This window comes from Arvicola amphibius, chromosome 8 (genome assembly GCF_903992535.2).
Source record: "Arvicola amphibius chromosome 8, mArvAmp1.2, whole genome shotgun sequence".
In the NCBI taxonomy this organism is placed as follows: Eukaryota; Metazoa; Chordata; class Mammalia; order Rodentia; family Cricetidae; genus Arvicola; species Arvicola amphibius.
Genome location: NC_052054.1, coordinates 115,928,546 through 116,046,012, shown reverse-complemented (window position 1 = coordinate 116,046,012; position 117,467 = coordinate 115,928,546). Strand labels below are relative to the sequence as shown.

The 117,467-nt window shown below is 53.1% G+C and overlaps 7 protein-coding genes across 10 annotated transcripts; 5 read left to right on the top strand and 2 right to left on the bottom strand.

Moving 5' to 3' along the window:
* The first annotated feature begins 6,979 nt into the window (after nucleotides 1–6,979).
* Nucleotides 6,980–27,704, top strand: Asic4 (acid sensing ion channel subunit family member 4). The gene is given in 13 exon segments (XM_038339978.1): nucleotides 6,980–7,561; nucleotides 22,995–23,139; nucleotides 23,252–23,341; nucleotides 23,344–23,378; nucleotides 23,566–23,728; nucleotides 24,177–24,193; nucleotides 24,195–24,234; nucleotides 26,226–26,379; nucleotides 26,878–26,938; nucleotides 26,940–26,997; nucleotides 27,049–27,128; nucleotides 27,335–27,439; nucleotides 27,591–27,704. Coding segments are annotated over 13 exon segments (1,644 nt in total).
* Nucleotides 27,705–28,620: 916 nt separating this feature from the next.
* On the bottom strand, nucleotides 28,621–33,411 carry Chpf (chondroitin polymerizing factor). Its single transcript, XM_038340610.1, has 4 exons — nucleotides 32,770–33,411; nucleotides 31,238–31,811; nucleotides 30,579–30,758; nucleotides 28,621–30,271 (listed from the first exon to the last, which is right to left on the bottom strand). The coding sequence occupies exons 1-4, from the start codon at nucleotides 33,081–33,083 to the stop codon at nucleotides 29,015–29,017; spliced, it is 2,325 nt and encodes a 774-aa protein (XP_038196538.1). The 5' UTR covers nucleotides 33,084–33,411; the 3' UTR covers nucleotides 28,621–29,014.
* Nucleotides 33,223–39,534, top strand: Tmem198 (transmembrane protein 198). The gene is made up of 5 exons (XM_038340612.1): nucleotides 33,223–33,879; nucleotides 34,197–34,401; nucleotides 36,569–37,144; nucleotides 38,314–38,516; nucleotides 38,842–39,534. The coding sequence occupies exons 2-5, from the start codon at nucleotides 34,236–34,238 to the stop codon at nucleotides 38,977–38,979; spliced, it is 1,083 nt and encodes a 360-aa protein (XP_038196540.1). The 5' UTR covers nucleotides 33,223–33,879; nucleotides 34,197–34,235; the 3' UTR covers nucleotides 38,980–39,534.
* A 1,077-nt stretch (nucleotides 39,535–40,611) lies between these two features.
* Obsl1 (obscurin like cytoskeletal adaptor 1) lies at nucleotides 40,612–60,087 on the bottom strand. Of its 3 annotated transcripts, XM_038339404.1 has the most exons (20): nucleotides 58,949–60,087; nucleotides 57,465–57,734; nucleotides 57,136–57,387; nucleotides 56,693–56,995; nucleotides 56,243–56,539; nucleotides 54,017–54,289; nucleotides 51,655–51,927; nucleotides 50,812–51,084; nucleotides 47,619–47,891; nucleotides 46,781–47,056; nucleotides 46,418–46,705; nucleotides 45,987–46,262; nucleotides 45,139–45,408; nucleotides 44,753–45,025; nucleotides 43,557–43,823; nucleotides 42,628–42,740; nucleotides 41,944–42,100; nucleotides 41,627–41,788; nucleotides 41,216–41,320; nucleotides 40,612–40,889 (listed from the first exon to the last, which is right to left on the bottom strand). In XM_038339404.1, exons 1-20 carry the CDS (start codon nucleotides 59,958–59,960, stop codon nucleotides 40,612–40,614), a joined length of 5,691 nt encoding a protein of 1,896 aa, XP_038195332.1. In that variant the 5' UTR covers nucleotides 59,961–60,087. The 3 variants fall into 3 exon arrangements, with proteins under 3 accessions (XP_038195332.1, XP_038195333.1, XP_038195331.1); XM_038339405.1 differs by lacking the exon at nucleotides 45,987–46,262; XM_038339403.1 differs by lacking the exons at nucleotides 40,612–40,889; nucleotides 41,216–41,320; nucleotides 41,627–41,788; ... (7 more) ...; nucleotides 46,781–47,056; nucleotides 47,619–47,891 and adding an exon at nucleotides 50,226–50,441.
* Nucleotides 60,088–61,041: 954 nt separating this feature from the next.
* Inha (inhibin subunit alpha) lies at nucleotides 61,042–63,910 on the top strand. Its single transcript, XM_038341074.1, has 2 exons — nucleotides 61,042–61,312; nucleotides 63,081–63,910. The coding sequence occupies exons 1-2, from the start codon at nucleotides 61,042–61,044 to the stop codon at nucleotides 63,908–63,910; spliced, it is 1,101 nt and encodes a 366-aa protein (XP_038197002.1).
* A 12,266-nt stretch (nucleotides 63,911–76,176) lies between these two features.
* On the top strand, nucleotides 76,177–91,543 carry LOC119821570 (serine/threonine kinase 11 interacting protein). Of its 2 annotated transcripts, XM_038340667.1 has the most exons (24): nucleotides 76,177–76,444; nucleotides 78,812–79,017; nucleotides 79,207–79,281; nucleotides 79,541–79,636; nucleotides 79,946–80,053; nucleotides 80,190–80,261; nucleotides 81,301–81,427; nucleotides 81,799–81,902; nucleotides 82,012–82,107; nucleotides 82,268–82,309; nucleotides 82,491–82,637; nucleotides 82,836–82,920; nucleotides 83,440–83,790; nucleotides 83,941–84,146; nucleotides 84,434–84,550; nucleotides 84,682–84,859; nucleotides 87,301–87,531; nucleotides 87,646–87,749; nucleotides 88,163–88,260; nucleotides 88,355–88,533; nucleotides 88,757–88,838; nucleotides 88,985–89,055; nucleotides 89,571–89,818; nucleotides 90,478–91,543. In XM_038340667.1, exons 1-24 carry the CDS (start codon nucleotides 76,384–76,386, stop codon nucleotides 90,625–90,627), a joined length of 3,234 nt encoding a protein of 1,077 aa, XP_038196595.1. In that variant the 5' UTR covers nucleotides 76,177–76,383; the 3' UTR covers nucleotides 90,628–91,543. The 2 variants fall into 2 exon arrangements, with proteins under 2 accessions (XP_038196595.1, XP_041911490.1); XM_042055556.1 differs by lacking the exons at nucleotides 76,177–76,444; nucleotides 78,812–79,017 and having other exon boundaries at nucleotides 79,241–79,281; nucleotides 79,998–80,053; nucleotides 90,478–91,542.
* Nucleotides 91,544–102,244: 10,701 nt separating this feature from the next.
* On the top strand, nucleotides 102,245–114,316 carry Slc4a3 (solute carrier family 4 member 3). Its single transcript, XM_038339241.1, has 23 exons — nucleotides 102,245–102,297; nucleotides 102,448–102,591; nucleotides 102,898–103,063; nucleotides 103,590–103,864; nucleotides 103,978–104,093; nucleotides 104,513–104,709; nucleotides 106,147–106,295; nucleotides 106,394–106,574; nucleotides 106,888–107,023; nucleotides 107,260–107,443; nucleotides 107,756–107,855; nucleotides 108,252–108,436; nucleotides 108,880–109,105; nucleotides 109,232–109,450; nucleotides 109,772–109,920; nucleotides 110,118–110,312; nucleotides 110,592–110,822; nucleotides 111,021–111,110; nucleotides 111,505–111,671; nucleotides 112,233–112,486; nucleotides 112,763–112,932; nucleotides 113,128–113,301; nucleotides 114,128–114,316. The coding sequence occupies exons 2-23, from the start codon at nucleotides 102,541–102,543 to the stop codon at nucleotides 114,203–114,205; spliced, it is 3,693 nt and encodes a 1,230-aa protein (XP_038195169.1). The 5' UTR covers nucleotides 102,245–102,297; nucleotides 102,448–102,540; the 3' UTR covers nucleotides 114,206–114,316.
* Nucleotides 114,317–117,467: the final 3,151 nt, after the last annotated feature.

Sequence of the window (117,467 nt, the reverse complement as noted above, 5' to 3'; positions counted from 1 at the left end):
TAGCCCTGCTCTTCACACGTCTCTCATGTTTGCCCATGACCCCAGCGTGCCCCTCTTGGCACCCCCCTTTCCACAGCTGTGGGTGCTGAGCTTAGTTGCCAGATGAGCTGGTAATGATCGTAATCTGCTAATTGAGAGGAATCTAATTACCCGGAGAGAATAGGGGGGCAGGGTTTGGGTGGGAGGCAGGAGGGGGGTCCTGGCAACCAGCTTGGGTGGCAGGCAGCAGGGTGTCCGGGTCTTGTCAACACCAGGGTCGGGACAGAGCCCAGGATCTCATAGCTTCCTAGGCAGGCAGTTAGAAAGATATATGGGAGCTGGACCAAGGCTGACCTGGGGATTGGCCTAGATACGACCTCCTGGGTCCTGAGGGCTGGGAGACAGCCATGGGAGATGGCCCAGGGTCTTAGTCCTAACCTGTAACCTGCGTCTCCACAGTCCATTTCCCTGGTTTCTTCCCACCTGCCCCCAGCCAAGACCTCTCATCACCATCAGCAGAGAGTTGCAGACCCGCTCAGCCTGGGGTCACCTCCCTGAGGAAGGGGCTAGGAGAGGGTTGGACCACAGGACCAGGCTCTGGGTCCCTTTCCTCTCCTCCCCCTATCCTGACCCTTCTGTTCCAAGTGGTTGGCAGAGGCCATGGCAGCTCCATCATAATATGATAATTTAATTATTTCTCAGCAAAACCACCGTGAAATCCAATAAGTCTGTGTCAGGCCCTGGCCCCCGGGAGCCCCTCCTAGACCCAGTGGAGGTGGAGACAGGATGGCAGGAGGCACTCGGAGGGGAAAGGGTCAGTGTTTGAAGGTGGGGTAAGGCAGGGAAGCTGAACCCTTCAAAACATTCTCCAGGCTGAGGGGGTCACTCATGCAAAGTATCTTAACGGTGAGGGGGGACGATGCCCCCATTTCTCCCCATCTGTCTAAGGGGCAACTCACCCCATAATATGTGAGCACCCTGCCTTAAGAGGTAACGGGGAGCCCCCTTGTCTGCTACGCTGGGACCCGCACCCAAACTTGGTCTCATGGAGGTATAGGTGTAGGAGGGTACTGGCTCAGGGGTGGGTTTGAGAAGGAACTGGGGTGGGAAGTGGGGGGGGAAGCAGGGGGAGGGGTGCAGGGGAGGGGTGTGTTCCTGCCATTAGTGCTTTTTCCCCCCAGTTTCCATAAAAAGATTATTCTGTAAAATCAGCGAAGGGGAACGAGCTGGGGGCCGGGGAGGGGGTGGCTCCCTGGCATCAGGCTGGATGGGGCGACAGGGGAGGAGAGCTGAGGACAGGGACTGAGTGCGGAGAAAAATTTGGATGGGCTTCAGGAGCAAGCAAGACAGGGTGAGCCAAGAACACTGGGTAGGGTGGGGGGCCTGGTCAGAGCGGGACGGGGGGGGGGAGGCAGTGCCCTCTTTCCCTCATGTCCTTTTGCTAGGGTTGCCCAGGGCCCAGTCCTACCTCTATATTAGTTCCTCCCCCTGGCACTTAGCAGCCATTATGGGGGAGCAGATTGCAGCCCCCTCCCCCTCTCTGAGAAGCAGGCACAGCTGGGGCCCGCCACATCTGCCACATCAGCACGGAACACAGCTGGGTGTGCCCAGAGCCATGCTCCCCAAAACACAAAGAGGGAGGGAACCAAGGAGAGCCCAGACCCCTGAGATAGACACCCTGACACCTCTGCCAACAGACACTCCTCAAAGTGAAGCAACACCCACCAACACACGCTCCCTCGTGTGCAGAGACTGAGAACTGGCAAACACGCAATTACCCAGCCCCGCCTGCCACCCCCGCTCTCCTCCCGCAGCCCCCTCTCTTTCCTTTCCTTCCCCCTAAGGCTGCCTTCTGTCACCAAGGCCGGCTCTGAATTGTCCTAGGTTAGGTGTGCAGGAGTGGGGGGCTTTGTTGGCACCAAGAACACCCTTCTAGTTGAGCAAGAGACGGTAAGGGATGCCTCGGGGTCTCGGGGGCTCACCCTGAGAAGCAACTTACCCTTCTTCCAGGACTGTACCCCTCCCCATAAGGAGACCTACCCCTAGACAGGTGGGGTCTCCATGCCAGTGGACCACCAACGACTATTCCTGTGGCCCGCCTGTTCCACAGGACACCACAAGGAGGCGCTGTGCGCTCTTAGTCTCCCTAGACCTGTTCTGAGCAGCTCCTGGGGCCAGCCTCTGCCAACCCTATTATCTGGTAGTCCTCTACCATCCTCACTTCATCGGTTGGCTTAGCTATGCCACCCCGGGCGTGTGTGGGGTGTAAGAGTCTGTCCATGACAAGAAAGTCCTTCTCCCCGGAACGGATGATCAAGAGTTTCTTCTTTCTCCTTTCCTAGTTAATAGCTCCTGATTATAAACTGCCTCCTCAAAGATCCTAATTTTCACTGCTCGTCTCCTTGGCCGGGGTGTCTTGCCCTCAACTTTCTCCTCCCTGCACCCTCCCATCAATCCCACACGGCACCCCCCCCCCACCATGCCCCTCAGAGCTTTAATTTAATCCCTCCTGCTGCTGCGCTGCCTTATCTGCTCCCAGCGCTTCGCTGCTGCAAAGCCCTCTCCCCCCTCCTCCTCGGGATCTTCTCTCTCTCTCCTCTCTTCCTCTCTCTCCGCTCTCTGACCAGCGCCCCCTTCTGTCTAGCCTTTCTGTCACCCAGACCCCCTTCTCGGGGCTTGGGCTGATGGCCCTTTGCCCTCCTGTCCAGCCTCGGCTCAGAGTCTGGGGCTGCCCAACCACTCCCACTTTCCACCGTTCTAACCTCAGGCCACTCCATTGACCTCTCAACTTCATCGTTTCTGGCCATTCAGGATTTCTACCTTTCTCTTCTTCTTTCATGGCCCCCCCTTTACATGTTCTCTCCCTAGTTCTTCCAGATTCCTCTAATCTTGAACCCCAACCTCTCCATTCCTGGGGACCAACGATCTCCGCCTGAGAATGCCCAATTAGATGCTGTGCTTCCCTGGGATAGCCCAGGGAGGGCCTTGGGCTGGGGGGGGGGGGGGGATGTGCAGAGAGCACTGGTGACAAAGGGGGTAGGGCCTGACGGTGGGACGCTAACCCTCTTCTGTTGCCTCAGATCACGTCTGGGCCTCCCCATCCCCCTTTCCCGGGACTCTCATTAACCGCTTCTCCTGCCTCGTCCGTGGCATAAATAACCCAGATAAATCAGCCGCCGTCCGCCCCCCGCCCCTCGGCCCCCGCACAGCCCGTTTGTCACCGCTGTTCGCTCGCCAGCCAGGCTTGGCCTGGCCAGCTCCCCCCCCCATCCTTGTCCCTTCTCACCCATGTCTGTCCCACACTGGCTTCCCACCCCCTGGTCAGCACCAGCTCTTGGTTTCTGAGCTCGGGCGGGTGGCAAGGAGGTGTCCCTTGGGATCAGGAGGCTGGGATTCGATCTATGAATGCTCCTTAAGAGTTCAAAGGTTGGGTAGTTTATGAATAGAGCAGTCAGCCATCAGCCACGGAATCGGGAGCCCACAAATGATAGGAAGAAGCAGAAACAGCTTCCTCTGGAGGTGTTCCCTGGGCTGTAAAGAGGTTCCCTGAGAACCCCTTTAGGTTGAATCCTGGGAGGCCTGGGTCCTCCCTTGGGGACATTTTGCTCAAGTACAAGCTCTAAGCATCCTTCCAGTCCCCCCTGGCTAATCCATCCCGCTCTTCCTGTGGCCTCCAGCCCTTTCCGGCATGGCTAGCCCAAGCTACTCTAACCTTTGCCTCCCTTGCTTCGCTACCATTTCTCTTTACCAATTTCAGGAAGCCCAATGCACAACCCAGGGCGGGGGAGAATTGGACTGTGAACAAATCTGAGAAATGGGAATAATTGGAGGGTAGAGAGACTGGGTGGGGCTCACGTCCTGCGGGAATGGCAGCCCCTCCCCACACACCCAGCTCTGGGATCCCTAGAAGCCCCTCCCACTCGCACACAGCCAGTTTAGATCCCGGCCAGCTCCCTTCAACCCTGTTTTCCCTCCCTGCAAGGGGCAGCTGGTCCCCTGGGAATGGGTGAGAGAAAAGGGGAGGGGCTGAGGGAGCTTGGGCGCAGGGCTGGGGGTGGGGGTGGGGAAGAAACTGGGCCGGGCCCCAGGGACCAGCTGGGCAATGAGCCGGGGAAGCAGCCGGGAGGCTAAATGAGGGAGATTATCACCCAACTGCAGCCGGGCAGAGAAGGAGGCAGGCAGGGAAGCAGGGAGAGGGGGGAGAAGGGACAGGGCCAGAGGCGAATGGGGTGCGGGGGGGATAGGAAGGGGGCCAGAAGGGGCTGGGGAGGAGTGGGTGGAAAACACCAAGGGATGGGCTGGAAGGATGGGGGGCCCCCACTGAGCATAACCAGATTCCTAGAGGTCTGGGAGACTTGATTGTAGGGACTTGGGGACAATTAGAGACAGCTGGCCACCGGGCAATGGTGGGAGTCTGCTGCATGCAACCAACTGCTGCTTCACTCCAGTGGCCTGGAGTCCCCCACAGCTTCCCCCCCCCCCCCCGCAGTTAGCACCCAACCTCTTTCCTTTTAAAGGTGGAAGAGCCCCTGCTGAACTGGAGGGGAGGAGAGGGTGTTATCTGGGCTCATGGTGGAGGTCAGCGTGTGATGGAGACAGCTTGACCCGGAGATCTCAGCAGATAGCCAGGAATTCGAACAGGCTGTCAGGGCAGTAGTGAGCGCTGGGCAGAGACTGGGGGGCAGCTCCCACTTTCTTGGCAGAGCCCCAGACTAAAGTAACCTTAAAAAAGCAATTAAATCACCTTTTTAAAAAACCCAGTAAAGAAAAATCGATATCGGGAGAAAAGGGAAGCGAGAGGAGGAAAGGAGAAATAGTGTGTATGTGGCGGGGGTGGGGTGGGGGTGGGGCTTTGGAAAGGTCTGGGGGTGGAGCAGGGAGGGGGGAGTATGGGAGAGTACTGCCAGGGTATGGGGTAGAGAGGGAGCTGTCTGCGGTCACCTGGACCCTCGCATAGGAACTCAGCATCTGCTGCCAGTGGCAACTCTACTTTCTCCTGCTGTGTCCCAGCCAGAAGCAGCACCTGAACCTGTCCCAGAGGTCTTATCCCCCAGCTCTGGGAGCCTGCTGACCTGGAACTCATGGGAAGCTTGTGGAGAACCCAACTGTGCCCTGGGAAGCCACTTTGCCGAAAGGTTGGGGACATCTAGTTAGAGCACCATGCGTGGCTAGGACCGTGGTGGGTAGGTGGATTCCACACTGGAGTGGCCCCCACGAGAGGCCTGACCTAGCCTTGCAGCCAGGGTGAGCTGAGCAGCAATTTGCACCCAAGGGGAACCACTCTGGGGACCCTCCCTCTGGGCCAGGCTGAGACTGCGGGGGACAAGCCTGGCGCAGGGGAGGGGTGGCCGCTGGGCAGCGCGTGGACCTCGGGCTCTAATCCCCAGCAGCTGCCGTTTCCCTCAGTATCGATTCCCTTCCTCACTTTTTTTTTTCAGGCTGCTGGTTCCGCGGTTTGGATCGATGGAGCTGCCTCCCCCTCCCCTCTGAGCTTCCTCTCCCTGCTGCTCATTAGCGCCCCGATTAATCAGCCCCCCTTTCCCCCAGGACAAGTGTCTTTCCCCACATGGAGGGATTCACATTTTCACACGACCCCCCCAGGGTGCACAAGTGGACTATTCTTGCTACTTACCCAAGTAGGAGGTAACCAACGTATTCCCCCCACACACCTGGTGAGCACAGAGGGGCTTCCACCTCTTGTGGTGGATGGCCCATGTGTCTGACTCCGCCTCCCAGATAGCAGTCTGCAAGGGCTTCCCTACCTGGTTCTGCCAGGGGACAGGGCACCCTTAGCAACGATTCCATTGAAGCCCCCATTCATCCTCCCATTCCCTCTAATAGCCCCTCCCCGCTGCTCCTCACTTCCGTCTCCCCTGCCTCTGAGTTCTTTGCTCCTGGCCTGGCTCCTCCAGCTTCCCTCCTTTTCTCCAAGCACCGGCCATACATAGCAAGGGACTTGGAGACCATAAGCTAGTAAAGTGGTCCCAGATGAGCAGGACAGCCAGGGCAGCCTCGGCTCCAATCACAAGAATGTTGGAATGGGGGTAAAGTCAGAGAAAAGGAGCCAGTGGCCCCCCCCCCCCCGATGGGTAGGGGTGTGGTGGGTGTTGGAATCAGCAAGGCTCTAGGGAAGGAGAATTTGAGTGAAGCCACAGTTTTCTCTTAATCTTGCCGCCCTCCCCTTCCTCCCCTCCCTCATTTCAAACAAGGTGGCTCTCTCAAGGAGTTTCTGGAAGCTGCTGCGATTGGTGGCAGTGAGACAGCCGAAGGCTGGAGTCAGGAGTCAGGGAAGCCAGGAGCTAGGGGACAGAGTTGATTGGCCCTTCCTGGGGTGTGGTCCAGAAAAAAGTGTCAAGGAGTGGACTGAGCACCTTGAGCACGGCAAATGCCCGAATGGCCTGAGACTGGACTCTCATGGGCCCCCACAGGTTGACTAAGGTACAGCGAGGTTTCAGAAGCACCCCTACCCTGGGCTCTCCATCCTGGTACTGGGGTAGGGGCGGGGATTTTCCCTCCCTGGCCTGGCTCCTGGTTCCCGTGCCAGTGCCCGACGGTGAAACGCTGTTGACATGTCCTGAATTATTAAGCACCGGGGGTGGGCTCCAGAGCACAGGCTGAGCGGAGCGGCTGGGGGCTGCGCGGTGTGGCGGAGCAAGCGCTTGCTCCCTCGCTCCCACTCGCTTGCTCGCAGGACACACGCAGGGCTGACAGCTGTGCTGGTGCTGATAAGGGAAGCCACAAGGAGACGATCGAGGAGAGAGACAAGCAGCAGCAGAGGGCAGCAGCGGCAGAGGCAGCACCGGGGCTGCGGAGCTGCTGGGAGTGGAGTGACGCCCCCCACCTCGGGCCCCCACCCTGTTCCCACATCCTCCTCCTGATTGCCCTGAGTTTAGAAGAGCAGCCGCTGCCGCCACCACCACTCCGGAGGGCACCAGGGCTGCTGTCCAGGGAGGGACAGTAGCAGTGAGAGGCTCTGGCCAGTCCCAGCAGCCGGGGACAGATGCCGATCGAGATTGTGTGCAAAATCAAATTTGCTGAGGAGGATGCAAAACCCAAGGAGAAGGAGGCAGGGGATGAGCAGAGCCTCCTGGGGGCTGCTCAGGGGCCAACAGCCCCTCGGGACCTGGCCACCTTTGCCAGCACCAGCACTCTGCATGGGCTGGGCCGGGCCTGTGCCCCAGGCCCCCATGGACTGCGCAGAACCCTTTGGGCACTGGCTCTACTCACCTCACTGGCTGCCTTCCTATACCAGGCAGCCAGCTTGGCCAGGGGCTACCTGACCCGGCCTCACCTGGTAGCCATGGACCCTGCTGCCCCAGCCCCAGTGGCGGGCTTCCCGGCTGTCACCCTCTGCAACATCAACCGCTTCCGGCACTCAGCACTCAGCGATGCTGATATCTTCCACCTGGCCAATCTGACAGGGCTGCCCCCCAAAGACCGGGATGGGCACCGTGCGGCTGGCCTTCGCTACCCAGAGCCCGACATGGTAGACATCCTCAACCGCACTGGCCACCAGCTTGCTGACATGCTCAAGAGCTGCAACTTCAGTGGGCACCGCTGCTCTGCCAGCAACTTCTCCGTGGTGAGTTCTACTAGCTCGGCCACCTAAACCTGGCATGGCCAGAGGCTGGAGTGGGGGAGGAGGGTGGTGGTACTCGAGGGCATCCTCAACAGGGCTTCCCTTCCTTCTGCCACCAGAGGCAGGCCTCGTGTCTCCCCCAGCTGGTGTTTCCCTCTGGCTCCTCAGCCCTGGAGCAGCGGATGCTCAGAAGGGCTTACCCTCAGTGGTACAGCTCCTCTTCTGCATTTGCTGCTGCTGCAGTGTTCAAGGTTGGGGGCCGGGGCCACTCCTGGGGATGAGCCCAGGGCCTGAAGCTGGTCTTCATCCCAAGGCCAGGCAAACTGAACGCTACTTTGCTCTTGTTCTCTTTTTCTTCGGGGGGCTACTGGATTCTTCTTCCCAGCAAATGAAAGTGACTGGGGGGGGGGGAGAGGGTGGCTAGAGGGGAGAGGTGTCCCTGTCAAAGGAAGGACTCAGGGCTGCCTTCTGGGGAGCTGGCCCAGCCAGCCAGCTGGATGGAGACGGTCTTCGTGTATACTGGGTGCCAGTCTCTTCCGTCTCTCCCTGTCTTTCACACACACCCCTTCACAGCCGCCCTCACACATCCCTCTTTCATGCTCCCCTTGGTCTTTCCTGCTTGCCAGTGCCCCCACCCCCTGCAGCCCCTGTTCCTGCTGCTCCCTTGCCTGGCTCTGACTCTCACACTGGGAACCACTCATTCCCTCTATGTACGTAACTCACCCTCGGAGCTGGCACATGAACACACACACTCCTACGGCTCAGGGACAGTTTCCTTGCATGCTTCCCCGTCATGCACATCAGTGTCCCTGTCAACACACCCATATGCACACCTGCACACCCACACGCCGAGAGAGCTATTCATTCCATGCCTGTACCCCAGCTCATAGCTGCCAAGGATGGGGTCGTGCTTGGGATGTCATCCCAGCTCCTGACACTACCCCCCAATCTATCCCAACCTCTTCCCTCCATTCTCCATGCAGAGACAACTGTCACCATCGCCTCCATGTACGTGAATACACACACATGTACCCTCACCAGAAGTGGAGTTTCAGCTCTGCCTGCTATGCTTGCACACTTCCCACAGTTAGGTGTGTGAGTGTGCAGGGTGTGGTCTTGCACTCGTTCAGGTTCTATCAGGGGTTCCTTTCACCCACTCTCACAGCTATTATTCACAGTGTGCTTGAGAAGCCTGTCCCCAGTCCCCAGTTGATGTCTATCTTTATGTGTGTGTGAGGGTTTTGTCCTTGTGACTGTTGCCTGGCATATGAGCCAATGTGTGGTGTCAACCTGGTGCCCAGTGGCAATGGGTACTTTCTCCCTTAAGAGCCTAGCTCCTTACCCACAAGCTTTCCCTCACTGCCTCAGTGTTACCAGGAAACATGCACCAACCAGGTTCCTGGCCCCACCATGTCTGCAGTGTCTAGGGCCTCTTGCTTTGGGTTGTGTGGGTGGGTTCGGTGGGTGGGAGGAATTAACTTGAAAAGAGGGGCAGAAGGGAGGAGATTGTACCAGAAGCGGAATTAGGGAATACCAGCCTGTTGTCTAGCTAAACATTGTCTTCTAGGAAAATGAAATACTGCTTTCCAAAACCAGAGCTGAGAGAGTCCCTAAAAAGGAGGTGATGTGTGGAATGTGAGGGTGGCCTTTGGGGTCCACAGGACTCCTGTCTTGCAGTCTCTCCCCTCTGTGATGGGGGTGGGGAGGAACTCAGCCTCAGCAAGTGCTGCTGGGACAGAAATCAATGGGGTCTTTGTGTCCCTGAGTTTGTGTCTTAGCTCCTGTTGGGGTGGGCAGGAAAAGGGAAGGGTAACGATGACACACATCAATGGAGGAAAGACAGGGGGCACTTAGGGGGTGAAGGTTAGGTGACAGAAGGTCTCTGTAAGGATAAGGTGTCCAGAGAAGACAAGGGCAGGGATTCCCTTAATCTAAGCTGAGAGTCCTTGGCATCCTGAGGATGACTAGGGAAGCTGGGGGCGGGCAAGGATAGCTTTCCCTAGGTCCTCTGGTACACTGGACAGGGAGGTCAAAGCTTGTGGATCTCTGCTGTGGGGCTGTCCCAAGAACATCAGAACAAGTGGGGCAAAGCAAGCACTTGGGTGGGCAGAATTCCCTTTGGGGTTCCTGTTCTCCCATGCCCACCCTAGCCTAGACTCAGACTCCTGCCCACACCCATCCCCAGCCTGCTGCATGTAATTCCTCCTGGGCCTGGAGTGACAGCTAAGAACTGGGCTGGGGCCCCTGACGAGGGAGAAGATGGGATGCCTTTCCCGAATGAGACTGGAGAAGGGGAATGAAGACTCAAAGGTCCTCTGGGGTGGACATGGGGTCATAATGAGGCTCTGTTGGTGTAGGATGTGGGCTAGGGCGATGGGGATTTGAGGGTCTTGTTGGTTGAGGGAGATGAGAATGTGAGCCAGTTGGGGTAGCACCTGTCCAGGGAGTAAGGGGTGTGGAAATGTGCACGTGGCCGTGACAGACAGGCCTTCGGCAAGGTGACCATTATGTGTTTTCTGTTGACTTTGCCTGTTTCCCTCCTTCCCACTCCCCACTCTGCTGTGACCTTTCCTCCTGAATTCCAAGGTTAATAAATGTCACTTTTCAGCCTAATTTTTACTTCTGGGTAATGGTGCCCGCCATCCCCCAGTCCCCTAAGTGCTTGCTGCTCTTGGCTTCTGGTACCAGTGAAATCACTCTCACACTCCCAACAAGCTCCCAAATATCCCTTCATATTGCCCGAGTCAGCCACTCAGAATGCTGCCCTGTGTACCTACACATGTGGGGTTCCTTGCCAGGACCTATGGGGGACAGCAAAGAAGGGGAAGCCCTAGTCCTTCAGCTCCTGCCCTCAGGATGCCTTCAGTCTTATGGAAGAACAGGGATGGGGATGCTCAAAAGCTTAAGCAACCATGCAAGAGTTAATCAGCCATGCAAGCAATGTCATAAGGTGCCAGGATTAATTGCCAGATGGGGTGCATGGCTGGTAAGAGGTCCGAGTTCAGAGAGAGAGAGAGAGAGAGAGAGAGAGGCCACTCTGGGCTAAAAGAGGGCTGGGGAAGCTTAAAAGATAGGCAGCCCGCCTGAGGGTTTGAAGAGGAGAGAAAAAAGGAGAGAAGAGGGCAAGGTTCTGAGGGTGCTGGGCTTTTCCACACCCCATCCTCCATGCTGGCCCCTGGCTCTTCTCATCTGTTTACTCATCCACTCAGCCCCACACCAGCCCACTCCCACCTCAGACTTTCGCCACCACCCCATTGTAGAGGGCTCTTTCCTTCCTTCTTGATTCCACTGTCCCCCAACTCTGTGCCAAACCCCAGTTCCACCTCCCCCATCATGGCTCACTCACAGCCAGTCGACTTGGTAGGAGGCAGTCGCTTTCTGCCTGGCCTTCATTGCTTGGTCTGCGCAACGCAAGCAAAGGTGGTTCTAAAAGGCAGCAAAGGTGGTTCTAAAAGGCAGCGTCTCCCTCTCAGCGGGGGGGGGGGTGGGACTGTACACCAAGCGAGAGTTCCGGAGCCATCTGAGCATGTGGACTTGAACCTCAGTTCTTGTTCAATTCCGTGGCCTCGAGGAAAGAGAAATGCCCCCATGAGCAACCTAGGCTATGGGGAGGTTGTGGAGCGCAACATGTCCGAAAAGAGTTTAGCACACTTGCCCTGGCACGCACACAGTATGCACTTCACAGGCGTCAGCTGTCACAACACAACCACCACCTTGGCTCCTGACCGTCTTTTAACCTCACTGTGCTCAGCATCACCCGATGGCTTCTGATTCCTGCTCCAGAACGACACTGCTCTCCATCCCCTAGTCCCCCCGCCCCGTAGCCCTTGACTCTCACTCTCCCCCTCTGCAGGATAGTCCTCCTGAGCAAGCATGTATACGTACATATGTGCATATATACTAGACCATAACCTTCTGTGGTGACGGAAACGTCCTATGTCCTGTATTGTCCAACACGGTAGTACCTAGCCACGCATGACTGTTGCGCATTTGAAATGTGAGTTGGCATGTGCTACTAATGCATGTTGTCTTGGACAACATACTGGTGAATAAGGCTCGGATGGCTGCCTGAGGCAGGGCTAGAATTACTGATGGACTAAAGGATATACGTATGGTGATGTGTTGTGGGCTGTGATTGGGAAGTCAAGCCAAAGTTCCAGGTTAAACTGAGGGATGGGGCCGGTGTTTGGGGGTTGGAAGCTTTGGGTGTCTGAAGGCATCGTGTGAGATGCAGATACTTCTTTTCCCATAGAGCAAATATGACCTTGGTCTTTTCTCTCTGTTGCCCCTGCCTCAACATTGAGGGCAGGAAGGAGGAGGGAATCCCTCAGGGAGTAGGGCAGGTCCCAGCTCCTGGTTGTAGGACTCCCCAGGATCAAAAGGTACATACAGCCCCTAGAAGGGTAGGAGGCCCTGTGGGGTACCTTACGGTCTCCATCCCCTTCTTGGCCTCATCATGCTTCCCTCCCCCTCCCAATCCTCCTTCCCCACACGCTGGTGACTGCCGTGACTATTAATCACTCGCCCTGTTCTCTTCCTCTCTACTAATCAGGCACAATTAGACAAGGCCTCTTCCAGCTGGGCAGTCCCCCCTGCCCTCCCCTCCCTCACAGCCCTCCCCATCCGCTACCCAGGACAGCTCTGAGGCAAGGAGGACTTGATGCAAGCCTCTACTTTGTTTACCCTGACTCCCATTTTGGGGCTCTTCAACAATCTCCTCCTTCCATCCTTCCTTCATCCCTGCACTTGTCTAGTGCTGCAGCCCGGCCAATAATGGCAGGCTCTTCCTCTGACCCCCTGCCATTGTCTACAGGAAGGGCTATCCCATGTGCACTTTCCAGCTCCAGACCTTTCCTATATCCCCTTGGCTCTAGAAAGGGGGGCCATTCCTTCTGACGTTGGTCCAGGCCTTTTATATACCAGATGAACTTTGTTAATTCTGCCTGAATTCCCATCCGGTCCTCTGCCCCTACAGTCCCATTATGTATCACCCTGAGGTGTGACCCTTGTGCACATTTAGTGAGCACCTGTTTGAGGGCTGCTCCTGCCTTGGGGAGCCAGGCAGGTAGAGTCAGTGAGAGCAATACAGTGAAGGGTAGGGTCTCAGCCTCGTTTCTAGCTAACTGTAGTCTTCTGTGATGTCAAATGAACCTCCAAATCTAGTTCTTTTAATAAAAAGTTCCCTGGTTTTAACAACCCTGTAGGGTGCCTACAGCTCAGACTGAAGAAACCAGAAGGGTACTGCACACCTCTTACTTGGCAATGGTTGCTGCTCCTTGAGACCTCCTGGAGGGGGCGCTCTCACTCTGGCTGCATTGGCAATGAAGTTGGTAGGCACTGTTGGGGAATTATGCCCGGAGGGAAGTGCTGGGGGAAAGCCTCCTGAGAGGGTTGGTCTCCAAGGGCAATGGGGAGGGTCATGAGAGGCATGCCCCACCCGGCCCCACTCCAGAAGCCCTGTGGCCTCTTCATTAATCAGGAATCAGCCCCGAGCTGGGGCTCATTATCAACTCAGCTTCTCCTCTCCCTGCTGGAAGATGCTGATTAGCATCTGAAGAAATGGCCCCCATACACACCCCTCCTAGCCTCTTTATGGACCCCCCCCCCAGCCCTGTCCTTGGGCTTCCAGGAGGAACCTGCCCCCTCTTGTGGTGGAGAGCAGGGCTGCCTGACCTAGGTCTGGGTGAGGGGAAGAAAGGATAAGAAACCTGTATGTAGGGTCCTAGAGATCCTAAAGCAAGTCCACCCTCTAGGTTCCTGGACCCACCCCTGGACAGGGAGTGGAGCGAGTGGGAACGGAGACGAGGATGGTCCAGGAGAGATGGGCAGCCTCCCTGGAGGAGGAGGAGGAGGAGGAGGAGGAGGAGGAGGAGGAGGAGGAGGAGGAGGAAGGAGAGCAACCTCAGGTGGGAGAAAGATCAGCTTTTTCTGCCCTTCCTGGCTCTCCTGCATCCACTTCTTTTCAGCACCTGGACCAAGCAGGTGGGGACAGCCGGCTCCACGAGCGATGGCAGGCAGAAGACAATCTCATCTAAGAGAATTGTTGTGCATTTTGTTGTCATAGTTTTTGTGTTCGGTGGGCTGTGACAGAGGCTTAGGGTCTTTAGAGTATCCCACCCCGTGCTGTGGGGGTAGGCAGGAAGACAAAAGAGTCTGAGGCTGAGAACAGCAAAGGTCTAATGCTGTGTGTCTTCTAGAAAAGGCCAAGGATGCCAGCATGTCTTCCCTTGGCTCCCAAACGGGGGGTAGCAGACTGAATATCCAGTCCACCCCCTAAATGTTCACAGTGCCCTTGGGACACCGCTTTGGGTTGGAGGGGGAAGCAGTTCCAGAGAGATAGGCATAGGCTGCGGCAGGCGAGGCAGCAGCGAGAGTTCAGAGAGGAGCCACGGGATGATTAAGGGGAAATGGAGGATTGATTTAGGAGGAAAGATTAAAGGAGCTAAATCCGTGGCGCTTGGCTCAGCGGTGACTAAGCGTGGACAGGATAATAGCTTACAAATGTGTGAAAGGTGTAAATACCAAGCGGGGGGTGGGGGAGGCAGCTTAGCTGGCCAGGGGAGTGGGGCAGGATACCTGGCAGACCCCAGGGAGGGTTGGAGACTCTTGGGGTACTGCACGGTGGAGCAGGCCTCTCCCTAGCTGGGTTGCAAGTGGAGACTGAAGTGTTTGAGAGCCTCTGGTTTCAAAAGGAGGTTTCATTTCTAGGGCCCAGCTCCCTAGACCTCCACATTTCACTCCAGTTGGGCTAGAGACAGAGGTCGCGGGTTCAAATCTTACTCAAGCCGTACAGCGCCGCCCCAGCACCAGGTCTATCCACAGTTCCCAGGCTCACTGGCCACGCCCAGCCCTGGTCCCCCAGCTCGGTTTACTCCTGTCTGCACCGTCCCAGCACCCGCCCCTTTGATCGCCTCCCGGGCCGCAGCGGGCAGCGGGAGACGGGCGACGGTGTCTCCCTCCGCGGTGGAAGCCTCTGGCGCTGCTGTGCGCACGGAGGTCACTTTGCAGAGGAGCCGGGAGCCGAGGGAATGCAAATGAGGCGAACCCAGGGAGGAGAGCCGAGGAGGCCGAAGGAGACGGAGGGAGGGCGCTGCTCGGTGATGGATGCCTGCCCCGCAGGAGAGGCAGTCAGCGGGGAGCGTGGCCCATGGGTGCGGCCTCGTGGTGCTGCGCGGGCAGCTAGGCCTGCGTTGCCAGAAGTGCGACTAGGACAGGCGTTCCTGATGGCACCCACCCACTGGTTCAGAGGACACACACACATACACACACACACACACACAAACTACTACTGCTACTACCACCGCCGCCACCGCCACCACTACTACTACCCCAGGTCTCCCCAAGTCTTGTTGGAATTGAAAACTCCCGCCCACCAACTGTGAGTGTGAAACTGTTTGTGAGTGTGAAACAGCTTTGTTTACATCGAGCGGTGGGGGATGCCAGGGAAGGACTAGTTACCAATTAATAACATTATCACCTGCAAAACTCTGTCTGGAGTCCAATGCTTAGGCAATGGCTGCCCAGGAACAGGTGTTGTAACTGCTTACCTGGGTCCTGGAGTCCCTCCTTCACCCACTTGGGAAGCACCCCTGAGCTCCTCATTTCATACTTCCATTTCCTTGTGCCCCCGCTCCTATGCTCTGGCCACCAGGCCTTAGCCAGTTCTCTTTCCCATCCACCATGGTTCTCACATTTACATTTGAACAGACACTACCACCATTCCCAGATGCACCTTGGAGGAAGGATCCCTGAAAACCAGGAGGGTGGCTTTGGGCACTGGGAACTTCAGTCAGGGTACACTCCTACTGTCGGACCTATTGGAAGGGGGGAAATAGAGTGCCTTCCCTAAGTCCATCTGCTGTCCTCCCGGAGTGGTGGGCCAGCCAGCTTATTCCAAGATGCTTTCACTCCCCATCCAACTGGAACCAAACCCCTGTTGCATCAGCAGTGGCCTTGGCTGGGATGTCCATCCCAGCATGGCCCACAGCCGGTAGTATCTATAGTGTGATTGTTAGGTTTGTGTGTTCTGTTCTTTCTTGTTGACCCGCCACTTTGAATATGCCTGGTGCATGGTGTCGGTGCCCAGCGAACACTTTTTGAATGGATGCATGCTTTCAGGTCAGACAGCAAACTCCTCGAGATCGACTGTTTTGTTCCGGACTGTATCCCCAGCACCAGTGACTGACACATTGTAAAAGCTCGTGGAATACTGTTTGACACATGGGTTGTTCCAGTACCCACCATTCTCTGCTCTGCTACATCATGTGACCCTGGCTAAGTTTCTTACCCTCTCTGTGCCTCCACCATCTTGTCTGTGAAATGGGGACAATGGAAATAATGTCTGTCACTTTGTTCCCAAGCATTAAAGAGATCATTTATGTAAAGCACTCAAACCTGTGCTTGGTTCATAGTAGGCATTCAGAAAATTAGTTGTTGCTAACATGTTATGTTATTTCTTTCATGCCAACTTTGGAGGGTACCTGATTGTCTCCCCATTTCGCAGATGAAAAGTAGAGGATCAGGGAGGTTAAATGAGTGAATCTGAATCCCGTAGCGTTCAGTAAGCACAAGTCCCAGCGGCAAGCCAGGCTGAGCCTTCTTCTGCTGGAAAAGCCAGGTCTCAGAACCTGTGCATTTTGCTCGGAAAAAGCTCCATGCTGATCAGCTCCTAAGGGCAGACATCTTTACCAAGAGGCAGAATGCCCCGTGAAGATGGGCCCAGTGGGAATCCAAAACCAAAGCTGTTCAGCTGTGCTGCGAGGCTGGAAGCTCCCTTCCTGAGGTCAGCCCCCTTCTCTGAGTGCCTGCCAGGCATCACTTGGGGATTTATCTCTCATCTGCAGTCCCAACCCGAGGAGGAAGAATATCTGGTTGCCTTTTATGGAGGTGCAAACCAAGGCGGAAAGAGATTGTCCGGCATCCGGCTCTTGATCACTGCCTCCAGTTGTTTGTTAAGGTGCAGGAGGAGGTGGGGTTTCAACTCTACCATGTCAGGCTCCAAACTCTTCCTCTTCCCCCATGTTCTGAGGCTCCTGTATCCATTCCCAGCATCACAACCAATGCTGGAGTGTCAAGCACATGACTGCACTTTACCAGTGTCTGTTTGTTTAAGGAGGGGAGTCTCACTGTGTTGCCACAAAATTCCTGGGTGGAAACAATCCTCCTGCCTCAGACTCCTAAGTAGCTGGGACTACAGGTGCTTGCCCTTGGGCTTGCTATTGTCTTCTCCTTTCAGACTTACAACTACCCCATGAAACAAGGCAGACAGAAATTTTCTGGAAGGTTTCCATTTGACAGAAGAGAAATCTGAGGTTCGGAAAAGTCAGAAAATCACCAACCCAGGTTACAGGCTGTCGGAGGTAGATTGCAGCTAGATTCAGAGTCTACTGACTCCCATGGAGGTGACAAAATTAGCGAAGAATGCTGGCACTGGCTGGGGAGGCAGGTTGGGTCATAGCGCTGGGTCTTATTCCTTGTGTGCACTGGTTGGGGAGGCAGGCTGGGATATAGCACTGGGTCTTATTCCTTGTGTGCACTGGTTGGGGAGGCAGGCTGGGATATAGCACTGGGTCTTATTTCTTGTGTGCACTGGCTGGGGAGGCAGGCTGGGTTATAGTTCTGGGTCTTATTCCTTGTGTGCACTGGCTGGGGGGAGGCAGGCTGGGATATAGTTCTGGATCTTATTCCGTGTGTGCCTTTGGACATGGAGCTGGCATCTCTGGGCTTCTGCTTCAGCTTTTGTTCAATGAGGGGTTGGGCCGAGTGATCCCAAGACTTTGACCAGCACAGACATTCAAGCATTTTGAGTTGGCACTTTCTTCCCCTACTCCTGGAGAGGATAGAGGATAAAGCACCAAACCTGGATCCTGGGTCAGCCCTGAGTGAAGTCATGGCTTAGGAGCTTTTCCACCCAGAGTGCTAGTCATGGCTGGATGAAGATATGTCCAACCCCTTCGATTGGTCCACAGTGAACTCCAGAGTACTGCAGGATGAAGGGGAGTTCATTCCAGGGCACCTAAGAAGGAGGCATAAAGATGGGCCTCACAGAAGAGGGCAGAGGGATAAAGGAGAGGGGTTACCATCCACAGAGAAGTAGCTAGGAGGGAGGTGCTGGGGTCTTGGCAGAAGCTGGATGCCCAGAAGGCGGTGGAGATAAAGCCCAGGCTGCAGATTAGCTATGGGATTAACTGCCTGGTCCTTGCTGCTTCTGGCTGCTTCTTATCTCCTGGAGGCCCAGGGCCTTCTCCCACATAGCTGAGCCCTGGCCCTACTAATTGGCTATTAACCCTGTGGGCTCTGTGGCTACAGGGAGGAAGAGGTGCTAGGGAGGGCTGAGGGGGGAAAGCCAGCAGCCAGGCAGAGAAAGCTATCTTGGGAAATGGGAGCTGTGGATGGATGGAGCTCAGAGGGCTGAGAGAGAAGCCATCGCTCAGGGGAGCAAGCTCTGGACAGATCTCTTCCAGCTCCTGATCATTGTCTCGGGAAGATGGGGGCGGGTTGGTGTGTGTGTGTGGGGGAGCGGAGAATAGAATAGGGAGGACATCTGCGTAACCTCAGGTCCAAAGTAAAATCTAGGAGGAAGACAAGGTATAGAAACTGAATACTCACATGCAAGGATGGAGAGAAAAGCAAATAGGATAGAGGCAGAGAGGGCAAGGGACCAAGAACCAAGCAGCATCTAGGATATAGGAGAGAGAGGGATGCTCAGATGATTAACAAGCTGTCCAATGGCTAGAAGCAGGGAACTGAGCCAGAGGGACACCTGGCAGGGTGCTCTGAAAGGTAGACAGACCAGGGAGCTAGAACGTGGAGAGATAGACAGATCAGGAAAACAGGCAGGGGACTCAGGCCAGCGCTTGGGAAGATGGTCGGGAGCAGTAGAAGGCTGGCTAGAGAAGCTGGCGGAGGGGAACCTAGGTGTCCTGTTTATGGTCCATCCACTTCCAGCTCAGGGGAAGGTTCCAAGAGGTTACAACACTCCAGCTAGGGCTGATAGCATGCGGTTGGAAGCCAAGCTTAGAGAGGTGTTAGGGTTTTGACAGGATCAAAGCCCCAATGGGCAGACATACAAGCTGAGGTTTATCTAGAGGATGGCCCTTCCACCCATCAGGACACTTCTTGGCTGGGGTGCCAACCCTCTCTGTGATTGGGCCCCTAGGCTCTCAACTCTTGTATACACATCCCCCCTTTCAGGCCAGTCCATGGAGAGGGGAGCAGTGGCCGAGCCAGTTGGGACCTTGTGGCTAAACAGCCGTGCCGTCTCCATGGAAGAAGCTGTGGGCTGTGGCTGCCACCAGAATTCTGTCACTTAGGAGCTAGTGGCCTGACTACCCACCACCAATGCCCGGGCCAGCGACTGTCTCCGGGGCAACGACGTGCTCTTCTCAGCAGTAGGGCTTGACCCAGGCTGTGCAGGTGGCCCAGTCCTGACAGCCTGGCCTGTCCATTCTCGGTAGAGGTGGCCTTTGAGCCTGAACGGCGTTCACACACCTTCTTTGTCACTCTCTGCCCCCATCCAACCACTTCATCAGCTCAGGAGGCAATCCACCTCCTCCCAGGCTAGGTTTGAGCAGGAGGCTAGACTCACTGTCCAGCAGCACGCGTCTGTGTACATGTGGTGAAATGCAAACCTACAGTCCTGCTCTATCCAGGGAGCGTCGTTCATTCCCTGAGCCGACACTGGGTATTCCACAAGGACTGATTGTATTGTACATGGGGTTCCGTCTGGTTCAAATCACTGCCCCTTGCTGGCTGTGCACACTTAGCCAAGTCACTTTCCCTCTCTGAGCTCCAGTTCCTTCATCCTTCACGGGGGGGCAACAATAATTACCCTCATGTGGCTTCTGTAGAGGCTCCAAGGAGAAAAATATATCAAAAGACCCGATTGCTGGTGTGGGTGTGGACAACGCCTTAATGCCCAGCGCTCGGGAAGGCAGAGGCAGGTGGAGTCTCTGTGAGACACATAACTCAAGTGTAATGAAATTCTAAAAAAAAAAACAAAAAAAAAGAAAGACAAAAAGAAGAAAGAAAATTTGATCTGGGACAAAATGGTGGATGTTTGGTTTGATCATGTCTGCCTTCCTGCCTTTCTCCGTTGCCCTTCCCCCGCCTTCTGATCTGCTGATCTCTTTGACACTTTGGAAATGCCAAGAGGGAAGGAAGCAGGAACCCCACCTCACACTTTAGGCATACTGGAGACCTGCGCGTGTGGGCTAAGCTTCAGAGAGGATCTGTTGTCATTGCTGGGCAGACACGAGTGAGCCAACACAGCACCCGGGTTTCCCTCAATAGTCTGGGGGCATCATTTCCCTCGTCAACGCAAGCGTGCACTCAAACTGGCTGAGTTGGCAGGAACTGATTCCAGCGTCTTTTGGGCCTGAAAAAGGAGGATGGTTGGGAACTTCTATGTTCCCTGTGTCCTGCCCTTCCCTTATCACTAGGGAGACAGGAGTCTTGTACTCAGCCCACTTCATGTTCTCCCCCACAGCCATGTCCCAAGAGACCATGACTAGGCCCAACCTGTCTTGCTTGACTCGTGTATCTTCTCAGTTATTTCCGTTTCAACACCAGAGATGGGACACAGAGCTCCCCCACAACAGGCACTCACTTTGTCACTGAGCTATATTCCTGGTCCTTCCACTCATTATTTCGAGGCAGGGCTTCACTAAGTTGCTGGCGCTAGACTTGAACTCAGTTTGTAGCACAGGCAGGCCATGAATTTACAGCGCCCCTGCACTGGTCCGGAGCTGCTGGATTTACAGGCCTGTGCCACCATGCCTTGTTCAACCAGACCTTTCTACTTACTGCGCGGTGCATGGATCAGCAGGTTTGTAGAAACACAGATTTTCATTCCAGGGATACCATCTACCTCTATGTATTCAAGCAGAAGTGGCACTTTACAAAGGGGATCTGGGTGCAAAATGACATCTGGGAAGCACTAATCTTGGAGACCTCTGCAAGCTGGTTCCGATTCTCTGACTTTCTGTCTTCTCATCTGCTGAATGAGGAGTAGCAATACCACCCTCAGGGTAGTTGTGAGGGCTCAATTGGACTAAGCACAGAACCTAACGTACTTGGGGGTACTTTGAACGATTGAAGGTGTCTGTGGATACCCACCCCACGAGGTCCCCATGATGCTCCACAGGCACAGGCTGTGATGGACGGTACAAGTGGAGACAGAAGTGGTACAGATGGGGACAAGGACGGGAACCCAGAAGTTGGGGAGGGAGAGGCGAGGAACGGAAAGGCAGAAGACACCGAGAGGAAGGGGCTGAGGAACGGAGCTGAGGGGAAAGAGGAGCAAGGGAAAGGAAGGTCCAGTAGGAGGCACATCCCATCTTTTTCCATCCTGAGGTAGCAGCTGGGTGGTCTGGGGTGGGAGGGTGAAAGCAATGAATTATGGGAGTGGCTGGAGCTTTGCATCCCCATGAGTTCCATCCAATCACCAGCTGTGTGGCCTCATTAGAGTCACTTCACCTCTCTGAGCTTCTGTTCTCTTCTCTGAAACCAAGGTCATCAAACACATCTAAAATCAGAGTTCCTGGGTGGACCGACATGGCATAGCAGTAGATGTTTTCATGTTTGTAAATGTCAAGGTGCCTGTTGTGCGTAATTTTTTGTCTCAGAAATCAGTTTGGGTGAAGGAAGTACTGGGCAAGGGGTGGGGGTGGATGGGGTGGGGAACTGCTGGAGCTGCAGATAGCTAACTCACTAGAGAGGGAAGACAGAAAGAACTCCATCCCTCAAGATATCCCTAGAGGGCCCCCTCGGATTGCTTCAGAAGTCCACACCTCCCAGCTCTCAGCCCAGCCTCTTCCTTCAGCCTCTCCAGCTGGCTGTCAAGGCTGAGATTTCCCTCCATACCACTTTTAGGCCCCTTCTCAGCTCTTACAGTGTGAACACGTGCGTTCCCAGGAAAGGGGGTGGGGGGAGTGTTGGAGCACACTGACCCCTTGCCTCCAGTGAAGGTGCTGCCTGTGATAGATTTGACACCCAGGGGCACATCTCTGTGGGGTGAGCCTGGCAGGGGGGAACTAGAATCCAGGTAGCTCTCTCATTCCAGCTGCTCAGAGACTCTAGGCAGCCACTAAAACCCCAGGCTGAGCCTGTGCCTTCATCTTTGGGTCACCAGCGCCATCTGGTGTTTTTGGGAAGAATGCTCATCGAGGAGACACGAGCTGGGCTTTGGATAGGAAACGGTTATGAAGCCCCACAATGGGACGAGCATAGGGGACACCAGGCAGGCTCTCTGCTTTTTGTACAACTTGCTCTCTAGTGGAGGGCATGGTCAGCGGACAGCGAAATGAGCAGATGAGCAAGGTCTCAGGTCTTGATTCATGTACTGAACAATTTTACAGAGCGAGCATGGGTGTGAGTTGAGCAGGGCTTGCAGGACAGCCGGCTCTGCCACTCCTGGAGGGGGCACGACAACCAAGTCTGAGGTAAACAGGAGTATCTGATGCTTGAGTTTGTCACCGTTCCAGGAGTGGCGAGGCAGAAGAGGGGGCCAGGGTCATGCTGAAGGGCAACTTCAAGGCGAGGGAAAGAGTCTGACTTCATTCTCTGGGAACTGAGAAGCTATCAAGTGTTAGTTTGAAAATAAGTTTTACTGAGGCTGGGGGATGGCTCAGTGGATGAAGGACTTCCATACAGCATGAGGGCGCTGATCTCCAGCATTCAAGTAAAAAGCTGGGCACTGGGACATGTGATCCCCACAGTGCTGGGGTGGCAGAGACGAGAGGATCGCTGGAGTCCGCTGGTCAGCCAGCCTAGCTCAGTGAAAGACTTTGTCTCCACAATAAGGTAGGTGAGGGTGACCGGGAGGATGCCTGACTTAAATCTCTGGTCTCCACCCGAATGCACACACTGGGTACAAGTGCACACACGCACAAAGAATAAATTAAGTTTTATTGTGTGTCCCTGAGGTTTATAGCTGATGCGCAAGCTACAGATAAAATCTGGCAGGGGCACTTGGTTGGCTTGCGTGCTTTGACTGCTGTGTGGAGAACGGAAGGAAAGGATGGATGAAGGGGAACAAGTAAGTGGAGAACATGTTGAATTTGCTACGGGAGTGGGGAAGATGCAGATTTTAGAGATCCTAACCAAAAAAAAAAAAACTAAGTAGCAATAGGAGGACCCTTTACTCAGTGGTGGGAGGGCAAGGCTTGGGGGAATAGCAAGAGTCTGAGCCTGGCATGGTGGTGCACACCTGTATTCTCAGGGCTTGTGTGGTTAGAGCAAGAGGATTGCGAACTCAAGGCCAGCTACATGGGAGCTCTTGTTCACACAGTGCAACAAGCTCTTGGTTAGGGGAATTCCTGGGGTGCTGCAAGGCCTTGGGGAGGAGCAGACCCAGCTTGAACTACACACAGTGAGACCTTCCAAAATACAAAAAAACCCCAAGGTTCTGTTACTGATACATTCTGTCTCCCTCCAGGTCTACACTCGCTATGGGAAGTGTTACACCTTCAATGCGGATCCTCAGAGTTCACTGCCCAGCCGGGCAGGTGGCATGGGTAGTGGCCTGGAGATCATGCTAGACATCCAGCAGGAGGAATACCTACCCATATGGAGGGAGACAAGTACGCAGGCAGGGAAGGGATAAGGGCACAACTCAGGGGTGGGGGCCTGGGTCTGGCTCTCTGCCTGGGAGTAGGTTCTGAAGCGGTCCTCCTCTGGTCTCTTGCTGTGCAGATGAGACGTCATTCGAGGCAGGTATCCGGGTGCAGATCCACAGCCAGGAGGAGCCTCCCTACATCCATCAGCTGGGGTTTGGTTGGTCCCCAGCTTCCAGACTTTTGTGTCTTGCCAGGAACAGCGGGTGAGCATCCCCAGCTAGGCCCAGCCTGGGCACAGGGAAAATCTCTTTTTGAAGGGATGCCGGCCAGGCCTGCCTTGCAGGCACCCAGTCTGCCAACCCCTTAACCCCTGCCGGGGGCTATTGACACTAGAGGACTGGCCTTAACTGACACGCTTGGCCTTGACCTTGTCATGCCCCATCTCTGCAGCTAACTTATCTGCCCCAGCATTGGGGCAACTGCCGGGCAGAAAGCGAGCTCAGGGAGCCTGAGCTGCAGGGCTACTCCGCCTATAGTGTGTCTGCCTGCCGACTGCGCTGTGAAAAGGAGGCCGTGCTGCAGCGCTGCCACTGCCGGATGGTGCACATGCCAGGTGGGCACCTCCAGCCCGTCTTTGGTGCCACGCTTCTGGGCTCCTGAGATCCCAGGAGCCGAAACATGTGTACAATATGTACACATGTCTACACTCATACGCATGTGCTCAGGTGTATGTCTGGATATTTATACATGTTTTCATATGCTTGGGAATGCATGAATTTGCATGCTTGTGTGCATGCTAGTATATATGTGTGTATATGTGTCTTGGGGTTGTGTGCATGAACTTAAGAGCGTACACATGGTTGTGTAAGCAAGTGTATGATTAGACGCATATGTTATACAATGAAAAAAACAATTTCAGTTTTTATGTATGAGTGTGTAGGACATTGATCTCTTATGTACATGTGCAAAACAGGCATATATGTGGGTGCCCACGTGGGTGGTGGTGGTAAAGGAGTAGGGAAAAGGCTGTGGATCTCAGAAATACTCTTCTCTCCTTTCAGGCAATGAGACCATCTGCCCCGCCAAATATCTACATTGAATGTGCCGACCACACACTGGGTGTGTGCTGCCTTTCCCCTTCTGTGTCTCTTTACCACTCCTCACCCCTCCGTGTGCTCTTCTCCTCTGCGTCCTCTCGCCTATCCTTCCAACATGTCTGGGAGGTCAGGTCTTGCTAAGGTTGAGCTGATTCTCACACCTCAGGGGGGCGGGTCTAAGGGCTTCTGCAGGTTCAGACACTTGGGTAAGTGGTGAGAGACCATGGGGTGATATTGCAGAGAATCCAAGACCGGGAGTGAAGGGCTGGGCTTCCATCTCTCAGTCCTTGCCAATGAACTCTCTCTCTCTCTGCCCTTCCCTCCTCTCTCTCCTCTCTCTCCTGTCTCTCCTCTCCACTCCCTCTCTCCTCTTCCCTCTCTCTCTCTCTCCTCTCTCTTTCTTCTCTCTCTCTACTCTCTCCTCGTTCCCCTCTCTCTCCTCTCGCTCTCCTCTCTCTCTCCTCTCTCATCCTTTCTCTCTCTTCTCTCTCTTCGCTCTCCTCTCTCCCCCCTCCATCCCCTCTCTCCTTCTCATCCTTCCACCCTCTCTCCTCTCCATCCCTCTCTCTCTGAGAAAGTAAAATGACTTCGCTAAGGCCCTAGGAAAAAGTATATTGCTATATGCTAGTATGGGTAAAACAACCCCATCTTTCCACAGGCCTCACCTGATCTGTAGCTTGCTCATCCATCCATCCACCCACCGCCCAATAACCCTTTAAACAATCAACTGATTGATTCAGTTCTCTAGACCTAGTCACATGTTCTGAGAGGTAAAAGTGAGGGACCAAGAGCCTGCCCATGAACACTTACTGAGGACAGATGCTAACCAACTAACAGTTCTTGAATAGGGGTATCTCAAGGGTGCTATAAGGACCTGGGGAGAGACACATAGCCCCACTCTGGAAAGGCAGGGAGGATTCTACATGGAAAGCCACATATCAGCAGAGATTTGAAGGGTTGGTTCTACTTAGTAGGGATAGCATGTCCCATGTCACCAATATCTTGTGACTAGAGAAAACATGATTTGTCTAGGGCACCCAAAGGTCAGTATGGCTGGAGAGAGAGGTCAAGGGAGGGAGCAGAAAGTAGAAGAGGGAGGTTCTGGGAAGCCAACAAGGCCTTAGGGCAAGGCAGAAAAGGTGAGTGGGTGGGATGCAGAGTAGATCAGCCAGGGGCTCGCTGCAGAAATCTAGATGTGATGGGCCTCTGTGGAGGCACTTGAGATGCTGGGGGTAGCAGGCTGGTATACCACGATCTCCCCGTATCACCGGCACCTATCAAGTGCGTGAGTAAAGAAAATTAAACGAAGGAACAGATGTAGCAGCTGGAAAGGGAACCACAGGTGCGGTGAGAGCTCCCAAGATTAGCAACACCAGGGGGCCTTCACTTTTGGGCTTGAAGGAATGAAGGAAGGAAGCATCACTGAGCTGAGAGACAGACAGACAGAGAGAGACAGAGAACACCTAGGGCTGTTTGAGAGGACTGGCTGGGGGCAGTGTGACACAAGAGGAAGAATGCAGCCCCTGCCCATCTGTGGCTGGAAACTGGAGAAACAGATACCACTGCCCTATTTACTTCCTGACCTGCCTGACCACAGGCTGGAGGGCAAAGGTGTCAAGGGATCAGCAGCCTCCTGGGGAGCATCCTAGTGTATCACGTGTGAATCCTGTCCATTCATCCATCCCTCATTTCCCTCCCTTCCATCCCAGCATCCTTCCCTTAACTCCTCGTGTGTCTGAGAACTCATGTTGACTAATTCTGGCAGATATGCTCTTACCTTCTGAGTCTTGGGACCACCTTGTCCCAGGGAGCTGGGGACAGAGGGAGAGATTTGTGGAGGTGCTGCTGTCATGGGTAGTTTAGGGTCGGTCTGAGGGGGACCCCAGCCAGTATTAGAAGATGGCAGATCTGGCCCTTTTTTTTGCTAGCTCAGGATAGACTTCGTGCCTGTCCCTACAGCCACTGGGCCTGGGGGCCACCCTCCTCACTGCAGCTGATGTCTCTGTGTTGCAGATTCCCTGGGCGGAGGCTCTGAGGGCCCATGCTTCTGCCCCACCCCATGCAACCTGACTCGCTATGGCAAAGAGATCTCCATGGTCAAGATCCCCAACAGGGGCTCAGCCAGGTATCTGGCGAGGAAGTACAACCGCAATGAGACCTACATACGGTAAGACATGCCCACAGATGGGCTTTGTGTGGAGGGCCCTTCAGCAGGCCTGGGACACAGCAGAGACTGAGACTGAGCCGCCTCTTTGTGTACATTGGGTCTCCTGCCAAGAACGCCAATCACAATCTTCCTAACTGCCATCCTTCAAGTTACATCCTGGTCCACTTCTGGGAAAACCCTTCCCAGTCCACGTCTGAGCTGCCACAGCTCCTTGCACGTTCCCCCGCCACTGCATTGTGTTAGACCCATTTATGTCTTTCTCCTCAGGCCAGCCTGGGCTACCTGAAACCCTTTCTCAGAAAAACAAAGCAGAACAACCACAACAAGACCACAGAGCCAACACAGCTGAACCTAGTTCCCTTTGGGAGTCGGAGGTCACCAGCTCCCCAGCACAGGGGTCTTAGATCAGGATCAGCTAGCTAGACTGAGGAGGATACCCCTGCCGGTTGTCTCCTCAAGACCAGCAGCCCCACACAGGTGTCATTTCATGTCCCCTAGGGAGAACTTCCTGGTCCTGGATGTCTTTTTTGAGGCCCTAACTTCTGAAGCCATGGAGCAGGCGAGCAGCCTATGGCCTGTCAGCCCTGCTGGGGTAAGCCCTGACCCTTGCCCCGACTCGTGTGAATCAGCCCAGCCTGTTCCCACTGACCCTGCCCTCTTGCTCTTCAGGGGACCTTGGGGGACAGATGGGCCTGTTCATTGGGGCGAGCATCCTTACCTTACTGGAGATCCTTGACTACATCTATGAGGTAAGAACGCGGAGGAAAGGCCAAGTGAGTGGATGCGGCTCCCGGGTGGGCTGGTCTGGCTGGGGAGTGGGCTCGGAGTTCTAGAAGTACCTGTGGGTCTGGCTCTGAAGAGGTTGGATTGGGGCATGGGGACCCCTAGAAGAGGGGTTGCCAGGCACCAGGTCCTATAACTGAGACCCTTCTATACCTCAACCTTGACCTGCAAGGTCTCCTGGGATCGACTCAAGAGGGTGTGGCGACGGCCCAAGACCCCACTGAGGACATCCACTGGGGGCATCTCCACTTTAGGGTTGCAGGAGCTGAAGGAACAGGTGAGTCATCTGCTCTCCTCCCAACCTGGAGAGCACCCTCTCTCCAGGGCCACTTCCTGAAAGTTTCCAAGGCACCCCAGAGAAGGAAAAGTCATGGTTGAGACTTGAGTACACGGCTTGACCACTGTGCCATCCCCTTTCCATTTTACAGAGTCCCTGTCCAGGCCGGGGGCATGCTGAGGGTGGGGGGGCTAGCAGTCTGCTTCCCAACCATCACCACCCTCACGGCCCCCGGGGGAGCCTCTTTGAAGACTTTGCTTGCTAGGATGATGCTGTGTGGGGAAGGAAGTATCCGTGAGTCTGGGATCCTAACCAGGCCCCACACACCTCCTGCTCCCGAGACAGAAGGCCTGGGGCAGCCCAGGGCTCAGGGTAGGGGTGGTGCTCACTGAGAGGCCAGGACTGGGGTCCTGCTCTCCCCGACCCAGGCTCGGCTGCCTTGCACAAGGGTCCTTCTTGTCCACATTCCCTGCTCCCAGGCAGGTGTCCAGGAAGGACTGAAGACCAGACTAGAGGCCCCTGAGGAGGGGAAGGAGGAAGAGAAAGACGGGGGAGATGGAACCCTGGCAGGGCCCCTCTGTACATCTGTATATATTTGGGGACTGGGTGGGGGTGGGACACAGACATAGAAGGGTGGGGCTGCAGGGAAGGGTGACACAGGATAGTCAGGGTCCCAGCCCTAGTGACAGAGGCAACTCCTTGGGACCTAGGCATGTTGGGCTGGTTCCTCTCCCCTCTCTCCAGGCCCAGCTCCCCTCTTGGCAGGGGGAGTGGGTGGCCCAGCAGGCCTGGCCCAGCTCCCAGTTCCCCCTGTACCAGCCCCACCTCGGGTTCCCTCCATGGGGAGTGGGCAGAAGACCTTTCCGACCTTGGCTGAGCTTACCGGGAGGGGGAGTGGCCTTCTCAGTCCTTGCTCCCTAAAGACTGGTTTTATAAAGTGCAGGCAAGACTGGGAATAAAAGTCACAATGAAATTCTGTGTCTGTGTGTCTATCTGCTCGTAGGTGGGTGGTGAGCGCGCAAGCTGGCATACACTTGCTGGGGGCTGGGCATCTGTGTGACTTGGTCCCTGTAAAAGGAAATGAAGGGGCACACAGAAACAGGGCTCCTCCATCCTTTGGGTCAGTCCTCCCTACTCCCATGCCTATCTTGCCAAAACTCTGAATTACCAGTCTACACTCATTAGTCCACATGTAGCCAGTTTATTAAAGCCAGGGTTTCATCACGGATCCAGAAGGGACAAGGTGGAGATACCGTACCCCTCCTTCTCCAACAACTCATCTACAGCCCAGCCCCCCGGACAAGATCCCAGGAACTATGGCTGGCGTTAGGCATAAATACATAGAGGCCACAGCCTGAATCAGCAGCGTCAAGGGGGCAAGGAGACTGGACAAGAAAGGATGGCTCTAGGGCACCTCTCTCGGGGCTTGTCCTGAGCCCATGGGCCCACAAAGCAAAAGACAAGGGACCAGTGGGCTGCCCTAGGGTCTGAGGCTACAGCCAGCCCTGTCCAGCGAGGCTGACGTGTGGCTCCAGGTTATTGGGGAAGAAAGAGCAGGGAACAGGTGTGTGGGGCTTAGGTGCTGTTGCCCTGTTCCTGCTCAAAGAGTAGCATGGCAAGCTGGGTGCGGGAGCCCAGGCCCTCGAGCATGCTCTGGCGGCAGCGGTGGTACAGATCCTCACTCAGCCGAGCGCTACACGGCTGGGCCCGGTAGCGCTGCAGCAGGGCTGGTTCCACTGCCCGCAGCACATGCAAGCTGGAGAAGCGCAGGAACAACTCGTACACATCCAGGCTCTCCAGCAGCTCCTCCTCCTGCTCAGAGGCCGCCGCCAGCCGTCCGCGGGCTGCCACGTAGTCGGAGTTGTAAAAGCACGCCTCACTGGCAGCCTGGCGGTCAAAGTGGCCAGTATCCCGGCCCAGTTCCGGTGGCCCAGGCCCCTGGGGTGGAGCCACGGCAGGGTGGAAGGCCTGGAAGTGCATGGGAAAGAAGGCCTGCCAGCCAGAGATGGCATGCATGCGACAACGGTTCAGGAAGTCAGATGTGAGCACTGTGTCTGGCCCGGCCAGCAGGAACAGAGTGTCTAGTGGGTGCTTCTTGGAGAGCAGATCCATGAGACGCAGCGGAGAGGGGGCAGCTGTCTGCACACTGAGCCAGGGCACTCGAGCACCGGGAAAACGCCGTTCTAGCTCCGCTACGTGGGCCTTGACAGGTGCGAAGACGTCCGAATGGGCTGCCCGCTGGGCCTGGCGGGGTTCATACAGCAGCAGCAGAGTCAAGGACGCTGCATCACCGGGCTCCAGCGCTGCAGTGGCAAAAGCATCTAGGAAGCCAGAACCCAGGTCACGCTCGGCTGCAGCGAGCGGCAGCAGCACAGTGAGCCGAGACGCCTCCGTGACATAGGGCACCGGCAAGATCTCCACTCGGCTCAGGGGGCGGAGGAGCTGCACCCTTCGGGTGAGGGGCCAGCGGCCACCCTGGGGTGTCAGTGCTTCCAGCTGCAAGTCTAGTGTGTACTCCATGCCTCGAGCTGGATCGAAACGCCGGTAGCCGTTCACCAGCTGCTGCTTCTGGAGCCGCAGTGCTGGCTGGTAACGGCGGTTGAGCTCCTCTAAGGCCGTCCCCAGGACATCAGCCACGTCAGCCTGGTCAGCCCCTCGCAGTGGGCAGCGGGGTGAGCCATCGGCACAGGAGAAAGCGTACTGTTCTGTGAAGTAGTCCCAGCGCAGAACCTCAAAGCGTGAGGCTGGGCGAGATGGTGCAGGAATGCCCACTGGCCAGGCAGAAGCCCGTTCCCCATCAGCAGCCAGTCTGCTTGTATTCTGGATCTCCCACTGGGCCAGAAAAAATAGGTCATGGGCAAACAAGGGAGCCATATAGTCAGAATCCATCTAGAGGCTATGTGGACAGGCAGTGATACCCAGGGAGGACCTGCAGCCTACTGCAAACTTCTGCTCACCCAAGGGCAAGGGCCCCACACGGTCTCTCCACAGGTTGAGGCAGCTTGAAAGTTAAAAGTGGAATTTCCTGGGGGTTCCACGGAGGTCAAAGACCCGGGATTTTAGCGCTGCCTTTTCATTTCCCACGATCTCTCAGAACCTGTTCCCCTTCACCCCCCCAACCCTCAAGCCCAGACTGTACCTGCAATTCTCGAATCTCCTGGTATGTGCGGTCCAGCTCAGCCCGGGCAAACGCCTTGTGCAGCTGGTACATGTGCACAGGGTCACGCACAGGGTGGGCTGTCACGGCATGGCGGAAGCGAGGGTCCCCCTCCTGTACAGGCTCCCCAGGGTTCAGCTCCAGATAGTTGTAATATACTCCCTGGGGAAGGAAAGGGGAGGGATCCGTAAAGGGAACAGCAGAACTGTCTCCCCTGTCTCTTAGCCAGCGTCTCATCTCTTAATCCTGTGACTGGTTATGGACCTGGGAGATTTTAAGTCTGTTTTATCAGCTGATGTTGTACAACCCTAGACAGATCATTCTGGGCTCATCTGTGAAAACTGTCTCAGAGGTGTCCAGAGAACTAAATAAAATAACTGATTCTGAATACATATAATATGCACAGATCTCTACTGTTTCCTAATTGTTTCTACTGTACAGCCCTGCCTAATAACTGTTCCCATCAGCATTCACGACGATGCTTAGGCCCAGAACTAGTCATTTATCTAGGACCACTGGGATTTTCAAAAACGTTAGATTAACATGGTAACGCAGGTCTGTGTCTCTACCACCCCATAGCTCTCCTGGGGAGAGAGATGCCAACTGAGAGAAGACACTACTGGGGAGGTTGTCTTCCTTACCTCATGGTCACCAGTACAGCCCACGCCTGTGGCATCAAGGATGCACCGTCCCAACCACTCATCCGGGCGAGCACTGACGATGTCATTGCGGCAGCTTTCCAGGTGAGGGCGCAGTTGCTGTAGCAGGGTGCGAGACAGTAATACTCCAAAGCCCCCGTGGCAGTAGCGGCCTCGGGTGCTCTCTCCACCGATGAAGTCCTGGGGCCGACCAAGATAGAGATGGGTTGCCGAGGCAAGGCTGAGGTGGCCAGCTAGACGTTCCAGTCCATGCGCCTCAGTGTAGGTGGCATCAGGCACTAGGAAAAACCAGTCAAAGTCATCGCCGTGTTGCTCCAGCAGGTGGCGCAGCGCCAGGTGCAGGTGTCCGATGGGCCGCTCTTCGCCCAGTGTCACCACGACCATGCCCGATGGTGTCCGGCGGCCCCGCGCACCGGTCAGGAACACTACACGCTCCAATCGGTGTCCCAGAGTTCGGTTCACAGCCACGCCCAGTGTAGGCAACGTGGCCTGTGAGGTCAGCACTGCCACCAGCAGCCTCTGCCTGATGCCCAGCTCCGTGCTGATATACCGAGTTCTGAGAAAAAGACAGTTAACGAACAAGATAGCATACAGGCTCCGCTTGTTATTTCTTCTCTGGGCCTGTTATGCACTCATGAATAGGATAAGAGTAACATCTCTCCCAAGAGGCATGAGAATTTAAATGAAATACTGGTCTTTGCACTGGAAGATAGCAAGTTCCATGCAGGTAACAAAAAGAGATAGTAGATCTAATTCCATATTTCACAGGCTAGAACTTGTGTCCCTGAACATAATACTTAGTTTGAGCCACCTGTAAAATGGGACTGACTGTACTCTGATTGTACTTAAACAGCAAAATGCTTGGAACACAGCGCATATACTTCCTACTATATGAAGATGCTGTCATCTCCCTGAGAATGTCCTATAAATGATGGGTAGGAATTTATGGCATAGTGGTATAGAGAATGTCTTTCTTGGAGGGGCGAACTAAGACTCACTTTCCTAAGGTATAAGGTAAGTTGTACAACTGGAATTCACTGTTTACTTAGGAGAAATTACTTCAATTCGTGGGCAGAGACATTAACGTGATGAGTACATTCCTCCCTCTCCCATCTCATCCCAAAGTGGCCCTGGAAACTCATCGAGGAATGAAATACAGGTAAATTCCAGGTTCCTCCTTTTTCTTTCCCCCTCTTTAAACACTTATTATCCTCCTTAACACTAATTTCTCTAATCCTAAACAGACCACCTAAGAGCTAAGAGGATGTCTGGGGAACTATGGGTGCAGCCGGTTTAGTTCAGCTCAGATCCGGACATGATCCAGAAAAGGCTTCAAACTGGTCCCCTGACTCCCTGAAAAGCAGGGTCATAGGAAGTAATCGAGGCCCAAGGACTTCCTGGCCAGCCAGCCCCTTCCTTCCGGAGCCTGACCCGGCCTCCGGTGGCCTCTCCAGCGCGCGCGTCCGGGCTGGTACCCGGGGTGGGGGGTGGGGGCGGATGGAGCGGATCAGTACCTGACGGCCTTCTTGGCGGCCTGGCCGGGTTGTGCGGGATGGTAGGGCAAGACACGAGGCTCCCAGCTCTCACCGGCGCCTGCGCCGGCCCCGGCTCTCTCGCGCTCCGCTCCGGGCTGCACCGAGTTGGGCCGGCGCGCCGCGTTGGTGTTGCCGCGCGGCGGCAGCTCAGAGTCTCCGGGTTGGGGCGGCCCCGGGCCGCAAGGCTCCTCCACCCAGGTGACGCTGAGCAGGCTCAGGGTGAAGCCCAGGGAGATGCCCACGGCCACAGGCCCCGCGGGCCGCAGCACCGACAGCAGCAGCGACGCCCGCATGGCGTCCCGACAGCGGGCCCCCGTCCCCCGCGCAGCCCGAAGAGGCTCCGAGGGGGCGGGACCGGGGAGGGGGCGGATCCGGAGGGCCCGGGCCCAGCAGGCGGGCCCCCTCCCTCCCCGCCGAACAGAGCCAGCAGCGAAAGCCGGAACCCGGCGCTGCTCCGCTGTCCTTCCAGCTGCGCTTCGCCTCCGGGCCTCCCAGGCGGCTGCTGTCCGACGTGTCAGACGAGGGCCCCGCCCCCGAGGTGGGATCTCAGCCGTCAGCTACCGGAGAGGGAGGAGGGGGAGGAGGTTAAAGGGGAAGGACCCCCGGAAGTGCCCCCTCCTCAGTGCCGGAGAGGCAGGCGCCGGGGGCGGAGTCCCCTGCTTCCTCCGGCGTGGTTGGTTCGTCCCGAGTGACGTCAGAAGCAGCCCGCCCCTGCCTGGATGGTGCACCCTGAGTGACGTCAGGAGCAGAGGCCGGAGCTGTCCATCAGCACCAAAGGCCGCCGGCGGGCTCAGGGCATGGGGCCGCGGCTCCGGGGCAGCCCGAGCTCCTGCTCCTGCTCCTGCTTCTTTCCCTTCCCCGGGCTGGGTCCGAGACCCCGGACTGTGGGGCTGCAGTGCCAGCCGGTGTTGGAGGTGGAGCGGCGACGCCGTCGCACAGAGACCTGTCTCTCCGGCCCAGCAGCCCCCTTCACACGGCGGACTTTGCCCGGACCCCAGTCAGTAGGAACCCCTGGCGTCCCACCACCCCGGCTCCTCCGGCCCTTGAACAGCCTCTCTTGCTCGGAAGCTCAGGTCACCTCCAGCCCAGGTATATCTTGGACAATTCCAAAATGAGCCTCTCACAGATGGTGCTCGGGTTGCCTCTTTTTTTTTTTTTTCTTTTTGCCAGCAGCGCCCTACCCTCATCTGGCCCCATCTAGTCCCTCTTTCAAGTCCATCCCAACCTCCTCTAGCCAGGCACTTGTTTCCCTTTGTCTTTGCTCCCGGTTCCGGAGACGCTTCCAGCGCTGCCTGATGTGGGCACCATTCCTTTGTCCACTGTGCCCTTGCTGAATTCCCCCACTCGCGCTGTTTTCCTGGTGGAGACCCACGACTGACTCTTGACCTCAATTTCCTCTCTGTCAGGTTGACCTGGGAGGGTGACCCTCTTCCATTCCCAGCACTATGCCGGGTACTATGGAAACTCTGCGGTTCCAGCTGCTGCCCCCGGAGCCAGATGATGCCTTCTGGGGTGCACCCTGTGAACAGCCTCTGGAGCGCAGGTATCAGGCCCTGCCGGCCCTCGTCTGCATCATGTGCTGTTTGTTTGGAGTCGTCTACTGCTTCTTTGGTGAGAGCCCCCTCATTCTTCACCTGTTCCCCGCCACTGTTTCCCTGAGGTTCCTTTTCTGGTGTCTCTCAAAACATTTTCAGCCCATCCCACCCCCGTGGCAATATCTTTCTCTTATTGATCCCAGATATATTTGTAGATCATTGACTCTAGAGTCCACAGAGCACAGGTTTTAAATTAGATTCTGAGTTTAAACCTGGCTTTATATGTTAGTCACTGTGATGTAATGGGTACATTAACCTGAGTCTCAGCTTTCCCACCTGGACGAAGGCAACAATGTTTGTCTCATATAGGCACAAATTAGTAGGTACTCAAAGAATAGTAGCTATTGTAGTAAAGATGTGTTTGGATCAGAAGGCTAAGCAGACACTAAAAACACTTAGCATGGTGATTAAACATGGTCCCTTACAGCAGGGCATATTGTATGGTGGGGGCGAGACCTGGAATATTCACACTTGTGATACATATTAGTGTGGGCTGTATGGTAGTCACACACATGGAGATCGCCTACAAGGCAGATTCCCATAAGGATGGGTATTGTGAAGAGTTGTATGGGGGAGGGCGTGGTATGTCTGTAATCCCAGCATTCAGGAAGCTGAAGCAGGGGAACGGAAGCGAAAGTCTAGTATGGATTTCATGGTACAGTGATGTGTGTGTGTGTGTGTAACTGCAGGAGTTCAGTTGAACAGGTGAGTGTGGGTCCAGTTGACAGCTCTCAAGACCTTGGCGACCTTCCTTAGAGAAAAGTATACCTTTTCTCATTTCCACAAAGATATCACATGGGTCAGTGGCAGCTTAGAGTGTAAATGCCCAGTGGGTTCTTCAGAAAGTTATAGAACTTCACAGTGAAGACTGTTTTCTATGTGTAGGGACCCAAAGACAGCCTCCAAGCAGACTGTAAGTATTATAACTAGTTTGGGCAAAGTGGCTGGCAGTTTGCCCGAGTGTGGCAGACTCTATACTTTCTGTTAGAATAGTTGGAAATTTGGGGTGTGGGTCAGATGGTCTTACTTTTACATTTTTGCAGAGTGGGCAGGAGAAATGCTCCCCCACAAGAGTTTAGAATATGTAATGGCTCTTCAAAGATCTGCATCCTCTCTGCTTTGTGTGTACCTACTCCCTCTGCTTGGTTCTCTGGATAGCTTAATTCCTTATCCTCAGCTCCCACATCATCCTACCCATTTTGGATGCTCCTATCTAAACTCTGTTGCTCTCTGACTACAGAGCCTTCTGGGATCCAATACCCTCATGCTTGGGATCAAATCTCCCTTTTGTATTTATTATCTTTCTCTTTGGCTCTCCCTGCCTCTCCTTGACTCCCAATTCTGACTTCTGCCTTCCCACTGTTCAAGATCTATACTCGCTCTCTCCTTCATACACTGCTAATGGTGGAAAGTCCCTATAACCCGCTCTTCTGAAACTTCACAACCACAACTTCTCCGCATAGTCCTCTGGGATTTCCAACAGTGCTATATGGATCATAGCACCCTCCCAGTGGTTCTCTTTGATCCCTGTCACTCTGATCAGGAGAATGTTCCTCATCACTGTGGTCTCTAGTGATCCCATTTCTCTGGCCTTGGTGTTTCCCCTTGTCTTTAATAATCTTAATGATTCTCCTTCTACCTGCAAAGACCTCATCGCCCCATAACCCAGCTCTGCTATCTCTGCAACCTTCCAGAAGTGCTTTAGCTCTGAAGCCCTGTGACCATACAAGGATCTCACCTTGTATGGGATGTAAACTTATGTGACCTCATCCCTATACACATTTTTTCCTCTGACTTCCATGTTCATCTCTGACTAGCCCTCCTCAGAGGCCCTAAGGACTCATTATTGATGCCTTTGTGACTCCAATGAGTGATATCTCCTAACCATATGATTCTAAAAACCCTTATCTCCCTATTACTGATATACTCGATCCCAATGATCTTTAACTCTATCCCTCAGAGACTTCAAAGCATTATTTCAATATTCAATATCTTCCCAGTGATTCCCAGCAAACATCTACATGGTCCCCTGACCTCTAGCTCCACCACGGAGCCCTTGTGACCTCTAATTCTCTTATTATAGCACCCCTGTCTCTGATTCCCTTGTGCCTCTATATTCCCATTCTCTGACTTCCAGCCTGGAAACGCGTTCTTGGCCCATCACTGACCCTGTTCTCCTCCAGGTTACCGCTGCTTCAAGGCAGTCCTCTTCCTCACTGGGCTGCTGTTTGGCTCGGTGGTCATCTTCCTGCTGTGCTACCGAGAGCGGGTTCTGGAGACGCAGCTGAGCGCTGGGGCAAGCGCGGGCATCGCACTGGGCATCGGGCTGCTCTGCGGGCTGGTAGCCATGCTGGTGCGTAGCGTGGGCCTCTTCCTGGTGGGGCTGCTGCTCGGTCTGCTGCTCGCTGCTGCCGCCCTACTGGGCTCTGCCCCCTATTACCAGCCTGGCTCCGTATGGGGCCCACTGGGGCTGCTTCTGGGAGGCGGCCTTCTCTTTGCCCTGCTGACACTGCGCTGGCCCAGACTGCTCACCACCCTTGCCACTGCTGTGACTGGTGCTGCCCTCATCGCCACTGCCGCAGACTATTTTGCTGAACTGCTACTGCTGGGGCGCTACGTGGTGGAGCGACTGCGGGCTGCGCCTGTGCCTCCCCTCTGCTGGCGGAGCTGGGCCCTGCTGGCACTCTGGCCCCTCCTTAGCCTGATGGGCGTTCTGGTGCAGTGGAGGGTGACAACGGAGAGGGACTCCCACACAGAAGGTGAGAGGGCACAGGCTAGGGTGGGCATGGGAAGAAGGGATGGACAAAGATGGGTGGGGTGATTGGGGGATTAGTGAGAGTTGACGGAAGCTTCAGTTAGAAAGCTGACGCGACCAGGGTCTAGGAGACTAGGGCTTAATAACAACATTCACTAGAAGAGAATGCATGGACACCGGCTCTAGGTCAAGCCCGTTCCAGTCACTGGGGTGATACAGCAGAGGTGAAACGATAGAAGGATGAAGGATGTAGCTCAGTGGCAGCATGCTTGTCCGACATGCGCAGGGCTCCGAGCTTGATTCCCAGGACCACAAACGAACAAATGCTACCAGAGACGGGTTCATGCTCTTATGAGAGTACATCCAGGGCAGCTGAGAAACATACTAAACATGCAAACAAACATATAAGTTAATTCTAGTTGTGCAGAGCGATATGGAGTGATACAGAGTAATACGAAACTTTCACTTTATGGATTCCACTGTAGTTAGAGTGGCCAAGGAAGGCTGATGGTGTTGACCCTCTGCGCCGAATTTTGTTAGGACAGTGGGATGCCCGTGGAGGGCTTAGGGTAGCGGAGGAAATAGTAGGTTAATGTTGGGGAATGTAGAACACATTAGAGAAATGGTTCTCAATCTTCCTAATGCTGCGACCTTTTAATATAGTTCCTTACATTGTGGTGACTCCCAAACATAAACTTATTTTTGTTGCTACTTCATAACTGCAATTTTGCTACTGTTATGAATCATAATGTAAATAGCTGTGTTTTCCAGTGGTTTTAGGCAACTCCCATGAAAGGGTCGTTTCACCAAGTGGATTGAGATCCACAGGTTGAGAACCACTGCACTAGAGGGAGGCAAGCGGAGAAAGGAACAGTGAAGAAGCAGCTGTCCAGTTGAAAGATGGTGGCAGCTGGCCTGGGAGTCACTCAAGGCTTTAGGGTTGGCACAGCAACAACAGTTGCGGAGGGGGTGTTGCACATACAGGCCTTTGCGAGAAAAGAAAAACTGGGAAGTCCGTCTTGGAGGTGGGAAATCAGGAAAGGAAGTAACAGGGCGGAAGTGTGGGTCATAGGCAAGGGGCTGTGGAAGCCTGAAGCCCCTCGAGGGGAAGAAGGGAGAGGGCTCAGGGATGAGCTACATGAACCGGAGTCTCCTGTGCCCATCCCTCTACAGTGGTCATCAGCCGGCAGCGAAGGCGAGTGCAGCTCATGCGGATCCGGCAACAGGAAGAACGCAAGGAGAAGCGGAGGAAGAAGAGACCCCCTAGGGCTCCTCCCCGAGGTCCTCGGGCTCCTCCCCGGCCTGGTCCCCCAGACCCTGCCTATAGACGCAGGCCAGTGCCCATCAAACGCTTCAATGGAGATGTCCTCTCCCCGGTGAGGTCCCAGAGCCCCTCCAGCTCCTGGTGGGAGGTGTATGTAGACTGACTGTGCAGGACTGAATCTTCTTGGGGGACACTGGCCTTAAGGCCTATGTTTGTCCATCCATCAGAACCTCTATACCTGGGCCCTGATGGATCCAACTTGGCAGGTGTCCCTAGTACTGACACTAAGTGGATATGGTATATGGTGCCTTTTAGGGTTGTGGACTTTGTGTGGAGATGCTCTGGGTTTGTGTAGGCCAGGGGAGTGTCAGGCCTGGGTGGGACAGGGAGAGGTGGTTCTGCAGCAGGGCTCATACCTGTGCTTATTTCCCCCACAGAGTTACATCCAGAGCTTCCGGGACCGGCAGACTGGGAGCTCTCTGAGCTCCTTCATGGCCTCACCCACAGACACGGACTATGAGTATGGGTCCCGGGGCCCACTGACAACCTGCTCGGGACCCCCTGTGCGGGTGTAGTCATGTTGCCTGTCTAGACTCTGCAGTCACCAGCTCTACCAGCTTAGAGTCCTGCCAGGCCACTACTGAGGCTGCATGGCCCTGTGGTCTTTGACTATCTCTCTCCCCTCCTTGGAGAGGGTTGGCCATCCACCAGAAGGGAGGCCATGTCTCAGGCTAGGTAGGCCTGGCCTGAGGGAGAAGCTCCGGTCCAAGCTCCCGAGGGACTCGGGATGTGAGCCCCACTGGGATGTGCTCAGGGTTCTGTGTTGCCCACATATGCGTGTGTGAAGGGGGTAGGCTTTGAGGGGACACTGGGACCCTTGCCTTAGATTCCTGATTGGCAGGGCTTCTTCAGGGCTAGCCCCGCCTCCTGTCTCACTGCTGGGGTCCCATGGGCCACTCTCCTGCATGTCTGTGAGGAAGAGGCCTGCCTGCCTCCCCTATTGCTCTACCTTCCAGCCACTCATCTAAGGGTTCTTGTCATTGTCCATGGAGCTAATGACAGCACTCCTTACCCCGGTCCCCTGGCCTCTGCAAAGCAACCAGCCTGAAGAGCCATGGCAGGGGATGGGGGCAGGGAGTGTTGTTCTCGGTTGGGTTTGGGAGGAGGGTGGAGGGAGAAGGGCTTAAATGCACGGTGCATGTCTGGTGTCTGTCATGCCACCCTAGACACCTCATGCTTCTGTCCCCTCCCACCCTGTTTAACAACTTTTATAAATGTGCCAAACTATGTGGCCTCTGCCAGAAGTCTTCAGTAACTGGTACTTCCATCAATCAAGTTGGAAGCCCTGCAGCCTCGGAGCTATGTCACTGACTATAGGGGCTCCAAGCATGCCCTGCCCTCCCATGGCACACAGACAGGCGTGGGCATGAATGGTAGTATTTGTTTGTTTTTATTGTTTCGCTATCTCTGACTCCTCCCATCCACCATGCCCAGTATAAGGGTACACGCTTCCTTCCGTACTGTCAATGCCCGGTCGGGTTCAGTCCGCTAGTCACCTGTAGAGGAACGACTGCATGTGGGACTGGGGTGGGGAGAGTGGGCAAAGCCAGTTCCCCCCCCCACCCCCAGCAGAGCTTGGATATCCACAAGGGGAAGAGGTGGGTCCCACCCTTTCAGAGCCTCTGTCAAGGGTGTCTGTGGGGCCAAGAAGGTGAGAGCCGGTAGGGTGGAACACACAGTAAAATGTGAGAAAGATATGCAAAGATCTGAGGTAGGATGGGCACCTGCTATGTGAAAGAGGAAAAGAATGGAAGGGGCTGTCTCCCAGTTAGGAGAGCAGAAGCCAGCTGGACAAAGGGCAGGAGCGGGTGAAGGACAGGTACCAGCAGATACTGGTGGGTAGTGAGAAAGACAGCAACTGGTAGCAATGGGGTTTTGGGGGTGACAAGCATGCTCCAGGAACAGAGGGAAAAGGCCCTAGCAAGAAGGGTCCTAGGAAGGTCAGGAAAAGGTCCCTTGAGACTCAGGCATCCCTCTCCCCTACAGCCTTGGGCATGATCTCTCCCGCCCCTCCCCCACTCCCCTATGGCCAAGAGTCCTTCCCTGAGTCCTGGAAAACCTCCCATAGGTGTATCTCGGCGCTGCCGCTTCCGGGGGCACCCTCTGCCCGGTCAGCCTCCTGTTCCCGGGATTCTGCCCAGGGGGCTTTACTCACCCTCTACCAGCAGCTGTGTGTCAGCACTGTCCTGGCCCGCCTGGCAGCTGTATATGCCCTGGTCCTCGGGTCGGACGTCACGGATGACCAGGCTGTGGGTGGGGCCGTGGCTGCGCATCTCATACTTGTTTCCGGGACACAATTCGACCCCCTCCCGCAACCAACACACGTAGCCTCCAGGGCGGGACACAGTCACCTCCAAGACCGCCCTGCGGCCAGCCAGAACTGTCTTCTCGCGAGGTGGGCGGCGGCACATCTGGAGAGGCAACGCTGCGGTTGGGGTGGGGAGGGGGAAGACAGGGGCTTAATAAGGACACGCACGGCCCCTAGAGGAGAGGTGCATCTTCCCTGCCTACGACCTCCGCTTCTGGTACAAGCCCTCCGTGCCACAAGACAGTTTCCCTGAACGACCGGCTCAAAGTCTCTTCCTCTCCGTCTCCTCCTGAAGAAATGGGCTGCCCTCGGTGATCTACCCCAAGAGATCTCCTCGAACAGGAGAGATAAAGAAAGCGGCATTTCTAGAACCTGCGGCCAGTCAGTCAGTACCAGGATGGAAGGTGATGCCCTTCCTTGTCCCCTTAGCCTCAGAAGCTTACCCTCCACCTCCAGCCGAGCCAAGGACTGGGCGGGTCCCGCCTGGAAGCAGACTTCACCGGTGTCCTCAGCTCGCAGCTCGCTCAGCACCAGAATGTGTTTCTTCCCTGGGGGGCAGGGGAAGGTAGCGAGGCCTCAGCCGCTTCCCGGGAGGATTCGAGAACGAAGGTGGTACCCGAGCAGGTCCCAGGGAGGTTCCGAAGTATCGGTGTGAGGAATTGGAGAGAGGAAGCAAAAAGGAGCTAGGCAGGACTTGGAGCTGGCGGCAGAGGAAAGTCCGGGAGACCCTGGTAGTGGGGCCGAGGGGCGGGGCCTGATCGAGCTAGAGGCGGAGCTAATCCTAATGGGGCGGAGTGTGCCTGAACCCTGGGAAAGGTAACAACGGGTCACAGAGGGTAGAAAAGCAGCCAGACCTTCCTGTCGGATGCGGACGCGATCTCCGGGTCTCAGGGCACGGCCTCCGAGCTCCCAGCGCCCGGGGGTCTCGGCCTCCGACACGGTGCACTCGAACGTGGCGCTGTCTCCTTCGCGGGCGCTAGCGGACCTGAGCTCACTGAGCACACACACCTCGCGCTCTGGGGGCGGAGCCGGGGGCGTGAGGCAGGGGCGGGGCAGAACCAGGACACACCCGCCACGCCCCCTCCCTAAAAGTGTGTAAACTGTGGGGGAACGCCCTTCTGCAGGCCAGGTGCCCAGAGTAGTACCCAACCCCGCATCCCTGGATACCCACCGCGTACTGTCAGGCGCGCGGGCCCGGCGCGGGCCGTCCCCACGACGCAGCTGTAGGTTCCGGCGTCCGAGGAATTGCAGCGCCGCAGCAGCAGAAGGCGGCGCGTGCCGAGAGCCTGGAGCCGGAGCCTCGGGCTTAGAGAGAGTGCCTGCCCATCCTAAGGACAGCATTTGTAGCCGATCAGACCGAGCCCAGCAAGACTCTGGGGGCCGCGGTCCCGGAAGGTGGCGGTGTCCTCTATGCATGCCAAGAGGCTCACCAGTGGAGTTCACTGTGTTCCCCTGCTAGGGTTGGACCATCCCACATCTTCCCTTTCTGGTCACTTTTCTGAGAAAGTGCCATCCCTTGGGGACTTTAGAGTCAAGAATTGACACCAATGGCACAGAAAGCCCAGAGCTCTGCATGGACCCACTGAGTGTGGATTTTAAAATCGGTTTCCAACAAAGGCTCTACCCGTTTTTTCTAACGTTGAGCAACTAACTCCGTTCATCCCGCAGAACATATTCCTTAGATAACCAACCCGGTGACAACAAAGTGTTCCTTCACAGGGTGTTGTAAGGATTAAAAAGGATGAACTGCGCCATCGGTCTTAGCCTAGTGCCAGTTTCACTGGTCCAGTGAGTGTTAGTTTCTTGCCTGCGCTATTGTTATGTGCACAGGTCTGCACTAGGGCCAGGCTCTGACCTTCTCCCATACAGCGTCAGCCAAAGTCTGGGAAAGCTCGCACTCGAAAGTGGCTGTGTCACCTTCAGTCACTTCTAGGTCCTGTGGCCCCCGCACAAACGTCACTGGGACCTCTGAGAGTGGGTAGGGGAGAACAAGGCCAAGGGACAGGGATGAGTGAGGAGGGCCCAGTATGCACAACACACACACGCACACCAGTCAGTGGCAGACACATGCAGGTGGTCAGTAGAGGTCACTAGTGAGTGGAGGACACTGGACGACAGAAGTTCAAAGGAGATGCTGGAAAATGGGGGACACAGCAGGGCCAGAGAGTCAACGGGGTAGGAGTGACTAACTGGAAGTCACGAGAGGTGGTCAGCAGGGGACATGCTGGGGCTGGAGGCAAATGGTCGACGCTGAAGAGATGCCAAAGGGATGGATCAGTCATAGATGCATGGGCAGCAGTGGCCACACAGCTGGAAGGGATAGCAGAAGACACTGGGCTTGGGGGGGTGGGGCACGCATAAAAACTCCACACAGCCTGAGGTCCATTAATGCCACAGGCGTGATTAATGGGGAAATCATTAGGGCTGGAAAAATGGGGATCCTCAGGCAGAATCAGTACTAGAGCATTCTTCAGTGGCTCCTTAGTGGAAGAACGACAAGGGGCACATTTTAGGCAGCAAAGGGGATCACTGAGTTGGATTAAGAGTAGTCAGGTAGATAGGCTAGAGGGACCACACAGACACAGGATTGCTCAATGTAGCACCGGTTCGCAGGGCTACAGGCAACCGAGCAGTCATACGCAAGGTGTTCATTAGAAGGGCCCAAACAGATCCAAAGGGTCCAGGGGTTCCCCACTTGGGCAGGATGGTCAGTAGAAGCCACACGGTTGGTTAGATCAGTGGTCACACACAGGAAATTAGCAGGCAGGAGCCCAGAGGCCACACCTCTCACTGAGAGCCGAGCAGCGCAGCGAAGGGTATCCGCAGTGAAGGAGACACAGCCTGAGTCAGCCAGACCTAGATCGCTGAGCACCAAGCGGTGAGTACGGCCTTCTGCATAAATGTGGCACTTGGGCCCTGGGTGCAGCCGGACTCCACCCTGGGCCCACTCTCCAGTCACTCCCTCCTGGGACAGCTCCAGCTGGAAGGTGGCGCTGCCCCCCTCAATGACAGTCACATCCTCCAGAGGCCGAAGTTCCCTCAGCTGCCGCGCTGGTGTGGGAAGATGAGGAGAGAGAGGATGGTAGCTCTAGCTCTGGGCAGGGTTCAGGGGTTCACGCAGCCCTCAGCACTCTCCACACCACCCCCAGCACTCAATGGAAGGCCCTAACTATAGAAATCAGACTGGGTAGATGGGAGGAAAGGACAGAGACAATTTGGTGAGGGGAGAGGTGTATAAATGTTAGGAAAAGGAAAACACACGAAAGGAATGTAAAGACTTTGGGGGGAGGGGTGAGAAGTGTGGGAAGCCACATGGTGTGGGGTTCTGTGACATAGGAACGAACAGGAAATGTGAAGCCAGACCCATTGGGATTGGAGCCTAGCTTTAACATATAATTTGCATATGGACTGTGTGATCTTTGGCAACTGCTCTGACTTTTGCTGGCCACAGTTTCCCCTACTGCACTAGATAAAGATCTGGATTACACTGTGATGGTGTCACCGATGACAGCCAATCGCCAAGACCTGACACTTCCGCTAACTTCCTCCAAGTCTCTAGAGTAGAGAGGTCAGCCCCATTTTTAGGAAAGAGCGTGTGTGGGGTCGGTCATGCAGCTAAGTAGTGGTGGGGGAGGGGGGCTCCAGCATAGGGTGGCGGGTGAAACGTGCTATTAGCCAGTCAGTCTTCCAAACAATAAATACAGAAGAGTCTTTCTGGAGTATAGCATTTATGTTGCTAGCAAAGCCATCTTGGAAGTCGGAGGTGGAAAGCAAAGTCCATGCGGACTTCTGAGGTAACCAGAAAACATTAGGAAAAAAAAGAGATGCTTTGCTTCAAGCGGGGAGGCTTCAGGCTCTAACCCCTGATTGGGATGGCCAGGGCAGATTGTCCTTAGCAGAAAGGGGCACTTTGGTGGGGGGTCTCGGGGATTCTGGGCCAGCCAGGTGGGTGATGAATTAGGAGAAGACAGGGCACTCACGCCTCACACTGAGCCTGGCCAGGGTGCGATCATGGTGGCTCTCGCAGCCGTAGGTACCCTGGTCGGTAAGTAGGACACCATGGATGGAGAGGCGGTGGATGCGGCCATCCTGGGCGGTGGTCAGGTGAGAGTCGAGCGGAAGAGGCTCCCCACCTCGTAACCAGCGAATGGCTCCAGCGGCACCCACTCGGCCGGTCTCTACCTCGAGGCACACATCCTGACCTTCTTCAGCCCGCACATCCTGTAGCCTCCGCAAGAACAGCAGCTCTGTCTCTGGAAGGGGAGGAAAGAGGAGGTCACGGAACCCTGACGTAAGGCTGGCGCTGGTTATATCACTTCCGGGCCAGGATTGGGAGGGGGTTACAGGGAGCGGAGTGGCACCAAACCTCGAATGTGGAGCCTGGCGCTCGTGTCCGCGGCTCCCACTCGTGCAGTCACGGTCCCCGTGTCTTTGAGTTGGCAGCCTCGGATGATCAAAGTGTGGCTTGAACCATTCTGGACGATCTGCAGCTGGGGCCCTGGAGTGACCACGGCTCCGTTGCGTAGCCAGGTGACTTGGGCGTCTGGTGTTGAAACTTCACACTGGAATGTGGCATCGTCACCCTCGTGGACCGTCAGGGGGGTCAGTTCGGAGACCAGTCTCACAGGTGGGGGTTCTGGAAGGAGGGGTGAGGCAGTGAACCGGGTACCTCTTTCTGCCTCTCTCCTCATCTGTTCCTTAGGACTCAGCCCTCATTCTCCCACCAATTACTACAGCTTGAGTGAGATTCTGCTGTGTGTTGGTCATGGGGATTCTCTCAGAGACCAGGATAACAATTCCTTAGTAAGCTCCTTGCAGTCCCATCCTGGCACCTATTCCCAAGTCTCTAGTACCAATACATCATTTACTATGGGCCTTATTACAACACTTAACATAGAAACCTATTTGCTATTCCAGTTCAGAGTTTGGGCTCAGAGAAGTAAAACAACTTGGCAAATATCACACAATTCCCAGAGAGCAGAGTCTAGGTTGGACCCTGGGCAAGTTGACTCTAGGGCCCTGTTCTTCTCTACTGGGCCATACAGCATGCTAGGGTCCTGGAAAAAGGAGTTTGCTCTCTCAGGGTGATGTCATGCACACATTGGTGGGAACCACAGACAATAGGCTGGGTGAGATGTAGAGGAGAGGAGCCCAGGACAGGAGATGGTCTTTGTGGGTGCCAGAAACCAGTGGGCGTGAGGGGTGCACTGTTACCTTCCACGCAGACGATGAAGATGCGACTGTCCTGGGGTACGTCACACAGGTATTCCCCAGCGTCCCCTCTCCGTGCCCCCCGCACCCGCAGCACCTGCCTGGCCCCGGCTTGTTCCAGCTGCACCCGCCCCTGGTTCACCAGGCGCTCCCCGTCCTTGTACCAGCGCACAGGGCCCCCTGGCCTGGAGAAGTGCACCACCAGCTCTAGGTCCCCGCCTGGGGTACTTCGAACCCTCGTCTGGGCTGCCTCGGGGGCCACTACCCGCACCGGGGGCTCTGTGGGGTCAGAGCTAGGGGTCACTGTGAGGGCAACGAGGAGGGCAGGGAGGCAAACTGGGGAAACTGGGCAAGGGATAAATGTGGTGTTTTAGGAAAGTGGGGGAGTCCCGGGTACGGGGTGCTACTAAGGCTTTCTTCCATGCTGTACTCACCAGCCACCTGGACACTGAAGCTGAGACTTGGGGCCCCTGGGTCTGCCCCAGACTGGCAGGTGTAGACACCTGCGTGACCTAGGTCTGCAGCCTGGATGCAGAGGATTCGGCGAGGACCCTCAGCTCTCAGCTCCAGCCCTTCGCCCTGCTGCACAGGGCTCCCATTATGGCTCCAGAACACTTGTGCGCTTGCTCGGGACAGTTCACAGCTCAGCACCACTGGCTCTCCGGGAGCCACAGAGAGTGGGCTCGGGGCTGCCTCCGGGGCGAGGAACTGCACTGGCAGTTCTGCAGAAAGAAAGGAGAAGGTAAGCCTAAGCCAGCCACTGCCTCCCCACCCCAGGCCGGCCCCGGCACACCCACCAGCCAGGCTGACGTTGAAGGTGACAGCCTCATCTCGGGTCTCACACACATACTCCCCGGCATCCTTGGGCTGGGCATGGGGCAGGGTGAGGGTTCGGGCAGGCCCCTCGGCACCCAGCTGCAGAGCCTCCGATACTTCTACCTCTAGCCCGTCCTTGTACCAGCGCACCTGGGACCCGGCTGGGGCCACTTCGCAGCGTAGCTCTACATGTCCTGGAGCCCTGAACTGCAAATTCAGGGATCGGGCTGCCGGGTGCACAATCCTTTCTGGTGGAGCTAGTGGGTGGGCAGAGAAAGTGGCACATGATTCTGACTCAAGGCCGCTGCCTGACTCTCCAATACACTTCACAGCTAAGGACCTGAGGACTCCTACGAGGAAAAGGACTTGCCCAAGGTCTCAGAGGCAGGTCAGACTCATACCCAAATCTATCGAGTCACTCCTCCCGAGCTCCATCCCAATTTCCTCCAACGCTATGCTCTGCCTCTGACACACTTATCTTTTGTTACTCAATGAACCATTTATTTTGCTCCCCCCTCCTGTCTATCCCTTCCCAATGAGTTCCTGTAGTTCACTGGCTCACTTTGTACCCAGCATCTAGGATGGCGACAAGCATATAGTAGTTGTTTGGTAAGCATTTGTTAAATGAAAGAATGGTCCCAATCGCTGGGCTCCCTCTTGCCAGGCTTGTGGTCATTGTCCAAGCTTGATCTCTCTAATGGTTAAGACTGAAGAGACCAGAGGTATGGGGAAAGGAAAACAGGGGTCCCCTAAGAGGAGGGAAGGACAGTTGATGCCTGTCCCCATAGCACCCTGGAAATGCCCACATGAGCTACCCACCTGTGACGGTGACAGTGAAGAAGGCCGAGTCATCTCCAGTGTCGCACACAAACTCGCCCCCGTCCTCTGGCTGGGCAGCAGGCAGCACCAGACGGCGACGAGGCCCGTCACTTTCCAGCACCAGGGCCTCGCTCTCCTCCACCTCCAGCCCATCCTTGTACCAGCGCACAGGAGCATCCTCTCGGGACAGCTCGCACGTCAGCACCACACATTCCAAACTCACAGCGACCAAGGTCACCTCATCCTGAGGGTATATGATCCGCACAGGAGGCTCTGTGGAGCAGGGCAAACAAAGGTGTCAGCAGCTGGCATGATCTGAGCCGTGTCGGCCATGTGGCAATAACAGTCCAGAGTACTGAGTACCATAATAGCAGTAACAGTAGGTCCCTGATCTGTCCCCTGAAATCCCTAGGGTCAGCCCTTTTCAGAAATCAGAGTGCATTTCTCATTTATAAAACACCTCCAGGCCGGGCGGTGGTGGCGCACGCCTTTAATCCCAGCACTCGGGAGGCCGAGGCAGGCGGATCTCTGTGAGTTCGAGACCAGCCTGGTCTACAAGAGCTAGTTCCAGGACAGGCTCTAAAGCTACAGAGAAACCCTGTCTCGAAAAACCAAAAAAAAAAAAAAAAAAAAAAAAAAAACACCTCCAGGCCCTGCCCCCACCCCTTATAACTATTCCCACTAACATGTTTGCTGTGCAATGTATTTCCCCTCAGCAAAACATATTAAAAGATAATAGTCACATCTCAGAAAGATACAGATATACTAGTCCTACCAGATAAACCAGATAATTAAGGAGTAATTAAGTATGTAGCAATTAAACTCAGTTTTAGTGAAATGAATTTGACTACCAAACTTTTCCTTTCTTTTCTTTCTTCCTTTCTTCTCATTTTTTTCGTTCTTTGAGAAATGGTCTTACTACATAGCCCTGGCCGGTCTGAAACTCACTGTGTTGACCAGAATAGCCTGGAACACACAGAGCTTTATCTGCCTCTGCCTCCCCGAGTGCTGGGATTAAAGACGTACACCACCATATCAGACTACTGTTGACCTTTTAACAGGCCTTTTGAGGGTTTGGGGGCTTTCAAAATTGTGCATAAGGGACGGTCGGGATCTGTAAGAACAGATCCTTCCTAATGTGCTAGTGATGGCGCTAAGCACTTTGCATGGTTAGCCTCACGAGATGTCTGGAGAAAAGTACTACAGCTGTCTCCATTTTCCAGGTGGAAGAACTAAGGCACAGAATGATTAAGCAATGCCTACAGCTCCTGGGGGCAGGAGGAAGCACTTTCTATTCCAGGCAGGCTCTCCTGCTGCGGGCAGTTCCCTCGAACCCAAGCCCAGGCTAGCAGCCACTAGGGAAAGCTTTTTGTGGCTGTACACCAGAGTTGCTAATACTCGTCTACAAGTTCCCCAAGGATGCTACACACTGCTCCAGGGATCTCATCCCCAGCACAGGCCACTTCTCCATAGAAAAGGAAACAAGTCAATATTATTCGACAGTCAGCAAGCCCAAGCCTGCCCCAGTACCATGCCCTTTTGCTCCCCTGGGAATCAAGTTTCAAAGACAGAGTACACCTAGCCCCCTAGTGGCCGGGTTGGAGAACTGCTAACTTTCCCGACTAGGAATTTTTCATAAGCTCACGGAGGGACCCAACCACAGCACATGGCAGCCTTGAGCTGGTGGAGCACCCCTCCACATGGGATCCTTTTCACAAAGTGTCTGATCCAATCATGGCAAGGCCAGAAGATTACAGGAGGCAGCTTCCAGGGCTGCGGAACAGGTCGAGGCAGTGAGCGGGAGGAAAGCTACAACAGCAGAACTCATTGGGTGTGGGACTAGACCCACTCTGGCCTGGAGGTGAAGTGCTATCTGTGTGAACTTCCTGTGGGGCACCTGGTACTTTGTGGCTGTGGCTGTTATGTCTGGCCAGGGCTGGGAACGAGAGAGAGTGAAGCTGGCTGGCTCTAAAACAGAATGTGTGCACCGCCTTGTTGCCACCGGGGACTCCTCTAACTGGGGTCCCTAAGCGCCTCGGCCTCAGCATGACTCCTTGGGTAGGTCAGGGAAGAAGGTAATAGGGCCATGAACAAGAGCGCGGTTGTCCATTGCGGCCACTGGGGTTCTTTGGTGATGCCCAGAACTGCCTAAACCCCCACTACCATCCCAAAGTCTCTGGCACACACTACCATCACTTCTAGCCACCCTGTACGTCTCCCTACCTAGAATATTCTCTGCCTACCCATAGCTCAGATGCAGTAAAGCAAGTAAATGCCTTCATTACCCTGACCAGGATAGCAGTTGCCAGCCCTAGGAGTCCTGTGCAGTCCCTGACAGCCTACCCTGATACGTGTCTGACTTCTTACTAGGCTGTGCCCTTTGGGAAGGAAAATACATGTCTGTTCATATGCTGCTGAATATATGAAGCCCACCCTTTATTACAGTCACCCTGGATTACTTTCTCCCAGGTCCTCCCTGCCTGGCTGCTCTGTTGAGCCCTGGACCCTTAGCAGGTTTATCAGTTATCACAGGTGTCTTGGAGTGTTCATTGGTGTGTTTATTGGTTTAACACAGGGGTCGCCAACTGTGGACGCCACGTCGGGTTGAATCAATAGCTCAAGAAGTCTGGGGAGAGGCAAAAGGAATGGCAGGGTGGGTGGAACAGAGGGATGGGGGCCCCATACTATGGGGCAGCTGCTACTCAGTGCCAGCCGTTCGTCGCCATGGGGGGAAACGGGACCAGAGCCGCCGGGTCTTCGGCTTTTTCAAGAGGACGCATAACTCCAGGTTGTTATTTGGGCTGTCCTGACTTGGGTATGACTCTGCAGGCCAAACAAAACATATCTGTGGGCTGCACGGGGACCAAGGGTCTCCCCGTTTGCGACCCCTGGTTAACGACTGTCTTCCTAGCTAGGCTGGCAGCTCTCTGACCAGGAGCCCAGGGAACGACCCAGATGGTGTTAGTCAGTGAGTTGGGGGAGCACAGTTAGACCTGGCCTTGACACTGGAGAAAGGCCTGTTTCTTCGTATTGGGGTTCCAGGTTCTTTCCAGCAGGGGTCCTGGTGCATGCACTTCAACCCACACTTCTTTCCCTGATACCAGTAAGTGGGCATGTGAGGAAATAGCCACTCAACACCCTTTACACTCAGGGTTGTCCTCTGGTGACTCTGGGGGCTGGGGTGGGCCCACACCTGTGACGCTGACAGTGAAGGAAGCCGACTCGTCATCGATTTCACACAAGTACTCTCCGGAGTCCTCAAGCTGGACAGAGGGCAGCACCAGGCGGCGGATGGTGTCTTCCTTCTCCAGGAGCAGGGCTGGGCTCTCCACTACCTCCTCCCCATCTTTGGTCCAGCGCACCTCAGCCCAGGGCCGGCACAGTTCACAGGTCAGCACCACACGCTCTAGGCGTACGGCTGCCACATACACTTTGCCACTGGGGTACACGATCCACGAGGAAACGTCTGAAGGACAGAGACAGCTGTTGCTAGGCGAGACAGGGTGGGACTGGGGTGCCCTGCTACCCTTCCTGCTGCGTGCCTGTCTGCTATGCTTTGAAAGTCTGCCGTGTCACTCTGTAGTCACTCTGTAGGTAGTCACAGCTAGAGCTGCACAATACTAAACACAGCCACCACGGGCAGAACGACAGGACCACAATCTCCAGAGCTCACCCAGCTTTGTGTGGGAGCCGCATAATGGGGACTGTGGAGTCAACTTTAGCATTGGGAGCAGTTCACATTCTCTGGGTGGAGACAAGGACAGTATAAAAAATAAAATGTGGGAGAAGACTGGGTCTCAGTTTTCTGACCCCTTCTGCACCTCATAGCACCTGCTTTATAACAGAACTACTGCCCCCAAGGAACCCTCTTAGCGGGGCGGGGGGGGGGGTTCCTGGAAGATGGTGAAGTCAGGGCTCCGCTGGGGATGAGGAGCCAGGACTGGTGTGCTCAAGACTAGACCACATAGGGAGGCTAGTGGAGGCTAGAAGTGTGGCATGCAGGAGCATGTGTGCTAGCTGCTCTAGCTGGTCCCACCTGTGATGGTGACAGTGAAGTAGGCACGTTCGTCTCCTGCGACGCACTGAAACTCGCCCCCGTCGGCGGGCTGGGCTGCAGGCAGCACCAGGCGGTGATGGGGCCCTTCATTCTCTAGCACCATGACGTCACTCTGCTCCACCTCCTGCCCATCCTTGTACCAGTGCACAGGGGCGTCCTCTCGGTCTACCTCACAGGTGAGCATGACGCACTCGGAAGTGATGGCATGTACAAACACATGTTCCCGGGGGTCCACGATGTGCACCGGGGGGTCTGGATGGTGAAGAGAGATGGGTCATAAACACCCCCTTATACAGGAGATGAGGACAATGGGGGTAAGGGAGAGGGGTTACCAAAGTCCCGGCATGCAGCAGTTTGGGGGTAAAAACCAGACCCTGACGGCAAGGCAGTTTAGCTATGACGTAAGATGAAATAACACAGTGTGACCCAAAGATCCCCAAAGGCAGCTGACTGGCATCCAATAGTGACAGAGGTCAAAGGCAGATCACAATCACAAGGCATGTGGCTGGGTTTACTGTTTCCTTCACAAGGACAGGACAAGAAGGTCAGGTTTGGAGGATGATTTAGCCAGCGCCAAGCAACTCCTCCACCGGGCAATGGTGTGTTTGTATTTAGGTAGTATCTCCAACGCCCAGGTGTTAAGGGCTTGCAGGCCGGTCTGGTGCCATCATTATGTTGTGGCATGATCGGACGGGAAGACCTTAAGTCACTGGGGCCTGACTTCCAAGGGGTTGGTGGGATCCCAGCCCCTTCCCCTCCTACTTCCTGACCATGAAGATGAGCATTTTTTTCTGCCACATTCAACCCTCCCTTTGTCATCGAGCACCCTCATCACAGTCTCAAAACAATGGGTCCACTTGTTCTTGGGTCGGAAACCCCCAAAGAAACCTTTTCTCAATGAGTGTCTCAGGTATTTCATTACAGTGACAGAAAACAGATTAGCATGGGTAGTGAGTTTCCTGACACAGATCATAATCAGATTGGGGTTACAATGTCTCCTGGTAATGGAGTTGAAGCAGGATTTCTATGCAAAGAGATCAGTAGCTCTTAAGCCACCGTCTTTGAAAGTCAGCTCCCTCCCTCCTTCCCTTGTCCCTCCCTTCCTACCTCTTTCCCTCCCTCCCTTTGTGTGTGTGTGTGTGTGTGTGTGTGTGTGTGTGTGTGTTTTGTTTTGTTTATTGATACAAGATTTCTCTGTTTAGCCCTGGCTGTCCTGGAACTAGCTTTGTAGACCAGGCTGGCCTCGAACTCACAGGGATTCCCTGCCTCTGCCTCCTGAGTGCTGGGATTTAAGGTTTAGGTCACCACCGCCCGGCTCTTCCCTCCCGTCTTTGGAGATAGTGCCTCACAATGCCAAAGCTGGCCTCAAATCTGCATGTGCCACCTTGCTGAGCTACTGTCAGCTTTCTAAAAAGAAGACTCCCCCAGGCTCAGTCCTGGATGTTTCCACTCTGGATATCTCAGGGGTCCCGGGTATGTGCATTTGCAACAAGAGTCTAGCGTGCACCTGTCTGATAGGAACCACTAGACCAATATACTTAATACCTCTGCATTCTTCAACCACCACGAGTAGTAGAAAAATCCAAGCCTGGGTGTGATTCCAAGGCACCATCTTTGCTGGCTATGTGATGACAGTGAAATCATAATAATTCTGAAACAGCCCAGCTGTCCTGAAACTCGTTCTGTAGACCAGGTTGGCCTCGAACTCACAGAGATCCGCTTGCCTTTGCCTCCTGAGTGCTGGGATTAAAGGTGTGTGCTACCAGGCTGGAGAGATGGCTCAGAGGTTAAGAGCATTGCCTGCTCTTCCAAAGGTCCTGAGTTCAATTCCCAGCAACCACATGGTGGCTCACAACCATCTGTAATGGGGTCTGGTGCCCTCTTCTGGCCTTCAGGCATACACACAGACAGAATATTGTATACAGAATAAATAAATAAATAAATATTTTTTTTTTAAAAAAAAAAGGTGTGTGCTACCACTGCCTAGCTGAGATTATACCTTTCTGAATTGTGGAAATTAAACAAAAGAGCATCGGTGCAAAATAGCTCTAGCCCCAAAGTAGGTTCTCAATAAACGCCAGCCACTTTTTTCTTCCCTCAGGTGCATTTAGCTCCCTCACCCAATCCAGCAGAGGGTGTGCATGCATTGGTGAGCAAGTGTGCTTGATGATGTGGATACATGAGAGATTAAAGATGTAAATGCAGGACCAGGGATAAATCTAAGCAGTACTCACCCTGCACCCACAAGGCCCCAGGCCACACCCAAATACCACAAAGTGAAGCATATAAGAGCAGGGGTTACAAGGCCCCCAGAATCAGCCTCAGCAGCACGGTTCCTGACCTTGAACAGTGATGTTGAAGAAGGCTGAGACCCCTTCGGTTCTGCATTCAAATTCACCGCTGTCTCGGACTTGAGCCTCGGGCAGGATCAGTCTGTGTTTTCGCCCATCCACCTTTATGACGAGTGCCTCACTCTCCTCCACTCGCTGCCCGTCCTTGTACCAGGTCGCTGGAAAGTCCACTCTTGAGAGCTCACAGGTCAGCACTACCCGTTCAGAGGTTGTGAAGTTCAGCGACACTTTGTCCTGGGGACTCAGGATGTGCACTGGGCTTTCTGCACGGAGAGAAAGCTGGTCACTTTGGTCTATTCTGTTTGAATAAGCATCCTTTCCCCAGTATCTGTGCTTGTGTAGGGGTGCACGCGTGGGAAGACAACTGCTGTCAGTGACTAAAGCCCAGCTGTCAGGGTTTTCAAAGCGGGTCTGAGGTCAAAGGGAAAGAGGACAGAGGCCAGGCATCTGTCAAGCACACACAGAAGGTACTAAGTTCAATTTCCTGTACTTGGGGAAAACAAGTATTGTGCTTTGCTATGTTTGGATAGGATCTGAGTTATCACTGAAAGGTCCATGTGATGGAAATGTGGTAGTCAGGGTGGCGGTGTTTGGAATCTTTAAGAGGGGAAGCCTAGGGCCAGGTGTGCTTGTGCAGGGCTACATAGTGAGACACCGTCTTAAAACCAAAACCCACCCACCCACCCACCCTCACACCCACACACACACACACACACACACACACACACACACACACTCACACACAAACAAACCACCACCACCACCACCACGAATGACAAAAAGCACAAAAGAAACAATGAAAGGAGAGGAGGAACAGAAAGCAGCAGGCATGGTGAGCTTAGTGGGAGGAGTTCCCAGGACCCCAGTCAGCTCTTGTACAATGTTGCAAAGCTGGTTCACCCCAAGTACTTGCTTCCTTCTGTCTTGACAGCCTTTCTACTTCCTTGTCATCTTCTGACTTAGGGAAAGGTTGGAGGCAGGGGTCACTAGAAACTAAACCGATGGAACTGACCAACTTTGGACTTTCAGTTTCCAGAACCATGAGCTAAGAAAAGTACCAGTATCACCAGTTCTGTTATGGCAAGAGAAAGCAGGACAAGCCAAGTCAGGCTTTTAGGTCACTGCTTAAGAGCAGTGGTTTAACTCGCTCTGCAGACCAGGGAGGCCTCAAACTGACAGAGATCTGTCTGCCTCTGCCTCCCATGTTCTGGGATTAAAGGCTTATGCCACCACGGTCCAGCATAGCTATGAAGTCTTTTTAAAAAAATATTTATTTATTATGTATACAGTATTCTGTGTGCATGTATGCCTGCATGCCAGAAGAGGGCACTAGACCTCATTATATGAGGTTGTGAACCACCATGTGGTTGCTGGGAATTGAACTCACAACCTTTGGAAGAGCAGGCAATGCTCTTAACCTTTGAGCCATCTCTCCAGCCCCAGCTATGAAGTCTTAAAGAGACTGTCTCTCCTGGTGCCTCTGGTATTAGTGCTCCTGGGTTAGTGTAGAAATGCTGCTCTTGTTAATTTCTGCCTTTGCTCTCTGCTTCTGATTCTCTAAGTTACCACTGTAAGGTCTCTGGTTTTCTAGCAACAACAAGACAGCTAAATGTTACGACGGCCCTTGAATTTTTAGCACCCCCTCCCTCAATCCTGAGTGAAGACACATTCCCTCCCTTCCTTGTTCCAAAGGAAGCATGGTGTGTGGGGTGGGGTGGGGATGAGGGGATGGGAGGGTGGGGATCCTGAAGGCCATTTAACTTCTCTGTGCCTGTCTCCCACAGGCAAAGTGCCAAGTACAGAAGAACCTGTTTTATAGGGCTATCAAAAGGATCATGCTGTGCCTGGCTCAAGGTGAAGACTAGGAGACAGTGTTGGCAATCAGACCAGCAGACAGAAAGCAGACAGTGATCCACGTCTCTCAAATGGGAGACATGTAATTATTCTTTGGTGGTATCGAGCTAGACCCAAGGCCTTACACATGCTAGGCAGTGTTGTGCCACTGGGCTATACCCCAGCTCAACAGGACAGAATTACTGCAAAGTAGGGCAATCCAAAGAACAGAAATGACACTCTAAGTGAAGCTCTATATGCTGCAAGTTGAAAGTGGCTTCCTGAACACCGGAACTCTCAATCGGAGCTCATCACAAAGGCCCCTTATTCTTCCAGCCCATCTAGGAGAAACAGGCGCAGCCTAGGTGTCTACCGGTACCCACCTTGGATAGTGAGAGCTGCAGAGTCTTGCACACCAGGGCAGCTGAAGCCTACCAGGGCTCCACTGTCCTGGTGCCTGACAGCTTGCAGGATGAGTCTGTGCTGCAAACCTTTCTGCTCCACCCGGTAGCGCAGGGCTCCAGGCTCCACCTGGCCTTCCGTCTCAGTGCTCTTGAGCTGTTCCCCATTAAGGAACCAAGTGCCCTGGATGATGGTGGACAGATCAAGGGAGAAGACGGCATCTTCCCCATCATACACCTGCACATCCTCCAGGCCTGACACCAGGCGAGCTGTGGGTACTGGGACAGAGAGAGACAGGGTATGCATGTTAGAACCAGAAAGGGCCAGAGAGGACAGAAGCTGGCGGATGGAAGAACACCATTAGTCAGAGAGTCAGAGAAGGGAGGACATGACCTGGGGTACAGACACTGACAGGCAAAGGACTGACTCACCAAGGTGAGCAGAACCATTGAACAGGACATGGGGACTGCGGCCATGTTCACTGACTGTGCAGATGCGAAAGCGGTAGTCACCCTCGGCAGGGACACAGTCCCCTGGCACCTCTACGGCTCCGGCTTTCTCAATGCTGAAGCACTGGACCCAATCTTCAGACCCAACCTCCTGCCGCTCTAGGCGGTAGATGAAGGAAGTCTCTGGGGGCGGCTCAGGGGGTTTCCAGGTCAGCAGGACCGTGTTCTTTTGGCCTTTGAACATCTCAACCAATACGGGGGGCCCAGGAGGACTGTGCTTGACACCTGGGACAAAGGTGAGATTCTCACTTGAGCCTTGCATGAGCCCCCAACAACATTTCTGCTTTAAATCCACTTTGCCAACCTGGGACCCAGTGCTACCCTCCTGCCCTGATCCTCCTGTTTACAGGGCTCAGTGCTCTCACATTTGACTCTGAGCAGAGTGGTGGTTCGAGAGTTGCCCAGGCTGAAGGTGATTTCCCCAGCATCTTCTCGGGTCACCCCTGGAAGGACCAGGGCATGCATGTGACCACAACTGCTCTGGCAGCTGGCTGGCAGCTCCTCCCCGTCGTGGCTCCAGCACCCCTGGACCCCAGCTTCTCGGGTCTCCACCAGCAACACGGCATTCTCTCCTTCCAGGACATCAAGCTTCCGGGGTAAGCGCTTCAAGATGGGTCCTGAGAGGCGGACAGGAACCCATCAGCCCAGGATCTAGACCCCACCGGCCTCAGGCTCCTCCCACTGGCCAGCTGACCTTTGACCGTCACATTGGCCACAGTGCGCACTCGACCCCGCATCTCACACAGGTAGACGCCATCATCGTCCGCCTTTAGCCTGTGGATGATGAGACGCCTCACGGTGCCCTCCTCGATCTGCTCGTACTTGCGGCACGGCAACAGGCGTTGGTCCTCTCGGAACCAGGCTGTGGGGATTCGGGAGTTGGGAACTTTACACTCCAGCACCACGATCCCATGCTCTCGGCCCTCCACATCCTGGAGGGGCCTTGTGAACCGGAGGCGGGGCTCTGTAGAATAGAGGAGAGTGAGAGAAGGCTCAGAAGAAGCTAGCTGAGGACTGGTACCATACATTACTCGCTCTTCCCAGAAGGAGGATGGCAGCCAAATTCTCAGCAGACTTAGAGGGCCTGATCTCCAGCGTGACCCTGAGGCTCAGCAGTTATGTGACCTTGAGCACCGCAGTTTGCTCCTGCGTCAAATGGGAGAGGGAGGGCAAAGCTGAGCCAGATCGGTGACTTTCAAACTCTTCCCTAACTCCCCAACTTTCCCCTAATTCTGCAAGGGTCTGCATTGAATTTTACCTTGATAGCATTCTAAGGTTTGTAAAACCGTATTTCAGAAATAGAAAGAAGTTTCTGTGCCCCTTGGAGAAGTTCCCTTACTTTCTTGAGAGCAATCCACTTCTGCACTGGCCTGCAGAGTTTGGGCACATTGAGTTGTGCCCGTGAGGACGCTGCCACAGCTCAGGTACCACACACTTGGGTGTGTGCCAGGCAGGACTCAAGGGAACTTCTCAACATGTTTCCCTTGGAAGGAGAAACTTAGGAACAACCAGTGAAAGAGTAATCCCTCGAGTTGGGATCAAATCCTATCAGGGAGAACTTTAGCTTCCAGGGTGACTTTAGAGCGTGTTTTGTTTTCTCTGGATTTTCTGTTCACGAGTACTGAAAACATGTTAGGTCCCACCCCCCTTTTGCTCAGGGAACTTTTCCTCTAGCAAGTTTATCTCCCCTGTGAAGGAGCAGTTGCTCCAGCGAGGTTTGCAGGGGGCCTTCCCAACAGATTCAGGGCCTGAAGCTGTGAACACAGCCTCCACTCCAAATGTGTGTTTTCAGTACAGCAGCTCCCTTGATCTCATTGACTGGCACGTTACTAATTTAGCCTTAGTTATTTACACCCATTTAAAAAGCTCCTTTTATCTTACAGACAAGGCGACCGATGGGAATCCAGTTGGGAAAGGATGCCTAAAAGAGCAAAGGATGGCAGCGTAGGACTGGGAAGTTTACACATAGTCATCTATTCCTAAATTTAGTGGTTTTCAACATCTGCCTGGGTAGTGTGCTAAGAATTTCACAAGTGTACTGTAGACGTCTAAATCCGCACCCCTGAGGGTGGGAGGCAGGAAAGAAATTGGAATGTAATATTTCGCCCCCCCGCCCGAACACGGAGGTGGACAAGAGCAAGGAAGACCTCTGAGGGCACTGGAGGCGCAGCGCTCTACCTTTCACGTGCAGCTGTACCGCGCTGAGTGTCTGGCCAGCCGAGTTGCGCGCTGCGCACACATAGAGCCCACGGTCTTTGGCCTGGCAGTAGAGCACCTTAAGTACAAAGCCACCGTCGCGGTCGCGGTACATGAGGCGGCGGCGGTCGGGGAGCAGAGGTCGGCCCTCCCAGTGCCATTCGATCTCGGGCTCCGGCTTGCCCATCACGTAGCAGCGGAACTTGGCATGCTTGCCCTCGTTCACCCAGAAGGTCTTGGGTGCGCACTTGAGAGGCTCCACTACGGGTACGGGGGGCTCATCCGGGTCCTCGGGAGGGCTCTCGTGGGGCTGGTGCACCTGGAGCAGCGCGCCGGCCTGCGCGTGACCGTGCGCGTTGCGGGCGTGGCACACGTACACACCGGAATCTGGTAGTCGCACAGCCTGGATGCGCAGCGTCAGGCTCACACCCCGGCCACCCGCGCCGCTGCCCGGCTCCAGCGCGAAGTGGCTGCTGTCCCACACTTCGTCCAAGGCCATCCCATCCTTCTCCCAGTACAGCTTGGGCTCCGGGAGGCCTCCCACCTGGCACGTCAGCACCACCTCCGCCCCGCGCAACACCCACTGGGACTGGGGCCCTGTTAGGAACACCGGGGCGCTCTCCCCGGTGCCCGGAGGCGGCAGCGGGCGATCAGAGGACTGGGGCTCGGGCTCTGGAGCGGGGGGCTCCAGCACGGTCACGGCGGCCGCTGCGTAGGCCTCTCCGGCCGCGTTGCGGGCGCGGCACACGTAGACCCCGGCGTCGGTGGGCAGAGCGCCGCTCAGCAGCAGGCTGTGCTCGGCGCCGTCCTCCGGGAAGCTCAGGCGCTCCGAGGCCACCAGCTGCTGCCCGCCTTTCTCCCACAAGACAGTAGGCGGAGGCTCCCCCAGAACCACGCATTTGAGCTCGGCCTCGGCGCCACTTACCACCCGCACGGGCCGCGGGAAGCGCAGGAAACACGGGGGGCTTCCCTGATCCCCTGAGTCAGCCTTCATCGCGGCCGCAGCAGATGGCCCGCCTGGGCGCGCGGGAAGGCCGGGAGCCGAGGCCGGAGCGTGGTGGAGCAAGCACGGGGACCCGTGGAACTCCGGTGCCCGCCCGCCTCCTTCTCCTCGACCCGAGCTGCAGCCCTGCTGCGCGGCGATTCCTGGGCCCGGAGCCCAGAACTCAGGGGGCAGTCCTTCCTGTTTGCTTGTGCAGCGAGGGGCCCTGGAGCCTAGTCTGCCCGCAGCCTGGCTTCCTGCTCTCAGGAGCCTCTCTTCCCAGCCCCCTCCCACAGCCTGGGCCTCTTTCCCCTCCTCCCTCCCACCTCCAGCCGCCAGGTCTCCAACTGCCGGCCAGGCTTGGGCCTGAGTGCCTGAGGCGCCTGCAGCTGCCAATCCCAAAAATATTCTCTGATGACACAGCTGGAGGACAAGAGCCCAGACTGGCTCCTCCAGGCTAAGTATAGAGCAGGCGGGACCACCTGCCCTCGGCCCAGAGCTCCAGACCCAGGGCTTCCCTCCCACGTTGGTCCTAGCAGTTGTGTGGTTGAAAGGGGCCTCAGAAAGTCTGAGGGGGTTGGTGCATTGTATTCTTGACAAATGACACTTTCAGGAACTCATGACTGGCCAACCTTAGCACCCAGGCACCTGTGGTACCTGATGTCCTGCCCTGATGTCGACTCTCATTCGTGTGTGTGTGTGTGTGTGTGTGTGTATGAGAGAGAGAGAGAGAGAGAGAGAGAGAGAGAGAGAGAGAGAGAGAGAGAGAGAGAGAGAGAGAGAGAGGTTGTATGCTTGCATGAATGGGTTAGGTCACTTGGGGTGAACACCCTCACAGCCCCTTCCCCCACATTCTTGGCGGGAGTGGGAGATAAGGCTCAGGGCCACAGACATCTGCGTCAGAGATAGGAGGTCTCAATGCCATGGGCAGGGGCAACTGGGATTGCAGGGCGTGGGAAGGACTGGGGGAGACTGGGGTGAGAAGGGTAGAAGAAGGCAGGCAGTGGGATGGGGAGGGGAGAGTGGGGAGGTCCTGGACAGAAGGGACACAGGGCAGGGCGTGGGGTTCCCTGTTGTCAGTGCCAGGTGAACAATGGAGATCCAGCCGTCTCTGCTGCTCCTTTTGCTGTTGACCCTACGGGATGGGGACAGCTGTCAGGGCCCAGAACTGGTGCGGGAACTTGTCCTGGCCAAGGTGAAGGCTCTGATCCTAGATGCCTTGGGGCCCCCAGCAATGACTGGGGAAAGTGGGAGCCCTGAAATAAGGCGGCTGCCACGAAGACACGCCCTTGGGAGCCTCGAGCACAGGACCTCTGAACCAGAGGAGGAGGATGTCTCTCAGGCCATCCTTTTCCCAGCCACAGGTAATGATGCTAGGGACTGGCAGATCAACTTGTGTGTGCATTGATGTTTGTTACAGACGTGTGCGTGCTGGGGATCAAACCCTGGTCCTCTGGAAGAGCAGTCAGCACTCTTGCCCACTGAGCCATCTCTCCAGCTGGCAGGTCAACTTTGGAAAGTAGCTGGTACCATCTCAAGGGCCTGGGAGCCAGGCAGATTTGGGTGTGAATGGCAGCCCCAGCACTCAGCTGGCTTTGCAGCAAGGGGACAGTTCCTAAGCTTCCTGGTCTTCATCAAATGGATGGTGGTCTCCACTCAGGCTGGAGAGACCCAGTGGGCCTGGCACAACTGGAATACGAAAGGGAAGATAAGGCTCTATGGAGACAGGGAAACAGGCTCTCAGACTCCTGTCTACTTTCTGTCCTCTCTCTCTATCTCTCTGTCTCTGTCTCTGTCTGTCTCTCTCTCTCTCTCTCTCACACACACACACACACAAAACCTGTTTCGTTAGCTGTAGGCAGCTGGGACTCTAGAGGTGTCTCGTGTGCAGCAGAATGCTTAGCCGTGTTCCCAGGAGTCTCTCATCCCTGTGTGTTTCCCTTATTTCTATGACTGGAAGAGTAACGTTCACCCGCTGGGCTCCTTTCTCATCTGGCCCACTGTTCTTATACAGAAGTCCTTTTGCTTCCCTCCCTTTGGCCCCTGACAGCAGAATAAGGAAAAGTAAGGATTTCAGATCAAGTGGAATCCCAGCTTGGCCGTGTAATAGCTGACTGCCAGCCACGTATGGCCCTGGCCTCAGTGTCTTGTCTGAAAATTGAAACAATTGTTAGAATTTATAATGAGAGGCTCCGTGCTAGTGCAGCCCCGATTGCCAGTCTTTTGATGACAGTTGGCCCATAATATTTACTGTAGCCTGCGTGTATTTTGGGGCAGGAATGCCAGCTGCACTTCCCTGGGAAGGACTGGCTTTCTTCTATTCCATTTTCCGTTTCATTGCATTCTTTCTCTTTTCCCTCCCTGCTCCTCCTCCACTTTCTTTTGTTGTTCTTCTCTTTGATTATGCATATGCACGCGCATGTGTGTGGAGACCAGAGTTTGGCCCTGGATGTCTTCCTCGGTCACGTTCCACCTTAGTTTTTGAGACAGTCCTTCACTGAACGGGGAGCTCACGGATGAAACTGGCTGGCCAGCAGGCGCTGAGTCTCTACCTCCTCATTACTGATAGAGACCACGGGTTCATTCAGCTTCCTACATGGGTAGCCGGGGATTGAACCCAGGTCCTGATACTCAGGCAGCAAGCGTCTTAGCATATGAGCTCACTTGCTAAGGGTCTTCCAACTCTGTAAACTGTCTTTAAAAATATAATTATTTTAGGGAATTTGTCATATAAGATTTCTGACATGCCAGGAGATACCAAAAGCAACATAAACACACATCCACACACACAAGATAATCACTGTGTTAATCTGATGAACACTAACATATGCCTTGCCAGTGAACCTGTGGGTGAAATAGAGCAAAAATGGCTCTTACACATTGCTGTTTATAATAATTGGTAAACTGCCTAGGAGAGAGATTGCCAATGTCTTGTTTTGATGAAGAATAGAAAATTGGGGAGCCTCTGCCAGTTTTCCCAAGACTCCAGAGAGTGTCTGGTCTAGACACTCAGCAGTGTTTGACACACAATCGGCACTGAGGGATATTCTCCTCGTTCTTCTCATGGAGGTGGAGGTGTTTCCTGTCCTACAGGTCAAGGTTGCCCTCTCTTTTCCCCTCTGTCCCCTGCAGGTGCCACCTGTGAGGACCAGCCAGCTGCTGGAGAGTTTGCCCGGGAGGCTGGAGAAGGTCTCTTCACTTATGTATTCCGGCCATCCCAACACGTGCGCAGCCACCAGGTGACTTCAGCCCAGCTCTGGTTCCACACCGGGCTAGACAGGAAGAACACAGTGGCCTCCAATAGTTCCGGGACCCTGCTAGACCTGCTGGCGCTGTCGCCTGGGGGGCCCATGGCTGTGCCTGTGTCCTTGGGACAGAGTCCTCCTCGCTGGGCAGTACTGCACCTGGCGGCCTCTGCCCTCCCTCTGCTGACCCACCCGGTCCTAGCATTGATGCTTCGATGCCCTCTCTGTTCCTGCTCAGCCCGGCCAGAGACCACGCCTTTCCTGGTGGCTCACATCCGGGCTAGACCACCCAGCGCAGGGGAGAGGGCCCGACGTTCAACCCCCTCGATGCGTCGGCCTTGGTCTCCTGCTGCTTTGCAGCTTCTGCAGAGGCCTTCAGAGGAACCCGCTGCCCATGCCTATTGCCATCGAGCTGCACTCAACATCTCCTTCCAGGAGCTGGGCTGGGACCGCTGGATCGTGCATCCTCCCAGTTTCATCTTCCACTACTGCCATGGTAGCTGTGGGATGCCCACATCTGACCTGCCCCTGCCAGCCGCTGGGGTTACCCCTACCTCTGCTCAGCCCCTGTTTTTGGTGCCAGGGGCCAAGCCCTGTTGTGCTGCTCTACCAGGGAGCATGAGGTCCCTACGTGTCCGAACCACCTCAGATGGAGGTTACTCTTTCAAGTATGAGATGGTACCCAACCTTATTACACAACACTGTGCTTGTATGTAACAGCATTTTGTTTCCTCACCCCACAGCCGATAGCCACCAGCATCCCACCATCATCAGCTAGGAGGAAAGCAGGGTGTGGAAAACAGGAATTTTCCACATCTTCCCTACATGTCTCCATCTGAGCGCTCCATACCCTCTTCCACCCCAATCCCCTGGGTAACAATAAAGAAGTGTGTGTGTGTGTGTGTGACTTTGCATGCATTCTCAGCCTTGTTTGATATGGGGCTGAAGACCTCTGGAGTCAGAGAGAATAGCATTGTGGGATTTTGGGTTACTCAGCTACATTTGGATTTGGGGATCTATCGTCTAAAAAGGTAAAATTAGGTGTGAATTTGTTGGAAAGCTGCCCGATATCCCAGAGCTCTTTAACACCCACTCTAGGGACAAACTTGTCCTTTTACAAAATGAACTTGATATGTCACACAGTGTGCCGGTCTTGCCACATCTAAAAGAAACTGTTACTATCACCGGGGCTTCATCCAAGGCTATCATAGCCCCCACTATGGCTATGGTAACAGCTGTTCTCTGCTCTCACTCACTGGTGTATAACTCAAGGTCAAAGGATTCATAGCCTAGGCAGAGACTGTCACCACGGCCGCACCACTGGGACAATTGTCCAGAGAGGGTCGCCTCTTGGGAGCTTTGGTGGGAAGAAAAGGGCAAACATATAAATTGACAGTGTCGGGCTGGAGAGATGGCTCAGAGGGTAAGAGCACTGGCTGCTCTTCCAGAGGTCCTGAGTTCAATTCCCAGCAACCACATGGTGGCTCACAACCATCTGTAATGAGATCTGGTGCCTTCCTTGCCAGCAGTACATTGTATGCTTAATAAATAAATAAATCAAAATTTAAAAAAAAAAAAAATTGACAGTGTCAGGGAGAAACTCTCAAGGAGAGAAGTCGTGTCATATTGAAGTCAGATGTCCAGAAGGGAGTTTCAAGAATTTCAATTGACTGAGGGTCACAGGATTGCTAGAAATCTGTTTTTGAACCTTTTTTCCAGCCCCTAACCACTCCCACCCTTTTTTGAGACAAGGGCTCATCCTATAGCCCAAGATGGTCTTGAGCTGAAGGCAATCATGTTGCCTCAGGTTCTCAAAGTGCTAGGGATTACAGGCAGAGCCACCATACTTGGCTTTCATCATTGCCTCTTGAGATAAACTGCAGGAGGTCCCCTGACCTGGGACTCAGGCGCCTAAGATCCCTTGATGCTTCCTCTATATCTTTACACGATACTTAACTTAGTAGATAACATCAGAAAGATGGAACGATAACCCTCGGTTGGGAAAATGTGCTCCTTGGTGACCTGGTCCACACACACTTGGTGTGCACACTGAAGAAAGCGGGGCATGGTACCAAACTGCGCTTTTCTCATTTGCTTCCTTATCAATCCATTTTTCCTCCAAAATAGAGCATTAGGAACTTCCTCCTCTGGATTATTCCAGGGTACCAGCTCCCAGATGATTAGCCCTATCACAGTGTGGTATGTGTGTAAGGGTGGGCTGGGATGTTCAATCTATCAGCACTTTCAGATCCTGACTGGAGGACTCCAGAGTGCTTCTGTGCTAGCGGAGCCTCGGACTTGTCAAAGGCTCCCTTCTAGCGGCTGAGGGTGGGTAAGTGCCTGCTCCAGCCAAGGGTACAGAAGGGAAAGAATCCCAGAACTCAGAGTCAAATCAACACCCTGCCCCCAGTCTGAATGACCCTGAAGGAGTTTCTGTTCCTGGCTGCACAGGGCCCCCAGTGCAGGCTCCCAATGGAAGCCCCAGGCTTGGTTTGCTCACCCCAGGGGGCTGCTACTTCTCTAAAGGCGTGGAGTGGACAGGGCTTCTCTTTTCCAGTACCTTCATCTCCACCAGCGTTAGAACTGCTTTGTGCTCAGGGTTCCATGGTCCCAATCCAGGGGACTGCACAGCACAGATTCAGCCAGTAGGATCTGGTTTTGTTTTTTGTTTTTTGTTTTTTTTTTTTTTTCTCAAGGCTGTCTGCATTCTCTTGCTCCCTGCATGGCCAGGCCTCCCTGGCCCAACACCAAGGCCTTTCCCTGGGAACTTTGATCTTCGAAGACCCTTATTCTTCCTTCTGGGACCTCTAGGACCCTGTATGTCCAGACAGTTCCTGTCACATGGCAGTGGAAGAGCTCTGAGGACTGGGGACACTCCCCGAAGGGCTACAGAACCCTCCACTAGGCAGGCTGGCAGGTGGCTATTATAAGTAAAAGTTTTTACATGTCCAAGACAAAGCAAGGAAAGCAGAGAGTACAGTAAACAACGATCTTCCGTAGTGGCAAATATATTCATTTAAAAAAAGCCAGTTATTATTTCTGAGTTTCCCCCTTTCTAAAACTATCTCCTTTTTCTCTCTCATGTACACACCCAGGATCCACCTACCCCTGCCCTGACCCCAGTGCAGAGGTTATAAACGGAAGCTGCCACATCAGGCTTTTTTACACGGATACTGGGTATCCAAACTCAGGTCCTCATGTTTGTACAGCAAACACACTACCTGCTAAGCCATCTTTTCTGCCCCTCCCCCATCTCCCTCCCTTTTTATCTTCTGAGACAGGCTCTCCATGCTGGTCTTGAACTCAGGATTCTCCTGCCTCAGTCTCCTGTTCTGAAATTGTAGGTAAGGGCCACCAAAAAAACAAAATTAAATAAACAACAAGAAGAGATGAGAGAGGATGAGGTTGTGGCCCGTCCTGGGTTAGGTCAGGCAGAGTCCTCAGGACCCACAACAGTGTGCGAGGGAGCCAGTTTACAAACTTCAACCGTGTGAAGATTCTGTACCAAGGCACCCTCTGTGCAGGAGAGTGCGCCCCTCACTGGGTTCTGAAAGTCAGTGCCAAGGACTTGCACTTGCCAGCCTCCGGAACTGTGAGAGAGTAATTTCTGTTATTTATCTGATGTGCTGCTGGAACTTTTCACAATGCTAGGCGTAGTCTCCACTCGGCGACATCTACAGTCCAATTTCTGTTATTTCATTGTGTTTTATGTGTACGTGTGTGTGCGCACACGTGCATGTGCATGCCACAGTGCATATGTGTTTGTCAGAGGACACCTTGGAGTGGGTTTTCTCCTTGCACCATGTGGGTTCCAGGGATTGAACACTCAGGTTGTCGGAATTGGCAGCAGGACCTTTATCCCATGAACCATCTCACCGGCTCTGTTGAGTTTTCTTTTTTTTTTTTTTTTTTTTTTGTTTTTCGAGACAGGGTTTCTCTGCAGCTTTTTAAAAGCCTGCCCTGGAACTAGCTCTTGTAGACCAGGCTGGCCTCGAACTCAAGAGATCTGCCTGCCTCTGCCTCCCGAGTGCTGGGATTAAAGGCGTGCGCCACCACCGCCCGGCCTGTTGAGTTTTCTTTAGCTTTGTTTTATAGCTCCGTGTTACCTTCTTTTTCCTTAAGTAATCACAGCCCCTCACCCCAAGAAATAAACTCCTCTTGCTAACTTTATTATCCACAGACCAGCTATATACAGCACGGCATGCTTGGTACGGGACAGCTACAGGCTCAGAACAACTGTGCACAGCAGGCACTGATGCCGTACCCATTCTACACATGGGGATGAGGCATAAGTGATTAAATGCAGCCAAGTTATATCCCTGGGAAGTGGGAGAGGCCGGATTTGGACTCCAGAAGTTCAGTCTGTGTATCCCTCCCTCTGTCCATCTCCTACTTCCTTAAGAGACAAAAGTGTTTGTGACCACTGAAGAGGGAGGACACCCTGAATCTAGCTACCCCCCTTTTTTGTTTTTCAAGATAGGGTTTCCCTGTGTATCTCTGGCTGTCCTGGAACTCCAGGCTGGTCTCAACCTCACAGAGATCTGCCTGCCTCAGGGATTAAAGGTGTGGCCACCACCGCCTGACAGCTAATCACCTTTAACCTGAAAGGACATTGTCCATCCTGTGTCCCCTTCTTCCTTTTCCTCCCTTGCTTTCCTGCCTCTCTCCTACAATTCTGTTTTATGCTTAAGTTTGAACAAAGTTACCAGTTTGGCTCCTGTTGCACTTCACTCCTCATTCCGTCTCAGTGGCTCATTTTCTTCTGCTGCTGTCCACTTTGTTTGCTTCAGAATGGTTCTGGAGGCCAGAAGCTTCTGAAGAAGTCTTTTATTTTCACAGTTAATAAGATGTTTCTCTAAACATTGCACGTTTTTTTTCCCATTTCTTCTTGCACTTTCTGCTTTTTAGAGAAATTTGATGCTATGATTCTTCTTCTCACACCTTTGTGATTTCATTTAGGACTTTTCTTTCCTCAGTTGATTTTTTGGGGGGATCATCCTCACAACAGTGTCTAGTATTGCATCATAATAGAGCTAAGTGTTAATTTTACAAACATCCTGGTTGGCCTTTGCAGGGCCCTTTCTATATAGTAAATTTTTTGGGGGGTTCCAACCAGCTCCCAAATCATGACACAGGGATTTATTATTAGCTATGAATGCTTGGCCTTATCTTATGCTTGTCCCACAAGCTCTTATAACTTAATTTAACCTGTTTCTCTTCATCAATTTTTTACCTCAGGGCCTTTTGCCTTTCTTTCCTTTCATGTGTCCTGTTTTCCTGCCTTTCCTGTTTGCTTGGCTGGAGGCTGCCTGGCTGGCTGACCCCAGGTGTCTCCCTCTCTGATTCTCTCTTCTCCTGAGCCTGGATTACTATTCATTATTCACTTTGCCTGCCAGCCCCACCTATCCCTCTACTGCCTAGCTATTGGCTGTTCAGCTTTTTATTATATCAATCAGGTGTTTTAAAAAGATGCGAGGAGCTGATGGGCCAGCCTGCCTCCATTTTAGGCTTGAAAGCCATTTTACAGTAAAAACAAGCTACGTTCATTCATGTTTATGATTAAATCTCTGTTTCTCAAGGACTGGACTATGAGCCAACAAACTGTTCTGTGCCAGCCTTTTCCAGGAAACGGCAGCCATGCCTTTGTCTCAAAAAGTTATTATGACCACATTGTTAGGACACCTTGCAGTCAGTCAGTCGTGTCTTTGCTGTTACGACCACCTCATTATGCTTCTGTTCTGCTTCTGTAATTCTACTTGCCTGCCAAATCCCCCATTTGGAAACCTCTTATCCTGAACTAAAAAGATAAACAAACAAAAATCTCTTATTTTTCCCATGTCCAATGCTGAGCTCTTGAACCCACCTTAGCGGGAGAAAGCTCTTGTGCATGAATAAGAAAGCTTGCTTTAATTTGGCCATGATGATGATTTGGGTCGGCGGGATTAACATTCTTCCTTCTAGGTCACACCCGTTCTCCCTGTGTCCTTCAAGTCACCCTAGTGAGTGCCTGTTGTTCATTGCTCACATGTGTGCTTCTCAGTGAGTGACATCCTTCATGATTATAGGACATTCTAAAGTTCTATTCTTTTTTGTTTTGTTTGTTTTTTGAGACAGGGTTTCTCTGCATAGCCCTGGCTGTCCTGGAACTCAGAGATCCACCAGCCTCTTCCTCCCGAGCGCTGGGATTAAAGACATTGACCACTACCATTGCTTAAAGTCCCATTTTTGTCCTATAAGCAATTTTATAAAAGTTCTTTGGTGTGTTGGCATTTTTAATCTTCTCTTTTTAAACACTGACTTTCAGGAAATAGGGGCAGGCCAATCTCTGTTGAGTTTCAAGTTGGCTTGGACTAGGTAATGAGTTCCAGGCCAACCAGTGCTACATAATAAGACCCCATTACAAAAACAAAACAAAAACGAAAGGTTTTACTTTCTTTTCATAGTATTTGCTGATTGGCAGCTTCTTCGGTCTGAGGGTCTATGCATCTCTGTCTTCTCTGTGTGTGTCTCGGAGCATAGTATGAGGCACTCTTGGATGTCTGCCACAGTTCAACGCAATTGTCTTGCAAGTGTGGGCTACATATGGGGCTGGATTCTTTGGATTTCTGAAAGAGAATGTCCTCTTCTCCTCCAAGGTATCCCTAGCTACCAGGAGCACTGTGCTTCTTTCCACCCGTGATTTCATAGCCATAACTCTTATCTGTAGGCCAACAACACTTCAGGAGAAGGGGAGGTGGTGTGTTTAGCATTTGGTGTGCCTGCTGTCACATCTTGAAAGCTCATTGTTCCTTCGGTGTCTGCAAGATGCCCTTTTCCCTAGTACTTCCATCCCTCAGGGGAAGGCTGTTTTCACTCTTTCACTTCTTGTCTTTTTGTGTCTGTGTGTTGAGGCTTGAACTCAGGTCCTTGTGTGTGTTGGGCAATCACTTTACTGAAGTGCTAACTCCCCCAGTCTGTTTTCTTTCCTTAGGGTCGTCTATTGCTAGGCAGACTTGAGACGTGCATTTTCTTCTCTGAGCATTTTTTTTATGTCTGCCATCCTGAAGAATTTTTTTTGTAGTTTTTAATGTACCAAGGGCTCTTTGTCCTGTTCAGCATGATTATGAATTTTTATTTTTAGATCTCTTTCTGTTAGTTTGGGATGGGTGGTGACGGCAACACACATTCAGTGTACAGCCTTGGGCCAGAACCACGTCTCATGTTTGTGGTAGACAGCAATGTCTGCATCCTGACCCTTCAGTTGCTGTAAACATGTCTGTCACATGGCAAGAAAAATCAAGATTGCAGATGCAATTAGGTTTTCTTATCAGCTGACCTTAAAATAAGGAGATTATATCCTGGATCAGCCAGGCAGGACCAATGTAATCGCAAGGAATGTTAAAAAGGGAGGCAGGAGAATCAAGGTCAGCCCGCTGTGTTGTGAAGAAGTCTCAGGCAACTGTTGCTGGCTGTGAAGAGGGAAGGGCCACAGGCCAGAGGAGCAGGCGGCCACTTGAATCTGGAATCCTCCCTTTGAGTCATCACAGGGGACCTGAGTCTTGCTGACACCTAAGAATTGTCTGGGACTTTTGACCTTGTTTTAAACTTGGTAACTAAAGTTCATGTCATTTGACACAGCAGCAACGGGAGGGTAAGAATGTTGTAAAGTGTTCGCTGAGTCTCTTCTACCATAAAGCCTGTTCTTGGGGAAAGAGCTGCACCTTTGTGTACTCTAGGTCCCCCCAAAAGCCCCTACTTGCTTCCATCCCCCAGCCCGGGTCCCCAAGCTCACTTTGCTCCAGAGTTTCCATTCCCCGTGGCTCAGGTCTCACTGTTATTCCATCTGCTGCCCCTCCTCTGCTGCGGTCATTTCTCTCCACGGGACCCTCTATTTTATGCAGAATTACCCAGTCTTGTCAGGCCGGGCGACCAGTGCCGATCCTGGGCCACCATCATGGGAAAACCTCTGTCTTGTTGCTTTCTCTTCTCCTGACTACTCTCAGGATCTGGTTTCTGTGAGGTCCCTCTCCCCGCCCCCACCTGGGATCAAACCCACGGCCTTTGACATGCCAGGCAAGTGCTGTATCATGAATTGCTTCCCCAGTCCTCAGTTTCCCTGATTCACATACAGCTTGAGAGAGCCACTGCCTCTCTGGCTTTCCTCTGCATACTCACGTTCATCCCAGTTTCTCCAGGAGCCAGGCTCAAGCTCCAGTACAAGTTCTCAGCCCAGCCCTCCTCCAGGGCTCCAGCCCTCCTCCAGAGCTCCTGTATATTTGATTTTGACTAAACTCTGACAGCACACTCCCTAACCCTCTTGTGACCAGGTCTGGTAGCAGGGCCAAGAGACACAATGAGGTAACTCATGGAGAAAGGGCTTCTTCTCACCACATAATCCTGTGGCTGAGTGTACTACACACGAATGCTTCTCCTTAGCATAAACTTGCTTACCGAAACTATTTGTGGAAGCCATGTTAATATTAATACTTCTTCATTTTCTTCCATTGGTCTCCTCCCCATCCCAAGCACAGGCCGGGGCGGGGGAACCAGTAGCTCACCTGATTTCACTCTCTCCACCACTAACCCCTCCACGGAAATTTTATTTTTGCAAAAAGTCTTAAGTTTTGGCCTCTGATCTTCTATAGTATCAGAAGTAGGAAAATCGGGGCAATAGCACAAGTTCTGAAGATGAACCATCGTTTCGTCCCTCTGTGGCAGCCTCCTGACTTTGCCGTCTCCATGGTATCAGATAGAAGCAGGCCTTGGACCAGGTTCTCACGTCTGAGTTTTCCTGGACCTGGCTTGTCATGTTTGTCTGAAGATGTACCCTGTGCCTGCGGGCTGAGCTAGTGACTGTCACACCTTCCCTTACCTCTTTTCATTAGAGGTGTTTGCAGTGGCTATTCCAGGGCACTTAGGGGAGGGAAGAAGTTACCCAAAGTGGCTCTCTCTGCCTGTAACTGGGGGAGGAACATGAGGGATGATGGGACTTTTGAGTACCAGTCCATTGCTGTGCTGTGAAGTCTCGGTCATGTGCTCAGCAGGGCCAGCTACACGTTTCTGGTTTTAGTTAATGTGTTACTCCTGGGGACTGCGACTCAGACGTGCTCACGGGGTGAGAGCCTGACATCACAGCATCCTTGGAGAAGCGGTTTCACTCATGGTAACAAAATCACGGAACACAACTACTGTCCCATGGTGTTTCTGCATCTTTAAAAATAGCCTTCTTTTGAAAAGAAAATGCAAATTAGCTTACATAGTAATATCAGGGCTCTGTCTCATCTTCCTGGCGCAGCTTTCCTGCTGCAGCCTTTTGTAACAATTTCTACTTCTATCCTGCTTTCCCCCACTCTCCTCCCTTAAGGCCCCTTTTCCTCCCAGTCCCACAGCCCTCTTTCTCGCTTCTCCTGGATACACACATCTAACGGCGAGAGGCTAAGATCTGCATATGAGAACATATGGTATTTGTTTTTCTGAGCCTGTGTCCGTATCTTCCTAATAAAGCTCTGCTTTTTGTTAATTTTCATTTTTTAAAAGTAGTTAATAATTTAATTCAGTGCCTCCTTCATGCTAGACATGTGCTTTCTCATCTCCAGCCCCCCACACCTGCCTTTTAACTTTTGTTTTACTCAATTTTTTTTTTTTGAGTTAGCATTTAAGGCTGGTCATGGTGGTGCATGCTTTTAGTCCCAGCACTCGGAAGATAGAGGCAGGAGGATCTCTTGTGAGTTGGAGGCCAGCTTGGTCTACAGCACAAGTTCCAGGACCCCCAGGGCTGCTATACTGAGAAACTGTCTCAAATGCCCCCCATCAAAAGTTACACACACATATATATACATTCATACGCTCTGTGTATGTTTTGCTGGCAGTGTGGTGGTCAAAGGTCAACTTGCTTTCTCTTTCTACCACGTGGGACCTGGGGTTCAAACTCAGGTAACTGGGCTTTGTGGGAAAGGCCTTTACTACTGAGCCATCTTTCCAACCATGCTTTCTATTTTTTAACACTTTGTTTTTATTTCATGTGTGTGGTACTGTGCCTGCCTGTTTGCCTGTGCACCATTTCTTGTGCTTGATGCCTGGAGGGGTCAGATGTAGGCATTAGATTCCTTAGAACTGGAGGCAGTTGTGAGCCATGCCACCCTGAATCCCCAGGAAGAGCAGCAGCTGTCCCTATCCATTGAACCATCTCTCCAGGTCCCCTATTTTTTTATTTTGGAGGTAGGCCCTCTTGCCAAATTTCCTAGGTTGGCCTCAAACTATAATCTTCCTCCTTTATCTTTTTTAGGAGATGGGATTAAAGACTGGTACTACCGAAGTCAGCTTATTCTTTGAGAAGTAAATTTAAGTGTCAATCTTGAATTGGTCAGTTTCTGTCTTTCTCTTTTCTCCTCTCCTCTCTTCCTTTCCTTCTGCTTTCTCCCTCTCTCCTTTCTTTAAGTCTTTATGTCATTACTGTAGTCCAGGCTGGCCTGGAACTTTTAATCCTTCTGCCTCAGTCTCCTAAATGTTGGGTTTACAAGGATGTGCTATCACACTTGGACTTGTTTAGTTATCCACTTTAGAAAATGTTTAGATGTTTTTTATTTCTGGAATCTCATATGCAGGATGCCAGGAAAATAACTAAGCTCTTTCCAGATGGAGAGATCGTTCTCCTGAGACTGTTGAAGTACTTATTATTCTGCTCTGTGTTTCGCTGATCTATTAATGTTTATCTCTTTGTCATTATCATATGGCCATGGTCACTGTGACTTTAGAGGACACTTTGCCGGTAGGGCAAGGCCTCTTTTTGTTTTCATTTTTTTCTTTCAAAGATTCTTGGCTCTGCACATGTGTTTAGTCTCCTGGATGAATTTTAGAATCAACTGTCAATTTCTAAAATCTTCCTCTTGGGACTGGGATTCAAATTGTACTGAGTTGATGTCATTATAACCCTGATTTTTCTCATCAGGAACGGGGTTTGTTTTCATTGGCCAGGTCACTTTCAGGGCCTTCCAGTTCTTTGTTTTCTTATGGATCTGACAACCTGTCAAAGTGTGTGTGCTTCTTTTTAGTAGCTTTAGTTACACACGATTTTCTTTTCCCTTTAAATTTTTTTTTCTAAAGTAACGATTTGCAGTTCATTCAGAGAGAGAGAGAGAGAGAGAGAGAGAGAGAGAGAGAGAGAGAGAGAGAGAGAGAGAGAGAGAGAATTCTTTGGAGGGCAGCCAAGGCCTTGCCTACAAGCCAAGGACAGAAAGGGGAGTGGGCCTCACAAGGAGGATGGAGACCAGGCTGTTTGCTCTCCTGCTGCCACTTCTCCTAGCATAGTTTCTCTCTCCCTAATACAGTTCCATTTTCTTTGATTTTCTCTGTCTTTTACTGTTCTGGAAGCGCTGCAGTGTGGAACAAACTTGGCTATCGGGACTACCCAGACAAATGGAGGATTCTCAGATGGTAACTGATCTGGTGAGGCCAGGCTAAAAACAAAAGGTTTCGAGGCACCACAGCAGAACATCAAAAGAATGTTCTTTTGATTTGTTTTTTGTTTGTCTAGAAGTTGACTCGATAGAGTTCCTCCTCTTCCGTAGCTAGTTTCAGGTGATCAATAAACAGGGACTGATTATTCTCGTTACGGGATTATTAATTGCACAAAATGTACTGGACCCATGAGATTGTAGCTAGGAAGTTTCTGTATGCTAGCAAAACCTTCTACCACTGAGTTATGCCTCTTGCCCCAAATGTGACCACTTGAGATAAAGATGACAAATGTTTCGTGAATGAATGTTTAGCTTGAATGTATGTCCGCACACCATATATGTGCAGAGCCCATGGAGGGTAGAAGAGGGCATTGGACCCCCTGGAACTAGAGTTACAGATGGTTGCCAGCTGCCACGGAAGTGCTAGGAATTGAATCCTGGTCCTCTGGAAGAACAACCACTTAACCACTGAGCCATCTCTTCAGTCCTACAATTCATTTTAACTCTTTTTACCATTTTTTTTTGTAGTGGAAAAAGGTGCTTCGTAAAAGACATTCCCCTTCCAAGTCCTAGCTATTCTGTCTAGAATGTGTTCCTAATGTAGTCCAGTAGCTGATATCAACTGCCAGACCAGGAGCCAGGGTGAAAGTTACAATGGCAATTTGGAAGCTAGAAAACTTGACAGACTTGCTTTTGTTACTCATTGAATGACCTTCACAGGTAAATAATCTAACCTCTGTGAATATATTTTATTTTCAAACCTAGGAAAATTACTTTTGTTTTGGGTGTGCTGAGTTGTAAGCACAGTTAAAAAAGAAAGGGGGGGGAGAGAAATAAAGAAAGAGGGGGAGGGGAGGGAGAGAGAGAGAGAGAGAGAGAGAGAGAGAGAGAGAGAGAGAGAGAGAGAGAGAGAGAGAGAGAGAGAGAGAGGAGAGAGAGAGAGAGAAGAAAGAACTGGGTTCAGGCGATTTATTGCCCGTGTCTGGTTTTTGTTTTAGGGACAGGGTCTCACTATCCCTCATCGAGATCTGCCTGCTTCTGCCTCCAGAGCGCCGAGTCAAAGACTAGGGGCCAATCTGAGACTGTGCTAAACCTTAAGAAAAAATAATAATTCTAGAGATTGAGGACTACGACAGCAAAGGGGAATCAAGAGAGGGCATCCCTGAGGGTCTCAGTCCTCCCTGGCTGATACTGAAGAACTTCCCAAGGAAGACAGGGCTGTTAACTGGAAAACTAGTATTTGTTTTGGATGAGGTTTTTTTCCCTACTAATAAAAAAAAAAGTCCCAAAGTTCTCCAAACTTTGCTTCCCCGCCCAGTCTGCAAACATGGAGTCAGGTTTCGCCCTCCACTGAAGGGGCCGCCCGGAGACAAGCTGGAGCCAGGGGCCCAGCTCGGGGGCTCAACCCCAGATCCTCAGGATCCCGCGGACACATCAGCCAGTCCAGGGCGCGGCTTCCGGTAGAAGAGGCGGGCTTTCCGATAGCTACTCTGTCTTCCGGGGCGGGACTTCCTGTCATTAAGGCATCTGGCTGCAAAAGTGGTTGGAGTGCCGACCGCGCGAATCCATGGGCCCCTGAGGCCCTGTGTTCGTGGAAAGGGGGTCCTAGAGGACATTCTTTATAGCTGCTCCTTGCTTTTTCCGTTCCGCGACAGCTCCATTTGCGCGAAAACTCTGGGTTTTTGTCGCCACCGCCCACCTGAGGCTCTTCCGCTTCCCCTTTTTCCAAGGCTCCGCCCCCAGCGTCCTGTGGCTATGACGACCGCTCCGCGGGATTCAGTAGTGTGGAAGCTCGCCGGGCTGTTGCGGGATTCGGGTGAGTGAACTTCCGGCTTATCTGGAGTTGGACGCTGTGCGTGTGTTCCATACCTTCCAGGAACGCCGGACTCCCTGAGTCACTGCCGGCGGGGTCACGAGGTGTGAGAGACTTCTCATTTCTCTGTTCTCCTGGGTGTGTTCCTCGTGACGCGTTGGTTAAAGGCCTGTCTTTGGCAGTCTGAATTGTTACTAGCCATTACTAGCACCACTTACCTCCGCAGAGGGAAGGGATCATTACTAGATGAAACACTTCGCGACAAGAACGTAGTCACTTGTAGAGAAAGCCACCAAGTATAGCACCTTAAACACCTGAAATTGGGAGTGAGACCCACATAGGTGAGTCCCAACCCTCTTTCAGACGCGGCTAAGTTTTTAGAGCCTCACTTAGTATTCTTCGCAGGTAGGTTATCATAGTGGTTGTACTCAAAGATATCAACAGTTCAGTTATCTTATTTAGTGGAGTGCATGCATACATAATAAATGTTCCAGAGTGTTGCTGCAATTGCTTCCCTCGGTTCCTGGGCACGGTGAAGCTCACACCAGTATTGTTTGTGACATGGTTGGCATCAGTGATAGAAACAGGCTTTGACTTAAGATCAAAGTTGTATTAATTATCAGCTGGATGATCACCGCCAAGACGATTCTTGGAGGGCTGGGAAATAGCTCAGCAGGGGAGCATGCGCTTAGCACGAAATAGCTCAGCAGGGGAGCATGCGCTTAGCACGGACAAAACTTTGATTTCAGTCCCTAGCATCACAAGAAAAGGAGAGATTCTTCTCTGAGCTTCAGTTTTCCTGTCTGTCAGGTGGGGTTAATAGTTCTTTGGGGGAAATAATGATGAGATTTAGACGAGGCAGGAGAGTCACTTGACTTGTGTGACCTCGTTAGCGTCAGTGTCTTCTCTCTCCACACTCCCCTGGTGGGACTGTGGACTCTCTCGGTAGCAGTTTCATTTTCTGACTTGAATCAATAATAACTCCCATGCCGTGCCTTTTCTAGACTGCTGAGAGACTCCTTGAATCATGTCTCTTGTCTATTCTCAGTTCATTGTCTAGTACATAGAAAATCTTTATTCAAGGTTGTAAGATTTATTATTCTGCAAAAATCTGACATGGCTCCTGGACTGGGATCATAGAGTGCATGAATATGATTATGGGGCTGGAATAGTTTTGTGTCTTGGTTATGGTGGTAGTTGACAACATCTACACAAACAGCAGAGAACTGAATACTGTAACCGTGATACGAACACCGATTTTGTGGTTTTTCTCATTGTACTAGCATTATAGAAGTATAAACGTGGGGGAAGCTGAGTAAAGGGTTTAGAAGTTCTCTCTGCTATCTCTCTGTATCCCAGGCTGGCCTTGAAATTATGATCATTATGATTTAGTGTCTTATCTTCTGGAATTATAAATGTGTGACTACACCTGCAATATTCTTTGACTTCTTGGTCTCTCTCTGTCTCTCTCTCTCTGTCTCTCTCTCTGTCTGTCTCTGTCTCTTTCTCTCTCTCTCTCTCTTTCTCTCTCTCTCTCTCTCTCACTGTGTCACTGTGAGTCTGGAATTCACAGAGATCCACCTGCTTCTACCTCTCAAGTTCTGGGATTAAAGATGTGCACCAGCACACCTGGTTTTAGAATATATTTTAAAACATTTCTTTACATCTAGTGTGTAACTGTCCTCTCCAGATGGAGTGATGAGTGGGTACATCTCTAAATATTTTTATTTTGTTGGGGGGCACCCTTAAGGTCAGAGGGCAGCCAGAGGTGTCATTCTTCAGGAGCTGACTTCCTTGTTCTTTGTGACACCAGCTGTCACTGAGACCTGGGCTTGCTGATTAAGTAGGCTGACTAGCCATTGACCCCAGGGATCTTTCTATGGCTGTCTCTTCAGTTTGTGCCATCAGGGGGGTGATGGGGGCAAAATTCAGGTTCTCGTGCTTTCTCAGCAAGCACTTTACTGACCGAGTCATCTCCCCAGCCCCCAGAGGTCTTACTTTGAGAAGGCTCTCTGGGTGACATTGATCTTCAGCTTGGCAATAAGTAAAAGGGAACGTATCAAAATGAGAGAGCTGTGGATCGAGTGGGCTGTATTTCCAGTACTGTAAGTAGCCTAGGCTCTTTTGAGTGGAAAGCAAAAGAATTTGGAAAAGTCTCTTAGAGTGAAGCAGTTTCTGTATCAGGTTGAAAACTAGGATTTTGTTTGTTTTTAACATGGGCAATTGTAGAAGACTTCTGAGCTGGAAGGGGTAGAAAGTTTGCTCTCACAGTGGAGCATCTTCAATACGGATGAGGGTGGGTAATTTTGGGGTCCCACAACGAAAGACGTTTCATTTTCTCCTCTGTCATGTCTGCCCTTCTTCCTGCAGGGGACACAGTTCTCTCTGGCTGCAGCACACTGAGCCTGCTAACAGGCACACTGCAACAACTGAACCGAGTGTTTGAACTGTACCTGGGGCCATGGGGCCCTGGCCAGACGGGCTTTGTGGCTCTTCCCTCCCATCCTGCCGACTCACCCATCATCCTCCAGCTCCAGTTCCTCTTCGATGTGCTGCAGAAAACGCTTTCACTCAAGGTCTTAGGAGGAACAAGGGGGCTGGATATGCAGAGAGCCTTAGGGGATGATGGTGGCAGGGGATGAATGGGGTGTGAGAAGGCTGGGAGGCTGGGATCCAGATGATGTCAGTGATGTGGGTGGTTGTGTTGAGAAAATGGTGCTGATTGGAGACTACCTTGCCTCATAACCTGCATGTTCCTTTTCCAGCTGGTCCACATCCCTGGTGTTGGCCTTCCGGGGCCCATCAAGATTTTCCCCTTCAAGTCCCTTCGGCAGCTGGAGGTGAGGGAGTATTGGAGCATATGGGTGGGCAGAACCTAGTGAAAGGCAGCCTCGTGGGTGTGAGTCTGGAGAGCCTCTTGGTGGGCGATCAGGTCTGAATGTGCCATTGCCCTTCAGTGAGCTCTTTTCCTTTAGCATTTCCCTTATTCCTAGCTGGGCTTGGCCATCCTTTCCCTCCTTCCCATCAGAAAAGGTGGGGACGAGGCCTTTGTCTTCTTTGAAGCTTTGCTTACCTCCTCCCTTTCTTCTCATGCACCAGCTTCGAGGAGTCCCCATCCACAGCCTGCGTGGCCTCCGTAGCATCTACTCACAGCTGGAGTCTCTGGTTTGTAGCAGGAGCATCCAGGCACTTGAGGTAAGAGTGTGAGGGGTGGTTCCTTGTCCTGAGAAATGCAGAAGGCCAAGCATTGTGGTTTCCCCCAGTTTTCTCCCCCTGTCCTTTGTGACCCCACAGCGCTCGCTCTACACCTGTCTGTGTATTTACAGTCACACCAAGCTATATAGTCTAGAGTCTGTCTCCCCGTGGTCCCTGTAGTCTGCTCCCTGGGGACAGTGACTTGATCTCCAGGGAGACCTGGTATATATGAATGATGGACAGGATGCTAGCGCATGTGTGGGGAGGAGGTTGAGGATGAAGTAGTAGGTGTGCCTGTCCCCTACCCAGGAGCTCTTGTCAGCCTGTGGTGGCGACCTGTGCTCTGCCCTTCCCTGGCTAGCTTTGCTTTCCGCGGACTTCAGCTACAACGCTCTCACCAGCTTAGACAGCTCCTTGGTGAGTGCCCCCTCCCCCCGCCCAGGGAAGGAGCCTTTGGGGAGGGAAAGGATGGGTCCTTCATGAGGAATGCCAGCCATTTGACAGGTATTCTTGTGAAGAACCTTTCTGTGCGTCTTTTTCCTGCCCCCTCCAGCGTCTTCTGTCAGCTCTTCGCTTCCTCAACCTGAGCCACAATCATCTCCAGGACTGCAAAGGCTTCCTGATGGTAAGGGTGAGCTGCCAGTTGCTGGTGGACTTGGGCCTTGGATGGTTCTGCTCTCACTCACTCTCCACATTGCTCTCGGTCCTAGGTGGAACCACATCCTGAGAGTCAGTACTGCGTGTGGGTTTCTTCTCTAGCATACAAGGCAGTTGTGATCTCAGCTTGGAACACCTAGATGACTTGGGGCAAATCACTTAGCTTCTTGGTTTGCTCACCTGTAAAGTGGAACTCACGGGAGTTCTTGTGAAGAGTACCCTATGTCACAGCCTAGTGTGTGGCTCAGAAGTGGTAGATTCTATGATGATGACAAACCTTTTCCCTGTGTCTTTTCTGTCCTCCACTAAAAATAAATAAGGCTGCCAGGCAGTGGTGGTGCACACCTTTAATCCCAGCACTTGGGAGGCAGAGGCAAATGGATCTCTTGTGAGTTCAAGGTCAGCCTACAGAGTGTATAGGCAGCCAGCTATACACAAAGAAACCCTGTCTCGAAAAACAACAACAACAACAACAACAATAATAATAGTAATTAAGAGTAATTTAATAATAATAAGACTGAGCACTTGTTAAAATGGTAAACATATACTTCCAAGTCTTAAAATAGGGAAGAGGGTTCAAAGTGAACTGCTGAATGGGGAATGAAGGAGTAGAGAAGAGCCTGGGGGTCATCTTTGCACACAGAGACCTGGGCATTTACAAGTCAGGAAGTAGCTGTGGGTCCCCATGAAGTGCACCTGGGCTTTCTCACTGACTGCACTGACTGGCTAGGTCCCTCTTGTCCCCAGAGATTGGCCCTTTCTTCAGGTAGTGGCTGAAACAGATCAAATCTCTTTGGTTGCTTTGAGTGCTCCTCAGAGCCTTGTCTTCTTCCAGGCGGGAACTTGGTAGGTTGGAGTTACCATCAGGGAGTAACTGGAACTGTTAGGAATGGCTTGTGTTGAGCCTGCAGCTTCTACAGGTCAAGGTAGATTTGAGAAGATGGCACAGAAGACCCTGCCTAGAGCTTTGTCAAATCAAGAACCTTTGTCTCCTCACCCACTGGCAGGATTTATCCGAGCTGTACCATTTGGACATCTCCTATAACCACCTGCACTTGGTGCCAAGAGTGGGACCTTCAGGGGTGGCCCTGGGGATTTTGATACTGCGAGCCAATGAGCTTCAGAGCCTTCAGGGTAAGCAGAAAATGTGTGCAGGGTGGGGTCAGTCTGGAAAGGAATTGGACAGGTGTGGCTCAGGTTGGCCCATAGACCACTGTCATCTAGATCAGTGGTTCTCAACCTTCCCAACACTGCAACCCTTTAACACAGTTCCTTATGTTGTGGTGACCCCCAACCATAAAATTATTTCATTGCTGCTTCATAACTGTAATTTTGTACGGTTATGAATTGTAATAAAAATAATCTGATATGCGACCCCCAGGTTGAGAACTGCTGATCTAGAGCCCCGTGAAGACTTAGAGGTAGGACTGTGGTGCAGAGAGTTGTCTTCCACCTCTGTCTCCAGCATGCCACCAAAGGCCTCTTCCTTCTCTCCTCCACACTAGGCCTGGAACAGCTGAGGAACCTGCGGCACCTCGATGTGGCCTACAATCTTCTAGAAAGACACACAGAGCTGTCACCACTGTGGCTGCTGACTGAGCTCCGTAAGGTGAGAATGAGTTCCTTATGGGCCTGGGAGCCACCTTCAGGTCTGGGTCTCCTTGTGCGTTCTAAGGGGGAGGATCTCCAGCCTACCCAGTCTCCTCTCTGCCCCGCAGCTCTATCTGGAAGGTAACCCTTTGTCGTTCCACCCGGCACACCGTGCAGCCACTGCTCGGTACTTGCCACTTCGGGCCAGAGATGCTGCTCATGGCGTGAGTGATTATCTAGTGTCTGTCCTTCTGTGACTTCAGCCCTCACTATCCCCGAGTGTGAGGCCAAAGACCTAGTCATCCTCTGGTGCTGTTGGTACATGGAGGAGTCATTGCCCATGGGCCCTGCCTCAAGCTCTGCTCTCTCCTTTCTCTTGCTCAGTTCTTGCTCGATGGTGAGGTTTTGTCACTGCAGGATCTTCAGGTTAGCCTGGTGGGGAGGGATGAGGGAGGACTCATGGGATGACATGAGGGGAAGGCAGTAGCTGGGGAGATGGGGTAGGAAGGGTTTCCTGGTCAGTGGAAAGTAGGGTCCTTCTCTGGTTAGCTCAAGCAGGCAGAGGTGCCCCCTTGGTTCTGACCTCCTTCCTGTTGTCTCATACCAGACTTCAGAATCTTTAGGGCTTGGTCCCGTGACCCAACCTCCCTCCTGGCCAGTGGGGAGCACCACTGAAACCTCAGGTGGCCCTGAGTTGAGTGATAGCCTCTCCTCAGGGGGCATTGTGGCCCAGGCCCCACTTCGTAAGGTGAAGGTAAGTGGCATCTTCTGCTGGTTTGTGCCTGGGCTTGGGTGGTCTCTTCACTGGCACTGTAGGTACCTGGTAGGCTGGCAGCAGTAAGACTTGATCCTGTTAGAACTTGGCACTCTCTGGTAGGTTATGTAGGTGGCCATGGATGGTCAGGCTGAAAGCTCCGGTTTTTATAGAACTTCATCTGTCTGTCCAAACTAGAGCCGAGTCCGTGTGAGGCGGCCTAGCATCTCTGAGCCCAGTGACACAGACCCAGAGCTCCGAACTCTGGATCCCTCCCCAGCTGGTAAGTTGACCCTCCCTGCTCACGCCCCTCCCAACTCCCTTCAGATCTCTGTAGTCTTGAAATTACCTTGTAGGTGTTAGGAGAAACTTGATTTTGGGGTGGTATAGATTATTATGGAGGGCCCCTCAGTCTGTTGTCCTTTTAGTGTAGGCTGAAGAGAAGGACTTGCTTCCAGGCAGCGTTCTCCTAAGAAACGCGGATCTCATAGGGTGCTACAGATTGTATAATGAAGAGATTTTATTTTATGGCCAGAGCCATTTGGGAAGTGTAAGGTGAAACAAAGTGAAACAGATTTTTTTTCCCTACACGTTATCTCAGGGTCTTACATATGCGACCGTGTTTTATGAATCTCCATAATTGTTTGGTGTGTGGGTCTGGGTTGCTTTTGATCACAGCATTCCTTAGGACACAGCTGAGGACATACTGCGGAGGGGAGGCCTATTGAGAGTAGCCATGGAAGAGGCTGGGGTCACCTAGGGTTGGGGTAGGGCCTCAGCTCTATGTCCTCCTTCCTCTCAGGGTGGTTTGTGCAACAACACCGGGAACTTGAGCTGCTGAACAGCTTCCGGGAGCGATTTGGCTGTGACTGGCTGCAGTACAGGAGCCACATGGAGACCTTGGGGAGCTCCCCTCTTGCCACCACCAAGACTCCTGCCCTTAGCACGCCTAAGGATACCCAGAGCCTGGAGACTGCGTACAGCCCTCCAGCCGCAGTGGAAGCTGGAGATACTAAGGAATCACCACAGATGTCAGAGGAGGACAGGGTGGAACCAGAGCTCCATGAAGAAGAGAGGGAAGAACAAGGTAAAGAAGAGGGATCGAGAGAGGACCTGGAGGAGGAAGAGGAACAGGAACAGAAGGAAGTGGAAGGTGAGAGGCATGCACCATCAGGGATATGGGGACAAGTGCTATTGAGATGTCTGAAGGGTTGTGGAGAAGCCAGGCTGGGTAGAGCCTCTCTCCGGCGAGCAGGGACCTGGACCCTTTCTTCACTCCAGTTCTCTCTTGGCCTCTCTGCAGCGGAGCTCTGCCGCCCCATGTTGGTGTGTCCCCTGCAGGGGCTTGGGGGCATGCAGGACAAGGAATGCTTTCTCCGAGTCACTTCTGCCCACTTGTTTGAGGTGGAGCTCCGAGCAGCCAGGACTCTGGAGCGGCTGGAGCTACAGAGCCTGGTAGCAGCTGAGCTAGAGTCGGAGACTGAGATTCCAAGAGAACGGGCGCCCGAGGTGAGTTGTGGGGCCGGGGGCTTGGCAAGAAGTGCTTGGCTTGTCCAGACTCATCTTTGATAGCCTGTTGGTTCTTGTGTGCCAGGCGCTGGGCTGGGTACTTTCCACTTCCCTGAGTACTTGGAGCCGAGGCGTGCTCTGGGTGCGTGTGGCTGGGGAGTGGGCTAAAGGATGGATTCTGTCTACGGGCTCGGCGTCAGCACCAGAATTGTAGGTCCAGAGTTACTGTTTTCCTTCATGCTCCGTTTCATCTCCTGCCCACTGCTGTGTTCTTTCCTCCTGCACAGGGCTCAGGTCCACCCCCTGGGGCTCCGGTTCTTGTTCTGCGATTTTCCTACATTTGTCCTGACCGGAAGTTGCGCCGCTATGCCGTGCTGGAGCCAGAGGCCCACGAGGCCATCCAGGTGCTGGATCCAGAGGCCGGTGGGAAGAGTGGAGGGAGCAGGTCCCCGGGTTGGAGGGTTGGGGTCTCCATGCAGTTCCACCTATAACCTGCTTGCTCACAGCTAACTGCCTCTGACCCATCTCTTGTCAGGAGCTGCTTGCTGTGCTGACCCCGTTCACCAGTGTGAAAGAGCAACAGCCTGGGGAGGCCAGGGACCCACAGAGGGGCAGATTCCAGTGTCTGCGTTGTAGCTTTGAGTTCAAGCCGGATGAACCCACTTTGGGTCTGGAGAGTGAGGAAGGCTGGAAGCCTCTGTTTCAAGACCCAGGTACCAGCTGTGCCCTTGATCTCCCTCCCCACTGCAGGGAAGGTGTCTCTGAGAGGAGTGTGCAGAGGGAGCCCCAGGAAAGAGGGCCTTAGGGGAGTGGACAACTGTTGGCATCCGGGAGAAACACAACTGCCTGCCTGCTGTGTTAAACAGCAGAAACAACCCTTTCAGGGTTGGCAGTGCTGTTTTGTGAGTGTGCTTAAATATACTCATTTTTTCATAACTCGACGGCTTTTGGCTCTTTGGGGTAACATTTCAGGAATGGCATAAAGCCTGATGCACCCTCAGGGCAGTGCCAGGCTGTCAGGAGCCCTCAGTGCAGTGCCAGGCTGTCAGGAGCCCTCTGTGCAGTGCCAGGCTGTCAGGAGCCCTCTGTGCAGTGCCAGGCTGTCAGGAGCCCTCAGGGCAGTGCCAGGCTGTCAGGAGCCCTCTGTGCAGTGCCAGGCTGTCAGGAGCCCTCAGGGCAGTGCCAGGCTGTCAGGAGCCCTCTGTGCAGTGCCAGGCTGTCAGGAGCCCTCTGTGCAGTGCCAGGCTGTCAGGAGCCCTCAGTGTAGTGTCAGGCTGTCAGAAGCCCTCTGTACAGTGACTGTTGAGGGAGCCGCTTTGGGGATTGGCACAAATCTGTCCTTCCCTGACCGACCTTGTGAGCTACTTGATAGGATGCAGTGCCTTGTGGCATCTCTTTATGTTCTGATCTCGGGATTGCTCCACTGTGGGCCAAACAATAAGGGCTTTGAAGGCCCTGAAGAAGGAAGGGGAACTCTGGCTAACAGCTGTGTGCAATGCATAATTCTTATCAGCTACACTTTTTGGCAGCAGACATAACAAGGCTAAGTTATTTTTTTCCAGAAAAAATACCCCTGTGTCCTTGCCTGTTGTGAGCCTGCCCTAGCAGGCTCAGCAGTCCGAGCCATAGAAGTGCAGGAGAATATCACAGTCCTTCCTGGATCCTGGCTGTCCTTCATGCTGTGGCTTCTGCAGTTCTCCTGTGGTGGAGTTTCTCTTTGAAAGTTTTTGATGTTTTGAGACCAAGCCTCATATAGCTAGGGATAATCTCTCACTGGACCTGGCCTCAGACTCCTATGTAGCTTAAGCTGGCCTTGAATTTGTGCTAGTCCCCCTGCCTCGGTCTCTTGAATACTAGCATTACAGGTGTGTGCTCCCTTGCCCAGCTTTCTTGTGAGATTTAAATCTGACAATAAAACACCAAGTATAGCTGCTGGCATAAAGCAAAGGTCCTTCATATATGGTAGCTTCTCTTATTACCTCCAGCTATGTAAGTGTGGATAGGGTGTGGAAGTTGTTTAATTTTTTCCTTTCTTATTTGCAAAATGGGTAGGAAAAGTTTTGACGGGGCTGCCCATGCCTGCAGTGTTGCAGCCACTCAGTGTCTCTCGCCTCATTGTTCATCCACATCCTTCACTCTGTGTCCACTCACCCATCCTGCCAGCTCCTTAAGCTCCTTAAGGCAGGCATGGTTTTCATTTTCTCTTACAGACAGTAGTAGTCAGACTCAGAGTGCCGCTGACTGGTCCACGATTACCCATCTAGTGATTAATGACAGAGTCAGCTGACTGGTCCAGGATTATCCATCTAGTTGGGATCTAGACCTAACTGGCACGAGGGACCTCCTTGTCTTCCCCAATCTACTGATTTTTGTCTTTGTTGTTATCATTATAATGATTGCATGTGTGCACATGGGATTGGTGGCTGTGTCTGGGGCTGAGATAGACTGGAGGGTGGTGGCGAGCATTACGGGCTCACAGGGTCTCTGTCTGTCACTCCAGAATCTCCTGTTGTGTGTCCAAACACATGAACACATGTTGTATGTATGCATTCATGTAGCTGTGTGCATATGTGTGTGTGTGTGTGTGTGTGTGTGTGTGTGTGTGCACGTGAAGGCCAGAGATCAACACTGAGTGTCTTCCTCAGTCACTATTTACCTTATTTTTGGGGGATAATCTCTCTCTGGGCCTGGAGCTCATTAGTTTGGCTAGACTGCCTGGCCAGTGAGTTCCAGGGACCTGCCTGTCTGTCCCCCAGTGTTTCCCCAGAACACTGTGGTTACAGGTACACCGCACCACACTGCCTTTACCTGGGGCCTGGGGGTCTGCACTCAGATCCTCATGCGCGTGTGGGAGGTACCACTCGCATCTCCCTGGATCCTGATTTTGATTTTCAAGCATTGCTGGTAAAGCAGTGCTGGGCTTGACTAGCTCACGGCTGCGGGGGACCAGAGCAGGTCCTGGAAACCAGCAGGTGGGATGTATTTCAGGAGGCTGTTGGCCCTCACTGGGATGGGGAGGGATAGGTTAGAGACTACGCTTGGAGATGGGCCTGGGAGTGGGATGTTGGGATTGGTGGCTGTGTCTGGGGCTGAGGTAGACTGGAGGGTGGTGGCGAGCATTACGGGCTTACAGGGTCTCTGTCTGTCACTCCAGAATCTCCTGTTGTGTGTCCAAACTGTGGGAGTGACCATGTGGTTCTCTTGGCCATGTCTGGGGAAATCCCTAATAGAGAGCAGAACCCGGAAGACAAACCACCAGATCCCCCCGGGTTCCCTGGCCCTGCCTGTGACCTTGATAACCACAGTGACCATCCCAGCGGGTCTGATGGCACCCCACCTCAGGCATCCGTAACTCATGGCCGTAGCAGCTGGAGCCTCAGTCCAGGTGAGTGCAGGTGAAACAAGGTGGCGGAGTGCGGGGGAGCTGGGCATGAGGAAGAAGGTAAGTTGGAGCTGTGGCCTCCCAAAGCCGGGCTGATGGCCTGCTGATTGCTCATAGCTCCTGGACACTCCGGTCTTCGCTCTGTGGACCACCGCCTCCGGCTCTTCCTGGATGTTGAGGTGTTCAGTGACTCTGAGGAGGAGTTCCAGTGCTGTATCAAGGTCTGTGCCACCCACCGCCATGGGCATCAAGTCGTGGGAGAGATGGGACAGCCAGTGTGCAGGGATAGAGGCAGGTGTCCTCAGGGGGGTCCAGGAGGCAGCGCGCTGCATCTGCCAGGGAGTCTGGATGGATCCCAGGGAGGGACTACCCAGAAGATTTGAAGGAAGGGAGTTTGTTACTTAAGATAGTCTTGACCGAGTGTGGAGGACAGGTTAGAAACATTGAGAGGACACCGGGGAGCCTGCTAAGAGATCCTGGGGCTGGTGGGAGGACAGACTGCATGGTCAGAAACAGAGTGGTGAGGAGAGGCTGGTGATCACAGTAGTGACAGTGGCTGGGATGCAGCTTTTGGTCTGGCACATGCCTCCTTGGTTTTATTTTCTGGTTTCTCATCCACTTTCCCTTCCCTTAGGTGCCAGTGGTGTTAACAGGCCACACGGGGGAGTTTCTGTGCCTTGTGGTTGTGTCTGACCACAGGCTTTACCTGTTGAAGGTGACAGGGGCTATCTGGTGAGTGTGCCAGGTGTGTAGCTGGGGCAGCATCAGCTCCTGCCAGTGTCATCCTGTCTACTTCTTAATCTTGGTCACCCTGTTCTCTCCACAGTGGGCCTCCCGCTAGCTGGCTCCAGTCCACCCTGGCCATTCCTCTGCAGGATCTGAGTGGCATGGAGCTTGGCCTTGCAGGCCAGAGCCTTCGGTTGGAGTGGTCAGCTGGGACAGGCAGTTGTGTATTGCTGCCCCGAGATGCCAGGCATTGCCGTGCTTTCCTTGAGGAGCTCACTGGTGAGAGAGGCTGGGAGGGATGGACTCGGAGGTCAAGCTTTCAGGGCCTGCTCCTCAGTTTGATGCTTACTAGTAGACTGAGGTCCTGGAACTCCCTGCTCCCTCAATACCCGCAGTATCAGTTTCTGAGGTCCCACATTACGGAGAATAGCCAGGGTCAGAGCTTGGGCTAGAAGACTGCAAAGGCCTCTGAGGGTTCCTGTCTCTGGCCGGCCCTATCCAGGTGTTTTGCAGGCTTTGCCTCGCACCCAGAGGAACTGCATCAGTGCCACGGAGGAGGAGGTGACCCCGCAGCATCGGCTCTGGTGAGTCAGCCGATGGTTAGGGTTCAGTGGTGACAGTCTCCAGGCACAGCCCCACCTCATGCCCGTACCTCCCCACCTACTCCCACTCCTTGAAGCCCACCCTACCCTGGCTGATCCTCTTCCTGTGTCTACTGTGGTCTCCACAGGCCATTGCTGGGAAAAGAAACTTCCACAGAGGTTCCTCAGTTCTTCTACCTTCGGGCCTTCCTGGCTGAAGGTAGGCCCATGCTGCAGATGCTTCCCTGCTTTGTGTACCCCATATTGTCCTGGCTTGTCCCCTATTGCCTCTATAGTACCCATGTCGTAATTTTCAGCTTCTGGAATTTGGACTCCTCAACTTTGCAGGCATACCTATGCTAGGTTGGTGTTTCCCACTTCTCCAGGTGGGGTCAGGGGTCCTCAGGGCTTCAGCTGCCCGGAGACCTTAGCTGTGGCATCCAGCCTTCCTAAAGTGGGTATATTGGCTGCATATGTCCCCTCATCCTGTCAAGAGGCTCTGGGCCTTTGGGTTGGCTGGTGCGGTGGCTCCCTCAATATAGGCCTTAGTATAGGCCTTCGGGGCTTTTGGTGGTTAGGGTCCTTGGAGTTTGTGGAAGCATGGTGCTGATTTGTGACCCACTCTTTAGTGTGGTGCATTCCTCTTCTCCAGAGCAGTGTTGGGACGCTAGACCTGGGCATCTAGGTCTGTCATAGCCTTTCGCTCTAGGCATCATCTTGCCTCTCTCTCTGCAGGCTCGTCTACCTGCCCTGTGTCCCTGTTGCTGACGCTGTCCACACTATACCTACTAGATGAAGACCCTACAGCGTCCCAGGCAGAGTCCCCCCTCCCAGTGGTGTCTGGGGAAGCCTCTGAGCAGGCCCCTCCTCGGGGGCAAGGTCCTTCCATGCAGGTCAGGGAGCAGCAACCACTCAGTAGTCTGAGCTCCGTGCAGCTGTATCGCACAAGCCCTTTGGACTTGCGGCTTATCTTCTATGACGAGGTAGGGGTGTGTGTGTGTGTGTGTGTGTGTGTGTGTGTGTGTGTATACAGTGTGAAAATACATCTTGGAAGGATGGGTATTAGTTTGGGATGGTGCCGAGGGAGGGGCAGGCATCCAGTGGGGGCAGAGTCTGGATGTGAGGACCTGGGTTTGGTTGAGCAGCGTGTGTAGAAAGCAGCAGTCAGCAGTGGGAACATCCTGGCCTGAAACCTAACTGGTGCGAGTTGTTGTGATCAGCCCACCTGCTGTATGCCAACTGTTTGACCTTCACAACCCCAGCATGAAGAGGAGGTGCCTTTCTTGGTCCTGTAGTACAGATGGTGTAACTAAGGCCCAGAGACCTGAGCAGGCTTGCACAGGTCACAAGGGTAGAGTCAGGAACTGAACCTGCTCAGTTCTCGACTCTAGAGCTTACATTCCCTACAGCAGGGAAGATTAGAGATGAACGCCAGCCCTCTGGAGCCTGCAGTCAATGCTGACTGGACTGCCGTCAAGGCTCAGAGTCAGCCTTTTAGTGCAGAGTCAGATAGACCTAGGGAGGAGAAGAAAGGAAGAGCCTTTAAAAGCCAAGGAGGGTGGTGAGTCCTCGCCTAAGACCCCCTTGGCCTCTTGGCATGTCTTCTTCTGTGTCTCCCCCTGCCATCTGCTTGAACGGCTAGGTGTCTCGACTGGAGAGTTTCTGGGCACTCCATGTTGTGTGTGGGGAGCAACTGACAGCCCTCTTGGCCTGGATCCGGGAGCCCTGGGAAGAGCTGTTCTCCATTGGACTACGGACTGTAACCCAGGAGGCTCTGGACCTCGACCGATGAGGCGTCTCCACTGAGCTTGCCTGACTCAGGAGTTTCACTGCAGAAGTCCCTTCTTCTGACCTCTGGGCCCATCTTCTTGCCTGGCTGCAGACCTCCCCAGCGACTGGCCACTGGCTAGTGAGGCCCCAGATGACCCACAGCTCAAGAGAAGGACAGAGAAATGGTCTGGTCCTTGGGTGATCAGGGGTCAGTGAAAGCGTCTCTCCAGCGCGTCTCTCAGGTATCAGTCACGTTGTTTCCGTGCCAGGTGTCATGGGTGGTGGTACATAGTAATGTCACCCATGAAGCCTGCCATGCCCGAATCCCTTCCTGGAAGCAATCTAATTTACACTATGAGACCGTCTCCAGTCCTTCTCCAGCAAAGTAGGACCCATCAGGTGGCCTTGCATGGGATCACTGCCTGTCAAAAAGTAGGGTCTCTTAAGATTCTGTGTTGTTCTTTTTGAGATAGTGTCTCACTGTGTAACCTTGGCTAACCTGGAACTTGCTATATAGACCAGGCTGGCCTTGAACTCATAAAGATCTGCCTGCCTCTGCCTTCTAAGTGCTGGGATTAATGGTGTGAGCCATCAGAGTTTACATTTTAAATAAAGACCTGCAATTAAAGGTGAGATTCTGTCATTGCTGACTCTGTAAATTACCTATAGCACCAAGCATTATACTGTTGCGGAAATTTCAGTGCATGTATACACCTATGTACACATCTCCCTGAAAAAGTAGTTAGTTCAGCTACTTAGCCAAGACGCTCATTTTTTGGGGTGGATTCTCCCAGGCAGTGCCCTGTCTGGTGGGAGAGTGAGGGGAATGCTGAGTCTTGGGCCTGGCCAGTGAGACGTGCTCTTGGAAAGCTGTCCTCTGGTGACGCTGCAGAGGACCCGGACAGGCCTGTTCGCAGGCTCACAGAGTAATCTCACCTACTTCTGTTTGCCTCAGAGCTGCCCTGAATTGTTAATTGAAATAAATTAAAACTTCCCAAAAATATTAGTCCACTTTCTCAGCGGTGTGCATGGCACCATTCCATTCGTGACTTTGTGCTGTCTGGAAGCAGGGGACCGGAGGAAGGCCTCCCCAACCTCTGGCCCAGAGTCATCGTTTCCAGAAACGGGTCATGGTCAGACGGGACAGAAGAATCTGCCATCGGGCATTTAGGCTGATGTGCAAGGAAGTGTGAGCCTGGGGAGTCAGGGAAAGGTCTTCCAGTTCTTTGTGCTTCCAGTTTCTAGGGAGGTCTTGTTTAACAATGACAGCCTTGGCAGCCTTTGCTCTCTGACCCAGAAGATGCTTCTCAGGCCTGAGGCCGGCACCACTTAAGGAGGCCTCACCAGAAAGCAGGACCCCAGGTAGCTGTGCTCTGAGTAAGGGCGAGGGCTCTGCTAGCTGTAGGCCTAGTTCAGGAGTCACTTGCCTCACATGCTCTGGCTGTCCGTAGAGATCAATTGGTCCATCCAGTCTGCCCTCCCCACCCCCGCCCCCGCCTGACCAGCAGCAGGCGCTTATCCTTATCGATTGGCTGGCCTCTGTCTGGCCTCAGGCTGCTGTGAAGAACACTCAACAGGGGCCTGGTGGCTTCTGAAAAGCAGTGCAGAGAAGATGCTGAAAGAAACACACAGCTGTACTGCACCCTCCATCAGAGGCATAAAAGGAGCAGGGAAGGGGACATGGCTTTCTTTCTTCTTTCCTTCTTTCCTTCTTTCTTTCTTTCTTTCTTTCTTTCTTTCTTTCTTTCTTTCTTTCTTTCTTTCTTTCTTTCTTTCTTCTTTCTCCCTCCCCTTCCTTCCTTTCTTTTTACTTATTTTTTCATTTTTGAGGCAAGGTTCCTCTGTGTAGGCTTGGCTGTCCTGGAACTTGCTTTGTAGACCAGGCTGTCCTTGAACTCAGAGATCCACCTGCACCTGCCTTCCAAATGCTGGGATTAAAGGTGTGTGCCACCCCTTCTGGCTTGAGGGTTTACTTTTTTGTTCTGTTTTGTCTGAGACAGGGTTTCTCTGTGTAGCCCTGATTGTCCTGGAACTCTTTGTAGACCGGGCTGGTTCAGTGTGGTGTGGAAAGGACACGGTTTAGAACTGTGCCTTAGTGTTATGATTCACTGTTTAGCTGTGGGCAAATAACTTCCCCGTGCTTGCTCATCTGCAATGTGGAACAGAGACTAACCAATAACCTACCTACTTCACAGAGGTGTAGACTACACTTGGAAGTACCGTGCAAACCTTAGTGCATTCAGTGAATACTGGATATAAAACCTACCTGCTAGGTATCACCCAGGTGTTGCAGACTTTTTCTTTTTGGCCATCAATCAGCTTCCAAATCGTGACATGGAGACTTCTTATTAGTTATGAGTGCTCGGCCTAGCTTAGGCTCATTTCTTGCTAACTCTTTTAACTTAACCTCTTTTTTTTCATCTATGTTTTCTCTCAGGGCTTTTTTTTTCCTTTTTTCCTGTGTGTCGAGCTCTGTGTCTGCTGGCTGATTGCTGCCAGGCTGGCCCCAGGCATCTCCTCTTTCTCCTCTTCTTTTATTCTAGCCTAGATTTTTCCTCCTACTTATTTTCTCTGCCCACCAGCCCCACCTTTCCCTCTTCTGCCTAGCTATTAGCCATTCAGCTTTTTATTAGATCAGTCAAGTGTCTTAGGTAGGCAAAGTGAAGCAGCAACCCATCTTTACAAAACTGAACAAATGCAGCCTAACCAAAATAACCAAATGCAGCATAGCCTCACATAGTTAGTATTCTGCAGCACGAGCAAGCGTAACACATCTTTGCCCAGTTAAAATAATATTCCACAACACCCTGGAGCCTAGGAATGTTCTCTGTAATTGGAAGAGCGGATGCTTGTGTCTTATTGCCCATGTGTTTATGAGTGGACATTTCCCCAGCGTGCCTCAGATGAAACTCAGACACTTCTGGAGATAGGATGAGTCAGGGCATGTCTTTTTTTTCTCGGCCTATCCTTTTGTCATTTGATCATTGTGGACTTACTCTGGCCGCCACAGAAAACATTCTTTAGTTTATTAGTTGCTATAATTATGTGTGCATTTGCTTTCAGCTCCACAGATATTTACTGAACTCTTCAGAGGTGCTGGCTTTGGGTGTGGGAGGGAAGAAACCAGATACTCTTCTCTTTCAGGGTTTGGTTATGTAACTCTGGCAGATCATGAACTTGAAATCCTCCTGTCTCAGCCTTCTGAGTACTGGGATTACAGGTCTGAACCGATATGAATTGCATAGTGACTGTTTAAGGACATACTTTGTGCTGGTCTGGGCACTCGGCATTCCTTTGATATTACTATGGCTGCCCTGGGGAAGATCTACATTTTACAAGTGAGAAAGATGGGGCAGGTTACTAAAGTGATCTCATTTGGACCCTCTGTCTACAGATAGGACCTCTGCTGTCTCTCTTAAACCCTATCGCCTCTTAGGCCTTATGAAATGCTTATCCTATTCAGGCTCCAATCTTTTCATATGTTTCTTGGTGACGTATCCTTCAGGTCGTTGCCTAATTGTTACCTTAAAGAGGGTGATCCTAGTCCTGCCTCTTGAATCTCCTGTTTTACTGGTCTTTTCCTTCATGGTACTTGCTGTGGATGCTTCATAATAGAAGGTATTGCTTGCTTGTTGACCGTAACTAAAAGTATACACAACCCGTGGAATGGAAGATAGGGAGAATGGATGGGTCTGAACTTGGTTCCTGTCCTATGGATTAGGCAGGAATCCCTGACCCAACTCTTTTCCCTTTATGCCTTGGGGGTCCCCCTTCTGTTTTGCGGACTGGAGAGGGCAAAGGTCTCCTCCCCTCCCTATTTTCTGGCCCAGATCTCATTCTTTTGCCAGCCTACCTCTTTTTTTTTTTTCCTTTGAGAACTCCCTGTGGTGCTGCTGGTAGGTTGTCTCTGCCTTCTCTCCCATCTGTTTTCTCAAAACAAAACTCAAGGGGTGACCCAAGAGCATGACAGCGCAAGGATTCATCTCTCAGGATGCCGTCCTGACACAAACATGTCAGGAAGGCTGGTCTGGAAGGTAAGTTCTGCTGGGAAAGATGACCCTCAGGGACAGTGGTAGTGTGCAGACATTGGATTTGGGTCGAAGTCAAGGCCAGGCGCCTGGGATGAGATAAACCACTGCACAGTAACAACACTAGTAAATACGAGTACCGAGCCCCTGCTCCATGCCAAGGGTTGAAGTGGTGTTAAATTACAACATCTCTAACTCCAGAGCCTGACGCCTTCCTCAGTGCCGCCGTACCTGTGAAAGCCTGTTCACGCAGCCGCTGGCCCTGAGCACAGCCCTCTGGGAAGCAATGGGATAATTCTCGTAAGAGTCTAAGTGACAATCTGGGCTCAATGAAACCATGCCCACTGTCTAAATTTAGGATTAGCGGTGCAAGGATTGGTTATTTGGGGTTGGGGTACAGTTCAGTGGGAGGGTGCTTTCCTAGCATGTGTAAAGCTCTGGTTCACACCCCCAGGAAATTAACAGCAACAGCAACAACAAAAACGTTGCTTTCAATAGAGTGTCAAAAACTACCTGATGGGAGGTCAAAGCCTAGTGATTGTGTCTCATAAGTAAAAAACTCTAGGTTAGATTAAAGGCCATGTTCTACAACTCTTTGAAGAGGTCGAAGATTATACTATCTATATTAAATATAGTCTCTATGTATCTAAAAAACCTGATTATCCTAAATATAAATATGACAAACATATAATTTTTAATACCTATCTAACTTGAAGACTAAGAATAAACAACTATGCAATAAATGAAGACAATGATTTCCAAATGTAAACAAGGTCATTACATAAATAATATCCGAGGTAGAAATGTACATTGCAATATGGTATATATCTCAATATAATAACTGTTTCAAACAGAGGTAGAAGCATACTCTCATACAATGTTCTGGCTCTCCCTGCCTTTGGGGGTTTGTATGATTGGCAGATTTATTATGGCCCTAAACATAGAGCTCTTGCATGTTAACATAAGCTAATGTGCTTTTATTTCCTATGTGTAAACACTGTCCTTTCACGTGCTTAGCTGAGGACTCTGAAGGCTCAGCAGCATTGGACTGGCTAATGTTTCCTGAGCTCCACCATGTGTCAAAGTCACTGTTGTTTGTGCTGTTCACAGGCAAACTCACTTTTCCTCTCAACGGCCTCATTGCCGCTGCTGGAGAAACCGAGTGCCAGGAACAGTGATAAATAACTTGCTCAAGCAGTTATCGAGTGGCCAAGGCTGGCGTATGATCTCAGGCCACTTGGCCCTGGGGATCTCATTCTTAACTTCTCACCTCTGTCGTCTCTAATAGCAAAGATAGTCTTGAAAAATACACCTGGGGAGGAAGTGATGCATTTCAGTTTTGCACCTGGCTTGGAAGGTTTAGCAGTTTCATAAGGGCATTGAGACATGGTAGGGGAGGGGTAGCATACTGTGATTTTTAGGGGTAAATGTTAGACATTGTGCCCGAGCTCTGTGGCTCCTTTTGCTGTGTTGCCTCTGGGTCTTGAATCTTGAGCAAGCTGTTTATACTTCATGAGCTTTTTTGTTTTGTTTTGTTTTGCTTTGCTTTGTTTTTCAAGACAGGGTTTCTCTGTGTAGCTTTGGTGCCTGTCCTGGAACTCACTTTGTAGACCAGGCTGGCCTCGAACTCACAAAGATTCACTTGCCTTTACCTCCTGAGTGCTGGGATTAAAGGCGTGTCACCACCCACATCTGAGCCATATATATATATATATATATATATATATATATATATATATATATATATGTATATATACCTGTCAAGTAGAGGGTTGCTGTGCGGGACCATGAGAATATCACAGTGCTTTGTAAGTCAAAAAGTACCACTTAAATTTTAGGGCAAAAAGTTATCTTGACTGTTCACTTTAAGAGTAAAGGATGTGCCTTTTGTCCTGCATCATAGCCTGGTTACAGAGGGTGCTGACATTCTTTGAGCTTCACTGTGCTACCCAAGGACAGGTGACAAGAAGAAAGATGCTGGAAAGTTGGCCAAGAAAGGCCCAGTAAACAAGTCTGAGAGTAAAGCCAAAAGAAAGAGATCCAAAGACAGAGTTCATGGCAAGCTCAACATTCTAGCCCCATTGACAACGCTATGTAGGACGAACTGTAAGGAAGTTTCCATCTATAAGTTTATCACTCCTATGGTGGGCTCTGAGAGGCTGAATATTTCTGGTTCCTTGGCCTCCTGGAGCTACTTAGTAAAGGATGTGCCAAACTCAGAGTCCAAGTAATTTACACCAGAAACACCAAGGGTGGAGATACCCCAGCTGCTGGTGAAGATGCTTGAACAGGTTCAACCAACTGTACATTTAGAAAAGTAAAACTTTATTTAAAAAAGCGTGAAGTGTGTGTGTGTGTGTGTGTGTGTGTGTGTGTGTGTGTGGCGGGGGCGGGGTGTGTGTGTGGAGAGATGGTCCAGTAGATAGCAGCTCTTGTTGCTTTTGCAGGTGACCTGAGTTCGGTTTCTAGCATCCACAGACTCATAACCATCCATAACACCAGTTCCAGGTGATCCAGCGCCCTCTTCTGACCTCCAAAGGCATGCACATGCTATTCATACATACATACAAGGAACACACTCATACACACACATACAAAATACAATCTAAATCTTGTTTTAAAGAGTAAAGGCTAGGAGCTGGTGAGATGGTAAAGGTGCTTCCCTGAGCCTGACAATCTTAGTTTATTTTCTGGGACCCATACAGTGGAGGAAGAGAACCAACTCCCATAGGTTGCCTTCTGACCACTGCACAAGCACCATGTCTTACCCCCCCCAACCCTCCAAATAAATAAATATAGTATAGTATAATAAAACAGTTCCAAAGAGAAAGGATGGGGATGATGAGACATAGCAATCATCACAAGAGTAGATGGAGCATTAAGGGCCACAACCTCACATTCTCTGCCTGTTTCCTAATGTCAGCACCACTGCTGCCTGACGATCTGCCTTTGACCTGGATTCCGAGCCTTTGTTCTGATTGTATCGGCCAGCTTGCCTAGTTGCGACCAACTGTGATTTTAAACCAGAGAGGGATTTATAAAAGAATAGTGTATATTTTATGGTATTTGGGGGAGGAATAGAGAGCTAAGAACCATGACCAGCTACCATGACAGTTTCTGTAACAGAAATAGTGACATCACTGGTCACCAAAACCCTGATAACAATCACTTAATTCCACTCCATTCTTACTTTGAGGTGGTATATCCTCTGTGCATATCACTCACTTCTGAATTCAGAACTTGTACTCGTGAGTCTGACTGTTGGAACTCGGGTCAGTGTCTTAACCTAGCTGCAAGGGAGTTGATACATGGTTTTCTAACTTCTACCTTGGCAAAAGAGGACTTAAATGACCAAAACATGGGAACAGGTTTTAAAGATTTAGGGTGCCATAGATGACAAATGCATTTTTTACTGGTTTACATTCTAACATGTTGGATCCCAAGACCAAGCCATTCTAGGGAATGGTTATAAGAGAAATACAGCCTATTGAGCTCCTGGCCCATGGATTAAAAAACACACAGAGACATGGGCCACTCTTGAAGCAAGAATGCCAATTTTATTATGTTCCCAGACAGCTTATATAGTGCCCTCCTTGACTAACTGCCAAGCCCTAGCTCTGGGGATTTTCCACTGCAAGCCCACCTGAAACCACTTCTCTGTTATCAGGAACTCATGAGGGTTCTGTGCTCAGAGCAGCTGCAAGTATAGAAAAACAAGTTGTTTACTTCAGCAGGCAAGAAAGAGGTCATAGAAAGTTCAGGGTCTGGGGCTGGAGAGATGGCTCAGTGGTTAAGAGCTTTGCCCGCTCTTCCTAAAGGTCCTGAGTTCAACTCCCAGCAACCACATGTGCTCACAACCATCTATAATGAGATTTGGTGCCCTCTTCTGGCCCGTAGGGATACATGCAGGCAGAACACTGAATACATAATAAATATATTTTTAAAAATGTTCATGGCCTGTAGGTCTACAGCTCCCCACACTGGGCCAATTGTAGGGAACTCTGAAAACAGTGTTGCTCTGGGACAATGCTCTTGTACACTGTAAAGATTTGTCATTTGGTAAAGTGACAAAAAAAGTGTAAAAATTTAGTTTAATAAAATGCTGATGGACCAGTAGCCAGGCAGGAAATATAGGTGGGGCAACCAGACTTGGAGAATTCTGGGAAAAGGAAAGGCAGGGACTCAGTTGCAAGTCAGACACAAAGGAAGCAAGATAAGAATGACTTACTGAGAAAAGGTGTCAAGCCACATGGCTAAACATAGATAAGAATTATGGGTTAAGTGTAAGAGCTAGTTAATAATAAGCCTGAGCAATAGACCAAACAGTTTATAATTAATATAAGTCTCTGTGTGTTTTTTGGGACTGAATGGCTGTAGGACCATGGGGGACAGAAACTTCTGTCTACACAGTGTACTTGTATCTCCAAGTCTGGATGCCAAAATGGATCAAGGACATGGTTTGTGGCTATGTTTCATGTACCAGGAAATCATTCTGGGGCATCAGCATGCAAGTCAAAAGTTCAAATCAGACTGGATTGTGAGGGAGGGTGCGTGGGGTAGTAGTTGTTTTGAACCTGTCTGTCACTGGCTGCTTCTGCCTTTGCTGTCACCCAACATTTAAGCATCTACAGGCTCTGAGCTGGTAGCTGACACACACCGAAGTGGCCATCCTTGGTGCTGCATGCATGGACCACTCTGTCGTAGTAATGAAGACCCCATCAGAACTGACAGTGCGGGACTGACGAGGACAGGAATGCTGGAGGCTGAATGCTAGCTCTGCAAGCGTAATGAAAAAATCGTTATGTCAGATAGAACGAGCTGCTCGGAAACAAGCGGTGGGTGTCTCCTTCTCACCCTGACTCAGAATGAGAAATGAACATTCCAGAGATATAGATGATACAGGGAAATGCTTGGAGGGTTGATATTGAAGTTCTCATCTCTGGGTAGGGTGAGGGTCTCCGAGGGACCAGTTGGGCGTTCCCTCCTAGCGACAGGAGAACCTATGTTCAGCATCAACTCAGGAGTGGGATCTCTTAGGGACATTGTGTGTTACAGAATCCAGCACCCCAGGGCTCCTGGGTTGGCTGTGAGGTAGGGTCCAGTACCATGATGCAGAGGATAGAAGGAAGATGAAAGGGGCCATCCTAGAATGTTCCTTAAGACTTTCGTTTGTTTGCTTGTTTTGGTTTTTGAGACAGGGTCCCGGAACTCGCTCTGCAGACCAGGCTGAAGACTGGCCTCGAACTCAGGGATTTGCCTGTCTTTGCCTCCTGAGTGCTGGGATTAAAGACACGTGCTGCTGCCACTGCCACCGCCACCACCTGGCCCCCTTTAGACTTAATACCAAGTTAGCTGGCTCAGAGTGTGAAGATGGGTCAACGGGTTACTTCACTGGGGTTGCTGTAATAAAGTATGACAAGGAGAGCTGCTTCATGACGTATTGTGGAGGACAGAAGTCTGAAATGGAGTATCCAGAGCCAAGTTCTCTCCGAAGATGCTCAGGAAGGACCTGTTCCAGGCCTCTCAGTGTCTGGGATTTCCTTGGTTTGTGGCAGCACACTGCCATTCTTTACACGGTGTTCTCTCTGTGTGTGTCTATGTCCAAAGTTTCCCTTTTTATAGACATGCCATATCGGATAAGAAAGGAGCGTGTGTCACTCAAGTATGGCCTTAACATCTGCGATGACTTTATTTCCAAATAAGTGCTCATTCTGAGGTTGTGGAAGTTGAGATTTTGCATGTGAGTTTTGGGGAGACACAATTCAACACCAACACGTGGGCCTCATATGCTGGCTTTTGGAAGGCAATTTGCATGTTCTGTTTTTGCACAGCTGACCAGCTTTGACTCTCTTACCTTAAATCTGCCAAGGATACACAAATTTGTGGTGTACCTTGGTGTACCCTCAGTGGGGGTAGCATGCCTTTCTGCATCTCCACATTCTCAGCTGAAATAAGAATAATAATAGTTCTCTGTAGTGGTGTTACCTTGATGGCATTTGAAATCATTTCGTAGGTGGGCCTCTGGGCATGTCTGTGGGGGAATCTCTTTATTATCTTAATTGATATGGGAAAAACCGACTTTTTTCTTTTTGGTTTGTTTGTTTTTGATACAGGGTTTCATTTTGGAGTCTTGGCTGGCCTGGAACTCAGTGTGTAGACCAGGCTGGCCATGAAGGCCTTGAACCCACACAGATCACTTGACTCAGCCTCCTAAGTGCTGGGATTAAGCCACACACTAGCACACCACCGAGCCCTGCTCTTAATTGTGGCCGGTCCATTCTCTGGCCGGCGGATTCTGAACTGTGTAAACTGGAAAAGGGGGAACTATTCATCTCTGTTGCCTGATTGCAGATGTGATGACCAGCTGCTTCGAGCTCCGTCTGGCAGCCTTGACTTCCCCAGCGCGAAGTTACTCTTAACAGTAAACTAGAATAAACCCTTTCTCTTTTAAATTGCTTTTGTTGGAGTATTTTATCAAAGCAATAGGAAAGGAATGGGGGCAATCCTTGATTTGAGGGGGGCGGGGTGTTACGGAGCACAGGGCTCTGAGCACAAAGTGGGGGAAGCCAGTTTTTCTTCGGTACCCCACAAGACTATTATGTATAAGGGCTTTCCTTGGGTGGGGCTGAGATCCTGCAGGGCAGGGGACGCAGGGATAATGCACTTGCTCCTTTCCCCTCTCTCCTCCTTTCCACTTCTCTTGCTGAGCCAGGAGTCATTTGTTTCTCTTGCTGGAGCCTACCCATCTCATCCTCTGCTGACCCTCTGGTTCAGCCCCTGTTCTTCCCCATTTGTTTGTTCTAAGATATAGTGGCATGGCTTAAGCCAATGTTATCCAGGGCTTTTATGGGCATGGGTTGTGCTAGGGTGCCCAGTTTCAGAGAGACCCAGAGAAGAACACACAGGGGTCCAGGTGCTCTTCCTAAGATGTCTCTGACCCTGGAAAGTGAGATAGGTCCTCAGCGGTTGGGGAAGTGGGGGCGGGGGCGTGGAAGCTTAGCCACAGGATTTTAGAGTGGTTGGCACAGTTGGGATGTCCCTGTTTCAGCTGCCTCTGGCTACAGATGGGTAGATAATGTGCCAAGGTCAAATGTTGGGTGGTGCCCAGATCCAGAAGCCAGGCCTTTGAAGGGCATCAGCTGAACCGAAACTTGAGGTGTTGGTGGCAATTGCTTCCAGGGGTCTGTGATCTCGTGGTCCAGACTGGAGAGGCTTGTATGTGCGGATGGGGGGTCTCTTCCAGTGCTCCTGAGGGGAAGGGAGGGGTGGCTAAAAGCAAGGTGGAGGAGCGTGTTTGAGGGATTGTGGGAATTTAGGGCCGTGCACCCGCCCCTCCTCCCCCCGCAATGCGTGGGGCGCCTGGAGAGGGGTCTTGCGGGCAGGTGGGATCCTGCGGAGACCCGAGCGCGGAGTGCGCGCTGGCCCGGGTGGGGTAAGTCAGGGCTCATCTGCTTCCATTGTGCGGCCGGGCGGACGCTGGCCGGTCGAGCCAAGCGCTAGGAGGTGGAGCTGTGGGTTGCAGGCTCCGGCGCCTGCGTCCAACCCGGCCGGGCTCTGCGAGGCGAGAGGCCGGACGGGAACCCGGCAGCCGCGCCCCGGAGCTAGCGGGGAGGGACATGGGGCGCGGCGGCTCTCCCAGGCCCCGCAGGTTCCGGAGCCCCGAGGTACTTAAGGGCGAGGCGTGGGCCCCGGGCCGGGTGGGAACATCGGGCTGACCGGTACTGGGTTGGGCCTTGGAAGGGAACGCGGGCTGGACACGGGGATGTAACTCCCCGGAGGGGGCCCACCAGCCTGACCCCGCCTTCCTCCCCCAGGGCTCCCAAAGAGGTCTCCGCAGCGCCCCCTTCTTCTCACCCGGGGTTTGAGTCCCACAGTGATTGAGAGACTCCCAAGTCTTCAACCCTACCATGGCTAATGGGGTGATCCCGCCGCCCGGGGGCGCCTCCCCCCTACCCCAGGTGACTGATGTGTGGAGGGTGGGGTGGGGGAGGAGGGGCAGGATGGGTGGGTGTCCTCTGGCTGACCCTGGGACCACCAGATTCAGGCATTGAGCTGTACTGGTGGTGTGGAGGAATAGGGGGTCTATTAGTGTTTTATGAATCAGTGACTGGTGCACTCAAGGCCCGGGGAGGCCCTCAGAGGGTGTTTTGGGGGATGTTGATGCAGGCAAAGGTGAGAATGTTGGGAATGTTGAAGTATGAAGTTGGGGATGGTGGGGGGTGTTCATGAACCAGGGGTCCTAGGAGAGGCTGTCTGGCCTGCAGGTCCGGGTGCCCTTGGAGGAGCCCCCTCTGGGTCCAGACGTAGAAGAGGAGGATGATGACTTGGGCAAGACCTTGGCTGTGAGCAGGTTTGGGGACCTCATCAGCAAGACCCCGGCCTGGGACCCTGAGAAGCCTAGCCGCAGCTACAGCGAGCGGGACTTTGAGTGTGGGTAGCCCGGGGACCCCTAGTTCGGCAGCCTTCACCACCATCACCTTCATCGCCACCATTACTGCGCTCACCTCCGGCTTGATCACTCAGTGCCATCCTGTGCTGGACGCTGTGCTGGGCCACCATGCCGTGTCAAGTCATCCCGCCTCCCTCGCCATCAACTGTCCACCTGTCAGGGGGACTGGGCTCCAGACCAGGGGACATGTAGAGGAGATGGGCTTGAGGCCACCCTCAGTGACCTTCATCATCCACTCACTCTCCGCTCTGCCATGGTCCCTGTTGTGTCTTCCCTCAGCTTCTCTTCTGTGTCACATGCCCTGTTCCCTCTCTGTCACTCTCGTCCCCACTCTACCAGGCTTCTCCAATGACAGGCGCCTGGACACAGTAGTGGGGAGGGGTGTCCTGGCTCTAGAGGATTAGGGTGCCCTTGTTTGAGACCTTGAGCTAGAGTCAGGTGTGTACTCCTTGGTGGGGGAGCCCTGCTCTGCTTCAGGGGTCTCAACCAACTCTCCTGCACCCCCAGTTCACCGGCACACATCCCACCACACCCATCACCCGCTCTCAGCCCGCCTGCCTCCACCCCACAAGCTGCGGCGACTGCCCCCCACCTCTGCTCGGCACACCAGGAGGAAGAGGAAGAAGGAGAAGACCTCTGCTCCCCCCTCAGAAGGGACGCCCCCTATCCAAGAGGAGGGGGGAGCTGGAGCAGAGGAGGAGGAGGAGGAAGAGGAAGAGGAAGGAGAGTCTGAGGCAGAGCCTGCGGAGCCTCCACCCTTGGGGCCCCCACAGAAAGCAAAGGTGGGGCCTGCTCACTGAAGGAGGGATGGCTGGCCAAGGGGTTGGCACAGAGAGGATGCAGGATGCAATGAAGGTGGCTGCTGTGAGTTCAGTCTGTCCATGTGTGTCCACAGTTCTCTATTGGAAGCGATGAGGATGACAGCCCGGGCCTTTCAAACAAGGTCACCTGTACCAAGGCCCTGCCTTCTGTGGGCCTGCACACTGACCAAAGCCCCCAGCGCTCCTGCAGGTACTGGTCCCAGCTCCCTGCACCCAGCCCTCATTGAGTAGAACCCACTGCAGCCCAGAGCAGTTGACCCAAGTCCCCGACACTTGCCTGATTCCTGACTAGTGTCCCTAGGTGTGACCTGGAAAGCAGAGAAAATGAAAGAGCTATTTCTCCAGGTTTACAAAGTCAGAGGGAGCAAGAGGGGAGAAAAGGAAGAGATGAGCCAGAGGTCAAGGGTCCTCTAGACCCAAAGTGCTGGTGAAGAGGCAGGGGTACAGGTAGAAGAAAAGAGCCAGCAGTGGGAGGAGATGGGCATGCTGGGGAAGAGAGCCTGTGTATTCACTCTGGCTCCTGAGATCAGGGACGTTACAGGAACCCACTGGCTTATGCCAGCTCCTTGCCTTTCTCCATCAAACCTAAGGCTCATGTTGTTTCTTCAGCTCTCCCAGCCCCCGAGCCCGGGCTTCCCGAATCTCTACAGAGAAGAGCCGGCCCTGGAGTCCTTCAGCCAGCTATGACCTGCGAGAGCGACTGTGCCCAGGCAGTGCCCTGGGCAACCCCGGGCCAGAGCAGCGGGTGCCCACCGATGAAGCCGAGGCCCAGATGCTGGGCTCTGCAGATCTGGACGACATGAAGAGTGAGTGGACCTTGAAGAGGGTCCCCCCGCTTCGGGCTTGGCCCTTTCTGCAGTGTCTGAGTGGCAGAGAGAACTTAATCTCACTAAGCCACCTCTGCCAAAGCACTCATGAGTGCGCTCTGAGTCACCTCTTGCATAAAGCGGCCGTCTTCCTCGTGTACTTTTCAAGGGGCGTTCTCCTGAGACCTCCCTGCTCTGTAAACTCTGCTATAACCGACCTGCCTGGAGGCTGAAGGCTGAGCTGCACTGCCCGGCCTGCCTGCAGCTGCCCTCACTCCTTCCTGCCACCCTTGGCCTGGCCTGGCTGTGATCTCGGCACATTCCTTCCATCTTATCAGTGCCTGGCTTTGGTGCCACCTGTCATCACCCGTGGGGCTCTGTGCCCAGGCTAGGGGCATCACTGGCCTTCCTCCTCCTCCTCCTGAGATTCACAGGGTGTGGGCGGGGGCAGAGGTGGGGAGAGTTAGGGCTTTGAGCTCAATACGTCATGGAAAGTTGCCAGGGCCTGAGGACAGGGACAAGAACAATCCGATGGCAGCAGCAGCAGTGGCAGCGGGGCTGGGGGGGGGGGCGGCCATAGGGAGGGTGTATTTTCAGATTCAGGGTGGGAGTCGATAGGAGGAGCAGACTTGGGGGACCAGGAGAACTGTGAACAGGAAACCTTACCATCTCCAGCTGTGTGGGCAAAGACAGCTCCTGCTGGGGACTCCCACCCCTTGGGACATCTGGGGCTCTGGGAAGGAACAGGGCTGAGTCCTTGGCCACCAGGGGAATGACGAGCCCGCTGGACAAGGTCATGGAGCCCAATGGGGCTCTGAGTCCCGGGCCCAGGGACACTGAGGACGGGAGCCCTGAGAGGAATCCAGTTCCTGGCACTGGTGACTTGCTGGCCTCAGAGGATTTGGAAATGTTTGTATTGGACTTTGAAGACTATGGCCTGTGGGAGCCCATGAGGGGCCACCCGAGCCCCCAGGCAGGGGTAGCTGCTTGTGAGTAACTGCGCAGCCAGCCTGTCCCCAGCTGGTGGCCGGAGCAGGGCAGGTGGGGGGGACGGCTAGCTGTGCATAAGCCTGTTGAATGGGCACTAGCGTTGCTGGGATTGGGGTGTTGCACATATGTGGGAGCTAGGTGTCTAGGGATAGGCATTGGACCTATGGCCTCACAGGAGGACCAGTGGTTGTGGTAGGGGCTCAGGGTCTGGATGGGGCTGAAGACTTCAGTTGGAATCTGCTTATTGTTGTGGCTTGGCCAGCCGTGTAAGGTGGCTTTGTACTGTGCCTTCCCACTTCCTGAGAGCCAGTCTCCAGATCTGTGAAATGGCCCCTTGGATTATGTGGTCTGTCATAACCCCGTGGATTTGGTGGATACAGCAGGGGCCTGGAGCATGTGAGCTGTGGCCACAGACCCTGAGATGGATCCCTGGGGTCTTGTTCACAGGCCACCGGCTGGAAGACAACCCTGGTGTGAGGCGACACTTGGTGAAGAAACCATCCCGGATACAGGGTGGGAGAGGAAGCCCCAGTGGCCTGGCTCCCATCCTGCGCAGAAAGAAGAAGAAGAAGAAGTTGGATCGGAGACCTCATGAGGTAGCGTTGTAGGTGTTGCCCTTTGGGATCCACTTTTCCTTTTAGTGACAGCCCTAACCCTGGCAGCCTCTGGGCCCTCACCTTGATGTCTGCTGCAGGTGTTCGTGGAGTTGAACGAGCTGATGTTGGACCGTAGCCAGGAGCCACACTGGCGGGAGACGGCACGGTGGATCAAGTTCGAGGAAGATGTAGAGGAGGAGACTGAGCGCTGGGGGAAGCCCCACGTTGCTTCCCTCTCCTTCCGTAGCCTGCTGGAGCTCAGGAGGACCATTGCCCAGGGTAGGGCTCCTCAGTCTGGCCTGAGCCACTGAGCCTCAGTTGGGCTGCTCAGTTCCCTGGGACGACTCTGGGAGTTCTGAGGGACAGAGATATGGATCGCACCTGGGGCCTAATGGACCTTCTAGCCATCTGCACTCTGAGCCGAGCCTTCCTTCGCTTGGTGCTCCCCCAGCTGCCTGTGACATGTGTACATGCTGTTGCGCGCAAAGGCCCCGAGCTCCCCTGGCATGTTTGCCCGCCCTCGGGGAGCGAGGCTGTGGGGTGGGTGGGTCTCCTGTCCGGCAGGATGGCGCTTCCTCTTACTGTGCCCTAGGAGCGGCTCTCCTGGACTTGGAGCAGACCACCCTGCCTGGCATCGCTCACCTTGTGGTGGAGACTATGATTGTATCTGACCAGATCCGGCCAGAGGACAGGGCTAGTGTCCTGCGGACTTTGCTCCTGAAACACAGGTGTGAGGGGCTGGGGACGAGGGCTCTGTCTTCTTCAGCTGTCCTAGGAGCATTGTCTCTTCTGAGGGGACTCAGCCTGAGCATGCATTGGATGGGGAGCGTAACCCCCTTCCGTCTTTCTGCCGCCCTAACCAGTAGGAAGCTCTCACATTAAGTAAAAGGTCCTCCTACTTCTCACCTCCTTGAGACCTCCAGCTAACATAAACCTCTCTAACTTACCTCGCCTCCTTCTTTAGCCATCCCAACGATGACAAGGACAGTGGCTTTTTCCCTCGAAATCCATCAAGCTCCAGCGTGAACTCAGTCCTGGGGAATCACCACCCAACCCCTAGTCATGGCCCCGATGGTGCGGTACCCACCATTGCTGATGACCTAGGGGAGCCAGCCCCGTTATGGCCGCATGATCCTGATGCCAAGGAGGTCAGTCACCTTGTCTGGCCTGGGCTTGGGAACTTTGAAGATGCTCGGTTTAGTTGAGATTGGGAAGGTCGGATGCCCGGCACTGTGCCGAGCATGCTGTGGGGTCTGTGGGTGGCACACATGTGGATTCCCTGTGTTGGCGATACAGAGTTTTCCTGTGGTGATGTGGGAGCTATTCAGCAGACAAAACTGAGGTGGGGCAGGGCGTAGAGGAGGGTGCTGGACCCTTCTAAGAAGTTGGGGCAAGGTTGGGGAGGGCCTGCCATGGCCTCCAGGCTGGGTCCCAGCCCTATTCCAGTTCTGCGTCCTCAGAAGCCCCTCCACATGCCTGGAGGAGATGGTCACCGGGGGAAAAGCCTGAAACTTCTGGAGAAGATCCCTGAAGATGCCGAGGCCACCGTTGTGCTCGTGGGTAAGGAGGGCTGGGTACTGGGGACAGGGTTTCCTGATTGTCCTCTGCTGTGGTCTGGTCCCCTGAACCTCTGGAGGAGGCCACTCTGAGTCCTTTCTTCCTCGTTCCTGGCCTGCCTGCATTCCAGTTTCCTACGATCTTGAACTGGTTTTATATAGCACCATTGTGGGAACAAGGAAGAAAGTTATCCCTGTGTGGTAGCCTTCGTTTCCACCTATTGGTAACTGTTATGTGACTGTAAACATGTATGTGACTGGGGGTGACCGGGGTACTTTTAGATCTGAGGCTTCTTTTGCAGTACCCAACTGCTCCAGTGCACAGAAGAACCTGGCTCGCCCTTCCGGGGCTTGCCTCGACTGCTCCTTCTTGTCCATCCCTGCTTTCGTCTTTCTCTAGGCTGCGTGCCTTTCTTGGAGCAGCCAGCAGCAGCCTTTGTGCGGCTCAGTGAGGCTGTGCTCTTGGAGTCTGTACTCGAGGTCCCTGTACCTGTCCGCTTCCTCTTTGTGATGCTGGGGCCCCGCCACACCAGTACCGACTATCATGAGCTAGGACGTTCCATCGCCACCCTCATGTCTGACAAGGTTAGTCCTGTAACCTCGGATGTGAGGCCTGTCCACCTGAGACCTGCTTGTTCCTTAGCTGCCTGTCTCTGGAGTGGAGCTGACGAGCTGTTAGTTAGCCCAGGAAACAGAACCCTGGCCTGTGCTTGGAAAGGGGGGTTACATAGGAGTACAGCTCACACGCGATGCCTTGGATGTAAAGATGTGGACTGCAGGGTTGATGGTGCTGACTGTGACTGGCCTCACATAGGAGAGCCTCCTAGCCGAGTTGATGTCTGGGATGCTCATTAGCCTGTAGAAGATGGGCACTGCCCAGTCAGAGATGTTCTAGACTCCCTTCCTAGACTGCCCTGGTGCCTGTGGTTGTCTATCTTCCCCACCCTCCCTCTGTGACCCAATGCCACCTCTCTGAAATCTTCCTGGGCTCTCATGGCCCATCCTTGAGAGCCATACTCCCTTCCCAGCTGTTTCACGAGGCTGCCTACCAGGCAGACGACCGGCAGGACCTTTTGGGTGCCATCAGTGAGTTCTTAGATGGCAGCATTGTGATACCCCCATCTGAAGTGGAGGGCCGTGACCTACTACGCTCCGTGGCTGCCTTCCAGCGCGAGCTGCTGAGGAAGCGGCGGGAGCGGGAACAGACCAAAGTGGAGATGACCACCCGGGGCGGATATGTGGCCCCTGGCAAAGGTCAGACCCCAGCCCCAGTCCTTTGTGTTCTTACCATTCTTGCCCACCATGCTGGGGGATGCAGCCAGGGCTTCCAGGCGGGAGGAAGTGGCCTGTGTTCCATTGGTATCTTGCTCCTTTGCCCAGAACTGTCTTTGGAGACGGGGGGCTCTGAGGCAACCTCTGAAGATGATCCCCTGCAGCGGACGGGCTCAGTGTTTGGGGGTCTGGTGCGGGATGTGAAGCGCCGGTACCCGCACTACCCCAGTGACCTGCGGGACGCACTGCACTCCCAGTGTGTGGCCGCTGTGCTCTTCATCTACTTTGCAGCCCTCAGCCCTGCCATCACCTTTGGAGGGCTACTAGGTGAGACTTCTGGGGTCTCGGTGGGGGGGCAGATGTCACCTGCAGGGTTACGTCGGTCACATCACTTAGGGGGGCGATGGGCAGAGGGGATAGGTGAGCTGCGACTCCCTGCTGGGTCAGAGAACCACAGTGACCCCTTATTGGGTGGCTATAAAATGGGGGTGCAAGGGCAGGATCCCTGTGGTCTCCTTGGGAATGTGGGCAAGGCCTTGTCTGTCATTCTGGGAGCTGTTCTGCGCTTGCTGGGGAACTGGATGAGGAAGGGGTCAGGATAGGAAGAGCCAGACTTACAGGCACCCTGCTGACCCCTCTCCACTCCAGGAGAGAAGACGGAGGGGCTGATGGGCGTGTCGGAGCTGATTGTGTCCACAGCTGTGCTTGGGGTCCTCTTCTCTCTGCTGGGGGCCCAGCCACTCCTCGTGGTGGGCTTCTCCGGGCCCCTGCTGGTCTTTGAGGAAGCCTTCTTCAAGGTGAAGCCTGCTGCCTACCCCGGGTGCTGCCCCTCCTTCCTGCCCTTTCTTAGTCCCTCATACAGGTGTCCAGGAGCTGGGTCTCTATGCTCTGTCCCTTCTTCCCCTTGGCGTGTACCCTTGTTTAACCTGCAGGCACCAATGTCCCAGGCAGATGCCCCGCCCCCGTAGCTAACCACCCCCCTTACTATCTCTAGTTCTGCCGAGCTCAGGACCTGGAGTACCTCACTGGCCGAGTGTGGGTGGGCCTCTGGCTGGTGGTCTTCGTCCTGGCCCTGGTGGCTGCAGAGGGCAGTTTCCTGGTCCGCTACATCTCACCGTTTACCCAGGAGATTTTCGCGTTCCTCATCTCGCTAATTTTCATCTATGAGACTTTTCACAAGCTCTACAAGGTGTGGCAGTTCCCAGAGGGTGGGTAAGGATAGGGAGGTGGTGTCCTAGGGAGGCCTGGAGCTTGCTGAGAGCAAGGTATGGGGAGAGGGCTGTGTGTGTGTGTGTGTGTGTGTGTGTGTGTGTATGTGCGTGTGTGCGCGTGCTTGTGTGTGCTTGTGTGTGTTTGTGTGTGTGTGTGCGTGCGTGTGTGTGCGTGTGCGTGAAGTGGAGGTTGGGACATCAAGACTGGGTTTGCTGCCTGCCTGTGGAGGGTGAGGCATCCTCTCCTCCACACATAGGTGTTCACAGAGCATCCTCTGCTGCCATTCTACCCACCGGATGGGGCCTTGGAGGGGACCCTAGAGACGGGCTTGGAACTGAATAGTAGTTCCCTGCCCCCCACGGAGGGACCACCAGGCCCAAGGAACCAGCCCAATACAGCTCTGCTGTCCCTCATCCTCATGCTGGGGACTTTCCTCATTGCCTTCTTCCTGCGCAAGTTCAGGAACAGCCGCTTCCTGGGGGGCAAGGTACTCTGTCTCTCCTGAGAGTCTTCTGCCTGGCCCCTCCATTGTACCTCCCCACAACAAGACAATAGTGCCTCCCAGCTGTGGCTGGTACACAGGGGAGTCACCTAGAGGGATGTCCTAGGGTACTTCTGGCGCAGCTTGGCCCCAGAAAGGGTTGGGGTTATCTCCTAACCCTCATCCTCCGGGTGCACTTGGCAGGCTCGGCGCATCATTGGCGATTTTGGCATTCCCATTTCCATCTTGGTGATGGTCCTGGTGGACTACTCTATCACAGACACCTACACGCAGGTGAGTGTGCCCCACCTGAGTGGCCACTGCAAATCCCTACTAGCCCCAGGTTCTGAAGCAGGCTTGCAGCTCAGCTCTCCTGGTTTAGAAGTTGGGCCACACCAGGGGCTGCTGTGATGACGTTCAGTCCAGGGGCTACCCAGGATATCCGAACTGTGTATGATCCCAAGTGGGAGGAATTTGGAAGTGGGCTGGTGCAGAGTACCGGGTCTCCCTATAGGTTCCATTGCTATGCCTTCTGCCAGCCCTGGGAGGAGCAGTGACTTTGAAGACTGAAAATTAGTCTCACCAGCCCCCTAGAGTTTTGGGGCCTCTGTGGCAGGAATATCTGCAATGTAGACCTCTTCTGTAAGAAGCATCTCTCTCTGGCCCTTGCCTTCTTTCCTCCATGTAGAAGCTGACGGTGCCTACAGGGCTCTCTGTGACTTCCCCACATAAGCGCACGTGGTTCATCCCACCGTTGGGCAGCGCCCGTCCCTTCCCACCTTGGATGATGGTGGCGGCTGCTGTCCCTGCACTGTTGGTCCTCATCCTGATATTCATGGAGACACAGATCACCGCGTGAGAGGGCTGGAGGGGGACGGGGGGGGGTGGAGGGACGGCTCGGCTTCAGGGTTAAGGCAGGGGTGTCTTATCTGTGTAGGGATGCCCTGTGGTAGACTGAAAGGAATTTGTTGGGCTCTCGCTGGAGTGAGGAGGAGGGGGTAGAGGAGCTAGAGCAACAGGCCGGAACAGGCGTGGGCGTGTGGGCCCAGGCATTGTTCTCCCGTGATGGTTTGACCTGGTCCTCTCACGACCACGGCTGATGGGATGGCACTTGGCAGTTCTCAGAATCCTGGCAGGGTGTTCTCTCACCTAGGGATGCTCACACGTTTCTCATTTTGGTTTAACCAAAATAACATGGTAGGATCTGGCATCTGGATTTTGTGGTGCTTTTAAATGCTTGCAGCATGAGAATTTGGCTCCGATTTCCTGCAGTGTGAGAACTTTAATTTGGGAACGTGAAAGAGGAAGCTGACAGGTCCAGGGAGAGCTCGCCTCCCTCCCCTCAAGCCTTGGGCGACTGTCACGTGCTTTTACAGGTGTGCCTGCTAGCTGGCTCCTTCTCTCTCTCCCCTATAGGCTCATTGTCAGCCAGAAGGCACGAAGGCTACTCAAAGGTTCTGGCTTCCATCTTGACCTGCTTTTGATCGGCTCCCTGGGTGGCCTCTGTGGGTTGTTTGGATTGCCCTGGCTCACAGCTGCCACCGTCCGCTCTGTCACTCACGTGAATGCGTTGACGGTCATGCGCACTGCCATTGCACCTGGTGACAAGCCTCAGATCCAGGAGGTTCGGGAGCAGCGAGTCACTGGAGTGCTCATTGCCAGCCTCGTAGGTGAGCACCGAGTCTCTTCACAGACTTGCTCTCCTGGGCACAGTGGCTTCAAATCCTCTTGCTCCTGGGGTTGACCCTCCTGAATCTACAGGTGTAGCTCTCCCTCAGGACCCCAACCCGTCCACGCACACTCTGGGAGCTCTTCCCTGCTTCTTGTCCTGCTCTATCTCTCTTTGTGAGACCCAGATTGGTCCAGTGCATCTTGTTCCCTTACCAGGCCCTTTGTCCAGGCAGGACAGGGGACAGGATTAGGCAGATCTGTGTCACCTCCTCCAGGCCTATCTATTGTCATGGGGGCTGTGCTGCGCCGGATCCCATTGGCTGTACTCTTCGGGATTTTCCTATATATGGGGGTCACTTCACTGTCTGGTATCCAGTTGTCCCAACGTCTGCTGCTCATTTTCATGCCAGCAAAGCACCATCCTGAGCAGCCCTACGTGACCAAGGTCAGACCCAGATGCATGCAGCTGGTGGGGGGTGCAGGGTGATGGGAGGGATTCTGGAGGGACTCCCAGGTTAGAAATGGAGGGGAGGAATACAATTATACAATAAGGATAATTGGGACCTGGAGAGTCATGTTCCCATAGGTGTGGGTGGGGGCAGAATGGCCACTGTGGAATGAGACTGAGCCTGTACCCCAGGTGAAGACATGGCGGATGCACCTGTTCACCTGCATCCAGCTGGGCTGCATTGCTCTCCTCTGGGTGGTCAAGTCTACGGCGGCCTCACTGGCCTTTCCTTTCCTGCTCTTGCTCACCGTGCCTCTGAGGCGTTGCCTTTTGCCCCGGCTCTTCCAGGACAGAGAGCTGCAGGCGGTAAGGGATGATGGCTTGGGCTGGCGGGATGAAGGAAGGCAGGCACTGGAGTTAGATACCTGGGCTCCAGGTTATAAAGTCTCAAATACCTTTTGGCTTGTGTGAACTTGGGGAAGTTGCTGAATGTTCTGGAATGCCGTTTTCACCATTGTAATGAATGGGCTTGTAGACTCTATCAAAAGACTGTTAGGAGATTTCAATAGGAATCTAGGTCTGTTGATAAGAGGCTTCAGAAAGAACAAGACAAGACAGGGCTGCTGTGGACAGCTGTGCAGGCTGTGCCTGGACAAAATCACCTGTCCACGGGTTGCATGGGGGTTGGCGTAGCACCGACATCAGTCCTGAGCCCTGTTTCTTTCGGCTATAGGAAAGGATATCTCGTTGCTAGTCTTTCTTTTTTTCTTTTATTTTCTTACATTTTTAAAAGATGTACTTTGTGTGTGTGCTGAGGTCAGAGGGCAGCGTTCAGGACTTGGTTTTCTCTTTGCACCCTGTAGGTCCTGGGAATTGCACTCAGGTCATCAAACTTGGTGGCAGATGTCTTGGTCTGCTGAGTCATCTGACTGTCCCAGTTTTTCAGCTTTTGCGTGCTCAGATATAGGGTACAGAGGTGCCATGATCCTAGGAATGAGCATCCTATGTCATAGTTGCCATTGTATGGGTGTGATTTGTATGTTCTAGGTGACCAGGTAATGAAGGCTTTGGCCGGGGAAGTACTTCCGGCAAGGGTCCTGGAGCAGGGAGAGGTGTTTAGAAGAGGCTATGAGGGGCAGAAGGGGACACATACATCCCTCTGACTTTCCCAACCCTGTGCTCCCCTCTGCAGCTGGACTCTGAAGATGCTGAGCCAAACTTTGATGAGGATGGCCGGGACGAGTACAATGAGCTGCACATGCCCGTGTGACCCCACCTTGGTGACTCACAGACCCTAGGAACCCAGCACCAGGGCCAGACATTCCTTAGGACCCAGGGATGTGCCTGGAGTCACTTCCCATGCCAGGCCAGTGGCCCCATGACTTTCACAGACTAGACGACACAGGCTTTGAAGTCATTATAACACACTCCTTGTCTCGTGTCTGCCTCATTTTCTTGGTGCCACACTTCCCTATCTGAAATATGATCGGGGTCATCCAGACTAGAATAGGTGTGAAGCACGGAACAGCGGCCTCGAGGGGGAGGGGTAGATTCAAGACTGCAGAGTTCAAGGTGGGCCTTTTGTTCCGTCCTTGGCTCCCTGGAGTAAAGCTGAAGAGCCGGAGGTTCAAGGTCGATCGAGGGTCACGTGCCCATTAATTTCGCTCTGGATTAGAAAGGAGAGGACAGCAAGGCATTGCTTTCCTTAAGCCACTAGGGAAATCAGGGTGACTTTTGACCTGCAGGGCTACAAAGCTGAATGGGAAATGTGCATCTAGGGAACAGGAATAGCCGCCCAAGCCTCTAGACGCCAGGACGGCGCGGGGTTTGGGGCCTCCAGGACCATTTTAGATTCTCCTGGTTTAAGAGTGAAGCGGTTCTAGGATTCCTGAAACCACTCCTTGTGCAACAGTCTGTTTTTTTTTTTTTTTTTTTTTTTTTTCTGCCAGAAATAACCTGGGAGGCCTTGGGGAGGGTGGAAACAGGACCCAGTGCTTCACGGTTGCTAGGTAACCAGCTGCCTGATGCAGCCTGCCGGCCTTGTATAGCCCTCTGGTGGTTGTTTTTACACACTGCATGGTCTGTAGGCTGAGCAGGAGTAAGGCTGCCATCTGGCGGATCTGATTTGATCCCAAGCTTCGTTTCCTGGGTTCTGGGAGGTTCATCTGGTCTGCTCCAAGCATCCAGGGTTAATAACCCTTTGGTTTCACATGGTCCTTTCCCTCTGGAGCTTGCTCTGCAAGTCTGTGTTTCCTGCCATGTGTTCAGGCCTACAGCTAGTGCCTGAGGCATGGGACACAGAACAGTTGGGGTATTGGTTGTGCTCCCAAGTCGGCAGTGTTTTAAGCATTTCATCCCAGCTGTCCTCCACACACCCTTGGTCTCTGATGCTGTCATGCGACAAAACCCTGCCAGATGGGCCATGACAAGGTAGAGCCAAAATTCTCGGCTTAGAATCTAAACAAAGGTTTCACACACAGAGAGGGCAGGACCTTCTCCTAGGCAGGTTTGACTGACAGGCTTCACGTGAAAACCCACTTCCCTTCCCAGCCTGGAGCCCTTTCTGGGTGTTGGCCGTTGACTGGCTCTTCTGTTTTGGGGATTCCCATACAACTCGGGAAGGACTCTGCTTTTCCAGGACCCCCCTACTGCAAGCGAGAAGAAGGGGTTCCACATGGAAATGAGCCCCAGTCAGGGTTAGTAGTAGCAGGGGACAATGATGTTCGGTAGAGCGAGGAGACCCTGAGACCTCACAACAAGAAGTGAGAAAGTCTTGGAAGTAGAGTCAGACAGCCACGATACCTATTATTCAAAGGCTAATGCAGTTCAGGAGGTCAAGCCTGAGCCGGGCCTGACAGAAGATGGAATTTTGTAGTGGTGCCTGGGCAGGGCTGGGCAGACTGAGGGGGTTTTCCTAACAACCCAGAAAGTCACCAGGAAGAGTACTGTGTTTGACAGGAATGGAGACCAGGTTGCTTCTGTAAGAGACCGGGCATGCCAAGACTCAAGCCCGGAGGTCTAGAGTGGATGTCATTTGAGGACATTTGAAATTTGTCTCAAAGCCTTGGTGGCCCCTGTGTTTCCGCTGACCTTTCTTTGACTGGGCCTTTGGCCATATCCTCTCAAGGACCTGGGACCTTTGAGGACATTTTTAAAGCACGGAAGGGGAATCCGGCACAGCTTAGATGGGGAGAGGTGGGTATTACAAGGCAGGTTTGTAGAATATGGTCCTCTAAACAAAACAGCCACCCTGATGAGATCAGCTGTGGCTGCTGGCAAGAGACCATCAGGAGTGGCCTGTGACCTGTTGACATCTCCTCAGAAGGAGGCTTGGGGGGCATTAGACCCTCACCTAAGAGTCTAGCTTCTCATCAAAGCCATTTATTTTGACTATGGGGAAGCCATCACCCACGTTGGGAGAAGACTTTCCAGTGTGGTCACCCACACCCCTCTGGTCAGCCCCTTGCTCATGCTCTTGGACAATAAACTCATGGGTTCCCCAGCATGAGCTTCGGTGGGGTTGCACTTCAGTCTGTAGTTGGGGTCTTCTAATTGGGGAGTAGAGTTCATGTGTCTTCACAGAAGGAATTCTCCCACCAGGTAACGAGAGACGGTGGGAAGGCCCTGGTATATTTAAACAAGCAGACTCACTGTTGACTGATTTGGTTTGGAGGAGTAGGCCTGTGCAAAGTGTCGGGGTGTGGGGGACGCTTCCAGTCAGGACACGGCGTCACACATTCTGCTCTTTGTAACTTTCAGAGCCAGATTTTGGCCACACCTTGGGCCAGTGCCTGGAGTTTTATTATTCTCGGAAAACTCAAGCCCATTTCCTGTCCAGGGTTCTAGCTCCTTCTTTCATGTTGTACAAAGAAGGTGGCTGTCACTGCCCTGTTCCATGCGGAGGATTCCGCTCTCTTCAGACCGCCAAGGCCCTTGTGGCGGCTGGCTGTCAGAGTCTGTGCACCATCTGCTCACATTGCCCCACACCCCTCCTTTTGGGCACAGAAGCTGGCAATAAGATGTACCATTTGGCAGGCCAGGTGACATCCTTCTTGTATCATATCAGGTGACTCAGATAATCTTCATGGCTGTTGACACTTGGCACTCTCAGAGGGAATTCTAAGCAGCAAAATTTAGATAAAGCTCAACTCAAGGGCACCTGTACCAAGCCCTACCCGCTTAGCTCTCAGTGAAGCCATTGCGGAGAACCAACAAAAACAGGTTCTGGCAGTGCCTACCAGTGGCCTGAATCCAAGGTGGCAAATTAGGAAATGCAGAGTGAGGAATTTGGTTTCCAGATAAATTATTCAATCGTTTGAATTTGATCCATTGCGTGTCTCATCCATTTTTTGGGAAAAAAAAAACCCGCGGGCTCCAATATCCATAGGATTTATGTTCTGCGAGAAAGATTTACCGTTTGAGTGGCCTGCTGGGATTATTTTCAATTTCCTAGGAACTGTTCGTTAATATTGAATGATGCTTTATCAAATGCTAACTAAGCAGACAGCCACGGGGAAGCTCTCTGGGTGGCG

Excerpts from the sequence above, each read along its gene's own strand:
- LOC119821570 (XM_038340667.1), top strand. The coding sequence starts at position 76,384 with ATGACGACCGCTCCGCGGGATTCAGTAGTGTGGAAGCTCGCCGGGCTG. Across the intron at positions 87,532-87,645 it reads CAGCTGGAGCCTCAGTCCAG|CTCCTGGACACTCCGGTCTT; the intron begins GTGAGTGCAGGT and ends GATTGCTCATAG. Across the intron at positions 88,534-88,756 it reads TTTCCTTGAGGAGCTCACTG|GTGTTTTGCAGGCTTTGCCT; the intron begins GTGAGAGAGGCT and ends GGCCCTATCCAG.
- Tmem198 (XM_038340612.1), top strand. The coding sequence starts at position 34,236 with ATGCCGGGTACTATGGAAACTCTGCGGTTCCAGCTGCTGCCCCCGGAG. Across the intron at positions 34,402-36,568 it reads AGTCGTCTACTGCTTCTTTG|GTTACCGCTGCTTCAAGGCA; the intron begins GTGAGAGCCCCC and ends GTTCTCCTCCAG. Across the intron at positions 38,517-38,841 it reads ATGGAGATGTCCTCTCCCCG|AGTTACATCCAGAGCTTCCG; the intron begins GTGAGGTCCCAG and ends TTTCCCCCACAG.
- Inha (XM_038341074.1), top strand. The coding sequence starts at position 61,042 with ATGGAGATCCAGCCGTCTCTGCTGCTCCTTTTGCTGTTGACCCTACGG. Across the intron at positions 61,313-63,080 it reads CATCCTTTTCCCAGCCACAG|GTGCCACCTGTGAGGACCAG; the intron begins GTAATGATGCTA and ends TGTCCCCTGCAG.
- Obsl1 (XM_038339404.1), bottom strand. The coding sequence starts at position 59,960 with ATGAAGGCTGACTCAGGGGATCAGGGAAGCCCCCCGTGTTTCCTGCGC. Across the intron at positions 54,290-56,242 it reads TGCAGCTCTCACTATCCAAG|AAAGCCCAGTGCACATCCTG; the intron begins GTGGGTACCGGT and ends CTCTCCGTGCAG. Across the intron at positions 46,263-46,417 it reads CTTCAGTGTCCAGGTGGCTG|AGCCCCCGGTGCGGGTAGTG; the intron begins GTGAGTACAGCA and ends CTGACCCCACAG.
- Chpf (XM_038340610.1), bottom strand. The coding sequence starts at position 33,083 with ATGCGGGCGTCGCTGCTGCTGTCGGTGCTGCGGCCCGCGGGGCCTGTG. Across the intron at positions 31,812-32,769 it reads GCCGCCAAGAAGGCCGTCAG|AACTCGGTATATCAGCACGG; the intron begins GTACTGATCCGC and ends TCTTTTTCTCAG. Across the intron at positions 30,759-31,237 it reads GCTGTACTGGTGACCATGAG|GGAGTATATTACAACTATCT; the intron begins GTAAGGAAGACA and ends TTCCTTCCCCAG.
- Slc4a3 (XM_038339241.1), top strand. The coding sequence starts at position 102,541 with ATGGCTAATGGGGTGATCCCGCCGCCCGGGGGCGCCTCCCCCCTACCC. Across the intron at positions 103,865-103,977 it reads GGCCCCCACAGAAAGCAAAG|TTCTCTATTGGAAGCGATGA; the intron begins GTGGGGCCTGCT and ends GTGTGTCCACAG. Across the intron at positions 107,856-108,251 it reads GGCCACCGTTGTGCTCGTGG|GCTGCGTGCCTTTCTTGGAG; the intron begins GTAAGGAGGGCT and ends GTCTTTCTCTAG.